At 36.8% G+C, this 144179-nt stretch overlaps 1 protein-coding gene, 1 non-coding gene and 1 pseudogene across 9 annotated transcripts; 1 reads left to right on the top strand and 2 right to left on the bottom strand.

Moving 5' to 3' along the window:
• Positions 1 to 8998: 8998 nt before the first annotated feature.
• KTN1 (kinectin 1) lies at positions 8999 to 117015 on the bottom strand. Of its 8 annotated transcripts, none has more exons than XM_044230913.1 (44): positions 116914 to 117015; positions 82655 to 83207; positions 78834 to 78971; positions 77260 to 77430; positions 75939 to 76069; positions 70323 to 70439; positions 68111 to 68251; positions 63032 to 63138; positions 62084 to 62216; positions 60691 to 60778; positions 57609 to 57775; positions 57142 to 57210; positions 55665 to 55702; positions 54864 to 54954; positions 54448 to 54516; positions 53890 to 53927; positions 53665 to 53746; positions 52765 to 52833; positions 47192 to 47226; positions 46690 to 46780; positions 45931 to 45999; positions 45269 to 45306; positions 44316 to 44406; positions 44079 to 44147; positions 42939 to 42976; positions 41992 to 42082; positions 41847 to 41915; positions 41329 to 41366; positions 38533 to 38623; positions 36518 to 36586; positions 35354 to 35391; positions 33564 to 33654; positions 31445 to 31531; positions 27826 to 27915; positions 22975 to 23055; positions 22101 to 22190; positions 21886 to 21978; positions 20844 to 20915; positions 20311 to 20394; positions 20068 to 20151; positions 17592 to 17675; positions 15597 to 15689; positions 14474 to 14594; positions 8999 to 9491 (listed from the first exon to the last, which is right to left on the bottom strand). In XM_044230913.1, exons 2-44 carry the CDS (start codon positions 83175 to 83177, stop codon positions 9487 to 9489), a joined length of 4074 nt encoding a protein of 1357 aa, XP_044086848.1. In that variant the 5' UTR covers positions 83178 to 83207; positions 116914 to 117015; the 3' UTR covers positions 8999 to 9486. The 8 variants fall into 8 exon arrangements, with proteins under 8 accessions (XP_044086848.1, XP_044086849.1, XP_044086850.1 ...); XM_044230914.1 differs by lacking the exon at positions 116914 to 117015 and adding an exon at positions 116587 to 116606; XM_044230915.1 differs by lacking the exon at positions 116914 to 117015 and adding an exon at positions 110232 to 110249.
• Positions 49151 to 49313, bottom strand: LOC122894764. Its single transcript, XR_006381834.1, has one exon. It is a non-coding gene; the product is annotated as a U1 spliceosomal RNA (small nuclear RNA).
• A 17407-nt stretch (positions 117016 to 134422) lies between the features above and the next one.
• LOC122894491 lies at positions 134423 to 134999 on the top strand (annotated as a pseudogene).
• Positions 135000 to 144179: the final 9180 nt, after the last annotated feature.

Genomic DNA, 144179 nt, shown 5'->3' on the forward strand with positions numbered 1-144179 from the left:
TGAACATCTTAAAGTCACTGCTCGTTACTTAGGTCCTCCTCCTCGTTCCTCCTGAGCGCCCCCTTCCTGCTCACCCTCAGCCTCCTCTCCTTCAACACCTTTCCCGCTTTCTTGCTCTGTGCCCCCAGTATCCACAGATGATGACGGTGACATCTGATAACATGTATCGCACACTTACAATGTGCCAGGCACTGTTAAAAGCAGTTTACACATGCTATGTCTTTGCCTTCTACAACAAACCCAGGTGTGCATTTTTCACACGAAATGACTAAAGCACCCACATGTCTGAGTAACCCAGGACCACAGAACCGGCGGCCACGCAAACCCACCAGGCACTGAAGAGCTCTCAGCCATCTTCAAGGCCTTCCTATGCCCATCTGTCTTCCACAGCCCCTGACCAGGTCCTGTCCTGTCTGCCTCCTCGGTTAGCCCTGACTTTAGTCTCTCTCATCTGCATTGTCCTGTTTTAGCTCAGGGTCTCACTGCCTCTTGCCTGGATTCTTACTGCTGCCACCTCTCCACTGGCCTCACTGCTACTAGTGTGTCTCCTTCCTCACATCATTCTCCACGTGGCCGCATCATTCATTCGGTTCTTCAGTTATTTAACAAAATAGTACAAAGCAGCTATCACGGGCCAGGCACTGTAATAGCTTTGGGTTCATCCAAATGGTAAGATAGTCCCTGATCCCAAGGAGCTCTTGGTATTGGGGAAGTCAGACTCAGGGATAACGGAAAGAAAGACCGTATGACAAGTAGCGCAGAAGCTCAGGGGACTACTAGGTTCTGTCCAGCATTGTGTAACAATTAAGACTGATTTCTGCTGTAAATCACTATAGTGGTTTAAACAGAGTTGGTGTTTTGTTGTTGTTGTTTCAAAAAACGTACTCAGGAGTCTGGAGGTGAGAAGTTACAGTGGTAGGTCAGAGTTTCAAAGATTTGGGGGTTTCTTTTCCGGTATTTCTTTGGTTTGTCCTATATGCCACAAGATGACTGCTGTTTCTCCAACCATTGTGCCTGTGTTCAAGGCAGGTTAAAGAGAAAAGGCAAAAGGGCTAGATGAGCTCATGTATTCCGTTTCTTTTTTCCTTTTGAATCAAGTGAGATTTTGCTTTCTAAGAAGTCCCTTCTACTGTAGTCTTCAACTTAGGGTTCACAGCCCAGATCTGAGCTATATCACCACCCTTCACTGCAAGGGAAGCTGGAAAAGTGAGTATTTGGCTTTTCAGCCTCTAATGGGAGGTGGCAAAGGAGAAGGATGTTGGGTGTGGCTGTTTACGTGGACAGGCCACATATGATCAGAAAAGTCTCAGGGCAAAGACTATGCTTGCTATGGTCTGAATGTGACCTCCCAAAATTTGTATGTTGAAATCTTACCCCCAGATGATGGGATTAGGTGGTGGGACCTGTAGAGAGGAACTAGGTCATAAGGAAGGAGCCATCATGAATGGGATTGGTGCTCTTGTGAAGGAGGCCCAAGAGAGTTCCCTTGCTCCTGAATTGTACCACGTGAAGGCACAATGAGAAATCTGTGACCTGGAAGCCAACCCTTACTCCACCATGCTGGCACCCTGATCTCAAACTTCCAACCTCTAGAACTGGAAGAAATAAAGTTCTGTTTTCAAGCCACCCAGTGCATGGCATTTTGTTATAGAAGCCTGAAAGGACAAAGATGTATCTAAAACGAGTCTTGATTCCTAATTCACACATTCCATAAATGAATGCCATGATGGATATGCTGGTTCTCATTCAGAAATGCTTTAAGAGTGAAACTTTAGGGACAGAACTGTCTTGTCATCATTATCATGCACCTGCTCAACAACAGGATAGAATTATTTAGATGAAGGTGGAAACACACCTAACATTATCTGTCACCATTTCCTGTATCTCTGCCACTCCCCACCCTACTACATTCCCTTCTTTGCCTGTATGTCGCACTTCAGGCCTTAGTTTAGATGTTGTGTCCTCCTGAGCCATCCCTGACTTGGCTCCATGGACCTCCCACAGGACTTTCCATGATTTGTAACTCCAGCGGCCCCTTGAGCAGCTCTGTGAAGACTCTGCTGTGTTCTAGCCCCAGATCTCCTAAAGACTTAAAATAAAAACTTGTTGAATGAATAAAAGTCATACATCTGCCATAGACACATTGTAGCATACCTGTATTTATAGGAAGTGCCTTTATTCTTAGCCAGAAAGCAAACAAACAAGCAAAAAACACCTGAGAAGTAAAGCCAAGAAGGAATGGGCTTAACTTTGATATGATCCAATACCAAGAAGCTACTTCCTGTGGAGATCTGTAGAAAATCCTAACACAGGAATCGAAATTAGAAGAAGACAAACCAATAAATTAGGCTGAGAGATGGTGCTCAAAGGATCTAAACCGGTTTCCTGGCAGCAAGGACCCGATTCCCCTGCCTCAAACACACCTCAGTGCACATGCCAGCCCCTTGCAAGTATTTGCTATAGGAGGCTGATGTAGTTTGTCATGGGAGGGAGGAAAATTAACATCAGCCAGGGCACTGCACACATCGCATCTCACTTCCCCCACAACCGGGGGTAATTCGCTGTGCTGTATGTGGGACAATGCTACACAGCTAGAACATGCTGTGGCAACAAGTAAGCCCCGGTGGCTGAACAGATAATTTCTTGCCCACCCAGTATGTGTCCGCACAGATCTCCTCCAAATACGGATCTGGAATCTGACAGAGCTCTCTGGTGTGACTCCATCAACCTGATCCTGCATTCCTAGCCATGGAGATCTTGCACTTGTACTTGCCTTGAGGGCAAGAGCAGCTCTATTGCAACTTGCTGCTTCCTTCTTCCTCAGTGCATAGGCAGCTAATGGTACCTTTAGCTTTTGTCTGCTGACGTCTTTTCCTCCTTCCGATGGTCCTTCTGGAAAGAATCCAAGACAATCCCACTGGCTTTCTCCCTCCTGTGCCTCCTGTATGGCCCACCACAGACATCCACATATCTTTCATTCTGAAAAGTTGTGTAATGCAAGCCATTCGGCTTAGCCACCTCTCCCCTAACCTGCCAAAGAAGCAACCACCTTTTGGCCTTCAGATTTTCCCAAAGTCATTCCCCAGTCCATTCTTTTCCAAATGCAGAGAATGCATTACAAGCTCTAGAGACGGTCCCATTGAAAGCCCTCCCTCTTGACTGGAGATGAAGGATTCCCACCATCCACCTGTTTCTCCCTTTTGGAGGTGGGACTCAGCAGAAGAACAGCAATCTCTGAAAAACCCTCTTACCTCATTGCTAACTCTGAACCCCTTTATGACATCAGAGTGGACGTAGGGATTAAAAGCAGCAGCACCATTTCCCCCATCTTCCACTTCCAGTCCTGCAGATTTCAGAATCTCACCACTTGACACATTTGCTTCCACTTTTATTCAGATATGGAGCTCTTTGCCGGGCATGTGTGAAGGACAGGGGTAATGGAACTTAGTTTATCACCAAAGAACTGGAGACAAGATGGACCATTGAGAAAGGGATAAAATCAATAGGCAGTGTCACTTTTTTTTTCAAATGTTGTCAAGGGGCAAAGGCCTCCGTAAGGGCAAACGACAGGAACAGTGGCATTTTGAGGCCAAGAGATCTAGAATGATGCAGGACTGTATCACTGGAGAATAATTACAAGGTTCAAGGTGTGGTCAAAGGTGTGAAAGGGATGAAGTTCTTTGGAGTTGCGGTCTTTTGAATAACGGCCCTCTCCCCAGCCACATCCTAATCCCCAGAACCTGTGACTATGTTATGTTATATGGCAAGGGCCACCTGCGACTGTAATTAAGGATTTTGAGATGGGAAGATGATCCCGGATTATCCAGGTGGGCCTTCAGTATACTCACAAGGATCCCTGTAAGAGGAAGGCAAGAAAACCAAAGGAGGATTACATGTGACAACAGAAGTTACGTGTTTGGAATGATACAAGCAAGGGCTGCTCACCAGCCAAGGAATGCAGGGGCCCCCAGAAGACAGAAAAGGGAAGAGATTCTCCTCGAGAGCCTCCAGAAGGAACAAATCCTGCTGACACCTTTCGTCTACTGAAATTGACCTGGTGCTTCTAGCCTCCTGTAAGACAGTTAAGTTTGTATTGTTTGAAGCTGCTAAGTTTATGGTAATTTATTATACAGCCATAATCAACTCTATAGGAGTCAAGGTCTAAATCTTTATTCCAACTGATTGGAGAGAAAAATCCTAACATTAGTCAATATGAAGAATAACATTCATGCACATTCAGGTTTGGAGTAGTAGAGACAGAGAAGTTCATCAAAGAGGAAAGAAACTTAAGATGAATTTGTTTTCAAGAAAATACTCCTGGGGTGCCTGGGTGGCTCAGTGGGTTAAAGCCTCTGACTTTGGCTCAGGTCATGATCTCAGGGTCCTGGGAGCCTGCTTCCTCCTCTCTGCCTCTCTGTCTAGTTGTGATCTCTGTCTAGTTGTGACCCCTCTGTCAAATAAATAAAATCCTAAAAAAAAAAATATATATATATATATATTTTTTTTTCCTCGTGTGGCATAACCTGGAAATATCAAAAAACACCAAGAAAACCACCAATTGGCACTTTACATTCTTTTTTAAGTTTTGGGAGAATTCCGTTTTCAAGGTAGTAGGCTGACATGCTGCAATCTCTCTCCACCTCCCTGAATTTGTAGAAATTATAGAAATGATATAAAAATAATAAATATTTGGCAATGTTTGAAAATAAGAACTCTCATTTGACAAGAAACTGCAAAGAAAATGCAAAAGAAGAAAGAAAGTTAAAAACCACAATGCATGATTTTCAAAGTGTGGTCACCAAACCCACATCAGCATCACTTGAAACTCATTCCAAATTGCAAATTCTTGAGCCCCATCTCAGACCTAACAAACCAGAAATATGGTAGGAATATATGAATTAACAATTTGAATTTAACAAACAGAAAATATCCATTCCCTTCAATTGCTTGGGATATTTAAAAATATTGACTACTGGCAACCAAGGAATTGAAGAAAATTCACTGTTGTATTTGGGTTAGAGTTTACTAGAGCTGCATTGTTTTATTACTTGCACAGCTAGCAAGGAGAAAAACTAGATGCCCAGGGCTGAAAAGCCTGCACAATTTAGATGGTGATCAACACAATTCATCGACCTAAGAACAAATTCCCATTTTCTACAACTATCATCTATAGATTACAACAATACCATGTTTTAGATATTTTGAAATGAATACTGCTTTAAGCAGATAAACAGAAGCTCAGTATTTTGGAAATGAATGAAATCCCAAGAACTCTGTATTGAATAGCTCAGAAAGAACCTGCTCTTAATTCAAACTCACGACTTCTTGATTCTTCATAGCAAGAGAATGCATAAATGTAAATAAGACCTTCACCTACCTCTTTGACTCTGTTTCCTGTGTTCCTGAGATCACCAGAAAATAAGTATTACCCAATTCTTTCTCATTTTCTAACTGAAGAGGATAAGAACTAGCCTGGTAATTTGAGATTTCAAATCACTTCATTTAATGAACTCATTTCCTGCCACAACTCACATTCTTGCTGATAAATCTTTTATTCTAAACCAAAACTAAATGATTTTGTTGTTGTTGTTGTTTTTAATTTCTTCCTCCTAAAGTCTCCACAAACTCTGGAGATTGGTGTCATACAAGGCATATTCACAGACCAAATGCAGTATTAGGAAACAATACTTAAGAAATCCATGATTTGGCTGCCTGGATGGCTCAGTCAGTTAAACATCCAAATCTTGGTTTCTGATCAGGTCATAATCTCAGGGTCATGGGGTCAAGCCCCACGTTGGGCTCTGCATGGAGTCTGCTCCAGATTCTCTCTCCCTCTACCCCCACTCCTCTCACTTTCTTGCTCTCAAAAGAAAAAATCCATGATGTGAAAAATACACACTCCAAAAAAAAAAAAAAAATCTCTTACCTTAAAGGAAATAAAGTTACATAAAATTTTCATAAATTGGTGATATTTAAATGTCCCTTTGAGGAATATGCCAAATAAACTGTGGCATATCCATAGTTAAAAATGAAGAAAAGAAAAAAAAAAGCTCCATGTATAAATTTTAAAGCTAATGTTGGGCAAATAAAGCAAATTGAATGATTTATATAAAGTTCAAAGACATGTGAAATACATACTATTTCTGGCTACACATATATATGTTAATTGTGTAACATGAAATTAAATGATAAACATCACCTTTGGTGCAGTGGCTACCTCTGGACCAGGGCGGGGTATACAAGCCTTTTAAACTGTACCTTACTTTAAAAAAAAAAAAAAACAACAAAACAAAACCTTAAGCAAGACAAAATGTTACTTGCTATTGAAAGGATACTCATAGTTTTTTTTTTCACCATGATTTTCTGTATGTCTAAAATACTTCTGATTTTTTAAAAATTAAGAACTGAAAGACAACAAAATCCTCCCATATCAAAATCTGTGGGATGCAAAATAGTACAGAGAACTTAGACTTAAAATGAATTAGAAAACAAGAATTGAAAATAAATTATAAGAACAAGAAGTTGGCAAAATGCAGCAAAATAAACAAAAAAGACAATGTTTTTAACATTTTTAATTCACTAATCAATGAATGAAATATAAACAAAATACAAGTAAGAAAGTGCTGATAGTTGCCCAGTGTTGGGGGAAAAAACATGCCAGGACAAGCAGCTCTAAAATTTTTGGTCTTGGAAATCCTTTATACTTTACAAAGCTTTTTTGTTATTTCTATAACATTCAATGTACTAGAAATTGAAACCAAGAAACATTTTAGATGTTCATTTCTTATTTTAAAATAACAACATAATGAGTATGTTTTTGTTAAATGTAACTTCATTTTCCAAAATAAAACCAACCAAAAAGATGTAGGGAGAAAACTGGCATTACTTTACATGTTTGCAAATTTCTTTACTACATGGTCTAATGGAAGCCAACTACTTCTATGTGCAATCTGCTGTGATGTGCTGTCTGGGTTGAAGTATATGAAGAAAACCTGGCCTCTGGACACAAATAACATGTCGTTGGAAAGCAGACCAGCAGCCTTTCAGACCACTGTGGATGTTCTCAGACATAAGAGCAAAACTCAACATGTTATAATCACAGATTAATTACAACATGGAGTCTGAAACCCCATCAGTGAGCTTTTGGCACTGTTACACTGAAATCCGTTAGAATGGATCTCGTCACCATGCATGATTTTGTGAACACTGTGTGTTGGTCATTCTCCCCTCCCTGTCGGTTCTTCTCAACCTGAGTAATTTTCTTAGGGCTTCCTGCCTCAATCGGCTGCAGTGGTGGCAAGGGGAGTCACTAGAGACAGAGAATACAGGACTCTCTCTCTGGATGTTCCTTTCCTCTCTCAGGGATCTGCTTATAACACACTGGGAAAAGGTGGACAGTTGAAGATGGAAGAGAGAAATATAAAACTGTCCCAAATTGGAACAGACCATGTTATGAACTTCTTGCCACTTCAGAGGCATAAAGATGAATGTGTATGGATTCGGATGTTGAGGGAGGGGACACAAATTAATAAGATTGGACAGAATCCTTAATTTAATAATTTAAAAATTGTTTTAACTTTTACAAATTCAAACATATGAAGAGGTTGAAAAATAATTACACATTTTTTCCAAGGAACTAAGCTGTGAAGGCAGAGGAGAATGGCAAGAGAAAGGAAGGATTTCTGTTTTCTTTTTTCAGATGGCAGAAACACAGGTATATTTATAGACAAGAGCCAAGGAAAAAGGTTGAGAGATGACATGGTATCTGGCCTTCCGATCAATTTTTCAGTGCTTTGCTGAAGGCAGCCAGGTAAGCCCTGAGGTAGTCCAAATCCTCAGGCCACTCATCACTGGCCATGAGCAGCCTCTTCCGTTTACCTGTACATACTTTAGAAACAGTATCTGGTATACACGGGATGATATGAAAAGGCATCACTTCAAATAATTCTCAAACTATAAAAATGAATTTCATCCATTCATTTGTTTCAATACCTGAGCACAAATAAGTGTTAGGCACTTGCTCAAGGTCAGGAAAAAGCAAAGAACAGAAGAGAGGATTCCTGCCCTCATGCAGCAACTTTCTAGCGGGAAGAAGAGGTGTGACCAAGTATATACTGGAGGCTATAAACACCGTAACAAAAATAGGTAGGTGGATAGGGAGGCAGGGGGGATACTGGATGATCCAGAAAGACCTGGTAAGAAAGGTGACATTCAGATTTCCAGATGGTGAAAAAGCAAGCCATGACTGATATCTAAGAGAAGAAAGTTTTAAGTAGAAGCATTACTGAAATAGCAAGGAGACCACAGTATGGGGCACCTTGGTGGCTCAGTGGGTTAAGCCTCTGCCTTTGGCTTAGGTCACGATCTCAGGGTCCAGGGATTGAGCCCCACATCAGGCTCTCTGTTCAGCAGGGAGCCTGCTCCCCCCACCCCCGCCCCGCCTGCTGCTCTGCCTACTTGTGATCTCTGTCAAATAAATAAATAAAATCTTTTAAAAAAAAAAAAAAAAAAAGGAGACCACAGTATGGCCTAACAGACACTTTCATATTCAGTAGCACAAGACAGCATTCAGTGGTTGTTAGCATCTGTAGGGTTCAGTGCTTGCATCAAATTATCTAATTAATTAGAACTTCCTCAACAAAAAAATAACACATGCAAATTATATAACACAGTGCCTGACAAGAAGGACACTAAAAAGTTACCTATTATTGGTTAATAACAGTTAAGTATAAAAGCAGAGCTCTTCCACCAAAAGCTGGAGTGGTGGGTCTGAAAGCTAAATTCTTGCCTCGGCCTTTCTGCAGCACACAGCACTGCTGGACACAGTTCACAGCGCACAGAGCCACACAGAAGACCCAGAACTCCCCTTACAGAAGCTGTATGAGCAACAATACCTATCTTACCTTGTCCAAGAGCTGCAATTAGTAACTGTGTTCTAAATTATGTTCATCGGTATAGCTAATGAGATCTGCTAAAGCACAATGAAAATTACAGCAAGTTTGAATAATAAGCATCCCTTTATTTGCTGACGCCATTACAAAAAACGGATTACATTAGCAACAAAAAAGTGTTTTCTTGAATTGAAGTCAGAGGCAGTTCCTCCCCCCCCAAAATGTTAAGTAAAACAGTGTACAACATCAGTATTAAAATGTTAAATTTTATATTGTCTTTACCACTTTTGATCTTCTGAACAATTTTATTGAGCAAAATAAGATAAAAGATTACATGTTTATTTTATCTTCAGGAATGTAAAGGTCTAATTATTCAAACAGTTTTTTATTATAAAACTAAACTCTGAAGGTGTCTACAGAGTTGGCTTTTTTTTTCTCTCTTTAAATCAGTAGTCTAACAAGGATTAGAAAAGACAAAACTCTGTTCAGTGTTTCCGACAAAGTAGAAAGGGTGAAAACATAAATAAGGCTTTAATTTGGCAAAATATAATACAATGCCTTCTGTTATCCTTGAATGAACAGTTTCCCAGTTACTTCACTCTGTAAAAGATCAGAAAGAAAGAAATTCATTTTAGAAGAAGAAATAAAAGGCAATCAGAAGACATTTGTCAAACACCAAACATACATATTCTATTTGATCCAGCATGGCTCTTTCAACTAGGATCAAAGCAATTATACTAATGGTAATCAAAAACAAGAGAAAAATAACAGGAATCAGAAGTTTTTGAGGTGGATTTAAAAATATGAGTGAAAACCTCAGACCAAACAGTAATGTGGGAATTTAAAAATACCATTAGAAAATTTAAGAGAACATTGGGAATCCATTTTTGTTAGTTCTACTCAAGAAAATATAAAGCTAATGAGATGAGTAGCACTGAAATTTACAACTCTCCCCCATGAATAAAAGTTTCAGACAGAAATTTTCTGAGGTCATATGAAGCTTTCCAAGTCAGATAAAATGACTGTAAGAAATTAAACCTCAAAAGTCATTAGAGAGACTAAAAAGACTTAACCAGATCCAACATATAAATCCTGGTTTGGGAAAAATAGCTAAAAAGATACTTGCAGTATAAATGGGGAACTTGAACATGGGTTTAATAATGGGTAATTTTATGTAACTACTGGTTTTGTTTGGATGTGATAGTGGTACAATGCATTTATAACAGAATGCTTTTGTTCTCCAAAGATGCATACCCAAGTGCCTAGGAATAAACTGTCAAATCTGAAAGGTACTTTTAAACAGTTTGACATTAACCAAATACATACATGGAAAGAAATGAAGAAGGTTAAGGATGTATGAGAGTTGCACTATTCTTTCAGCTTTTCTTTATGCATGAACTTTTTCAAAATAAAAAGGGAAAAAGAATGAGAAAGCGAAAAAGTGAAGTTATCACTGGCTATTATGTTCTCCATTAAAAACAAGATTAACCCTGGATCAGAAAGTCTACATAGCCCACGGGTACAGGACACTTTAAGTGCTATGTAAACACACCACAGAAAATGAAAATGAAAATCAGTGACAGCCAAGTGTAAAGTATAGAAATAAAAGCTACTTTTTACTCTGGAACACTAGTCCTTATACTTCAACACCACTATAAAAGAACATCCTTCAGAAACAAGAGACAACTACATCATAAGATCTACTTGTCACACAGAACAGGGAGAGCACGTACATATAAAACACATACACATACACAAAACATCACCTCAGTTTTTTCTGGGTAACACTAAGAGTCTCTCCAACTCACTATTGCCAACAAAATACTTTAGAAAAAAGTCAGAATTGACAACCCAAAATGTAGGATGCTGGCAACAAAGGATTAGACAGAATGAGGAGGAAAAAAAAGCATCAAAAAAAAGAGGTCAGGGCACAGAATGCCTGAATTACAAAAGAAAAGTACTCACTAAGAGCACAGGCCCTGGGCAGAGATCACCTCAATTTAAATCCCAGCTCACCCAGCCACTAACTGCATGACCTTGGGCAAATTATAGAACCTCTGAGGGTCGGCTGTAGAATGGCAATTAAAAAAAAAAAAAACAAATAACAACACCTACCTACCCACTGCCCTGGGTTGCTGTGAAGAATAAGCAAATGACCACAAGTCAGAAGCCTCTCAAGCTTAGAGTGATACTCATAAAGTGACTGCTGTTAAAAATCAACCTCCTCCCTCCACAGGATTCCATAAACAGGACCTGAGTGTTACAGTCTGAGTGTTTGTGCGTACCCCAAAATTCATATATTTAAATTCTAATCCTCCAGTGTAATGGCATTTGGAAGTGGGGCCTTTGGAGGACTCCACCATCATGAATGGGATTAGTGTCTTTCTGAAAGGGACCCCAGACAGCTCCCTTGACCCTTCTGCCACGCATGGACTGTCAGAAATAAATGTTATTTAAGCCACCCAGTCTATGCAATTTTTGTGATAGCAGCCCAAACAGACTAAGACACTGGAGTAATGAAATCTTCTGATATGGTCAGACATATAGTTTGAACACTTAGAAGACAAGCAAATATGAAAGAAATATAAGGAAAAACAGATATCTGGGAATAACAACAACAAAAAGCATACTATAAAGTACTAGTATTGTTAGTCCAAAGCTTAAAAAAAAAAAGTACTAGTATTGTTAGTCCAATTCATCCTTTGTATGAATTCCTTTGTAATTCATACAAAGGAAGGAAAAAGATGACAATCTTCTATTTTTGGGATGGGGGAGAGGAGATAGGAAGACTTCCAAAATAAAAGAAAGGTTAAAGTTTTATAAATTAAGGATATAAGGTCAATACACATACCCCTACAGCTCAGAGAAAGGCTAAGTAATGTATATTAGAATTCAGAAAATTAAATAACTGCACATTATCATCCCATTTTTGCTTTTTTTTAAGATTTTATTTATTTATTTGATAGACAGATCACAAGTAGGCAGAGAGGCAGGCAGAGAGAGAGGAGGAAGCAGGCTCCCTGCTGAGCAGAGAGCCCAATGCAGGGCTCAATCCCAGGATCCTGGGATCATGACCTGAGCTGAAGGCAGAGGCTTTAACCCACTGAGCCACCCAGGCGCCCCCCATTTTTGCTTTTTAAAAACTGTTTTTCCCTTAAAAAATATGATATATACTTGCTGTATAGCTTAAAAAGAAGCAAGTTTCCTGACATCAGATATTAACGTTTTGATGATTAATAAGCTGTATTTCCAATTTAATCATCACGTAATAGTGGGTTTGTTTTTCTCATCCAATATATGTACTAGTTTTAAAAGAGTTCACAAGAGGGGTGCCTGGCTGACTCAGTTGGTTGAATGTCAGACTCCTGATTTCGGCTCAGGTCGTGATCTCAGGGTTGTGAGATGGAACCCTGCATCAGGTTCCACACTGGCCATCCAGCCTGCTTAAGATTCTCCCTCTCCCTCTGTCCCTTCCCACCACCCCCTTTTTAAAAGGAAAAAAATAGTTCACAAGAGGAAGAATACACCCAGCTAAAAATGATGGCTGAAGTTAAAAACTGGGTAACAACCTATTTAAAGGGTACAAAGAAGGCTATGGAACCAAGGAAACTGTAGGGAGGGGTTACCACCGCCAATGCCAGGTAGAACTTACAGAAGAAAGAGTTTTCAAGTGCCTAGCAGACGCTTTTCTTCATACAATCCATTCTATCCTTCACATTGCACTGCTGATGCTCAACCACCTTTCCACCTGCCAAATTTGGACTGAGGTTCATTAGCTGATGAAGAGTTATCACTTAGAAAAGCTGCCAGCCAAACTATAGTTTGTTTAGCTATGTTGCCAGGATATACATATTTAACAAGTTACTACAATTTCATAAATCAAAGAAGAACTCTAAAAAATAAAAGTGTTATACTAGCAACAATCAGTAGAAGTCTCAAATTTAATATGAAAATGACCAATGTGGAAATAGGTTCGTTAAGACTTAGTATGAGCAAACCACGTGTTTGGGAAGAAAAAGAAACACTAAAGAACACCTTTGAGGTCTAGAGAGATACTACTGATAAGGTTGAAAGGCACAGGGTAGGAAGTAATCTTACAATTTTTGAGGCTCTCAGAAATGAAGCCCTTTCCTTATCACACCAAGGCCTATGGGATGACTTCAGCCTATTTAGCATATAACTATTTTTAATCTCTTATACTGGAAATTTATACTTTCAGTATCAAAACAAAGGCCTGTATTAGATCTAGCAATCAGGAAATCACTAATGACCTCAGCAAAAAAGTTTTCATCGGAATGCATTCTAGTGTACACAGAGCTGTTAAAGCAAGTAAAGAAGTAGATACTGTGAGAATAGTTTCTTATTTTAAGAATCTCTGTTAAACAGTAATGTTAAAAAAAAATTAGCGTGGTAACTGAAGGAAGTACAAGGTTAAAATAAGACATTAGAGTAGGTTTTCAAGACTGAACAGAAAGAGCATGTGCAGAGAAGAGAATAAGGCTGAGAACATGGGAAAGAGAGTTACCAGCGAAGCAGGAAGCAGATTACTTTCTAATTTGGAAAAGGGAGGTAATGTGGCAGAAGTTTAACTGTAGGTGATGGAGAGGTCAGCTTACTAAGGATAAATGATTAAGGTGTAATTATTTTTGCTGACAGGTTAAAAGAATGAGCTGCATTTTTCCACAAAATCTTATGGAGGTAAATGACCTGATTAGCTTTTTATTTAAAGATTTTATTTATTTATTTGACAGACAGAGATCACAAGAAGGCAGAGAGGCAGACAGAGAGAGAGATGGAAGCAGGCTCTCTGCTGAGCAGAGAACCCAATGCGGGGCTCGATCCCAGGACCCAGGATCACGACCCGAGCCGAAGGCAGAGGTTTTAACCCACTGAGCCACCCAGGCGTCCCCTGAATAGCATTTTAAAGGAGAGTTTATGGTAAGGCAGACCAGAGGACAATTAAAGTGAGATAGAATGCCTCTATAACCAAAACGGTGATACATCCAACTTTTCCAGGACACCTAACCTATCAGGAGGGCAATAAAATTTCATAATATGGTTTAGTTAATGATAGGTTTAAAAGTGAGGTTTCTTTGATTACCTTATAAGCAGACTTAAGTAAAAACTCAGTTTCCAATTTTAAAAAAACTGTGATGACTTGATTTTCAATTCAGTATTTAATCTCAGTAAAAACATTTAACTTTATTTTACCAAGTTATTAAAAAAAAAAAATCACAGAGACTTTACCAAAACTAAGATCAGGATAAACTACAGAAGCAGCTGCCCATATTATGCAATGAATAAAACCTAGGTAAACAAGTCGTAAGAGAGCCTGTTTTATAAGAAGGTCAAAGGAGTCAAAAAAAGGTCCCCCCGCCCCAAGCTGTGAGACCAAAACATGGAAGAGATGAAAATAAAACTCTAAGAAAGCTAAACCTGTTATTTGCAGGGGCTGAAAGAGAGAAAGGGAATATTTCAATGAGGGCAACAGGAGCTCTGGTAGTCCTGGTAAACCCTCACTACAAATACACACATTCTGTCAATTAGCCCTAAACAGACAATAGTACTTCAGTTACTCTTACCTAATACCTGGTAGTGTTCTTTCTCCTTTGTGAGCTGTTGGTTTACTGCCTGAAGCAACTGCTGTAACTGTGTGACAGTCTGATTTAGACTTACAGACATCGTCTCCTTCTCAGAAGACTCCTAAAGAGAAGAGGGAAGAGATGAAAAAACTCCAAACATAAGGAAAAGGCATTTGCAACCTAAAGCAGAAAATATTTTATTGTTTTAGATACAAACATGAGAAATCTTGAAAATGACAAAAATTAACAGCAAACACTGTTTCTATATGTGTTTTTTATCTAGTGACACAAATTAGGTTGCACCAAAGAAAGCTACGTTATGGGGTGCCTGGGTGGCTCAGTGTGTTAAGCCTCTGCCTTCAGCTCAGGTCATGATCTCAGGGTTCTGGGACTGAGCCCCACATAGGACTCTCTGCTCAGCACAAGCCTACTTGTGATCTCTGTCAAATAAATAGATAAAATCTTAAAAAAAAAAAAAAGGCTATGCTATATCTTTAGGCCAACAAAGGCGAAAATCCAGACTCTGATTAGTAGTTGTAAATCCATTTCTCCTCTCAGAAAAAAAATCTGCCAGGAGAGGACATTCTTAACGTAAAACTAAGTTCACATATACTGAGCTCTAAGTGCTGGGCAGCACCGTTTTAAGTGCTACGTACTACTCTTACGTGTTTTAGATAGTAACTCATTTATTCCCTTCAAAAATCCTACAGGTTTGATGCTATTATTATGCCCTTTCACAGATGGGGCAACCAAAGTACACAGAGGCTAAGTAAAGTTGTCCAAAGTCACACTGCTACTAAGTAGCAGGGTCAGGATTCAAGCATAGGCAGTCTAACAAAGCCCACATTCTTCAGCAATATACCTTAATACTTCCAACACAAACAGTACAATTAAAGTACTATCTTACTAAGCTAAAGTGACGTTAATAAAAACATTAATTAAAAAAGTGCATTTCAGAGATAGAATATCTGGAAGAAAAGACAACCTTCGGTAAGAATCTAACAAAACTGACAGAAGTATATCATTTTTTTTAGTCAGAGACAGATCTCACACATTTTTATTCTTCATGTAATTTACAACAAGGTAATTAGCCTAGAGATCTGGGGTAAAACAAAATGCATACCATTTCTGGGGAAACGTCACTATTCTCAATAACAGTAGTGTCTCCAGCAGCTTTTACTATTTTCGACTGGATGAGATCCAGCGACTGTTGAGCCTGTAAGGAAAGCAATATGGTAGCCTCTAAATACTACAGTGGAGTATTATGAGGGATAAAAGGAATGATTTTCTTAGGTATTTTGTACAAGACTAAAGTTCATCTCAAAACACAATGGACAGCCAATCTACTCCATTTTTTCCTTCCAAAATGAAAACAGTTCCCTCCCTGACCAGATTATAAAAACATATGCTTGTTTTAAAAAATTCAAGCAATAGAGGATATGTAAAAAGACATTAAAAGAAGAAATAACCACAGTTGATATTTAGGTTAACATTAGTCTAGATCAAGCATCAGCCAAATCTGGCCACAGCCTGTTTCTGTATAGCTCACAAGCTAAGAGTGTTTTTTACATTTTTAAAGGGTTGTGTTAAACACACAAAGAAGGGTATGTGAGAGAAACCATACATGCCCCACAAATTCTAAGTAGTGGCTTTGTTCTGACCCTCTTTTCCAGATCCCTCTTGTATACATATACACGCTAACAGAAAACTTGGGCCGAAAATTTCATATAAATGGACTTTTAACATACCTGCTATTTTATACTCACTTATTTTACAAAATATTTTGTTAATATTTTATATCAATAAATATTTATGTGCATTTCTAATCAAGTGTTGCACAGTATTTCTGGCCTATAGATATGGGGCAGTACATGGTCTTCTACGGTTGCATTAGCAATCATAAATAACATGGCCCATCCATATCTTTGAGCACCTGTTTAATATCCTTAATACTTGAGAAACTAAACTGCTAGACTAAACCTGCATGTATTATATTTTGATCAAGAGGTCAAAAAGTTGGGGCGCCTGGGTGGCTCAGTGGGTTAAAGCCTCTGCCTTCGGCTCAAGTCATGATCCCAGGGTCCTGGGATGGAACCCTGCATCCGGCTCTCTGCTCAGCAGGGGGCTGCTTACTCCTCTCTCTCTGCCTGCCTCTCTGCCTACTTGTGATCTCTGTCTGTCAAATAAATAAATAAAATCTTTAAAAAAAAAAAAAAAGGCAAAAGTTAAAATCACCTATCAAACTAAGTTCAGATTGCTCATCCTTGACAATGTATCATGAACCTACGTTTGAGCAACCTGAATTCACATTTTATCTACTGGTAATAGTAACACCAAAATAATCTGAAGCAATTCTGAATTCCTACACTTATTTTTTCATCATGCTAAATGTACTCTTTGGATTCCTAGACTTTTACATAACAATTAGGAGCTATATCATACAAAACAAACAAAAATATTTCTTCCAACCTTTAAAAAAGTGACATATTTGTTTTCCTAATGACTCCCACAAATACAATCATAGAGCTAAAGCAGCTCTGATACAAGCATATGTGACTTGCACTATTAAAAATACCTAAAAACAGAATTAAAAATAACTTGCCATCCTAATGTAGAGAATAAGAAATGTAATCTTAAAAACTACACCCCCAAAAAACAAAAACAAAAAAACCCCTCCCTACCTATATATGAGGTTAAAGAAAAGTGTATCTCCACAAAGAAATAAATGAAAGGAACAAATTTCTGAAACATCAGAGGTCTACACATTTTGGATCTATAAAAATCAAAAGAAACATACTCTGTAAGCAACTACAAAGAAAATCCCAACAAAACAATATATGGATGTAACCCCATTTTTAAAAAAGAGTACCTTCAATTACACTTAAAACTTAATCTGTACTTTATAAAGTAATTACTTATATAAATGTGTTGAAATAATGAAGCAAATTAAGAATAATCGAAAAACAAGTCAGAAAGTAGTTCCAAAAATGCAACAGCTTAAATTTATAAACACATTAATATGAACAAAAATCCAGAATTAGCAGTATGTTTACTTAAGATTCAAGGCACAACAACATAGCATGGTGATATGGCATCTTTAAGACAAGCAGTGTCTTACCTTGTGCAAGTCACCAGCTACCTTCTGTCTTTCACTTTGTTCAGTTCTAAGCTTTGTGAGTGTTTCATTTAACTGTGTCTTTAACTGTAAAAATAAAGGACCACAATTAACTTAATTTGCATCCTTCTTTGATTGTGCTGAGACCTCTAGAAGAATGAATGAGAAAGAATGGGATCGCTAACAGTTATTATGCACAGTGGATTAGCCAATATGCTGCACCAGATGTATAGAAAAGCTAAGCAGTGGAGGTTCCCATCTGGAAAGCTAAATATAAGAAAAGCTACAGAAACAAAGTAGGGTTCAGAGTAGAAAACTGTAAATGTAAAAATAAAACCATCACATTCCAGTAAAGTGCCTTTTAAAAGTATTACTATTCACTATTCATAAAGTACTTCATTCATATTTAAATTGAAGTAAAAGGCAAGTAGGCCAGAAATTTTACTGATTGGTTTTTTAAGGACTTATGACCTATAGAGTTAACAGTTAATTGTGTAATATTTTTAAAAACATTGAATGGAAGATTACAAATCCAGTAAAATGAAAACTTCAAAAATTTAAATGTTGATCATCCTTTAAAACATCACTAAAGAAATCAGTGCAAGACCACACGGGCCTAATTATACAATAAACAATGTCGTAAGATACACTTCTCAAGAACCAATTTGTCCCAACAGTTACAAAGTTCTATAAACTCTAGTGCCAATATGTAATGCCTCTTCTCGTGATAAATGCTCCGATTAAATATGAATGAGGGAAATGGACTACACTGACAACAAATAACTTAATCTTATTAAACTCATCAAGTTAATTGATTTTCCCTAACACTGATAGGCATAATATCCGTTTCTGGAGACCCAAAAGGGAGAAATATAAGATACTAACCTTTCCAACAGGAGAAAGGATTAATGAGGGACATTCCATTTGGAAATTTTATTTGGGGAACTCTTATCTAAAGACCCAAATGCTTCAGGTTTTGCTCTTTCACTTAACTCTATTTAGTACATCAGAGTACTACTCCCTTGGCCCCCAAACATACAATGTATGTATAAGCAAACAAAATTATTTTATCTTAAAATGTGCCAACAGTCATCCTGAGCAAATGGAACTAAAATAAAAATTATGAATTCAAGGCAAAAATAAGAAAAAGTGTCATTTAAAATGGCCCCTTAACAGAAGTAAAGAGGCAAAAATACAATAAGAACATTAGGCTGAATTTAACCATAATCCTATGGGTTTGATGCTACTGTTGGGGTCAGCTACTAAGCATAAAGTTAAAAGTAAAAATTCCAACAACTGTAGTTAAAAATGATTTTTAAAAAACACATTATAAGGTAAGGCTTATGCTTGCAGCTATGGCATAATCACTGTCCTGATCTGTACAATATATATAACAAGCATATGTATAAAACTAGTCACATGTTGCAGTGGGAATGATTCAATTAAATAAAATGGAGAAGATAAGTAAAACCAAAATTTTATTTCAAAAATAAAGAGAGGGACTCTATGTATACTTTTCAAAGAGCCCTACCTTGAAAACTCATTTCCATAAAGCACTGCCGTAACACGGAAGACCAACCACAACTGACTGAGTTAAGAAGTTTTATTTGATACACACAGCACTACTAAGAAAATTCCAAACTGGGCAAGACTTGAGGTGAGGAGAAAACTAACTATAATCTTTTAGAGTTTATTCAGATATCCAATTTAGTCACATGTTGTATTAATATTTCAGTCACAGAAAGATGACGATTGTTTGAAACATACAATGAGACAGTAATATTTATGTAACAGCTAAGAAGCAGTATGAATTTGTAAATTTGCCAGAATCCATGTAAATTTCCAGAAAGTTTAAGAATGGGAATACAGGGTACTCTGTCATTATAAGGCATTTAGCTATCCTTAGTTAACTTTAAGTCTACAGTTTTAGAATTGCTATACTCTAAATACTATGTTGATGATAAAGACTTTCACAAGCTTGTTGTTATCTATAATTTGTAGGAAGACCAGTTAAAATAAGCAGCTGGAATTAATTATTGCCCTTGAATGAAGAATATGTATCTTCAACCTTCAATAATCTCCTTCAGATTAGAGAACAAGACCAGTTAACTATCAATCATTAACTCTAAAAAGAGAATCTTCACAATTCAGCCAATCTATCTTTATTTGTTTCACTTCTTTATTAACTGAAAATAATGCTGTCCAAAGAATTAAGTTTTACAAAACATGAATTTTTTTCTGGAAAAAAGAGTTGCAAGCCAAACATGCCATTGTTAGGAGCTAAGAAAGAAGGATCATTTTAGGAGTCAAGAAAAGAAAGATCAACTTAGGAGTCATCAGAATATGAAGATTATCTTAAACTTCAAAAATGCCAAGCTAAAGATGTTAGCAAGGAGAAAAAGTTTGGATGGTTTCTCCACATGTCAACACAAGTGTTTTCAGAGCCTACTTGATACCCAGTGGAGAACAAGCTTCTTACCAAATTTAGCTCTTCATTCTGTCTTACTGCTTCAGAATATGAATCATCAAGTTTTTTCTGCAATTCAGTCAACAGATCTTTCAGCTGCAATGAAGTTAGAGTTTAAGATTGATCTCCTTATGATATCCCATGTTTTGTACGCTACTTGGAAGCTCTGCCACAAACAACTTACACTGAAATATTTTATCACTATTACAAACTTAATTTAAATTGAGAAGCAAGGTCAAAAAATTCTTTAAGTACCTCTCTGACTTCTGTAACATAGGTAGATCGTTCAATTTCTGCCTTCTCTAGTTCCATTTCCAAATGCTCTCGTTCTCTTCTCAGCTAGCAATGCAACAAAGAAGAAAATGTTAACACATTTAAGAATTCTTTTCATGATGCTATGATGCTCCCCCATAATGGAAAGTTATGGAACTTACAAATATAATATCATCTCAAACACTACCCAAGATTTTTTTTTTTTTTAAGATTTTATTTATTTGACAGACACAGATCACAAGTAAGCAGAGAGGCAGGCAGAAAGAGAGGAAGGGAAGCAGGCTCCTCGCCAAGCAGAGAGCCTGATGCAGGGCTTGATCCCAGGATCCTGGGATCATGACCTGAGCTGAAGGCAGAGGCTTTAACCCACTGAGCCACCCAGGCGCCCCACCCAAGATATTCTTAAAAGCGTAACAACTGCATCATTAAAGAAATCTTAAAAAACAGATCTTAAGACAATGCTTAATGCTAAAAATGAGTCCACAGGTTATAAGTCAAGCGATGAAATAACATACATTTTCAATATCTTTATTTTCTCTTCTTAATCGCTCTAGCTCTTGTTCTGAAGATGTGACTGACAACTGCATCTGAAATGTGAAACAACTATATGACCAAGTAAATCAAGAATATAGAGCTGCTATCTTGGAGAATTTTAATCAGACACTTCAGAGATTTTGAAATGCGTCTCATTCTAAAGTCATACTGAATTTTAAAAGACCTTGAAAGTGAGAGCATGACATTTAACTTGATTTATACTGTCACCAAAACCTACCCCATTGGCATATTATATTAAGGCCTAGCTAGAAATGCTTACTTTTTTTTTCTAATCTAATAATTGGCTATATTTAATCCCCAAATGCATTAACATAGAATACCACAGGCAATGCTAAATTCTGTACAGGTTGGCCCAGGAAAACAACTGAGCAATAGAGGACACTCTTTATTTTCCCTTTATTGTAATGGATTTTTATTACAGTATAACTGACATACCATATCCTGTTAGTTTCAGGTGTACATTATAGTGACTTGATACTTTTATACATTACAAAATATTCCCCACAGTAAGTCTGGTTACCATTTGTCACCATACGAAGAGGACTACTACAACAAATGACACTCTTTACCAGAGCCAAGTAAATGAGAGAAAAATTAGGGCTGTACAAGAATATTCAGATCACATGAAGAGAAAGACTCATTAACTTTTTCTTGAAAACGATATCATGGGTCACATATCAACATCGCGAAGCTTGTTCTGAACCCCAAATTCTTTGCCTTATTTTATCACATAGTAGTTCTATAACTTCCAAAGCACTTTACATTCTAGATAACTACCTTTCAGCCACGCTCTAAAACAATAATTCTCAAACGTGGGTGGGCATCAGAATCAGTTGTGGAAGCTCTGTAATGTACAGCCTGCTGTCTCCACAGAGTTTCAGATTCAGAAAATCTCAGGTGGGGCCCAAGAATGGGCATTTCTAACAAGTTTCCGGCTTATGGATACTGCTGATCCAGGGCCCACATTCTTGAGAACTACTTGCTCTAAGCTTTTTAAGGTACCTGTTTAATAGTCTTCTGTGATTCATCAACCTTAACTTTCCATTTATTTTCTTCTTGCTCCACACTTCTCTGTAGTTTCTGTAAAATTCCTTCCTATGGGCAAAAGCATAGTTGTTTTGAAAAATTCATGTTCTAATGACAAGATAAACTAAGCCACTAAGGAATAAGTTAATTTAAAAATAAAGCCAAAATGTAGATTAAAAATCATTTCCTACTGTTTCTGCTAAGACGGATTTGTATTTTTCACACTCGAGCTGTAATAGTGTGTGCATTTCATCAGCTTCTTTCAACTTGTGCTCTAGAACCTAGAAAGAATGAAATAAAGAAAACTTCTCTAGTTTTACCAGTTTTGTGAGCTTCAAATTTGTTACAGTATTTAATGGTATATAATGACAAATGATTTCTAATTGTTTTATAGTGAGACACTACATTTCAACCTTCTTGAGTAGCAATCAAGTTCAATGACCCTTTTGGTCATCAGTCTTTACTAAAGAAACTCTGAGTCTGATTACTATAAAATATATTACACAATTTATAACAGGCTTATCACTCTTTAGCAGGATGATAAAAATCAAAGCAGAACCACATGTGAAGTCAAGTCACAATACCTATGCTACACACACATGGAAAAGAGGATTTTATTCATGCCATTTGAGATACAAAAAAATCTTCCAAATTTCAGCTAAGATAAAAACACATCTAGATTCTGAACACTTTTAATGATGTATTTGGGGATACTTTAGCAAATCAGTCAGTTTCTACCTACCTACCTCAACTGATCTTTACTTTTTAAACCCAGGCTAAAAAGAGAGTAAGAGATAGTTAAATATACAGTTTCAGAAATGATTAAGATACAGAGTTAAAGAAACAGCAAACATTAGCTTTGTATACTTATCAAATGCAATGAAGACTTACAGCATTTCTATCAAAATTTATATAAAATGAAATCACCTTCTTACACTTTCTCAAAAGGTCATTATTCTACCCATAATATGTACTTTATCTTTCTAAGCTCATAAAGACAAAGTCTGATTTACTTCTTTCTTCCATGTCTGGTTACAACACAGATAGCTCATTTCTTGAACTAACCTTAACCTCCTCTGAACCTGAAGTTTCAGCCACACATTCTTTTGCCTTCTTTTCAAATCCACGCAACCATTCACTGTAACTCTGTAAAAAAGAGAAGTAAAAATAACCAATTTTCAAAAATATCTAAATGAAACAGGTAAAACATTTGAAACAACAAAATTAGAGGACCATGAAAAAAACCTATAGACAAACACCACCCCTCTGGAAATTTCAAAGAACATAACTGCTGCATAAATTGTACCTAACCCAGTCTTGAAAATAAACACTGAAAATATTCCTCTGTATTACCACCAAAATCACATCTTATTTACCTTGACCAAGGATATCTGTAACTGAGTTCTGGACTTTTATACAGAGATCTGAGTTCACTTAATTCCAGCCTCTACCACTTACTAGTGCCAGGATTAATAGATTCAATCTTTAAAACAGAGAAAAGTGAAAATAAATTTCAAAACTTTTCTCAGGTAAACCCATTCTCAAAAACTAAGTGTTCTGAGTTCATGAACTAATGAAGTTCAACTGAAAATACTTTTTCAGAGGATTTCAAACACTATGAAGGTGCTCCAGGGATTCTGAAAATACTTAGAAATACATACATATAATGAAATGTTTTTAAAAGCAGAATGAGAAGCAATAAGAATACATAAACATTTACTTGTTTAAAGTTTTTTTTTTTTAAGATTTTATTTATTTAACAGAGAGAGAGATCACAAGCAGGCAGAGATGCAGGCGGAGGGAGAGGTGGAAGCAGGCTCCCTGCTGAGCAGAGAGCCCGATGTAGAGTTCAATCCCAGGACCCTTGAGATCATGACCTGAGCCGAAGGCAGAGGCATAACCCACTGAGCAACCCAGGTGCCCCAACATTTATTTGTTTAAAACCAACAAAGAGGGGGCGCCTGGGTGGCTCAGTTGGTTAAGCAACTGCCTTCGGCTCAGGTCATGATCCTGGAGTCCCGGGATCGAGTCCCACATCGGGCCCTCTGCTCAGCAGGGAGCCAGCTTCTCCCTCTGCCCCTCGACCCTTTCATGCTCTCTCTCTCAAATATATAAAATCTTAAACACACACACACACACACACACCAACAAAGGGGCACTCTAGTGGATCAGTCAGTTAAGCATCTGTCTTTGGCTCAGGTCATGATCCTTGGGTCCTGGGACTGAGCCCCGCATCAGGCTCTCTGCTCAGCAGGGAATCTGCTTCTCCCTCTCTCCACCCCTACCCCTGCTTGTGCTCTCTCTTGCTATCTCTCTTAAATAAATAAAATCTTTGAAAAATTATAATAAATAAAAACAAAAAAAGCTCTATTTGTGCTGATAGATTAGCTAATGCAAAGACAAGGCATATACCTTGGTTTAAGTCATTCTAGATTTTAGAATAAATTATCTTACATTTTTGATGCTTCTTGTCCAAATTTTAAACTCTGATAAAGAGTATCTGTTATAGGGGCACCTGGGTGGCTCAGTGGGCTAAAGCCTCTGCCTTCGGCTCAGGTCATGATCCCAGCGTCCTGGGATTGAGCCCCATGTCGGGCTCTCTGCCTGCCTCTCTGCCTACTTGTGATCTCTGTCTGTCAAATAAATAAGTAAAATCTTTAAAAAAAAAAAAAAAAAAGAGTATCTGTTAGATACTTAAAAGAGACTAAGAGGAAATTTGATTTAAACTCTGGTTTAGTTTACTTCGAGGAAAAAGAACACATGAGATTTCTATCAACTGCTCAAATTTAAAGCTTTACAGATATGGCTGAATCAGGATTCTCTATACTTTATCAAGTAAGAATAAAAAACAAATAAAGCTGGATGCTGTGATCACCCCACAGTACAGTAACTCATAGTTCCAATTGGTCAAAAAGGCCTATTTTTTTTTTAAAGATTTATTTATTTTTGAGGGAATGAGAGAGCCAGTGAGCGAGTGAACATGTGGTGTTGGGGGAGAAGAGGGAGAAAGTCTTAAGCAGATTCCACACTCAATGCAGACCCCAATGCCGGGCTCGTTCTCACATCCCTGAGACCCTGACCTGAGCCAAGACCAAGAGTCAGACACCTAACAACTGCACCACCCAGGGGCCCCCCAAAATTACATTCTTACATCATAAATTTGATCCAAGACTAAATGTATACTATTAAAATCCTACTTAGCTTCAAATACTGGAATTCGATAAAAGTTAAAAGTCAGCTGAAAAGATGATTTAGTTGCTTAAAGTTTGTAAACATTCCTCTAGGTCATATAGTTTGGATCTCTCCTATATTGATTAGCTAGCAGAAAAGCAAAAGAAAACAGTAAAAAGATTTTACTTCATGTATAAAATTCCTTTTATATCTACTGACTATATTAACTTAATAACTTTAATTAACACTGTTTTATCATAAATTAATCTATCCTTCACATTTTCAAAAGCCTAAAAATGCTATACTTTTAGTAGGAGAGTTGATATATTTCTCAAATGAGAGACTACATGCAGAAATAGCCAACTTTTAACAAGCGGATGAACAAAAGCGAAATATCATCACCCAAATCTTATGGTAATTTATAAATATTTGTAGTATCAAAACCTATATGGCGGTTGAGAGTAATACTGCGGTTAAGAAAGAGTCCGTTAGGGCCCCTGGATGGCTCAGAGGGTTAAAGCCTCTGCCTTTGGCTCAGGTCATGATCCCAAGGTCCTGGGATCAAGCCCTGCATCCGGCTCTCTCCTTGGCGGGGAGCCTGCTTCCTCCTCTCTCTCTCTGCCTACTTGTGATCTCTCTCTGTTGAAAAAAATAAATAAAATCTTAAAAAAAAAAAAAAAAAGAGAGAGAGAGTCTGTTACATTAAGAAGAATTTTTCATGTCAGTGATTTTATACAATCTTTAAAGAACAGATAACATAATCACTAACTCTCAGCTCAATATAGCCAAATAAAATAAATCCCAATTTTATTTCCACTAAGTAATAAAACTGTAAGGTAGAAATAAAGAAATAAAAACAGGTCATGGCCATAAAAGAAAAAACATTAAATAAACGAATAGCAACCCCTTTTTCTAAGCTTCATGTAAGACCAGCACTAGAACTAACAATGTATCCTTAAGTCTGTCCCAGTACAAGTTGTCTCATCAGTTGAACTCATAGTGGTAGACATTTAACTATAGCGATCAAACCCGAATGTATCCACAACAGTTACCAAGGAAACAAAAAGAATTGCTGCTTCTTGTACAAGTTAAATGTAGTCCGTATGTAGATATAATCTGAGAGCAACAGCTAAACTCAGACTACACATAAAATAGACTATTAAGTTTACTTATACCACACCTAGCACCCACAGAAAGAAGAGCCAAGAGCTCCTCGGAGAAACAGCGGACTCCCAAGTTTGGGGAGTCAGTAAGTGGTTGCTATTTCATTAAAACTGAAAATTTATATAGCAAAAGGGAGAAATGCATTGACAAATGTATAAATTAAGGATTTTTTTTTTTTAAAAGATTTTATTTATTTATTTATTTGACAGAGAGAGAGAGAGAGAGAGAGAGATCACAAGTAGGCAGAGAGGCAGGCAGAGAGAGAAGGAAGCAGGCTCCCCGCTGAGCAGAGAGCCCGATGCGGTACTCGATCCCAGGACCCTTAGATCATGACCTGAGCCGAAGGCAGGGGCTTAACCCACTGAGCCACCCAGGTGCCCTAAATTAAGGATTTTTAATATAATTTTTTAAAGCAATCCTTATCTTTTAGAAATATATACTAAAATAATTATAGACAAAATGCTCAGATGTTTGAGTTCCTTCAGAATAATCTAGGAAGTACAAGAAACAAGGTAATATAAGACTGTGTACTGATGAATGGGGTACACCAGCCTCATCATGCTATTCTCTCTACTTCTGAGTGTTTTATATAATTTTCCATGAAAATAAAATTTTAATCATTTTAAGAAACTACATGCACTCACTCTGCCCTCAAATATTCACTGTAATAATTCTCTGAATCAGAGCAACTTTTATCTCTCACTTAAGCTGAAGTAAAGCAAGCTCTTCTGTATTATCTTCAAGCCTTTCCTTAAAGAAGTTAATAGGTGACCAAAATCTTGAGCTTTGAAATGAAAAGAGCCTGGTTCAAACTATTAACACATTTAATTAAAAAATAAGGTGTTCCTGGGGCGCCTGGGTGGCCAGTGGGTTAAGGCCTCAGTCTTCAGCTCAGGTCATGATCCCAGGGTCCTGGGATTCAGCCCCTCAGGGAGTTTCCTTCCCCATCTCTCTGTCTACCTGCCTCTCTGCCTACTTGTGATCTCTGTCAAATAAATAAATAAAATCTTTAAAAAAAAAAAAAAAAAAAAAGGTGTTCCTAAAACTAGAAGAAATCTATTTTGAGGTGCCTGGGTGGCTCAATCAGTTAAGTGTCCAACTGCTGACCTCGGCTCAGGTCTTGATCTCAACATCATGAGTTCGAGCCCCATGTTGGGCTCCATGTGCCATGTGGAGCCCACTTAAAAATAAATACATATATATATATATATACATATATATATATACAAAAAATTAAATTACAATAATAAAATTACGCTGTTTTGAATAAAGCTATTAAAAACATAACTGGTTTATTAAACACTAAGAAATATTTCTTTCCCAAATGTTTATGATCTTCTAAATAATACATATTATGTAAATTTTATAGCATACAACAAAAGTATCAGTTGAATAAACAGAAATGAGTTTTGAACCAAGCTATTTATCTTACCTACTCAAAAGCACCCTATGCTAAAAATAGAAAAGATTAAGGAATAGATGTACTTCTAAACCAAGTATAGAATGCAAATGTTGTTTATTCACAACTTCCTTAAATAACGGTAAAGAGGACTTATTTAAAAAATAATAAATCAATCTTACCAAATTAGGAGGAACAGATACTTTTGGAAATAATTTTTTGAGAACTTCTTTAGCTTCTAATTCAATAGCTTCCACATGTTGTTGTCTTTCCTAAGGCAGAAGATGAACCAAGTCAAACTTACAAGATTATAGAATTTTTTTTAAAAAGCCTTTTAAGCTTTAAGGGAGGAAAAAGTCACAGTATTTTAAAAATTCATCTTAATACTGACAAAAGCTACAATTACTTATTTTAAAACGTTAAAATGTTTCCATAAGAAAAAATCTGCAAAATTTCTAAAGCATCCTAAATAATGATGTTTTAAGTTAATCAAACCAAGGCAGTATCTGATAATATGGACACTTTCCTTGCTCTTAGAAATCAAGTGATTTGCCCTTCTAGAAACAATGCAAAAAACAAACAAGAACAAAAAATTAAAAATACACTTCCTACAGCTAAAACTTAAACTACATGCAAAAAATATCTACCTGGACAATATAACTGAGGCTTACTGGCTGGCAAATCTCTATTAAAAAAAAAGCATCATGGGATTAAAAATGGCAATTTCACATTTCCAGTTTCAAGGTCAAGTGAAGTTACAAAGAAAAAAAAAAGGCCATCAAAATTTGATGGGTGGTACATACACGAAAAACAGGAAAGAAAAAAGAGGAAAAACTGATGGTGATTAATTCACCAATACCAAGTATCAAGAAGACTAATTCTGACACTTACAGGACTCTATCAGCTGTAAATTTAAAGGTATTACAAATGCATGTCTAAATTTGGTGATTTTAAAACTACAATGGATATCAATTATTAACTCAAAACTATGGTTTGTCAAAATTAGGGTAATGACTTGATTACACGTGAAATAAAAATCTAATGGTCAAACTACCTCTACAAAATTTAAAAAGTGACACCCCAAAAACGCACATCTAAACTAAGCCAAGAAAAAAAAACACTTGTGAAGTTCAACAGATGACAAGAAGGAGAGCGAGCTAGTAACCTCTCAACCTTAACTTTCAAACACCATTTAAATGTAACCTTTGAAATCCATCGCTGATTTAAGATGAATACACATCCATTTAGAAAGTAAATAAGGGGCGCCTGTGTGGCTCAGTGGGTTAAGGCCTCTGCCTTCGGCTCAGGTCATGATCCCAGGGTCCTGAGATCAAGCCCCACATCGGGCTCTCTGATCTTCGGGGAGCCTGCTTCCTCCTCTCTCTCTGCCTGCCTCTCTGCCTGCCTCTCTGCCTGCCTCTCTGCCTACGTGTGGTCTCTGTCTGTCAAATAAATAAATAAAATCTTAAAAAAAAAAAAAGAAAGTCTAAATAACATGAAAATCTAAAATTACACAATAAAAAGCTAGAGATTCATCACATTCTGTACACACACAAAAAACTTTTTTTCAACATTAGTGGCAGTATTTTACTAGATGTTTTAATGGATTACTTCCAGTGATTCAATAAAGTCCACTATTTTTCAGAAATACACCTAACTGCAGAAGATACATTCATTCAAGGAAGATGATTAACTGCTAATTCAGAATTAATTCACAATTAAGAGGTCATTTTTATCATCTGACGACAGAAGTGGCAGAACAATCACTAAAGAAAAATAGGAAAAGAGCACTGTGCAACGAGGTTTTATGGAAAACCTTCCAAGGGAAAAAGAATCTAACTAAAAGAAATGTGTCTTATTTATAACAAGAGGGAGAAAAATAAGTTAATTTTGATTTGTACTAATTTTGCTAAAAAGTTTCCATCTAATTTAGTAGTTTGGTTGTGGATAGCATTTTCTATTCCACTTTAATACCCGGAAAAGATCTGGATATGGAAAGTTGCTATTTTTATCTAAGTGTAATATTTATGAAATATCTTCCATATGAGCCTATCATTTATAGTAGCTCCTCAAGAGTATTTACTACTTTAAAGATAACTGTGAAAAAGCAGTGTATCACCCTCTCTTACATTTTACATAAAGTTATTGTTACTTACTTCTATCATCTAAAGCACTAAAGGAGTTCTAAAGAGTTCTTTCTCCTTCCAGCATAACTTATGGTTCTGCTTCAATCAACATCACTTTACACCCAGGCTGTTTGACAACAGTGTATATTCCATTAAATTAAAGACTGGAAATTCTATTCTCTGTCGATCACTAGCTATGCAAGCCACCATGCACGTGGTGTTGAGTTTTGAAATAAGGGTCAATTTCTACACCAAGCACACGATGAAACATGGATAAATTCTAGTTCTCTTTTGGAAATAATATGCAAGAATGCCGAAAACAGTGGCCTGTAATTTCTTGCAGGAATGGCATGATATTAAGTAAGGGATGCATACTTCCCAGAAACCCAGTTTCATGAACAAAATAAAAACTACAAGGCAGGTGTTAACAGTAAAATACAAAGTAACAAAAACAACCAGAAATTACACCAGAACCCCCATTGCTAATGGAACTGACTGCAACCACTCACAATGAAATAATGTCCTACCTAGCTGGCCCTGCTTTCTATTTTCCCTGGCCTAGATTTCTCTAGTCCCAGTGTCTGCCAGCTGTCCCAAATTTAGGTCTTAGTGAAATTTATGGCAGGTGAATAGGTACAGAAGTACAAGTCTATTACACTAGAGGAAAAATAATGACAAACATACTTGATTATAAAAAAACTTTATAGAAACTATTCTACTTAAAAAGAAAAAAGTCCTTCAAATGTCATTAAGACCTACATTTAAAATTCAATAGATTACCATGGTCCACAAAATACTTAGAGAATGCTCAACTAAAGCACATAATTAACTTTATTAACCCATCTACAAAATTCAATACCCCTGTTCCACATATATTCTTTTTTTTTTTTCCCCACATATATTCTTGATAGAAACTGTCAAAATGCTTGACTGAACTGGCACATTCATTTGTCTCCATCTTTAAAAACAACTCTTCTCAATATTAGCCATCAGAATCTCTGAACCCATGGAACAACCTGAACTCATGGAGAATATCTTCTATTGTTTTGAAAAAGAGGGAGCTATATATTTTAGGAGTACTTTATACACTCAGGTCAAGAGAACTATCCCTTTTATTAATATTCCATACTAAACAAAAAACATGCCCCATTACTGTCCAGCCACTTCAAAACCTGAAGTTTAACTCATTTCTTCTAAGGAACCACCAGAATTGATCCCTTCCCTGTACTTAACACTTCGATCATTTTCTACCTTGTGTGAGTCATCTTGGTGTGCCCCAAAGAACTTAGGAGAGTTAGTGTGCATCTAGGTATTCAATTGTGTTCGTTAATTCAGTTAGATTTTGGGGGGCCAATGTTTTTACTAAAGTGCCCTTAACTAACCCACAAGGGGTACAGTGACAAGAGCTTACATGGGTAGCATAGATCTCTTGAGATTTTTCAGCTTAAAGCAGTAATCACCAAAGCTCAAACAATCAGGTAATCACAACTGCATGCTCAAAATTAAAGCTTCAAAGAGTAGATGAAAAAAGCAGAGATGACAGAGATGATAAATGTGGATGATAAGGAGATTTTATATTTAAATTGCAGTAAAATTAAATGCTTTAGTCTGATTTTAAGACAAGCTGCAGATTTTCTCTGTTCAGTGGATTGCTTCTAGGAGTTAGCATTACAACCTTGGAAGTCTTGTTCACTTTGTCCTGCAGCATTTTTTCAGTTGATGCCAATGCTTCCATTGCTTCCCAGTTTTTCTCCCGAAGGTCCTAATCATTTTTAGAAAGAATGATTTCAGTTTATCCATAATTGAAAGATTTTTTGCTTTTTATTTCATCAGTATTTTGCACTGCATTTAAATGCTGGTTACTGCAAAATTATTTCAATGGGAAATATGTATATTAGCAAAAAAATAAAAAGCAATGTTTAGAAGTCTGAATGAGAAAATAAAGATGCCCACTTCCCATGTTTTAGTATACACACCAGATATGCCAGCTATAGAGTAATTACTGTGTACATGTGACAAAGAAGAAAGCATTCAAAAGTAAACACACAAACCAAGATAAAAATATGATTTCAGGTACACCAAATATTAGGGGATTAAGGACAGGGCAAATACACAAGTACTGCAAAAAGCTTTACATGTGATTCTTAAACAAGGCCCATGAACACTCAGACTTTCCACTACAACAAAACATCATTTCCTCTAAATAGGTTTTATTGAATTAATGCATTTCGAGTCCACCTAGGAATAACAGAGTCACTCCTTGTGCTTGCCCATCTTTTTTGGCATGGTCAAATGTGTATGCCATAAAGCAACCGGACATGAATGTATGAGCTACTTGATCAAGGCTGAAAACAGGGAGGCTGGAAAGCTAAAAACCACATTCTTTTGGAAGAGAAAAAGAAGCCACTAGAAACTGAGTTCTGAACTATCCATTTTAATAGCATTTCATTAGCAAATACCAGCAAGGACAATCTGCTATATTTCAGTCTTTCTTCAGATTTAGAAATCTAAACATTAGATTAAAAAAAATAAAAAGCCAATAATCACCATTTACTGAATTCTTAATGTGCCCAATACTGAACTTGGTGCTTCCCATAAATTCTCATTAACCCTCACAACAACGCTAAGAGGTGTTTACTCCCATTTTATAGATGGGGAAACCACAGGTAGGGTAAGTTAACAATTTTGGCCAGATGAACACAGCCAGGGTGGTGGCTGAACTAAAATGGACTCATTCCCCAATGTTCTGGCTCTTTTCACACACTTCAATGCCTGGAGCAATGCTGCTGCATTATACTGCTATTACTATGTCCACCTCATCTCAGAATCCGGATAATAAAACACAGTTAAGATGTTAGCAGTATATTGGCAAATTCCCCTCAGGTTTTGTGGCCAAGCAATACTGTTAGTAATAGTACACAAAAATACAAAGGGCAATTCACATACCTAATTTTGACAAACTCAGGGGTGCAAGTGCATGTCAACTTGTTAAATTAACAAATTTATGCAAACTTTGAAAAATTAAGCTTTCATTAGAAAACACTTTTCAATTTTCTACCAATATCCCCATAAGAGATTTCAGTAACATGTTTAACCTTGTTGACATCTTAGCAATCATACGTTTGTGTGCAAAAATCCCTTCTCTAGCAAGAATGTTTGGCTTCTACTTACAGGTATCACCTTCTGGTCAAAAGAATTTAAGAAAATCACCCCAATTCACTGTCTATTCAGTAAAAGTATTAGGACTTAAATTTCTTAGGGTACTACCCCTTCCCATTCTAGTATTATGTATTAAGGCTCTAAGGCCCCTAACACTCTTAATTACCAAAAATCTGAACCAAAGGAGGTTCCACAAGGCTCTGAAAGACAAGTACTGAAAATACTAGGTTTCAATACTGGGTTACTTCTGGTTTACAAAAAGGCTAGCCCAGTCAAATTAAAAGGCGATGCCACTGATTTTAAAATACTGAGATGAATAAATAATTTTTTCAAATAAAAGTTCAACAGAAAATTAGCTGTATTTAAAAAAAAATAAGAAATCTGAAGCTGTAGTAATTATAGTTCAATATCTAAAATGATAATTAGAAGTACACAAATTAGTCTCTTCATTTATTCATTAAAATATCTGTTATCCAATAAAACGATTAATAATCCTCCCCAAAAAGGTACACACAGAACAGTACTTTCTTACAAATATCAGGAAGAAAACTACAGAAGTAAATTTTAAAAAAATGTGATGCACGGTATTTCAGTGCATAAAAAGAAAAGCTTTATTCTGACAAAGATTTGCTTACATTGTTTTTCTTCCTCTGGTGTTCAACAGCCTCCTTCAAAGAATCTAACTCATTCTGAAGACCAGTTATTTCTTCCTCTCTTTCTGAAATTCTAAACCAGAACATAAATACACATAGCAACATTTTAGGTAAACACTGAAAGTATTTATTACTACCAAATAAAAACAAGTAGATGATGCTTTGCAAAACTTATTAACAAGCAAGCTCTTTTAAGCTTAGCTATTAATTGTCACCATAGAAAACCTATTTGTGATACATTCTTACTTTCAAAAATGGCTTTTACAATATGGCATAATGATATTTGTGCTCAAGAGAAATCATCCTCTTAAGAAACAGTTCATGAATATATGAACTGCTGTAGTTATAGTTGTTTCTATTTTTATCTGTGGCAGGGAAGTAGCTATTTTCAGAAGAGTGAAAACTGACATAGACATATTCCCTTTGATATTTTTCCCAAAAGGTAATGAAATTAGTTATGACTTTCTTTAAATGGCTAACTCACAATAGAAGTATGATATTAATGTGAAGTAGGTATCATCATTTTCATAACATTTTCAAGATTCAGGTTTTTCTAATTCTAATGCATTAGTTAATTCCCAGAAATGTAGAAAACAAAGATTCACAATTTAATTCTGTTACAGTTGAGAGCAGCTTGGGTAGAAAGTTAAATTACAAATAGCTCCTCCTTAAGAGTAGGTTCTATATAAAAGGGGAGGTGAACCATGAGAGACTATGGACTCTGAAAAACAGTCTGAGGGGTTTGAAGTGGCGGGGGGGTGGGAGGTTGGGGTACCAGGTGGTGGGTATTATAGAGGGCACAGCTTGCATGGAGCACTGGGTGTGGTGAAAAAATAATGAATACTGTTTTTCTGAAAATAAATAAATTGGGAAAAAAAAAAAAAAAAAAGGCTGGCAAATTAGGGATCGAGGCCCAAACGACAGTCTTTTTTGGTCTGGCCCTCAAGCCCAGAGCTGATATTATGGTTTTAAAGAATTGTTAAAAACAAACAAACCAAAAAAAGGGGGGAGGGGGATGCAAAACAGAACTCTGTGGCCCAAAAAGTCTAAAATGTTCACTACAGGCCATTTATAGAAAAAGTTTGCTGACCTTTGCTCTATACAAACTCCAGAGTCAATATACCAGTAAATATTTCTAAACTAGTAAACCAATAACCTTGTAAATGAATCAAGATAAAAGAATCTTTACTTTTATCGCCTAATACACATAATGTGGATAACAACTAGAATATTCAAACATACCAACTTAGCTGAAATGACCTTAAATATAGCCTTTTACAGAAAAATACAAGCTAACAATGAAAGAAAAATGCTTTAGTAAAAAAAGTCTCCTTAAGGTGACTGGGTGGCCCAGTCAGTTAAGCATCTGACTCTGGGTTTCGGTTCTGGTCATGATCTCAGGGTCCTACTCAGTGGGAAGCCTGCTTCTCTCTCTCACTCCCCCTGCTTGTGTTCCCTCTCTCACTGTCAAATAAATAAAATCTTCGAAAAAAAAAAATATATATATATATATGTATTTTAGCTTTATTAGATGTTTTCTAAAGTACTAAAAACCTTAAAATCTCCCTTAACAAAAATCCAAATATCATAAAAAAGCACATCAGTTTAGCCAAGGGCATAGCTAAATGCTAGTGACCCTGTAGTTCAAGAAATCCAAACATTAATGGAAAAATTAGGTGCCATTTGAGGTACATTAAATTCTTATCTGAGAACTGTTCAACACATAAAAACGATTACCACTATCCAAACCATGAATCAAAATTATTACTTACACTTTTAATAGTTCTTCATGTGGGGGAAAAGATGATGCCTATTAAAAAAAGTTAAATGTTATTTCAAAATAGTTATTTCTACAAGACTACAAAAAAGCTCTTCTCAGATATAAATTAACAAAAGTAAAAACACTATACATTCTGTATACCTGTGACCAAGTAATTTTAATAAAAATATGTATAAATTTGGAAAAGTACTGAGTGTTAAATCAAATCTTCGTTGCCACAACATAAACTCTTCATTTAACAAGTATTTATCAATTTCCAATATATGTAAAGCACTGAGCTAATGCCCTAACTCTTCCTATTGCATAATTCTTATTTGACTATATTAAACTTCCAAAAGCCAAAAAAAAAACAAAACACAAAAACCTTAAGATGGAGTCAAAAGAAAAACTAAGAAAAGTTAGCTTCCATGTAAAAACAGAAATTCTACACAATATGTATAAGTACACAGACCTTCACATATAGTATTTACATTCAATCTCCCAAACTTATCTACTATAATATCCCAAACTGAATGACTACAATCTCCCAAAATGAACCACTGTTCTATAATCTTGTTAAGAAGAACACATTCTTTGGCCCCTCATAATACTCTTTAGCTTACATATATTCAGAAAAATCAAACCATATTTTGTTAACACCTTAAAAAAAATTACACATTTCCATTTTATTTTTATTAAGCAGAATTATACCTTGAAAAAGTATTTTAAATAGAGGCCAACTATTATTCATAACATTATACATTTCCTAGTTTCTCTCCAATTACTAAATTGCAGGGAGGGCGGGGGGGGGGCGGAGGGGGATGGAAAGGAGGAGGGAAATGCGGTATACACCTAGAGTTAAACTGACCTCTCTAGGATTTTAACTGACTTGCTAAGAAAAACATTCTGGAGGATCTGAAAACACAGAAATATATAAAAGAGCTAGAATACAGGTAGCAGTATTATTTGCATATACCTTATAAATTATAGATTATTTTATCTTGCATATGGCATAGTAAATTACTCTTTTTAAGGACATCTTCTAAATACTTATAAATAAAACAAGATACTTTAGTCTCCATAAAAAGGCGAAATAGTTAAGAATACTTATAGACAGTTATGAGTTACATAACTTTTTACCACATAACTGAAAGGCAAGCTACCTAATAGTACCTACCTGTTGGTAGTTCAGTTGCTTAAATTGCTCAATTTCAGACTTGAACAATTTGTTTTCTTCCTGTACTTCCTATTTAAACAAAAATTAAACATGAATACCTGCACAGAGATTATTTTCCATATAAATTTTTGAAACATACCATATAAGCCAGGGTAATTCTAAAATAGTTTTTTTAAGTGATCATTTAAAAATAAGCCCTATATTAAAACACAGTATAAAATTAGAATAAATTACTCAGTACCAATCTGAGAGTATGTCTCAATGGAAGAGTTCAAGATCCAGAAACAGATCCAAATACCTCTAAGGTATATAGGGTGACATTTTGGATCAGTAGGTCAAGTTCTAAGTGACATTTTGGGCTGGATGTTTCTCTGTTAACAGGACTATCCTGTATACTCTGGCATGTTCAGCAGTATCGATGGCCTCCATCCTCTATATGCACTAGCACCCCTCCACCTGCTATGACAACCAAAAATGTCTCCAGACATTGTCCCCTGGAAAGCAGAACCACTCCAGTAAAGCAGTAATGGATTCTTTAATAATGTGGTTAACCTTTTTTTCCCCCAAAGCTAAAATGCTATTCTCATAACTTACTCAAATAAATTACACGAGTAAGACATCAAACAAAAAAGTAAATTATAAACATATCGAAACGTGAAAATATTTTTATAATCATAGAGTAAGAGATACTTTTCATTCCAAGACTTCTCAGAAAATTACTTATATTTGAGTATATTAAAGTTTTAACTTCCAAGAGTAGGAAGAAAAACACAAATGAAATTTTTTAAAAATTTAAGAAAACAAGTCACTTCTTATGTGACAAAAGGTTAATTTCTCTTATTATGGGAAAAAAAAAAAAAGATTTTAATTTGGTGAGGAAAAGTCAACCCAGAAAAAAAATGTGGGAAAAATTAAAGGCCAATTAATAGACAAATCAAGTACTTCTCTCACAATCAAATGCAAATTATAACAATCCAACCATCTTTCAAGCATAATATCAAATGTTTTCATCTTTGTCAGTGTTGGGAGTTGGTTAAGCAGCTGCCTTCGGCTCGGGTCATGATCCCAGGGTCCTGGGATCAAGTCCCACATCGGGCTCCTTGCTCGGCAGGAAGCCTGCTTCTCCCTCTGCTTCTGCCTGCCACTCTGTCTGCCTGTGCTCGCTTGCTCTCTCTCCCTCTGTCTCTGACAAATAAATAAAATATTTAAAAAGAAAAAAAAAAAAGAAAAGGAAATGGCCCCCTGTTGCAGTAGATGCAACAGATGCAAATAGATGCAAAAAAAAAAAAAAAAAAAAAACTTTCGGAGGGTGATTTAGCACTATCTGACAATATTTAAAATGAATCCACTTGGCAGAGAAAGAGAACGCAACAGAACACTTGGAGCAAGAAATGTAAGCAAGAGTGGTTGGAAACAATGGAGCCATCCAAAATTTGCTTTCATTTCAAATTAATGTTCTTTCAATACTTTCAATATAACAACATGGGGATGAGGAGATAAGGATTTTCAATTTTAACTACCTCTTTTCAAAAAGAAACTACATAACCTTTGGCCCCAAATTTTGTTTCCTGGAATTTTAAATACAGATATACTAGCAAAAGTACTGACAATGCACACACAAGGATGTTCACTGTTGTAATAGGAAGGCATCCATATGTTGTAATCTAGGCATCCATAAACCAAGACTGGTTTTATAAATGACAGCAGATGATACAACAGAATACCACAAAGCGTGGAAAGATCTCAAAAACATTAATAATAGAGGGAGAAAAGCCAAATACAAACTTGTGTATAGTTGAATACACTGTGTTTAAAACAAGTACACACATATTTTATGAATGGACACTTTCTCAAAAGATATACAAATAAGTGCTAGTTTTCTGAAGAATGAGACCCAGTACTTGGCTGGAAGGAAAGAACCTCTCTATCCTATTTTCTTTTGTGGTAGTTAAAATTGTTTAAAATATGCAAAGACAATAATTAACACAATAATTAGTTTTAACTAATATATTCACCTGTAACAGCTTTGTTTTGCTAGAAAGATCATTCTCCCTCTCTCTTAGTACAGTTTCTATTCTCTTCATTTCATTTTCCTTTTCTTTCAACCTAGAATTTTTATAAAGACCTTATATTTAGTTATACAGATAAAAAAGGACAACCAGACTTCAATACCACCCATAAGAAAAAAAAGATAGCAGAAACAATGTCTAACAGATCTTCTCTCCAGATTACACCAATTTATAAATTTGTTTTAAAAAACATTCTAGAATCACTCAACTCAAAGTACATCATAAAACTGTTACAGTTTATTTCATAGTTAACATTTCCTAAGCAAGCATGGTTTTATCAATGCAGAAAATCTAAAATGAAAAAAATTTTTTTTAAAAAGCCATTATTAGTTGATACTGGAACTTAAAATATGGCCAAGCCTTTGTAAAGCTATGCTACACATAATTTAATCTGGTTCTCCCTTACCCAACATAGATTTAAGTCTTACTTTATCTAGCTCATGTGAATCCCAATTGCCCTTGTCAACCTAAGCAAAAGACCTCAGTAACACCTAGAGCTATTAAATTGATCTGTTTATCTATTTCCTCAGGGCAAGAACCCATTTTAGCCACTTCAGTATTCCTGTGCCAAAGGGCACAAAACCGGCTCTCAAATATTTGCTGAACTGAAAGTTATTTTTATCCCACCTTAATGTAGAAAGAACTTCAAAATGTTTCTAGGTCTACATGAAAAATGGCAAAGGAGAACACATGTAGAATAGGATTAAAAAGTTGGGGGAACCCCAGAAAAACTTAAATACATATTGTTAGGTGAAACAAGCCATTCTGAAAACCTATATTCTGTAGGATTTCAACTATATCACATTCTGGAAAAGTCAATATCATGGAGACAGTAATTATGGAGAGCAGTGGTAGCTGGAGATTGGGGGTGGTGGGGGGTGGTATTTGGAGGAAGGACGGGATGAACAGGTAGAGCCAGGAGATTTTTAGGACAGTGAAACTATTTTGTACGATACTACAATGATGGATACATGTCATTATATATTCCTCAAAACCCACAGAAGACAGAAGAACCCTAATGGAAACTATAGACTTCAGTTACTAATGGTATTTCCACACTAGTTCATCAATTGTAACACACCTACACACTAACACAAGATTTAACAAGAGAAACAGGGTAGAGGTGGGGGGAAAACAGAAACTGTACTTTTTTCTCAATTTTCTGTAAACCTAAAATTGCTCCCCCCACAAACCTAATTCTATTTTTTTATTTTTCAAAGATTTTATTTCTTTTTTGAGACAAAGAGCACACAAGCATGGGGAAGGAGCAGATGGGGAGGTTCAAGTCAACTCCCTGCTGAGCAGGGAGCTTGCCACAGGACTCCATCCCAGGACCTGAGGATGGAGATCATGACCTGAGCTGAAGGCAGACACTTAACCAACTGCGCTACCAAAGGGCCCCTATTAATTTTTTTAAAAAAGAAAACTGATGCAGAAATAGATCTAAAATCACATACTTTGGGGCGCCTGGGTGGCTCAGTTGGTTAAAGCCTCTGCCTTCAGCTCAGGTCATGGTCCCAGGGTTCTGAGATCGAGCCCTGCATTGGGCTCTCTGCTCGGCAGGGAGCCTACTTCCCTCTTTCTCTCTGCCTGCCTCTCTGCCTACTTGTACTGTTTGTCTGTCATATAAATACGTAAACACTTTAAAAAATAAATAAATAAAATGGGGCGCCTGGGTGGCTCAGTGGGTTAAAGCCTCTGCCTTTGGCTCAGGTCATGATCCCAGGATTCTAGGATCGAGTCCCGCATTGGGCTGTCCGCTCAGCAGGGAGCCTGCTTCCCTTCCTCTCTCTCTACCTGCCTCTCTGCCTACTTGTGATCTCTGTCAAATAAAATCTTAAAATAATAAGTAAATAAAAATAAAAATTTAAAAAAGCACATACTTTAATGATTTATATACCTACTACAAATGGGCCAGAAATGTGTCTCTAAGCTTTCTATTAGCAAATGAAACAAGTACCTTGATAACCATACAATGCCCCTATGATAAACAATTAGCTGTACAAATGAGAATTTTAGTGTCAAGAATAGAGACATCTCCTTTGTCCTCATAAAGACAATGACCAAATATCTTCAATATCTTACTTTTAAAGATACAGTTTCAAAGGGTCACTTCTTAAACATCCATAAAGATTGATGGCATCACAGCAAAGCAAAAATATCTTAAAAGTAATTCTATAGTATGCCAAAAAAGATGAAGTCCAGATATCCCTCTCACCACTGTGAACTGATTTAGTTAGCTAAAGTTAAAAGAACAGACTTTTTACTACAAAAATTTTCTAGGATAAACGTCTATTAAGACTAGTAGTACCTTCTGTGCTGATCAGACTCAATATTTTTATTCTTTAGCACAGTAACTGGTATGAAAACAGATAACCATTCTTCTCAATAATCAAGTTATTTCTTAGAGATTAAATAATCTTCATCAAGGTTATAACTAAGATTATCTTCTGGTTGATGGGTTTGATATAACTAAGATTATCTTCTGGTTCATGGGTTTGAAGGGCTTGGAAAGGATAATATTCCCATGTATCTGAAAGCACTGAGAGATACTGTTTTATTACACCGAAAGAGACTTATCAGCTTATATGCCTCTGGACTTTAATTCCTAATTTAACAAGAAATGACTGAGAAGAAACTCATGGTATTCAAGTACATTCTACAAAATAATGAGAACTTCCTCTTTGAAATGCTGTATAAAATTATACTTACACAATCTCAAAAGTATAAAATTATACTTACACAGTCTCAAGTTCTTCAAATCGTGATGCAGTACATGCCTAAGGAAGAGATTCACATTTTTAATTCTAACATCAAGAAAATCAGGTATTACAAACTACAAAGTATATGTACTATATATAAAGCACCAATAAAATAGAAACATAAAAATAAAGACATAATTTTATGTTAAAATTAGGCTATCTACAAAGATAGAATGAACTTTAACTGGATTTTGTATATCCACTTCTTTAAGGATTACAGATTAATATACCAATTAAACATGGATACTTAGGTAAGTTTAAGAGTCGATCTCAAAAAGTAAGGATGGGAAATGCTGTTAGGCTTAGGCTGACAAATCAGGCAGAAAACTTAAAAAAGATAAAATTTAACTTATTTTATCAACAACACCACAACTACAGTACAGTAATTTTTATGCCAAGTAAACTAAGAGAGTATACTAACTTCTTTATTTTCTAACATAATATAAAACAGACTCCTCACTTTTTATGTAATGTGCTGGTAATCTATTTATACTATACCTCTTTCAAGTTACATTGTGCTACCTCCTGAACATGAGCTTTTAAAGATTCATTTTCTTCTTGAAGATCCTGAAAAAGAATTGGTATGAATTGAACTGACAGTCAAGTATAAAAAAGGTGTTTACTTTTGTTTTTAACTTCTTACCTGTAACCATCTTCCTCGACTGGCTAGGTCTTTCTCCTTCTCTTCTAAAATAGTCTTCATGGTATTCATCTGTTCTTCCTTTCCTTGTAATCTGAAAATAAGTTAATAAGAACTATCAGTGAAAATATTACAGAACCATACAAACCAAAATTATTGACGACTAGAGAAGCAGATTTTAGATTGTAAACAGACATAAAATAAACTAAATATTTTAAGTACAAACCATACAAGATTTTGCAGATAATAAATTAAAAAGTATAAGATGATTGGAGTGCCTGGGTGGCTCAGTCAAATAAGAGTCTGCCTTCAGCTCAGGTCATGATCCTAGAATCCTGGGATTAAGCCTCATATCAGGCTTCCTGCTCCGTGAGGTGTCTGCTTCTCTCTCTTCCTCTGCCCCTCCCCCTGCTCATCTTGTGTCTTCTCTCTCTTTCTCTGTGTGCTCTTTCTCAAATAAAATCTTAAGAAAGTAAATATAGGATTATTAAAGAAAAAACTTCCATCTAACACTGCAGATCCAGATACTGAATAAATTAGGGTAGCTCTACTCTCACTCCATATCATCTTCTTTAACCAATACCAGGAAATCAGCGTATTACCACTGGTTTGGCTATGAAATACATAGTCAGTTTCACAGTGGCTATTAAAATGGGCAAAGAGCAATATCTCAGTCCAAGGTCATATTCAGATTATAGATTATGAAAAATAAGACCTTCCACTCTATCCCCATTTCCATCAAAAAGCTTAAGTTAAATCCTAATGAAAACATAAAACTATGATAACATTTTGAGATATAATTTCATATTCCTAAAAATTCTATATGAAATTAAATAAAAAGCAGCTCTTATTTTCATTATAACTATAGTGTATTTGTATTTGAATTATACATACTTATATTTAACCTGTGGAAAAAGATATTAAAGGGCAATGAAAGAAATGGTACTTACAAGTTCTGAAGCTCCTGAATTTGAGAAGTAATAGATAACTGAAAGAGAAAAAAAAAAGCAGAAAAAAAGGCTATTTATAATCCATTCAAATGACCTTATGCTTTATGATAAACTTTAAAATGTGTACACTTCAAATTACAAAGATCCTAGCTGAATTATTCATGCCAAAATGAGATGTGTTTGGATTTTGATTTCTTTTGATTCCAAAGACAGTAAGAGTAACAAAATAAAAATGGGAATAATAAGTCTAAATAATGTGGTAAATCTAAAGTTGTGAAAATTAGAGTAGTAACTGTACATATACCTCTCTACTGTATCAGAGCTCTTCTTTCCAGTCTTCCATGTCATCTACTCAACAGTACTCAACACTGTCCTTTTTTTTTTTTTTTTTTTTTTTTTTTTTTTTTAAATCAAACAGTTATTCAACACCAACTTTTACCTTCCACTGTCTTCTCACAGTTCCTTCAGATTTTGGCTTAGATGTCAGTTCCTCAAGAGATTTTCCTAACCTTTCAATCTATATCAGAGAACTGTGATCTTTTCATCATACCCTATTTCTCTCAACACATGATCTTAAATCATTAACACAGTGCTTTCACAAGCAGAAGGAACTCGGGAAATATTGTTGAATAACTCTGTGGGATGAATGGATGAATCCTCACTTTTATGCAATCTTACTTTTTCAATGAAGCCTTATCAGATTAAACTCACCAAACCCCATCTATGTCCAGTAATCTCCGGCTACCTCTGAAACACCCCCAATGAAGTCTGTCTTTTGTTCTATAGGCAAAAGTTAAGCAATACATATTCTATAACAAAACATTTTAATCCATGCAATTAAAAAAAAAAAGGTTAAAAAAAGATTTACCAAACTGTTTTCTGTTTAAGTTGGCCAACTAAAATGAAACATTAGTACAGAAAACAATTTTTAAAAGTTAAAAAATATATTGAATAAAATATCAAGAACACTTTCTCAAATCAGGCATAAATAAATAAAATACATTTTTTAAAAATGCACATAACCCAAAATACTTACAGCACACTACTACAAGTTTTTTTCTGAGTAACAAGAAAAAAACCAAACAGCTCATAAACACATACACTAACAAATCTGTCATGCTATGGCTCCGGGATTTTTACCTGTTGAGCCTTTTCAAGCTGGATATTTCCTATTTCTTCTTTTAGAGCCTCTATTTCCTGTTTCAAATCCTTGACAATGACAAAACAGACAAAATTGGACAATGGAAACACAGAAAATGACATAAAATGCAATGTCAGACAAACACATGAAATTAAATGATATTCACTAAAGCTGATAAACAAGGAAAAAAAAAAGGAAGAAAAAAACCCAGCACACAGTTTACTCTCTCCCAATACCTGAATAGTTTTCTCCTTATTAGCAACTTTGAGAACTTCTGCTTCCAGAAGCTCTTCCACAGACTTGATCTTTCCATCCTTTTCATGAATCCTTAGATGAAGAAATGCAGTATTAAACTTTAATAGAAATCAAGACATAAACAAATAGCACCAACAGGGGTCATCCAAATTAACTCTTCCCATTTTAAATAAAATAGCAAAGTAGCTTGCACATAAGAAGGGAAAAAGATACTTAAAAGTCTTCTTAAATGAGGGGCGCCTAGGTCGCTCAGTCAGTTAAGCATATGACTCTCGATTTTGGCTCAGGTAATGATCTCAGGGTACTGAGATCAAGCCAAGCATCGGGCTCAGTACTAAGTGTGGAGCCTGCTTAAGATTCTCTGCCTCTGTCTACCCTGTCTAAGAAAGAGATGGCAGGGAAGTATTCCTAAATGAGAATTAATCAGTAAATACCAGATGGCTAAAGCTGATACACAGAAGGAGATACACACAATGCTTCAAAAGTGCATAGAGAATGATATGACTTATACCCTGAAAAACACCGGGAAGAATCAAGTTTCTCTCAACAATATTGGCTTCCAGAGTTCTGAAAGCAGTGGCAGAATGTATACACAATTATGGCATCAAACTTTACAGGTCAAGAAGAGGATACATGCTCTCTATATCCAGTATATCCTGTTTGTTTGTTTTTTTTAGTAGTTCAATTCTTACTGCAGAAACAGAAAATTAACAATTCGATGCCACAAGAAAATAATTGGAAATCAATTACGAAATGTTTTAGCAATCACACTGCACTAGAAAAGCACAACGAAATTCCCTTAATCCAGCAGTGAAAAATTCTAGAGTGAAGGTTAAACTAACATACAGCTATCTAAATTGCACAAAACAAGATTTATGAGCACTAAGAAAATGGACCAAAAGAGAAAGACCAGTTTAAAAATATCACCACTTACACTTTCTTAAGTTCTTCAACTAGAGATGCAAAAGAAACCTGGAAATAGGAAAGTATCCTACTTAGCAATTTGCTCAAAATATTAATGAATTCAGAAACAGAGAGTATATTATCCTTAAATTTTCTATTATACCAAAATCTAAATGAGAACAATAAACCCAGGAATTGATTCTTTCTAGGTTTTTTTAATGTTCTAATTATGAAAATGAAAAGCACTCTGAAAGTAAGTAGCTTTAAGGCTACTTATGGAAACTGTAGGCTAAAAGAAAAATCAACAGATACAATGTTACAATTAATGAATAATTCTAACCAGATAAGAAGAAAACAGAACTAGGAAATTGCCTAATTCCAGATAGCTCCTTCTACTGTTATTTAGAGTCTTTCTCCACATTTGTACACTCAGAACTTTTATAACTGCGGTAAGCAGCAATGACATCCTATCTAGAGTATGCTACCCAGTGTCTGGTATATGGTCAGCATTCAAAAAATTGCAGCTTCTAGTACTATTAATCAAGTCACTAATCATTCACAGATTAAAACTATGACTGACAAATTCCACATTGGTGAAAGGAGGAATAAACAACAGACTTGCTCTATTTGAAAAGAACAGGTTTGTGCACTATTTAAAAAGAGAACAGTTGCAGGATCTACTGAATACATTACCTGATCATTTTGCTTAGCCTTTAAGTCTTGAACTTCTTTCGTCAGAGATGAATTTTCTATTCTTATTGCCTTTTTTAAAGATAAAGAAGCACAACACACTCTTAACTTTCTAAAAAAATTAGCTATCTTCAAAATATCCTCATTTCTCATTTTTCTTTACCTGCTTCTTTCCCTCTCTGGAAGACCCAGAAATCTCTTTGTCACACATGTCTACAATTCTGTAACTTCTGGAGATACTCAAATGAATTTTTAATTCATTTATTCCCACAAATATTTCTACCTATGTTTCCACAACCTCAAGAGCACATAGTATACCACTTAAGTGGTATACTTAAGTCATTTCTCCCCCTAACCTCAAATACATCTTTAACATTTCTTCCAGCAACCCTGTCCTAATCACGTTAGTTAGAACTAATGATAATCACAGAACAGAACAGGAGTCTCTCCTTTCCCTAGCCTCCAATACTATTTCATGAACTTATGAAATCTGTTAGTTTTCATCTGGGCATGGTGGAGGTGGGGAAGCATTAATTACAAACCAAAAAAAAAAAAGTATTTCATTAAGACAGTGAATGCTACAATCAACTATGCATTTTTGTATTCCTAATAAAATGTTAAGTTTAACAGAAAAAAAATAATATATTCATTAAATGTGGATAACTAAGTTTTAAAAGTTATGGAAAAAATCTTAATTTACAGTAATCCCCTTCATGTTCACGGACAAACTCACAAGGAAAACAAATGTACAAAATGTTTTACATTCAGTTCCTCCTCTTTTGTGGCCACTTGAATAAGTCCAGTTTCAAGTAACTCTTCTACAGTCTTCAACTTCTCATCCTTTTCTTGAATACTGAAATCATAAATTTAAAATATATTAACCATTTTTCAAGGTAAATACTATCACTGCTAAATATTTTATATCAATCAACTCCTGTGTCTCTCATTTCTTATAAACTTAATTTCTAGAAAGGTTTCTGAGATCTCTGATCATGGTCTAAAAGTACTTCTTAGCCAATAAGTAAAATGTGTCAAGTAATACATAATGGCCTAAATAAAATCATTCCCACACCTAACACCACAAACCTACTGTAATCCCAAATCAAACCAATCAATAGCATGCCACCAACAGCATGCCACCGTACTTCTATTATGAAGTACAAAGAGCACTTTAAAAATCTAGATTAATATAGTTAATAATTCTGTTACCTCAAATTTGGTAGAAATTAGTCATTAAAATATAAAAAGAAAAACTTAAACTTACCATTTTTCCATTTGTTCCACAACATCTTTATTCGGCTAAAATAAAAATCACCCCAAAAAAGAAAAACGTTTAATTTTACTAAGTTTGCATGATGCAAAACTAATTTAAAAATATAATTCTATGAAAATTGTTTAGTTTTAATTAGAACCAAAATTTAGGAAAGTGAGCCATACTTGAAGACTGCTAATAATTAAAGTGTTATTTAATTTAGAAAACTCAAGACAAAAGAGAAGCAGCTACACAAAAGACACAGAAAAGGATGAAGTATGAGCCAGTAAAATGAATCAGTACCTTCTGAATAATTTTTAATTGCCATAAAAGTAAATCTTAAGAATAAAGAAGAGAATCTGCCTTAATTCTGTATCAATTCTGTTCTTTGAATATAAAAAATCCAAGGCTCTAAAGCCTTGAAGACCAAGAAAGGAGGCTTTGTTTTTTCTTCTAATAAATTGATTTTTGACATTAAAAACTAAAGTATAACATTTATATGGGCAAGTGCAAAAATCCCATATACAAATCAATTAATTTTTAACATGTAGATATTATGTGACCACCACCTAGACAAATATATACAATGTTTTAAAACTGATTATAAGTTGCAGGAGCAACACATGAATATATTCTCCCTGTAAAGCATTAAAACAGGACATGTAAACTGACCCCCACTTTTAACTACTTCCCTTCCAGCATCTCTCCAGAAACACAAAAAGTCCCTACTGCTATAATTTATTTTGTGTCCAGAAGAGAGGCTTCCCCGTTAGCATTCCTAAGCCTTCAGGTAGCTAAGTAGCCTACCAAAACAGACTTGTGGTGTTTTCTTTGAATATTTTTTCTGCCCATCCCATTCCTTATCTGTACTTTTCTAATTTTCTAGTTTCTTACTTTTCCCCCAATTCTATTATAACCCTTTTCACAAATACTATTAATTTTTCCATTGCCAAATCCAAGTCCTGAGACTCCACTTCTTACATAATTCTAAAATTAACCCCCTTTTCTTCAATGCCTTAGGTTAGGCCCTTGGCTTCATCCATCTCAAATATCACAATACCACACTATACTTCTCTCTGCCTGTTGCCTTCAACGAGTATTTTGTGAGGGGTACAGGAAAAACTTCCCAATGGGAAAAATTTCCCTATTACCAGAAAGGAGACTGGAGTTGTCAAAAGTATAGTAAGTCAGGTTTATAAACTACGAATATAAATCATGCAATAAATTTACAAATTTTTCATCAAGATGGGTTTTTGTCCATCTTTATTTTTGCTGATGGCCATCTCACGTAAGATTTAACAGGAGCACTTGGGAGGATCAGTCAGTTAAGCACTGGACTCCTGGTTTCAGATCAGATCATGATCTCGGTCATGAGATCAGGACACGCATCCCAGCTTCATGCTGGGTGTGGACCCTGCTTGGCGCTCGCCCTCTCTCCCTCCCCTACCACCTCCCCTCCCCCAGCTCCCACCCAGCCAGAGTGCACACACACACACTTGTAATCTTTAAAAAAAAAAAAATAATAAAGATTAAACAAAAAATTTGTAACCGTATGGTGGTGAATGTTAACTATTAACTGGACTTCTGCTGTGCTCATTTCACATTATCAATACATAAATCATTAGTCCTTCTGAAACTAATGTTATATGTCAATTATATCTCAATTTAAAAAAAAGATAACACTATTAAGCCCAAGTTATCTGCACCTTAATCACTTACTGCATTATACCTTTAGTCCTACATACTTCTCCCCCACATAAATTCAAATACCTCATTGTTACCAGAGTGATCTAAAATGCTAGATAGAACATTTATTCATCCTTGCAATTATCTTTCAGGGATTTACCAACATGCTAGCTCAAGTTCATGGCCCATACACAGCATACAAAGTCCTTCATGATTGGGCCATAGCCAGTCTTTCTCTACTCCTTACACTGTATCCTTTGCACTTCTACAACATGCCAATAAACTATGAATACACCAGTTTGGCCACCCCCACCACCACAAATTATGCAGTCGAGTTTCCCACATTTGGGGAAATCGCAGGAGTCAGCACATCCGGAGTGCAATGGATAAGCCTTGCCCTGGGAAAAACACCTTTCTGACCATAGTATCTCCCCTGCCAGGTAAGTATTAACACTGTATTCCCTCAGCTGGATTTCCCCTTAGCTGTTGGGCAAACTGATGGCTATTTTTCAAAATCAAGCCTTCTCTGTGATACCTCTTTACCCTTAGTGTCCGTCAGATAGAATTCATTATCTCTTCCTCCAACCCTGTACCACAGTTAAAGAATTTTATTCATCATACTTTTCTGTGTTACACATCTATCTCCACACTAAAAGCCATATTCCTGAGGGTAGGAACCAAGTCTCATTCATCTCTGTAGCCTCAGCATGGAGCATAGTGTCTAGCACATACTCAATTCATAAACCTGAATGAAATTAATTTCCTTTAACAGAAGTACACTTTAACATGTACTCTCGGTCATCAGCTTACCAAATATTCAATTGCAGAAAAGTGACCAGCTTAGCATCCATCCAACCTTTTTACTTTAAACATCACCAGCCTAACCCAATCCAATTTTGTTCTCCCTAGACAATTTCCCAAACTACATTTAATACAATAATAAATTCTTCTGCAATAAAACATAAACAGGCAACAGGGCAAAGAGGAAAAGATTTCCTACCCCTATAGTTTTCACTAATAAAAATCTCCCAGAATAAGAATAAATATGTTGCCCCTATGCTTTAAAAAAAAAAAAAAAAAAGTAAGTCAGAACCTTGCTTCCCCAGAAGTTTTATTTTGAATAAATGAGATCCTAGTAAGTAATTGATTTATTTGCTTCATTAGGGTTATCATATAGGCTTATATCAGCATGGAGCCTTGCCCTCTTTAGTGTAAAAACAGGTTACCTTACCTGGTATTTGTTGTCTTTCTGTCTCCTACACCTGAAGAAACAACAACTTGGCACCATCACTGGTTTCTGTTTCAATAAGCTCAATCTTTTCCTCCCAGATAAAAATCCATGGAGCAAAAAGACGGAATTTGTTTATATATATATATAACTAAACTGTTCATCTCTCAACTGTCACTTAGAATTCTGACTGCTGGATAGGAAGGGGTTAAAGAAAGGTGGAAATCAAAGAAATTAAGATTACACTAATCTTTATCTCTTCTTTCACTAGTGATAGCAATAAAAATGACCAGAAAAGAAGCCAAAGAGATGGTTCTTTGGTCTGCCAAGATGAGAAAGCTAAGTCACAACTACAACCAAAACACACCATTGTAGTTAACATGCTTTCTAAACTATTTTTAAGAGAGAGCTTTAAGAAGAAAAGTTCTAAGAATTACCAAATGGCAAATCTTAAATTAGTACCACAAAGTAAGTTTTCCTTATCAAATTCTTTTAAAAATGTAGCTATAAAATTTTGTTCTGTGGACTCTTCATTAAACTTCCTAAAACTATTCTTCATTCATTAAAACCTATCTCATGCAAAAAGTTGTTATTCTAATAGAATATCTACAAGTACATGGAAATCTTAGGAGTATCAGAAAGCTGATTTGGTTAAGGTAGAAATTAGAGGATTTTTTAAAAGATTTTATTTATTTATTTCACAGACAGAGATCACAAGTAGGCAGAGAGATAGGCAGAGAGAGAGGAGGAAGCAGGCTCCCTGCTAAGCAGAAAGCCAGATGCAACGTGGGGCTTGATCCCAGGACCCTGAGATCATGACGTGAGCCAAAGGCAGAAGCTTTAACCCACTGAGCCACCCAGGCATCCTGAGGATTTTCTTTTTTAATATTAACTTCCACACATACACTGGGGAATTTTATGTAAAATATTAGAATGGCAATTCTTAAACCATCATCATATTCTCTTTAAGAAAAAGAAAAATTTAAAGCTATTGGTTTTGTTCCTGTTTAATGAGGCAGAACTAGAAGATTAAAAGATTCTAAAAGTTAAAAGATTTGTAAAGATTCCGGTTTTCTATTTAAATGTAAGAGTTACCAGCACCATTAATACTGAAATCCCACAACAGAGTCATACATTTCTAGGCATCTGTTTTCCCTTCCATGAAGTTAATTTTAGGAAGTATTTAAAAGCTTATACACTGAAATAAGTTTTTCAGAATCTCTATAACCAACTCACAACTTAACATTCTGCTTTTCTGGGCAAGAGGTAACACAAATCAAAAATTATCAATCACATTTTACCTCATCCAAGTCATTAATGTTACATTTCCTACTGGTATTTTATGTAGCTACTAAAATTTTAAATGCTGCCAGCTAACCAGAGATTCTAAGATACATCCAGACTTCAGAGATGCTAAACTGAGGGGGGACAATTCTTACAACTGATGAAATGAATCTCTTATAAGCTATATGACAACAAAGGGAAATAAGATTTAACAGTAAGACTTAAATATTTTAGGATTACAGTGGCATGAAGTCATGTCCCCACACTGCACTATATCATCAGTTTAGCATTACCTCCTCTACTGCCTTTTGTTTGCAAGGGTAAAGTATATACAAAATAATAAACATTATGCGAGGCATTATCATATTTAAGAGGAAGAGAATAAGATTATTTCTTGAAAAGTGAACAGATATTAACAAATACTTCCATAGCATGTGGCTCACCTGAAAAAGAGCTACTTATACCAATTTAATATCTCCACAATGTGAATTTTAAAATAAAAAATGAAAGCATGTATCTTTGAAAGGAAGTGCTACCATCTGCAACTTACATTTCAGCTTCTAATACAAGTCCCCACGTTTAACACTATTAGAGAAACATTCAAAGCTATTTTAATGTGTCATCTAATACCAAGAGTTTCTAGAGTATTTTTAAACCCTGGAATTTGAAGAGTTCTGTAGGAGAAAAATCCAAAGGCAACTCTTAGGAACAGCCAGAGAATGGACATTGCCTGGAGCTCCAGTTTATGGAGCCATGTATACTAAGGCTGCTACAGTTTTGATAGGTTGCTATAAATACAGAAGAGTCTGATGACAGCGGGGGGTAGAGAGGAGATGAAAAAATAAATATTCTAACAGAAAAGAACTGAGGTTTAAAATGCCTGCTTAATGCCAACCACTAGGCTAAGCACTATACATAAAGGTCCCCATTTAAATCTAACGAGCTTATGATATAAATAAAATCTCAGTGTAAAAGACGTGGAATAAAAGGTCTCAAAAAGGTTAAGCAATTTGATCAACATCACTCCGCTTTTAAGTGCTGGTAGCAGGTTTCAAACCCACTTTCTTTTTAAGAAACCATGTTGCCTTAGAAAAAAGGCTCCAAAAGTATAAAGACTTTTATCCTGAGAACCGAATGTAAAATACTTTTTTTTTTATTCTATGGCACTTTTTTTAAGTGCTTATAACAGGGAGTTAGCATTAGCTTCGCCTCAAGGAAGAAAAATATTTTTTTAGACACTTGATAAGCACAAGATGAACTGAAATGCAATGAAAAGATATACCCATAATTCAGCAAAACTCCTCAAAAATGAGCTGGTTATTATTTAAGAAGAATCAGATCTTGTTAATATTAGATATTTCTGCCTTATAATTCATTAAAGCCTTACCTGTTCAGAAACAAGAGTCTGTAGCTTCTGAACTTCTAACTGTAATGCTTTGTTTTGGTCATTTAGAATCTGAAGGAAAAAAACCCCTCAATTTACTGTTCTATTAAGAAAAGATAAAGCAATCATTTGAATAGGTTAAAAAAAAAAAAAACACCTCCCCCATTCAAACCCATATTAACCCTTCAAATATACTTAAAGTGACAGGTGAATTATATACTGACATACAATGCAAATTTCATGTGGTTTCCATTTTTCATTTTCAATGAATGTATTTCCAAAATATAAAAATAGAGGACTAGTATAAACAACCTGTACAATGATCTCTAAAACTAGTTTCAACTAAGCCTTCCAATTCAGTCATGTGTTTATTCCAAAACAGAACAGTGTTAACACTGTGCTTAGAATTGTTTCACGTGTATTTCAAAGAACTGAAACAGTCTATGCCAATGGATTCTGGAAATTCTGCTTTCCTAAGTGAATATTTACAGGATTCCTATTAAATTAAAGCAAAAAAAAAAAAAAGAGGAAGAAGAAGAAGAATACAGATCTCACACACATGAAGAGATGTACCCCAGCAGTACGGATGCGCTCAACTCAAGCTGAGAGGCCATGACCAGAAACTAGCACTGCACGGACAATGGAGGCAATTAAAACTATCACAAACTACCAAATGAAAACCACAGTAGAGCAAAGACTGAGGCAAAACAAATTTCAAAAGTCTATTATAAGAACAGATAACCCAGGCAAAAAGTGTAACATTCATTGTCGTATAATCCCCAAATAAACTACAGAAACATTGCTTCAGGGTGATTTCATATAAAAACTAGTACAATTAGACTCGTTTCAACTGAAAACTTTAGTAGGTTGTTCTAAGCTCAGCTGACATGCTTAATCACACACCTTAAATTCTTCCATTTTGTTTGAAATTTCACACTGTAGCTGTTCTTCAAGCAATCTTATTTGATCATCCTTAACATGAATACTATGAGAAAAAAAATCAATAATTCACACAAAGGTTTACATAAATCATGTGCACAACTATCAGTTATGAGTAGCAATAATTTATGCAACTATACTTGAACATAAATGTATGAATGGCTCCAGGTACAGCAACACTCTAATCACCTTTTTTGCATCTTCTCCAGTTCATGTGCAGCAGCAGCCTGTGTTTGGAATGGGATGAGAATTAAATCATTTCTTAGGAAGCACTCAAAACCATTCTTTCCCTTATTTTTATGTACTGAAAAGCTGCATTTCCATATATTTGAAGTAAATGTTAAAGCAGTATCTACATATTTTTGTGATACTTTTAGCTGTCCAGTATTTTGTACTTCTCACTCATCAAATTTTATCCAAATGAAAGTATCCTTTTTGATTAAATAGCAGAAGGCTAAAACAAATCAGCACATTAAGAATGTTTTAGCGGATTCTTCGGAGATCCTAAAAGTGATCAATTCATTTGATCAAACATGAGTTTCAACATGAAAATAGTACTATCTAGGTGGGTTGTGACAGTCATGGTCAAATAGAAGAGGCTTTCAACAATATGCCATGTAACCAAACACAAATAACCATTATATTTACTATGTATATGAATGAAATTAGGGCTTGCAATTCCAATGGAAGTTAAGTATAGACAAGGTCAAATTCTGACGTAAACACTCAACAGCTATAAAAATCTACCTGTTCATTTGCCAGGGCCTGTAACTTTTGCACTTCAGCTTTTAATAAGAAATTCATATTCTGTATGTCCTAGAATAAGAAAGAAAAATAATTTGTAAATATGCTAGTAAAGCATCTCTTCTACCTAAGTAAAGGTCTCAAAGTGAAGGCCTCAAATCACAATTTCATAAATAGGAAATCATCAATTCCTGTCATTTAGCAAACTTCCCAAATTATTGTGAATTGCATCATATGAGAAAATCCTCTGAACTTCTTTTCTTGGAAGGCTAACGAGGATTTTGTAGCTTAATTAAGAGACACACATTTTAAATGACTTTAGAGTATTTTCCATTTTTCATAGATGGTCATACTGATTACCCTATCAGAATAATTCAATGCTTACAAAATTAACTTGCCATTTATCAGAATTACTGTACCTTAAGTTCCTCCTCTTTACTTGTTAAGTGATCATGTTCATTTGCTAAAGAATCTTCAGTCTGTTTTATCTGCTTATCCTTTTCAGCAATCCTTTAACAGGAAGTACATTTTTATATTCAATAAACATTTCGAAGTCAAGTCACAAATCAAAAGGTTAAAAGCCTTAAATATGCTCACGCTTAGTTAAGTAGTTTCTCATGCATCTGTACCCTCCATTTCTGTAGCTCCTTTCAGTTTAGTAGTATCTATCATATACATTCTACAACTTCCTAAAATACATACATACCCCTGTTTTAAAACTTGAGGTAAAAGAAGTAATTTGTTCAAGCTCACAAACCTGGTAATGCCAAAGCCAGATTTTAGGTCTTCTGAACTCAAGTGAGCCATGTCTATGTAAATTAAACAATACACTAAAAACAGAACCTCGTTTTGGGTATCTCCATATAGTTAAAATACAGTGTAGGTAAAATACAGTTTTATGAGGCACAAAAACTAATTTACTTCCATTAATCTCAAATCACAATTCTCTTTCACTGCTAAACCCCACGTAAAAAAAAAAGTTCCCCAACTCTTTTTACGATGAAGACATAAAACCACAAATGTGTTCGTGCAATGTGCAATGTGCAATGTTTAGGAACTCAAATCACTGAGGAAGGGGGAGAGCAAAAGTTGCTCCAGATCTAGGTAGGAGTATTTTCTGAATAAGTCAGAATATAAAGCAAATCATAAGTTTTGATGGAACAGGTATCATTTAGTGGTGACTAAGCAATTATAAGAGAAGTGTAGAAAGGCAGGCTTACACTTTATGTAACTCTTCTGCTAGGACTGAAGCAGAGGTCTAAGAAAGAAAAACAGTATCAACATAAAAGCATTTAAGTCTAAAAGTTGTACAATAATCAAACAGCTTTAAAAATTAAAAGAAATTAATGTATATCAAGTTGTTAAGACAGTATCTGGCCCATGATGAGTGTTCAATAAATAGTAGCTATTATTCTGAAAGCAACTTGATCACCAACAACCAATATCAGGGAATTACACTGCATAAAGCAGTTCAAATGAAACAACTGCCAGGCCTGGAAATTATAAAACTGACAAGTAACAATATACAAGAAAAACACCTACAAAGGCCATGTTTCATCTTTATCTTAATAACAACTTCCAATAAAGAAATGATACAGTTTATGATTAAGGTAACAATTAAGTCATTTAGTAATAACCATGCTCCTCTTTTTCAAATACATACTTATAGCATTCTCTATTTAATTCCTGATAAATTTTCTAGAGCTACCTCATAGCTAATAACTTAAGACTTCAATCAACTTTAAATTGGTAATTCATATATACATGTACATTCACCTATGTACAAACATCCTCCTCTATAGTAAAAAATTCTTAGTTCATTTTTTATTACAGTTTCTACAAAGAAAACAACTAGAAACAAATATGTGCAATCTCAAAATTTTGGGGTTTGAAAATGCCTGAACTTCAAGAACAAGTTTTTAATGTTAAAATAACTTTTTAAGGTAGAAAAAACTAGTACTTTTTCTACAATTTTTAGAATTTTGAAGTTGAGGAATTGAAATGAACAGTACATGTTACAGAAATAAGTACTTAGAAGTTTTTCTTTTTTAATATTGTATTATAGATATATACACTTTAGACTATATCTATGTTAAAAAACAATGTTGCCAAAGTATAACAGGTCTAACAATACAACTTGCAAAACTCCAGAAGGTGTCCCCACTTACTAAACAGAAGTTTTAAAGTGATCTTTTTGCACACATAATCTGAGATTATGTATTAACATACTGTATTATATTATTAACATACTGCTACCACCTGAGGGTATATAAAGTTTTCCCTTATGGCCAGTCAGTATTTAGTAAGCATTTTTAATACATAAACCACTATTCTAAACACCATTTGGACAATTTCTTCTGTTTGAGTCAAGATTATGAACGTTTCTTCTTCCTATGGTAAAAACTCTCCATTAGTTGGATTTGGACTTCTATCTTGGTATTTTCCCACAACACTATATATATAATTATCAGAGTGTTGGGTTCTCAGGACTATCAGTGTTGATTCACAGACTAGTTTCCCAACTACTAATCCAGTGCCTAGCACTCAACAGGCATTCAGACAATTAATTTAATGGCTAAGAATTATATTCTATTATATCATTATTAAATTATATGTATTTATATTATATATTGGTAATAATATGTTATCATTATTATTATATATTAGTAATGACAAACAATATGAAAGCACAATTACCTGGGCAGCTATCTGGGAATGGAATTGTTGAATTTGAGCTTTCAAAGCCTCGTTCTGCTCCAAAATATCCTTACATAAATAACGACCAAAAAGAAGAGGGGGAGGGGGGAGTATGCTATTAACAAATATACCAATATACATGAATTAAATGAGGTACAAACTTAATGTTTATCTTTAAAAAGTCATTCTCAGATTCCAAAAGCCGTAATTTTAACAACAATGACTAGGCACTATATTTTGAGAGTTGATATAGAAGGTAAATTAAGAATAGGTTGTGTTGTCCCTAATCTAACACAATTTAAGACTGAGTGAGGACATCTTTAAGCACATATTCAAACACACCGTATTGCGACAACTGCTCAAAGATTAAGTTATAATTATTCATCACCACTCCACAATTAGGATAAAGTAGATGGTCTTCTCTCTTCTACAGAGACACATATTTTCTCAAAAAGAGAATTAGATACCTGAACTTGCATTTGTAAAGACTCTTCTTTGGTCACCCTTTTTTGCTCCGATTCCATTAACTGCATTAGTCTCTGCTCCAACTGTTGCTTTGAAACCAAGGTGTCTGTGAGCTTACTATGCAGACTCTGTACTTCATTTTCTTTGGCCACAAATTTGCTCTGTAAATCTGCAACCAAACAGCATTTTACAAAGTTCTCTTCCTTTGCATGGTTATTACTATTCATCTTTAGCACAGGCATTATCTCCTCTAGAAGCAAACTCCTCGAATCTCTCCTCTTTTCCCCTGCCTGCACATGGCTCCTCTGAGCACTCCAGGTTTACCTTTATCACAGAACCTGCCACACTGTACTAATTCTTATCCTCGCCTACAAAGTACACTTTCTGAGATCAGAATTACCTTTTCTCTATATCCAGAGCAGTGCCCAAGGCTTGGTGCACAATACATTCTCAAAAATGTGTTAAGTTAATGGTACATGGATGCTTAAAAGTGTTGTATCATTTCTTGAAAGCATTCTTTATATCCCCAAAGACAATTTAGTAAGTTATCTAATGAATTTCTTATAAATTCCTCATACTATCCTACCTGGAAAACAGAGAAAGTTGTTGAGGGCTGACAAATGTCCTGGTGTAGAATGAAGTACAACTTTTCTGTTGTACTTTTTTCTGCTTCTCTTATTAGCAATGACCCCAAAACAACAACAACAAAAAATGAGAAACAAACACAAACTATCTTTGATGCAATCAGAAATGAATTAACTTCAAATCCAGAAATTAAGATAAAATGAAGAGGAGGAGAGAAGGGGAGATAGATGATCACTAACATGGAAGGGGAAGGTATCTGAAAAATCTGGAAAGTCTCAGGAAATGGAGGTACTAGGTATCATGAGAGCTACCTCTTGGCCCCACAAAATAAACAAGTCCACCACCACAACCACCAAGGAAGAGAAGCAAATACAGAGAAAAAAAGAAAATGCAAGTGTGTGTATATTTTAAAAAATGTTCCTGTCATAACAAGACACTAATAACAGAATGAAACAGAACTCAAAAAAGAACTTAAAATTAAACATACTGGTCATATCCAGGATTAGAACTCAGAAGAGCATAATATTTCTTTACCAGCAATAGTGAAAGTCAGAACACTGAATTAATGCCTTCAAACTTCTGTGGGGAAAATTATCAATAACCTAGAACTCTTCATCCAAACTACAAATCAAGCATGAAGATAGAAAAAATAAAAACGTTTTCAGATATGCAAAACCTTAACAAATGTACTTAGAGGCATGCTCTCATGGGACTAAAAGACATGCAATTAAATGAAGAAGGAAAGCAAGAAAGATGGCAGTAACCTAGTATCTATCCAGAATCCAGGTAGTCTCAGGATGACAGCTATGGAGCCAACCTAAAAAACAAACAAGTCCTGAAACAGGAAGACAGAGGACTCCAGAGGGATATCCCCAGGAAAGTCTGAAAAGATTCTCCACTACCTCATATGTTGAGAGACAGGCAGAGGAGAGAGGGTAATAGTTTAACCATAGGTAAAATTTTAAATCATAAAATAAAAATCAAACAAGTTAAAAACATAAAGCTGTAATTAGCTCTAGGAAAGAAAACATCGTTCATGGGAAGAACTGCAGTTTTAATATTTATCTTGGCTCAGGACTAAGCTACACTGTTATAATGATATCAACAATGAATACTGACATGATCAAGAAGTATGCGTAACCATGCTGGCAGAATGAGGGGAAGGTGGGAGGAATGGTGTGGGAGTTAAGACCTCATTTCCTGTAATAAAAGTCAACAGATGCCTATTAAGGGAAAGCAGTAAATGTACAAATAATACATGTATTTACAAATATGATGGAGAATACTAAAAGCAAAAATGATTGCTTCTGGTCAGAGTGAGGTTTTACGGTTTATAGTTACATAGTTTATAGAGAAATATATTTAGTTTACAGCTCAATTCTTTTGTCAACATTCATATGTGCTTCATTGATGAAATGTAAAATGTAAATTTAAAAAATAAGCTAATGTATCTGAACATTGACATAAGTTTTATATATAAAGAAAAAAGCCTTTAAGTATGTTAGGTATATTAAAATATTGAACCAAAGGGAAATATGGGAATGGAGGGATGGCAGGCATGAAGAATCAGAGGAAACCGAAGGTCTAAAAACCTAAAACTGTATGATCTATCCTACTGTTTCGAACTATATTTTACTACACTGACTCTTACAGGAGAAAAGGAGTAACGGTGACAAATAATACACATAATACAAGCTCCATTATCCCCCAGATGGATTCATCAAATTAAGAATAAGTAATGAAAGTCACATTTAAGTAGACTGTTTTAAGTCAGCTATTTGAAATGGTAATGCTCTTTCTCTTCACAATACAGAAAGTGAGTCCTCCTTTACAAACAAAAAATAAAGAGGTAATCAAGGAACCAAAGGGAATAACTACAGAAAGGAAACACACAACTAGATTCCTATTACTCCATTATAAACTATAATTTTCTTTGCAATTTAATGCTTCAGGATAAAGCTAGTAGAGAATTTATTTTAGGAACTCCAACAACTCTTAAAAAAAATAAAGTACTCTGAAAGTGCAAAAGCTACTTTCAATGGCCTAAACAAAAAAGATCAAATCACACTTTCTTCAAATATACAGAGGGGAGCAAAAATTTTTTTTAACTAACATATAATGTATTATTTGCCCCAGGGGTACAGGTCTGTGAATCATCAGGCTTACACAATTCACAGCACTAATCATAGCACATACCCTCACTAATGTCCACCACCCAGCCATCCCATCCCTCTCATCCTCCTCTTCCCCAGCAACCCTCAGTTTGTTTCCTGAGATTAAGAGTCTCTTATGGTTTGTCTCCCTCCTGGTCCCATCTTGTTTCATTTTTTCCCTCCCTACTCCCCCAACCCCCTGCCCTGCCTCTCAAATTCCTCTTATCAGAGGGATTATATAATTGTCTTTCTCTGATTGACTTATTTCATTTAGCATAATACCAAGAGGGGAGCAAATTTAACCCAGGATTATATACCAAATTTACATGAATACCTCTCCCCTTACCTTGCTGTGCTGCCTCATGCTCTGCTGTTCTCTTCCTAATATAGCTTTGGACTTCTTCCCACCTTCTCTCAGCTTCTTGTAGTTGAACCTGGAAGAAGAGTAAGTCAGCATAATCACAGGATTTCAAATTAAAAAAAAAAAAAAAAAAAAAAAAGCATCCTCCTCTTTACTCTTGTCATAAAACTGCTTATTCCATCAGTCTCCCACATTAATAAAACAGGCAGATATGTCCAGACTTAAAACATACAAAGATATCAGCCACAGTCATTCTACCCTCCAAGCTACAAAAACCAAATATTTGTGCAGGTAGATCATTATAGCTACTACTATGTATCTATCTGATCTATTTAGTTAAGATCTGTTTTCCATTTTTATTTTCTTCAGCTGATAGGCTTTCAAAAGACAGAATAGTATCTTTACTGCTAAATCCCAGTAGGTACCTAAAATTCAAATTTTGAGGTCCAGCACACTTCAGTGATGACTAGTCTTTACTATCATTTATCTCCTTATCCATATCCATACAGAACTGCCCTATTTCTAAGTGCCAGCAGTAAACAGACCAGCAAGATAAATTTTGCATAAAAGAAAGGATAATTATATTAATCCCCCAGAGGGAGCCATGAAAATGCCAAGAAAACAAAGTTCCACCTTCATTTATTCTCAAAGTCCTTTTAACCCCTACCACTCTGAAACTGATATAAAGGTATGATTCTACCAATGACCTAGGTAGGAATCTAATATACTGAACTTACACAAATTAAAGTATGTGTTCAATAAATCCTCTCCCCAGTAAAAGGAGGAAAGGACAATTCTATTTAGAACTCTACTCAATATGCATACGCTATAAGGTACAAAAGAAACAAATCTATTCCTCTGTAGACTAAGCAACCCCATGCATAACTTCTCAACATGAGCTTCTTATGGTACCAAGTATCCTTCTGGTATCTAAAAAAAACTGACTTTTTTTTTTAATACTATGGCTCAAGTGAAAGCTACTAAAGCAGTTCTTGGTCTTGTGCAAAAGAAAATCATCTATTCCAATACTGGAAGAAAAATATGCTCTACAGAACTTACTGAAAAATCCAAGTTACGGATGATAAATTAAAGGTAATTTTAACTACTTGATTTTTGCCTCACATGTGAACCCTAACCACCCAAAGAAATTATGTCAATCAGCAAATTTAATTTTTCATTTCTTCAGTCTTTAACTTCAGTCTCAAGCTTATGTTCATTTCTTGTTACTACACATGCGTCTACACAGGCAGAGTACTTAAATTACAGGTTCCTTTAAACCTCAAACTGCATTTCTCAAACCTACATACACATTTAGGTCCCTGAATTGAATATCTACATAATTTATGAAATGATAACAAAAAGGGTGGGACTAGATCACCTTCAGCTGAGTAACTGCTTGCTCAGCATTCTTCTTTTGGACCTCCTCTTGCTGTAGCTTTCCTGTTTTCTCCGTTAGCTCATTAACCAACCTAGCATAATCCTGGCGTAGTTTATTTAGTTCAGCAGACTGCCTGAAAACAGTAACTGGATTAGGAACCTTCTGTTATTACAAACACATAAAAAGAATAAACAAAACATATTTGATACCTGTTTTTCTGAGTAATTCCACTTACAGCCAAATGAAAAGAAAATGTTTTATGTCTACTAATAATGAAGTTTGGCTGACTATAATTTGTGAATCATCCTGGTAACAATTACACAAATTCTAAAATCACCATAATCAAGAAAAATGGATGACCACATACTCATGAGCATAATCAACAGCGTCACCCTCAAAATGGGTGTTCTGAAAATCGACTGAAATCAGTCAGGGTGCTTATTATTCTTGGAACCATGCTACTAACTCTTCTCGAAGGCACAGTTTCTCAAAGTATAGACCAGGGCCAATTTCATGACTATCACAAGGACTATGTCTTAATATGCAGATTCCTGGGCTCCACCTCAGAGCCACTGAATCATAATCTTTTAGGGGTAGGACTCAAGAATATGCTTTTTTTAATGAACATGCCAGAAGCCTTTCTGAATAATAAAGCTTAAGAACTGCTGTTAAAGGGGACAGGTGTTTTAAAACTTAGAAATTCAGTTTCATATATTTGTAGACAATGTTGCACGGCTAGCACTAGTGTTTATCACATAGCTTAGCTGAAGAGGTTCTTCACATAGCAAGAAAATTGTTTTGCAAAATTAATTCACTTTAGAAACAAAAGAAAAACACAGAAGTCTAATCTATTACTATCAAACAAGATTTTGATGGTTCAAGAAAATATTCTGCCATTCAATGAAAAATTCTGCCATTCAATTAAAAATAAAGCATTTGGGAACATACTTGCTTTCTAGCTGGTTTGTAGTGTTGCTGACAGCATCTCTCAGTATGCCATTCTCCTGTTTCAAGTGAGCTATCTCTGCCTCCATCTGCTCACGAACTTGCTGGAACTAAAAGTATTTTACAAACATAAGATTTACAAACAATGACTGCCAAAACTAACTTAAAACATACTTCATTATAATGAGAATGTAAAAGGCATCAATAGAATGAAGTTTGGACCATCTTTCTCAAATAAATATAAACAAATTTAAAGTATGAATTATGTTTCTTTTTAATAATTACTTATTTATTTACTTGACAGAGAGAGATACAGCAAGAGAGGGAACACAAGCAGGGGAACTGGGAGAGGGAGAAGCAGGCTTCCGCTGAGCAGGGAGCCAGATGTGGGGCTCCATCCCAGAACCTCAGGATCATGAACTGAGCCAAAGGCAGCCCCTTAACAACTGAGCCACCCAGGCACCCCAAGGATAAATTACATTTTGATTGTGGTGAATGCAAAGTAAATACAAGCTGCCACAACATTCAAGAATGCAAGTGGATGTTAGCTGCTATCATACTGGAAATGTAAAATAAATACAAATAGAAATGTTGTTTTAGAAATAAAAGACTTAGAATTTCTTTCCTACCCAACAGACTCCTATAGAATAACCCTATCTTGATCCTTTATCAATTTTATGTTTGTAGTTTTTAATGAAAAGATTTTAGTAATCAAAAGTTTAAAAACTGAAAATATGTTTAACACATTCATATTGTCACAAACTGAGCTATAACCAAATAGATGGCAAATTCATCATGCAAAAATCTATTCTCTAAAATTCTGGCCTTTCAACCCACAGAATGGGAGAAGATATTTGCAAATGACAGCACAGACAAAAGGCTGATATCCAGGATCTATAAAGAACTTCTCAAACTCCACACACACAAAACAGATAATCATGCCAAAAAATGGGCAGAAGACACGAACAGACACTTCCCCAGTGAAGACATACAAATGGCTAACAGACACTTGAAAAAATGTTCTTCATCACTAGCCATCAGGGAGATTCAAATCAAAACCATATTGAGATACCACCTTACACCAGTTAGAATGGCCAAAATTAGCAGGAAATGTGTGTTGGAGAGGATGTGGAGAAAAGGGAACCCCCTTATACTGTTGGTGGGAATGCAAGTTGATGCAGCCAATTTGGAGAACAGTGTGGAGATTCCTCAAGAAATTAAAAATAGAGCTTCCCTATGACCACGCAACTGCACTCCTGGGTATTTACCCCAAAGATACAGATGTAATGAAAAGAAGGGCCATCTGTACCCCAATGTTCATAGCAGCAATGGCCACAGTCGCTGAACTGTGGAAAGAGCCAAGATGCCCTTCAACGGATGAATGCATAAGGAAGATGTGGTCCATATACACTATGGAGTATTATGCCTCCATCAGAAAGGATGAATACCCAACTTTTGTATCAACATGGACAGGACTAGAAGAGATTATGCTGAGTGAAATAAGTCAAACAGAGAGAACCAATTATCACATGGTTTCACTTATTTGTGGAGCATAAGGGATAACATGGAGGACATGGGAAGATGGAGAGAAGGGAGTTGAGGGAAATTGGAGGGGGAGATGAACCATGAGAGAGTATGGACTCTGAAAAACAATCTAAGGATTCTGAAGGGGCTGGGGGTGGGAAGTTGGGTGAGCCTGGTAGTGGGTATTATGGAGGGCATGTATTGCATGGAGCACTGGGTGTGGTGCATAAACAATGAATTCTGGTACACTGAAAAGAAATTTAAAAAATAAAAAATAAAAAATTCTGGCCTTTATTTCTTATTTCAGAATTACAGAACCAAGAGATAAAGAACACGAATCTCATATTCCTGTAAGGAAAGGTCTTATTTTAAAATGTGAAATAATCTTAATTTTAAAAGAAAATCTAATTGAGAGAAATTAAAGTATATGTATTTATCTTTCAGAGAACATATCACATAGAACCTATATCCTGGCTTCTAAAAAAGAAAAAGAAAAAAATAAATCAACTTCCACCCTCAATAAGAGTACTACAAATACTTAATAGTAAGTAGCAATTAAGAAGAAGAAAAAGAAAAAAATAATTTGAAACTAGGAAAATCAATTCTTCAATAACCCATTTACTAATGGGAAAGGATATCTCACACCACTCGGGGTTGAAAAGACAGAGGATCAGGTCAAGTGAAAGCACAAAGCAGTGGATACCATAAGAACCTGACAACAGATTCATTCACTTCTTCTTTTTTAGTGTTTTTCTGTGGAAAACATTGGGACTTTGAAAGTTGTGAAGAATAAATTTTTTCAAAGACTAGCAATGTGATCAAAATAATATCTAAGAAATAAATATCTGACAGTATTTACGTGTTTGAATGGAAATGAGAGATTAAAAATCGACCATAATTATTCCAGTATGAAATAATAAACTAAGGAAGTATCTAAGAACTGAATGAATGCAAGAGTACCTTGAAATAAAGTATCTTAAAGATTTCAGAAAAAAAACTGTAAACTGGGCAAGAGAGAAAAACCAAAACGATTCAAGCATGAGGATAATGCTGCCTCGGATGTTGGAAAATAAGAATTTGATCAAAAGCAAGAGTTTAATCTTAGACATATATTAAATTTGAGGTGATGACGAGAGCTTCCAAATTGAACCATCAGCTAGCAATGGAAAAAATTCAAAAAAATCACTGGCCCAGAAAGATCATATAGGCTAAATATTACACACCCAATAGATAAGCCAACACAAACCATGTTCTTCAACAGCCTCTTCATCAACGATAAAAATGGTATTTCATTCTTAGAGAAAGAGAGAGAGAACCAACCAACCAACCAGACTTAACTGGAATCATGAAAACAAGTAACACGTAGAAAAGACAGTAAGAACTGAACCTTCTGAAATGCTGAAAGAAGAGAGGTGGAAGTAAGACAAGAGACAAGTCACTTGGCCAAAACCTTAGGAGTCATCACCCTTCGTTATCAGCTCTCTCTCTTGCTCTCTCCTACACTCCATCACTAAGCCCAATCTACTAAATCTTCTGTATCACTCAAACTCAACCTTTCATTGTCAACATCTGATTTTAGGCCCTTGTTCTTGGACCTGGATTCCTGCAAAAGCCTTGCAATTATCTCATTCCACTCTCCACACTGCTAGCAGAGTAATAACTAAAAATACTAATATAAGCACACCACTGAGTTCCATAAACTCTTTTAGTAGCTCCCCACTCTTCAGGTATATAAGGCCCTTTAAGACAGGGCCTCTATTTGCATCTCTAGATCTCTTCCTCACTCTACCCTTGATTTCCAAACACAACTTCTACTGCATTTCTTATGAACTGTTATCACTGGGCAACCTCTATCAAAAACACTTGGGATGCACTCATTAAAAAGCTCCATCCTAAAGAACCCAGATGAATGCATAAAGAAGATGTGGTATAGGGGCGCCTGGGTGGCTCAGTCGTTAAGTGTCTGCCTTCCGCTAGGGTCATGATCCCAGCATCCTGGGATCAAGCCCCATATCAGGCTCCCTGCTCAACATTAAGACTGCTTCTCCCTCTCCCACTCCCTCTGCTTCTATTCCTTCTCTCTCTGTCCTGTCAAACAAATAAATTAAAAAAAAAAAAAAAAAAAAGATGTGAGATATATATACAATGGAATACTACGCAGCCATCACAAGAAATGAAATCTTGCCATTTGCAACAACGTGGATGGAACTAGAGGGTATTATTCTGAACGAAATAAGTCAATCAGAGAAAGATAATTATCATATGATCTCCCTAATATGAGGAATTTGAGAGGCAGGGCTAGGGGCTGGGGGGGGGGGTAGGGAAGGAAAAAATGAAACAAGATGGGATTGGGAGGGAGACAAACCGTAAGAGACTCTTAATCTCACAAAATAAACTGAGGGTTGCCAGGGGTGGGGGGGGGTATGAACATTGGGGAAGGTATGTGCTACAGTGAGTGCTGTGAAGTGTGTAAAACTGGGGATTCACAGACCTGTACCCCTGGGGTTAATAATATATTACATGTTAATAAAAAATTTTAAAAAGTTCCATCCTGGGCCCCAAAATAGACTCACTGAACAACCACCTCTAGGAATGGGACTAAGGAATCACACCAATAACTCACTGCCCATTTCTTTACTCTTTTACCTGATAATGCCTAATTGTTTTAAAACATTCAACATAGTCTGCATTATCATTTCTAATAAGTCTTCCCTATAATCCTCCTCTTCCCTACTCCCCATCCCAATAGTTCCAAAGCATCCACTGCTTACCTCTACAGTAATACCCCCCCATCCACAGGTAGTACCTTCCAAGATCCCCACGTAGATGCCTGAAACTGCAGAGAACTAGACCACAGGTATACTATGTCTTTTCCCTATACATACATACATGCATATCACAAACTTTAATTTATAAATTAGGCACAGTTAAGAGATTAGTAACTAAAAATAGAACTGCAACAATATACTGTAATAAAAGTTACATGAAGGTGATTTGTCTCTCTCAAATATATTATACTGAATTCACCCTTCCTGTGATGATGTGAGATAATAAATGCCTACATGATGAGATGGAAGATAATGACGTAGGCACTGTGACACAGTGTTAGACTACTACTGACCCTCTGACAGTATGTCAGAAGAATCATCTGCTTTCAGACCACAGTTGACCATGGTAACTGAAACCACAGAAAGTGAAAAGGGATAAGGCAGGACTCCTACATTGTAATGGAGTATTTACTTGTCAGTTTTGAGCCTCTGCCTCATATCTACCTCAAAAAGGTGCTTACTTACAGACAGGGAACCAGTTTAACTAGTCACTGTACCATTGCCCAGCAAACACCCTTGCACATATTAGGCACCTGAAGTTTGCTAATTAATGAATGCAAAATTTCATTTTGTTATCTACCTCAAAAAGGTGCTTACTTACAGACAGGGAACCAGTTTAACTAGTCACTGTACCATTGCCCAGCAAACACCCTTGCACATATTAGGCACCTGAAGTTTGCTAATTAATGAATGCAAAATTTCATTTTGTTTTCAAAAAATAAAAAGATACCTTCATCTGCATCTGCTGAGTCTCTTGATAACTAACATGCATTTTGTTTTGAAATACATTATGTTCCTTTTCTAATGTTCCAATCCGATCTTTCATCCTTGCTATAACCACATTGCTTCTTTCTTTCTCTGACATCATTTCCTAGAAGAATAAACCAGAAAAAAATGATGAAAACTTATTTAAAAATTAATACCATAAATTATAATTTTAAAAACATTTTTAGCATCAGCAAAACTGATGTCAGTACGACAGTCATGAATTTTGTAATAAGTATATGCTTGAGGTCAAAGGTTTAAAAAAGAAATTGTCTCTGCATCTTACCTCCATCTAGCTTTACACCAGCTACTTTCATAAACACTTTGTTGTTCCATCTACTCTTATTCCAAATCTACTTTCTGGTCTAAGAGTTAAAGAGCTGAACCTAGAATAATTCCTACATTCTAACTTGATTATAAGAAAGAATAGTTTTAAGGCAAAATAATTAGGGTTTAGATAAAGACCTTAAAAAAAATAACCTAGCAGAGAAAAAAAAGAAGTCTCTTTGCTAAGAGAAAAAAAGATGCTTATAGTAGAATGGAAGATTGGAAGACGGAAAAGTAAAATATCAGAACTCCAAGTTTTATTATCTTCCCAAATCAAATCTTAAAAGGGTGATTTCATTTTGTATCCCAACTATTATGAACTCCTAGAACAAATATTACCAAAGTAAAAGAGAGCCAACCAACTTTAAATTTAACCTGCAGACATCATCAGTTTATACTCCCTCCTCTAAGAAACTGAAAAGTTTTAAACTTTTTTTTGAAGTGAATATATGCGCACATGCAGGGGTGGGGAATGCGGGTAGGGCAGAGCAAGAGGGAGAAAGAGAATCTTAAGTATGCTCCATGCCCAGCATGGGACACAACTCAATCTCACAACTCTGAGACATGACCTGAGCCAAAATCAAGAGTGGGATGCTTAACTGAAAGAGCCACTGAGGCACCGCCAAAACTTAAAACTTTTATGGACTGATGGTTTCCTCCCGTAAGAGTTTACTTATATCTGCAAAGTGTTAACTGATGTATATAATACACTTAGGAAGAAAGTACACATGTCATAAGTATATATAGCTCAATGAATTCTACAAAGTGGATAACTTCTTAATTTTTAAATTATAGTCTGAAAATTATAGCCACATAAAACTGTACTAAAGTGTGTAATCTTAAGGAAACATGCTATTTTAGTAACATTTATTGAGTAACAACTTCGATTAATCTTAATCTGACCAAGTTTTTCCATTAATTTTTATTTACTTCAAATTAACATAAAAGGTATTATATTCAAATGAGGCCATCCTCATAATGTCATCAAGTAGCTTTATGAAAGATTAAAAAAAAAAAAAAACCTCATTTACTGTATTTAACTCCTAAAAGGAGAAACAAGTACTTCAGGAGGAATAAGACCACATTTTTCCATAGAATTTCAATTAGTCTACCTAATTTTTTTTGGAGATATAATTAACACAGAACATTATGTAAGTTTCAGATATACAACATGGTTCAATATTTATATATATTGCAAAATGATCACAATAAGTCTAGTTAACCTCACCATTATAGTTACAAATTTTTTCTCTCATGATGAGATCCTTTAAGATGTGCTTTCTTAGCAACTTTCAAATACATAACACAGTATTACTAACTATAGTTACCATACTGTACATTACATCCCCAGGACTTATTTTCTAATTATCATTTCACATGATCTTTACATAATTTTTAAAGGTTTTTTGGGTTTTTTTTAACCTCTCAGAGTAAAATTTCTGGGGTTTGAAGAACTTCATTGATTAAAAATTATAAATATTTATCACAAGAACCTTTATAAATAAAATTAGCTATTAAGAGTTCCACATTTATCCTACTGGATTTAAATAACCAGTTCTATGCTTCCTTAGAAACTAATTATAGGTCAGACCCAACTGAAACATGCCCCCAATGCCCAAATGCTTCTGTTATTTGAAATTAATACACTTAGGAGTACTGTTATTTTAAATTTGTAATTCAACTGTAGGTTACAATATGAAAAAGTGAGAAATCACCACCATAATTCTGTAAGAAATTGACTCTTACTGGGTATAAATTTGCTATAACAAACAATTTCTGTGATTACAATTTCTGAAATCCCTCACTGCTTTTGATTCAGAACACATAACCATTAAATCCAAGAATTTCACCTGAGTCAACTGCTTACACCGATCCTTACTAGCAGCCACGTCTTCCTTCACAGCAGCAAGTAACTTGTCTTTTTCTTGAAGCTGATGTACAAGTGCAGTCAATTCTCCTTTACTTGACTACAATTAGGAAATCAATACAGAATTAGTAAGAGTGACCATGAGCTACTGAAAATTATGAAGTATCTAATAAAGTGTTCTTAGGCCAATGCAGAGTTCACAATTACATATAAAGCAGAATCATGTTCAAGTACTACTCAGTGAAATAACTTTCATGAAAGTCACTGTATCATTCTATATTCTGATGCATACAATAGGATACATATCAACCAAGAAATAAATTTTTTACAAAGAATTCTAAGTCTCCAGTTTTAAACCCAGAGTCAAGATAGCAATCTCCTTCTTCTCTTCCTAAAAGATCAAAAGAGGAATATGAAACCAAAATGAGAACAACCAAAATGAAACAATCATCTGTAATATCAAAACATACATCAGAAAAGACTGCCAAAATTAGTGCAGATCAAATACAAGTTCTTGACAACCCTGTCAAAATACACAAGACTATAGAAGTGCCCCAGTGCCTAGTTCTCTGAAATTAACCAGCATATCCTGAAAGGAAAAACCAACAATCTTCCACTTGACATCAGGAACAAAGACAGAAGGTAAGAATCTTCTTGGAAGGAGAGCTCAAGAAGCAAGAAAAGAAGAAATCAAACAGACAAACTTTACAAAGTGAGCAGCTAGTGAGGAAGAGTCGAGAGAAATTCTCTATAGTGAGACTCCACAGTGAAATCTTTTTTTTTTTTCTTATGATTTATTTGACAGAGAGAAAGACAGAGCATACAAGCAGAGGAAGGGACAGACAGAGGGAGAAGCAGAGTCCCCACTAAGCAGAGAGCCCAATATAGAAATCGATCCCAGGACCCTGGGCTCATGACCTCAGCTGAAGGCAGACACTTAACCAACTGAGTCACCCATGTGCCGCATAGTAGTGAAGTCTTTTATCTGGGAAGATGGAAAGACTAAAAGAACTTATTTTCACACACAGCCTGAGGAAAACAGCAGCTACCCTTGGTCCTTCCATTATCAATCTCCAGGCACAGAGCTGATCCAAGAGGAACACCCTCACTGAGAGTACTGATTAAAAAGAAAACAGGGTCATGGCGCCTGGGTGGCTCAGTATGGTAAGCATCTGACTTTAGCTCAGGTCATGATCCCAGGGTCTGGGGATCCAGCCCCCACACTGGGCTTCCTGCTTGGCAGGGAGCCTGCTTTTCCCTCTCCCTCTGTGCTCTCTTCAAATAAATTAAAAAAATCTTCAAAAGAAAATCAAGCCTATGCAAGATACATGAAAAACGGAAGGAAAATAACAAAAATAAGCAACAAGCGAAGAAAAATCACCAAAAAAGGATTGTAAAAGAGCAGACAAAATTTTGTCAAAAAATATTGCCAGGATTTTTTAAAATCTTACAGCAGTCACTTTTGGAAAAAGAAGAGCAAAGAACAGAGCTCATGAGAATAGATAAGCTCAAAGAAAAAAACAGAGAATGAGATGAAACATGAGCTGGCAAAACCCAAACCGGAAGTAAAAATTACACCATCTGAGAAGTAAAATCCAACTAGAAGCCAAGAACAGAAAAAGACACCCTGCTGAGCTACGGTAAGACACAGCATCCAGGATGGAGAAAAGTAAAAAAGAAAGAAATATAAACCAAAAAAAAAAAGAATTTTTTTTTAAGGATTAAAATGTGAAAGATAAAAACAACAGGTAAAGATTTGGCATATACTTAATCGATACCCATTATTTCAATTATGCTAAAGGGGCAAATCTCATGACTGAAAATACATGCTTTACCCAAAGAAATATTGAAAGAGGACACAGGTGTCAAGGCCAAAACAGTATTAAATTTACTGCTGAACTTAAAAGAAGCTGAATCCCTTGATATTTGTATAGTAGGTGGACACTGGTAAAGTCCAATAAATCATAAATACTTGGAAAGATTGCCCAAAGGATGTTTTTATTCTTGAGTGTGTAGTCTGACAAAATTACATGAGAAGAATACAAAATTCAGCATGGTTTCGGACCTCTATCCAGCTATATGAGTAGAGAATAGTAAAGCAAGAGTGAAAAATTCTCAAGAAAGTGAACCCCAGATATATTATACCCCACCAAATTATCATTTAAATATAATGACCAAAAAAGTCATTTTCATCTGCCAGAATTTGGAAAATATAGTTCCTATGAGCCCTTTTTGAAGAAATTTCAAGAAAAAGAACTTCAGCCAACCAAGGAAACGAACACAGAAACTATGTCCAAAAACAGTTATCAAGCTTTAAACCCACCATTAATCTGTAAAACTATGACTAAAACAAACATGAAAATTACAGTCACAAAACAAACATTAAGTATTCTAAGTATCTGACAAACAAGTGCTATAATTAACAAAAGTTTAGAGGCAAAAAGGAGAAAGTATAGGAAAAAATTTAAGTAGGCAGACTTCTTCCTGTTATATAGCACAGAGTCAAAAGAATTAAAATTTAAAGTTGTAAATCACATAATTGAGGCAAGTATATCTAAAGGCCAACACTAAGAAATTAATAATCAACTAAAATTATCAAATATTTTCTTACTAATAATTACATTAACAGTTAACATTTTTGAGCATTTACTGTATGCTAGGAACTCTAAGCACCTACTATATATTATTTCATTTAATTTCAAAACCTGATTATCATTTCCATTTGGGAAATAAGGAAACTGAGGCACTCAGGTTAAGTCACTTACCTAAAGCCAAATAAATGTCAATATAGCAGAACTCAGATTTGACCAGGAAATGTGACTCCAGAACCCAAGGAGGTCTAATATAAAACACAAGTGTCTTGTACTTTAGAGATAAAGACACATGTGAGCACACATGCACACAACATAAAATCTCCTCTTCAACTCTGCAACCCCTTTAGCGCTTATTCTCCTCTTCCCATCTAAGATTATTCAAACTGGACACATTATCACCTTTGCTATTTATTCAATAGTTATTTACAGTCTAATACTCCAATGAAATTGCTTTCCCTGAGGATATCACATCTAATTTTTCCATCCTAATCCTCCTTGATCTCTCTAAAGCATGTCACTGCTGACTTTTCCCCCTCACCTGTGAACTCTCTATCCGCCTTAAGCATCTGTGATTCCACTGTCTCCTGGTGGTGCTGCTCCTCTTCATATCCTTTGTGGTGGCTTTACCAATCTTTACATGTTGGTGTTTCTCAGGGCTCATTCTTAAACCTTCTTGGCACTCCCCACATCACACATTTACCATGTGCACTGGAGATAGATTACTTTCCTAAGTCACACCCTAAGTAATATTTTTTCAACTCCAGAAAATATATATTCAACTGTGAAATGAATATACCCACTTAAATGATCCAAAGGATGCCTAAAACAACTTCCTAAAATTTTTCACAATCCTCTACACTCTCCTGCTCAGCAAAGCGTTCATAAATACCGCAATCACCACAATCTATCCAGTTACTCGAGGAATAATAAGCATTCATTCTAGACCTTTCTTTAGTCACCGTATCCAACTGGTCAGCAAGTCCTCTAACTCCTATATCTCTGTCCTATGTTGGTGCTCCTGCACTACCTTCACCCTTTACCTGGAGCAATCTTTATTAGGTGTGGGGATTTATTTATACCTAGAACCTGCCATCTCTTAAAAGGTCTGATCAAGGCAGTTGCTATGACAGGAAAGGGAGAAACTAAACTTACTTTTGCAGTTACAGAGGACAAAGATACTGAATCCCTCCAGGTGAGAACAGAACCACTCCAGTGGTTCCAGAACATTTTACAAAAAAACAAATAGTTCCAAAGATGGGGAAAAATGTGAAGCTGCAAAATACTCTATTTTAAAATGCTATCATTAAGAGTACCCAACTTCCTCTTTGGCCTGCCTAAAACAGCTATCAAGGGGAGGCTCATTTACCACCCAGTCTCTAAAGTTCAAAGCAATCTCAGACAATAAAATAATTATTCTTGCCCCCATAAGCCACCACCAACATCCTCAGAAAAGAACAATTAAAGCAATTATTTTCAATTTTAAAAAGGAGTAATTTCAAACATTTGGCATAGTAACTTCAGCTAGAGGCTTTTCCCTTATCCCCACAAATAACTAAGAACTCTTTTAAGATACACACTTACCCAATTAAAATAAAGTAAACGAAAGGGCAAATTCTTCAAATAAGAATTTCAAGAAAGTTTCTTGGAACCGAATAGTCAATTTTGTAGCCAAAGTCACACAAAGTCACCACACATACCCTGATAAACCCTGGAATTCCTTGTTTACTCTAGGCCATTGCTGGCACCATGTGGAGACCCTTCAAAAAGCATTATAAAATGCCAGAGTTGTAAAAAACACTGTCAACAGATCCTCAGAAGTATAGACACACTTAACATGCTATGATAAATGCTATGACAAAAAAGTCCATATAGTTAGGAGAAAGAATAGTAGAGAGAACAATTTAGATAGGGAAATTCACATTAGCCTTCTATGAGGAAATGATACAGACACATCAACTAGGAGACTACTAAAAAGTAATCAGGTGAGGGGGATGGCTTGGACTGAAGAAAAAATGGAAGCCACTCATGGTTTTAAAGCAGGTAAGTGGTTAGCTGTGTGTGTGTGAGTATGTGGGTGTTTAGAATAAGAACAGTTAAGTCCAACATCTAATATTGAATATCAGACACCATGTCATCTTATCTCACACAAGTAACACTTGAAAACTTGTCACCTTTCTCAGTATGACACAGTATACATGAAAATAGAGTGAGCATGACTCATGAGAAATTAAATATTAACTCGATGGATTGTCTTTTGTTGGGGGGGGTTGTTTTGGTTTTTTTGTTGTGGTGGTGGTGGTGTTTTTGTTTTTGTTTTTTAATAAATTTTAGTCAGTCATAGTAGTATTTCTACCATCCAAATCACTTATTTTAGAAGTATGATATCATATGCATATACATACATATACACACACACTCCCAGGTTCTCTGAAGTATGCTATACTGAGTCACAGAAACATTCCATATAGTCTACCCAGAAATCACCTGACCTTGCCTTCAATACTTCCAAGCAGTGCAAAGCAAGATTAAGTGCCAAATGACTTTAAAATCCTATAAATCATCAAATCATCTTACTCATTATAAACACTTCATTTTTGTCAAAATATCAGATGACTCAACACCTGACAAAATAAGTATAATGATTAGTATGGATATAAGAAATAATTTCTGAAGCCATTCTGGAATTAAATAAGACTGTGCTTTGGAGTATGAACGATAGGAATGTGAATTTATTCCTCTAAGCAAAAATCTTATTTGGCGAACTTTTGTTTGTTTTTGTTGGAGAGTGCAAGCAGAGAAGGAGGGGTAGAGGGAGAGAGAGACTCTCAAGCAGGCTCTACATCCAGCACAGAGCCTGACATGGGGCTCAATTTCACAACCCCATGATCATGACCTGAGCCGAAACCAAGAGCTGGACGCCTAACCAACAGAGACTCAGGGAATCCTTGTTCAATGAACTTCTCATCTCTGTTCCCAAATATGCCCATGATTAAAAATATGCTTACCCTCTTTAAAGCATCCTGTATCACACCGGACTTCTCCTTTAGCAGGTCTACAACACAAAGGGCCTCATCTTCAGAAAACATCATAGTCTTCAAGGACAGAAGAAAATCTTTAAATTTCACTTCAGCATTTTCTTTAAAAAAATAAAGAGTTGGCATTTAAGAAACACAAGTAATAACTTCAGCAAAGCTAAGCATCAAAACTTCTTGACCCAGAAAGTCAATAACCAAAACAGATTTACATTTCAGGTCAAACAACAAAAAATTGTTTTCCAGTCAAGAGAGAAAAAAGAATTCATCATCTTTAATATACTATGGAATAATTACATTAACTAAAAATTTGGTCAAATTGTGGAATACTTTAAAGTGCCAATATGCCCTCACTTTAAAAACATTCAAATGTCTAGTATGCTAATATCTATACCAGATATGTTCATCAATATTCTCATTTAATACTCATGACATATGAATCAAATTTTACAGGAGAAAATAAGCACAAAGATAATTATAAAAAGAAAATCTAATTTTATAAATATTATATAAATACAAACAATCTTGACATTTAAAAAAATCCATGCATCAAGTATCCCCTGATTCACCCAATTTCCCCAGGAAGTTTTTTTTTTTTTTTTTTTTAAGATTTTATTTATTTGACAGACAGAGATCACAAGTAGGCAGAGAGGCAGGCAGAGAGAGAGGAGGAAGCAGGCCCCCCACAGAGCAGAGAGCCTGATGCGGGGCTCGATCCCAGGACGCTGGGATCATGACCTGAGCCGAAGGCAGAGGCTTTAATCCACTGAGCCACCCAGGCGCCCCCCCAGGAAGCTCTTAATATCAAGTACAAACTTCCTCTTTGTAAAAAGCAACTGCAACCCATTAGACCAAAAGAAGCCCAGAGTTTTAGTAGTTCAGTAACATGGGAAGTTTAAAAAATCAGATGTGTACGTGTGTGAGGACAACATGTATATGGGAATTCTCTGTACTTTTCACTCAATTATGCTGTGAAGCTATCACTGCTCTTAAAAATAAAAATAAAGTCTGTTAAGAAAATAGTAGTAAAAGATGGATTGTGAATTAACATAGAAACCTCAAAAGAGACAACAGCCAAAGCAAAACAAGTGTGAGATCTTAGGGAAGTCAAATTCAAGAGTCCAGCTCTACAAAACTTAGCAGACTGGACTAGAAACCACCAATAAGCCTTTTAGTACAAGGATTCTATTATTCTTTTACAATTCATTATTTCTATGAGAAAATTTCCTCGACTCCACCAGAACTCAAAAATGTGTTTCTTCAATACAACAAACTGTTGCATGCTATGTGTTACCTTTGTCGGTTTCAGTCTTCAATTTTTTAGCCCCCGTTTTCTGGATTCCTTCTACTTGGTCAGGTTTAATTAGATCAATAACCTCTCTCTTATCAAGCACAGGATTTGAATCAGCATTATCCATCAAAGGAATATAAGTAGTTGCATGAATAAGGGGTTCATCTACCAAGGCTGCAATTTGAATTTAACAAAATTACAATTATTCACGGCTTTATGTAACAGTAATTAATGACATGCACACACATCAAATATCTAACAGCAACTTGGCTTTAAATTCCTCTTTTATCATTTAACAAGTCAAAACAGTCTAAAGCAGTACCCATTCAATATTATTTTACATTAAATCATTTAAGTTATCTAAAAGTGAGTTAGTATATCTTTTTAATTGTATCTTAGGATTTCTTCTTCTACATCCTTTACATTTTAGTTAGTTCTCATTTTCTTCCTGTTTTAACCAAAAATCCATCCACATTTAATGAGTGCCCAAGGAAAACCATTAATCTGTATTTATATTGGTACTTTACTAAATTCTTACTGCAATTGCTAGTTTTTAACTGAGTCACTTTCTAGGTACAAGAATCAGTCACTGTTCCTTGCAGATATCATCTCATCTATATAAGTTATGCCTATAATTTCCACGGTACATCTTACTAAACTGGTTAAAATTTGCAAAACAACATTAAAAGTGGAGGTAGGAACCCTCCTTATACTTTGTTCCTGATTTTAATGGGAAGAACTTTAAGAGTGTCAACATTAAAGTCTGATGTCTGGTGACCAGAGATATAAACTTCCACACACATATGGAAATCTCGCTCTACTTCTTTAAAAAAAAAAAAATTGGGGCAAATATATTTTTTTATTTAAAATTTTAATAAATATTTAATATCATCAAATATTTGAGGGTAGTATTTTTCTATTGAGGGTAGTATATTTTCTATCTGGTTGCTTGATACATTATAATTTTAATACAAATAGAATTTCATCTTTTCCCTTCCCAATTATACTATCTTCTAGCAATAGTTGGTATCACAGCCCAGTATTATTTGAATATCACAATTTAATCTACAATCATTTCTAAACTGCCTTCTCTAGACAATTCTGAACCCATAAAAATTGCTCTACCACTCTTATTTGGACGCTTCCTATATATACATGCAAGCTATGTTTAGGAAATAATTGGGACTATAGGATAATGACAGATCTAGTCAATGTCCCCCAGCAAAATCTTTAAGTGATATTTAAAAGTACAAATGTTTCAGGAACACTGTTCTTCTATAATTTGTATGCTATTTACATTATTTCCAAGACTCTATTAAGAATGAGAATATTTAATAAATGCTTTGTCCTTTTTAAATTTCAGATTAACTTCCTCATCACAAACTTAGACCCTGGCCATCTGTCAAAGCACTACAAAACCCCAAAGCTCAAGAGATCCCTGGACTTGTATTAGCATTAACAGTTGCTATAGTACACGTTAAGCTGGGAATTAAAGAGCACACAAGGTCTCTAGGGTCCTTGTCCTAGTCTACTTCTCTAGGATTAGTATTTATAGAATATATATCTATACATTTCACCATTTTCTGCCTTTTGCTTCTTTGAAGAAACTTTCTTCTTTCCTGATCCACTTTCTTGTTTAATCTCTTGATGGAGGGGTAATGATTCTTGTTTTTTTGATGGTGCCAGAAGAGTTTCCACCTTTTTATCCTGATCATCTTTATTGAAAATAAATGAAAAGTCATCACAACAAACATTGTTGTAGATTCAATTACTAATGAATAATTAGCAAACACAGAAAATTCAATTACTAATGAATAATTCCCTAAATGCTTTACCTTCAAATTTTGAAACTCTCTACTGTAAACATCATTCTAGCTTTCTTACGGTTATACCTGTTTTTAACTTTATCAAGATTTCTAAGTACTTGCTCCTTCTTTTACCTCCCAATTCTGAGCCACTCTTAATCTACTCAACCTATGTGCATGCTCAAATCTCTACCATCTTAAAAAAATAAAACCCTTCCCACCACTATAATTCCTAGCTTCCCACACCCATTTCCTTCTAATATTGACAAAAGAATGATCTGTACTTCCTTTTCTACCAATCATTTCTTGACTGAGACCTGATTTTTATCTCCTTCATTATATCCATGAAAGAGTTTACACAGCCACCTAGTGTCCCAAATGCTATGCTATACCAATATCCTTTAATTCTTCTGACTTCTATTTTGCATTCTACACTACTGCTTTCTACCTCCTAAAATTCTCTCCTCTCCATAAGTGAAATAAGACAATCACAAAAGGACAAATAACATATGATTTCATAGATATGAAGTACCTAGTATAGTCAAATTCACAGAAATAGAAAGCAGAATGGCTGCTGCCAGGGTCTGGGGGAGAGGGGAAAGGGGAATTACTGGCTAATGGGTACAGAGCTTCTGTTGGGAAAGATGAAAAAGTTCTTGAGATAGCTGGTAGTGATGGTTGCATAAGAATGTAAATGTACTTAATGTCACAGAACTATACACTTAAAAATGGTTAAAATGGTAAACTGTATGTTATTGTTTATTTTACGACAATAAAATAAATTTAAAATTCTCTATCAGCTCCTATAATTCTTACACTTGAAATATTCCTTTTCAGACCCTATGTGAGCTGTTCCTACAGAAGACCTCATGGTGGGTATTCTTCAGGGTAGAGTCTTTAATTTAAATAATTTCCTTGGATGCCCTTATCTACGGCCATAACTTCGACAACTACTGTCATGCTTAAGGCTTCTGAATTTATATTCTAGCTTTATGCCTCTGCGCTTACATGTCCTATTGCATCCTAAATTGCTCCTTAGGTAAGGGGCCCCTCATAGGAACCTGAAACAACCTGAAGGCATTCTCCTCTCCATATACATCCTATCTCTCTCCAGTATTCCTTCCCAGTCTTAGGGCTACCTACCATCTACCAATCAGGGGTCGGCGATCTTTATCTGTAAAGGGCCAAACATTACATAGGTTAGGTTCTACAGACCACAAAGACTCTGTCAAAACTATTCATCTGTTGTTGTAGTATGAAAGCCAGCCATAGATATGTTAATGAATGAGTGTGGCTGCATTCAAGAAAAACTTTATTTATGGACAAAGAGGTTTGAATTTCATATAATTTCCACATTTAGCAAAGTATTACTCTTCCTTGAATTTTTTTCAAATCATTTAAAATGTAAAAACTATTCTTGGCTTGTGGGCCATAAAAAAAAAAAAAAAAAAAAAACAGAAAGCAAGGCCAGATTTAGCTCAATGATTTCAGTATGTGAACCCTGAGAAACTTAGAACTGGGTAATTAGCTTTGATCCTGCCTTCTCCTAATCCATCATACCTTATCTAATACAATTAGTCATGTCTTCTTCTTTTTTTTTTTTTTTAAACTTTGTAGACTTCTCTAATCCACTTTCTTTTCTTTTTTTTCCCCCAAAGTAGGTTCCATGACCAAGGTGGGGCTTGGACTCAGGAGTTGAATGCACTACTAACTGAGCCAACCAGGCACCCTTTTCATCTACTTCCTATTTCTTCTCATCACAATAGTTCAATCCTCCAATTTAACTTCAGAAAACCTCTTAACTATTTAACCTCTTAACTAGTCTACTTAACTAGTCTATCTACATTAAACATTGCCCCATAAAACTTGTCCTCCTCAAGCTCTGCCAAAGATACAGTTCTAAAATATAAATGTGACCGTGTAAAGTAACCAGCTTGAAAATCTTCAACAACAGCCAACCTACAGCAATCCCATCTCCTTAACACTATACGAAAACCATCATGGTCTATCCCCTGCATATCTTTTCATCTTTGTGTCCTTCCACTCCCAACCTCTCATTTCATGGTTCAACAATACTCCATATTCTTCTTTATGCCTTTCTACATGACATTCTGCAGTATGGAATGAGATACACTAGTTGCTTGGGTAAAGTGATTCATTCTGGAAGATCTCAAGCACTGCCTCCTCATAAAGTTCCTCCCCGCTGGCCCCCATCAGCAGTCATTTAGGCTTCTTGCATTTCTTCTATACTTTGTACATCTCTTATGGAAGTCACATTTTTATTACAAGTCCTTTTCCCCTGCTAAAATAGAGGAGCTTACTCTTATTTCTCTAAGTACCATGCCTTGATCATAGCTGGCAAACAAATATTTAAAATTCAATATAACTAATTTAACACTCTGTTAAGACACAACTTAGGGGCACCTGGGTGGCTCAGTTGGTTGAGCAACTGCCTTCGGCTCAGATCATGATCCTGGACTTCCGGGATCGAGTCCCACATTAAGCACCCAGCTCCTTGGGGAGTCTGCTTCTCCCTCTGACCTTCTCCTCTCTCCTGCTCTCTCTCTCACTCATTCTCTCTCAAATAAATAAATAAAATCTTTTAAACAAACAAACAAAAAAAGACACAAACAACTTAATGGTGAACATAAATCCTTTCATATAAACTGTTTGCAGTTTCACACATCATGGCACCATTTTTTATGTGCTTTCCATTACATGTTTGTTTTGTCTTGTTTTTTAAGTAGGCTCCACAGCCAATGAGGAGCCCAAGATGGGGGTCAAACTCACAACTCTAAGATCAAGACCTGAGCTGAGATCAAGAGTTAGACCCTCAACCGACTGAGCCACCCAGGTGTCCCTTCATTACATCTGTTAACCCCTCTACCTGGAATACCCTATCCCACCCCTCCCCTACCATCCAAACTAGCTAGTACTTATGTAACCTCTAAGATAAATTTCAGGCATTACATCCTCTAAGTGATCCACCTTAGAACTACTACATTGGTTTAGACATAACCAAGATCATTATTCTAAACAGTTTGTAAGAGGGGCACCTGGTGGCTCAATTATGACTCTTGATCTCAGGGTCATGAGTTTAAGACTCATGATCGGCATGAGCCTACTTAATTAAAAAAAAATTAAATAGACATTTTATAATAATTACTTGTGTTCGTGTCTACAGCTTAAAAATGCACTATTTTCATCTCTGGAGTCCTAGTACCTAGTGTATTGCCTAGTTTTAAAAAAGCTGTACCATAAACCTTTGCAAAATCAAAGGCAAAAAATGGTATCTAATTTATCTTTTCATCTTTAATTCCTGTCACACTGATTAGAAAGTACTGGTTGAAATAAATTTAAGTTTCTAACTGCTGATATTTATAGGTCCTTAGTGGTTTTAAATGCTGTTTTATGATCATTTATTTTATCAGCAATTAATGTTAATGAAAGCAAACACACAGTAAAAGGACAATGTTCTTGGTTTCTAACTCAGTATCTAATATAGTGTACACACCTAACAAACTAAATTTCAGGTTCTAAAGTTATTAAAACAAATACAATTATTTATAATATAGTTGAATATATTATAATACCGCTTCCATTTTTAGACTTCTTCTGTCCTGGTTTCTTCTTTGAGGCAGTTGCTTCAGAGGGGGGAGTGGGCTGTTTAGTAACTGGGACAGGTTCTACTTTTTTGCCTGGAATCTTTGACACGTCACTTTCTTTGGTGACCTGTTCTTCTACTATAGGCTTGTGTTTCTTTTCTTTTTTCTTTCTTTCTCTGACACTACTTGAAGTTTCAACTACATTCAGTGGAACAGGTACAACTTGCTCATCTTCTACAGCCAAGGCATCAGATAATTTAAAGTCCCGGGGTACACTCTCAGAATCAGATTCGTGAAGGTTCCCATTCTGAATTTCTTTCTTTTTATTCTTTTTCTTTTCCGCCTTCTTTTTATCTGTTTTGGTAGGAATAAGCTTTTGTTCTCTTTTCTGCTTTGCAAGAACTTCATCATATAATGTTTCTTTCATGAAAAGCCAGAAGAAGAGGAAAATTACTGTAATAACTACTGAAGGAATAAGGACAATAAAATATGTTGACTCATAAAACTCCATGGTGCTTTTGTTAATGTGATCCTGTAAAACCTAAATGTGGGGGGGGGAAAAACAACCTTGAGTCAGTATTGTAAAAATTAAGCATGCAAAATTTCTGCTCTTTTAAATAGTATTTCAGATCTAATCTGATATAAAATCTAAACAGGTTAATCGCTTAAATCATACTCTTGTTTTGCCATCTACAATTCAAATACACTATGAAAAAAAAATGTGTGGCAATAACTAAAGAGTGTAACACATCCAGCTATTTTTAAATCATGTGAAAAGATCCTCATGGGAGGAAAAGAACCTAGACATTCATTACTTTTTTTTCCCCAAATATCAACTTTTGATATTTTATTAGTATTTACCTTTTTTCCTTTTATTAGACATTAGTTAATACAACTACATGTGGAAATAGAGGCATCAACTATTACTGAAACACTGAGTATTCATTAATAGTACCATACTTTTAAGTGGGGGAAAAAAAGGCAGTTCATTCCTTCACTTAGAGATTTAAGCCCATTCACAAACTCCTAGCACCTTAATTTCAGGGACTAACAGCCTCATGATATAATGGGATACATCACAAATACGGAAATATAATAAAGACAAAATCAAAATACTAGGTTTTATCATTTGGTATTAAAATAAATTACAAATTAGATGGTTTTCTCATTTTTTTTCATGGTATTCCTTACTACAAACAAAGTACATACTGCAAAAACAAAGCTGGCCATCATAAACTTTCCCAAATGCTAAAAGATAAAAGAGGCCTTGCCTAATCAACAGAGTAAGTCCTACTTTTAGATTACCCAATAGTTACAGAAAATAAAGGTAATGCTGTGGTTATCTAGATCTGCCTTGAATATAAGCACTATAATCCCTCATCTGAAGGGTGGTTACAGCTAAAATTAAACCCCAAAGTAAGACTGATTCTGATGTTTAGGACTCCAGACACCCTTATTCCTATAAATATGTATAAGCCACATAAATATGGTTTGTAATCTTGTAACTCTTATCAAACTTATTGTGAAAAAAGGCAAGGTATTGAATGCAGATAAAATTAAGCCTGAGGACATGCTTAAGATAAAGCTGGTTAAATTCAACTTTTGTGCTTTTAATGTATAAATGAATCTGAGAATTTAAGTTTTTAAATTATCCACTGAAGTCTCAAAAACAGGTAATGGTTAAAGAAACAAAATTCTACCTGAACAGAGGAATCATTCTGAGAATTATTTTAGACCTTTGAAAACATCAGCTTTACAAACTGAATAAATGTGAGTTTAATGATTTTAAGACCACCAGAACGATTTTAATAGGACTTGAATTTTCCAAGATAAAATAAAGCTATTCTCAGTGGTCTCTATTAACTGCCAAGATAGACCTAGAAATCTTTTATTGATAACAATAAACTTAAGCAAATTATTTAAGTCTTTCAACTTGCTTATATCTCATTTTAAAATGTGGGGTATACTTTTTCGAGTTGGAACCTGAAAACAGAGCTGTTTATTAGGCACACTCTTGATCTTTATGATTAAAACAGCATTTGTAGGGACACCTGAGTGGCTCAGCTGGTTAAGCCTGAGCCTGCCTTTGGCTCAGGTCAGGATCTCAGGGTCCTGGGATTAAGTCCCAAATCGGGCCCCTTGCTCAGTGGGGACCCTGCTTTTCCCTCTGTTTGCTGCTTCCCCTGTTTGCATGTTCTCTCAAATAAATAAATCTAAAATAAAATCTAATCAAAAGCATTTGTTAACACTTCATACTTCCATAAGCAATTTTTAATGGTATTAACACAACCCTAGACTTACTTAGACATGGTTTTAACAAGCTGAAGTGGAACAGGAATCACACACTAACAAAATACTAAAAGAAACTAAACAGAATTGTTCTTCCCTGATAATTCATGAACTCTCCAGATTTTTAATTGATTAGACATATTTTACTGTGTCTGTTAAGTGTTACTGGTCAACCAGAAATGCTTTCAAGGAACAGAGACCACGTTCTATTTCTGTTTGTTTGTTTTAACCTTACCATCCATAGGCTACCCATAGCCTATCCAACTTAGCTGGGGATTTGGGGGAAGAAAAAGGACAAAACAACAAGTCAATACCCAGATTTTTAACTTGGGGAAGAAAAGAAACAAAGGCACTTAGCAGCAGCCATAGATGCTGAAAAAGGGGTCAGATCAAAGTCAGATCTTGATGAACAACAAACCGCAGCCATGTGCAGCCAAGGTCTTAGGAAAGCAAGCCAAGTAAGAAGCAAATGTTCAGGGAAAAGAGAAGCCATAAGACCACAAGAACTCTGAAACACACATTCCTCAAATGTTCTGACGATTTTCTCATTTCCTTTTCCAAGTCCCATATAAGCCTGGAAGAATCATGATTCCCATCTTTGGATTTTCAGGAGATTCCCTTTACCAATTTCAATTCACCTTCTCTTGAACTTGCTTTCCACATCTACAAGAGCCTAACAAGAACACCGAGACAAATTTAAAGTCAAGAAAATGCTTGAGTTTCTTTAATCCAATAATCCTGATACTTAATCCAAGACATTTGTAAGGAAAAGCACAGATAAAGATGTTCATAGCAAGAATTACACATAATATGAAAAACTGAGAAAAATATAAAATATCCAACATCAAAATGGGTTCAAATATCAACTCAATAAAACATTGCTATTAAAACTGTAAATACTTGGAGCCTGGGTGGCTCAGTTGTTAAAGCATTTGCCTTGGGCTCAGGTCATGATCCCAGGGTTCTGGGATTGAGTCCCACATGGGGAGCCCTGCTTAGAAGGAAGCTTGCTTCTCTCTCCCATAACCCTTTGCTTGTATTCCCTCTCTCAGAGTCTCTGTCAAATAAATAAAACCTTTTAAAAAAACTGTAAATACTTAAAAATAAGTTTTGTCAAATCCAATCCAATAAAGCTAAAGTGTCAAAACCATAATTTTACTTGTACAATCAAGACATTTCATGAACAATAGGATATATAAAGATGATTTTTTTTTTAAAGATTTTATTTATTTATTTGACAGAGAAAGATCACAAGTAGGCAGAGAGGCAGGCAGAGAGAGAGAGGAGGAGGAGGAAGCAGGCTCCCTGCTGAGCAGAGAGCCCGATGCGGGACTCGATCCCAGGACCCTGAGATCATGACCTGAGCCGAAGGCAGCGGCTTAACCCACTGAGCCACCCAGGCGCCCTAAAGATGATTTTTTTAAAGAGTTGTGCCAGAATCATGGCTGTAGTCTCACCTGCCTTAACATTTTAGTTTGATACTTTGTTAAAAGAAATCCATAAAAATGTTTAATTCTTTCCCCATTTTAAAACTGGCAAGTAAGTACTACAATATCCATAATAAACAAATGAAAATCAAAATAAGAAACTTCACATTACATACACAGGTAATATAAGGAGAGGGGCACCTGGGTGACAGCCAGTTGAGCATTTAACTCTTGGATTCAGCTCAGTCAGGGTCATGAGATCAAGCAGCTCAGCAGGAACTTGCATGAGATTCTCTGCCTCACTATCCCCCCTCAAGTGCAAACACACACATGCTCTCAAATAAATAAATCTTTTTAAAAAAAAAAAGGAATTTAAGGAGAGAAGAGGCAAAAAGCGACTGGGAATGAAATCCAGAGAAATACAAAGAAGAGCAAAAGTGGGGGCAGGGGAAGACAATGGAAAAATAAAATAAAATAAATAAATAAATAAATAAAATAAAAGTTAATTTAGCTCAGGGTGACAGGAATCAAGTTGCTAAAATTTTCTCAGTCCACAATATGCAACTCAATGTAATGTTTGTTGAGTTCATAAAACACAGAGACAAATGGCAACTCAGGTTTTGAGATGACAGCAAAATTCACCAGCATCAATAATTTCTCCTCACTATTCCCTATGTAATATTAATGAACTTCAAACCTAATCATTCCTTAAGCCTTAACAGATTCTAACCTGAATGTAATTAACAGCCAATGTTAGACAGGAATGAGATATCCATTGGATCATAAGAAATGTAGCTCAAACTCTTCTCAAAAGGTATTCCATACCAGTGGCCTTAATATTTTATTTAGACTAAAATCCTCCAAAAAAACTGAACAAAGACCAATCCACTTCCTCAAAAAGCAGAGATGCCTGGTCAGTCATTAAGCATCTGCCTTCAGCTCAGGTCATGGTCCCATGGTCCTGGGATTAAGTCCCACATCAGGCTCCTTGCCCAATGAGGAGCTTGCTTCTCCCTCTGCCTACCGCTCCCCCTGGTTGTGCTTGCTCTCTCTACCGCTCTCTCTCTCTGAAAAATAAAGTCTTAAAAAAAAAAAAAAGTCTAATATGCTAAGGTGTACAAAAGGTTTCTGGCCTCCTTAAAGAGTATACAGGAATCCTACGCTTAAAATCCTGCTCTAAAATAAGAGATGAGAGTTTTCATCCCTGCCCTACCAATAAAGGTCTTAGAATTTTAGAATTTTTTTTAAGTCACCAGAACAGAGAAACAATATATAAAATTCCGTTTCATCTGAATATATATTATGAATGGTAATCAAATAATTTTAAGATTCCATTTACCAGTCCTTATAACTTAATTTGTTCATACAAAAATTGAACTCCGTTACTCAGTTAAATCTTGTAAACTTTTCAGAAGACTTAACATTCTTTTTGTATTAATAATGTAAAACCTAACATTTTAAATGATAAAAAAATAAAATTGAGGAACAATTATTATAATTTCAACCAAATCACTTAATCAAAAAGGATAAAACTATATACATAATAACAGATTCACTGTTTATAATGGTAAAGCAACAAAATTATCTAAGTGTGGGGCATCTACAGAAACATCACACATTTAAAACATCACACCATTTGGATGCCTGGGTGGCACAGTCCCTTGAACATGACTCTTGTTTTTGCTCAGGTCATGACCTCAGGGTGGTAAGATCAAGCCTGGCTCAGAGCTCAGTGAAGCATCAGCTTGAGATTCTCCCTCTCTCTCTGCCCCTTCCCCTAGTGTTCCTGCCTTCACTATCTCTAAAATAAATCTTTAAAAATCACACCATTTTAAAATAATTAAGACAGTGTAATGCAGCAAAATATATTACACTAACAAAAAAGCTAAAAATTATGTTGAGCACAATTATATACATATAGATATAACCAGATATTATACTGAAAAATGAGAATCACTTTTTAGAGTAAGATTACAGATATATTTAATGTACAGATGACCCTTGAACACCACAGGTTTGAACTGCACACGTTATGAGAGCTTTCTTTCAATACATAAACTTTCATTATTGATAAATACAACAGTGCTATAAATGTATTTTCTCTTTCTTATGATTATCTTAATAATATTTTATCTTCTGTAGCTTACTTTAACTGTAGGAATACAGTATATAATCGTAGATTACACAAAACATGTTAACTGTCATTAGGAAGACTCCCAGTCAACAACAGGCTATTAGTAGTTAAGTTTTGAAGCAGTCAAGTTAAATGTGGGTTTTTGACTGCCTCTAACCCCCGCATAAGTGTTCAAGTTTTAAATCCTTCTACATTAAAACAGAAATTTAAGTAACCATCTTGAATGCACATTATACTCTTAAAGGTTTAAGTAAGCACAAATAAAAAGGAACTGGCTACATGTTATAAGGAGGGAAAACGAAAAGAATTTGATCAGTATACTACTGAATTTCAAGTAAATATAAGATTTTAAATTCTACTTTCTTACCACCATAGCATTTCAGTTACTCTTGTTTCTGCCATCATTTTCTTTAACCTAAAAAGATTTAAAACAAAGGGTATCCAAAAAAAAAAATTTTATCAATTCTGCTCATAAGTTGATAAAATTGTGTTAACTGGGATGACTCAAAGAATTACTGGGAAAACAACAACAAAATTTAGACTAAAATCCAAAGAAATTCAAAGTCAATTTTTTTCCATTGATATACACCAAACATAGTAGTAAGCAGGCACATTTGTAAAAAAGCAATCAATTGAGGGAAAGATAGTTCTCAACTAGGAATACTAAATTTCATTAAAGTTCCTATATAAATCAATACTATCTGGACAACTAAATGAACATACCTTTAAAATACATACAGACACTCAAAGTAGCTTATAGGAGCTTTATTCAGTATACAACATAGCTACAATTCTGTAAGTAACTGTGAAGCCTAAACTAAAAGCTCTTACTACAGGTTCTTTATAAAAATACTGTTCATAAGCAAAACAGAGATCTGTAACCTGGTTGCACTGAATCTAAATCATCTGCATTCCAAACATGCCACTACTCATACCATGTCTCCCTTCCTTTAAATCCATAATAACATCTTACGTTTTTTAAATGAACAAGTTAGTTTTTTTATGAAAAATGGTTTATGGAAAGTACAGTGATAAAAAGTCTATTATTGGTGGATAAGTATTTAATCAGATTTTCATTCCACAACAGAAGTATCTATAATTTTTCCGAACTCTTCTTGCTAAAATTTAAGAGTAGGCATTGTGTTGTTGCTAACCTTCAAATACAGTCTGCACGTTAGAGTCCAAATATATCCTAAGCCAAAATAAATTAAGACCAATGAATAGCAGTAGAATAAAGCACTAAAATGAAACAGAGTCTTGACTTTTGGTCCCCTTCTGCCCTGGCTCCAGAGGTCTTTTCTTACAAAGCTCTTAAGGTCCAAAAAACCCACATCTCTTGGACTATGAAGCCAAAAAATTTAAGTGGTCCCAAGATGGTGGTGCCCACAGTGCCTGTGGCCAGAAATAAATGCACACACCCTCTCTGGTGGAATGCTCTCTCAAGCTAGGCTCCTCAAGATACCCAAAGACTGTCATCCAAGTAAGAGTTCACAATCCAAAATGACAGAACACAAGATAAGCCACCATGAGCAACAGGCAACAAAAACAAAGTAAGGAATTAGATCCCTAAAAATTTAAGATACTGGAACCAATAGATGACAACATACACAAGTAAGAGGGAATTGGGAAAATAAGAAAAGAACTGAAACTACCAAAAGTTAACTGGGTAGATATGAATCAATCAGAACATTTATAAATAAAAATATAAAATTTAAAATCCAATGGATACATAAAACATAGATACAAGGAAGCCAATTAAAATTACTATTTCGGGGCACCTGGGTGGCTCAGGGGGTTAAGCCTCTGCCTTCAGCTCAGGTCATGATCTCAGGGTCCTGGGATTGAGCCCTGCATCGGCTCTCTGCTCCGCAGGGAGCCTGCTTTTCCTTCTCCTTCTGCCTGCCTCTCTGCCTACTTGTGATCTCTCTCTGTCAAAGAAATAAATAAAATCTTTTTAAAAAATAAAATTACTATTTCACTAGGCCAAAGAGATCTGATGAGAGTAAATTAAGTCAATGCAGACAGGGACACTTAGGTGGAACAACAAACAGGGAAAAGGCAACTCTTAGAACATAGTGAAAGTGATGGAGGAGATTAACACACCCTTCATGTCTAGCTAGGCAAGTTGGTGGCATGGGGACTATTAATAAGAATTTGTTAAATTATATACATTTTGAAGGTAAAGACAAGATGATTTGCTGAGGACTAAACTGTGGGGTATGAGAGAATCCGCAAAAAAAAAAAAAAAAAAAAAGTCAACTCCAAAGATTTTAGACAACACCAAAAACAACAGAACTGCCCTTTACTGAGATGAGGGAAATGTTGAAAGGACAAGATTGGGGTTGAAGATCAGGAGATAGGTTTTAAACAGGTGGAGATGTCTAGGAGACAGCTAAACAAAAGTGGGTGACAGGTGAGACATGCAAGCTGGAGATACAAATTTAGGAGTATTCAGCACATGAATTATACCTAAAGTCAATTAACAAAAATCAAGATCATGCTACCCTGGTGGCTAAATGAGTGGTGTATGAAGAAGGAGAGATGGATTAAGTTTACCAAATGGCATCGTTAATAAAGTACAATGAAATCTAGAAAGTGACTATTGGATTTAGGAACAGAGACATCAGTGTTGATTTTGGCTAAAGCAGTAGTTGTGATGAAAACCTGACTGAAATGAATTCAAAAGTGAGAAGGATGCCAGCAGGTGTAGACAAAACTCTTCGGAAGAATTTCTATGATAATAGAAATGAAATGGAAGCTAGAAGGAAATATGAGCTTGAGAGTTTGATTTTTGTAAAAATAGAAGAAAGAAATTACAGCACGTTAATATACTGACAAAGATGATCCAGTAGAGAAAGCGAAGATTGGTCTTGCAGGAGAATGAAGGGCAATGTTTTCAAAGGGCAAGAACAGGGTTTCGTGTACAAGCAGAGAGAGTGGTCTTAGATGGAAGCATAAACTTGTGTAAAAATAGAAGGAATGAAGAGTCCATAGGCACCTACACAGGCAAGGGGATAGATATGGTACAGAAGTTTGTGGAAACACTCTTCCACAATGCTGCCATTTTCTTAATGAAATGGGGAACAGTTATTAGTCCAGAGTAAGGATAAAAATGATGGTATTGGAAGTCCCACTGAAAACACTGTTTTCAGTTAACAATTATAATTAACAATTATATTGTTAATTTTTTATTCTTGGTAAATTATCTGACTGTCCAGTTAAATTTAAAAATGTGAATGAAGAATGCAGAATGCTTTAGCAGTGTTCACAAACTGATCTGCTGACTTTAAATGAATTCGTGCTCTTGCTGAGGAAGTTAAGCATATAGTACCAATAAATCAGACCATAAATACCAAACCCGAACCTCCATGTAGTTCTACTCCTACAGCTCAAGTACCACTCCTACAGCTAGTCTCCCTTCTCCTAAAATCCTAGAGTACTTTCCATGTACACATTAACAGAATTCTATGACATAGGAAACAATCTATCTAACAAAGGGAGGCAACAGTCTATTGCAGTGTGGTACAGATAAAAGGACAATAACAGAACCCAAATCTAAGATGGAACCAAATAGATAAATATTTAGTTTACTGTATGTTATTCCAAGTCAATAAAGGCTGCATCATTTATATCAAAGGAAGACACCAGATTAAATTTTTAAACATTAAGAAAATGTATAAAGTACTAAAAAAAACACAAGAAATAAAAGACTCACCTTATTCTGTACAGTTGTGTATGGTTAAAAGTTCACAACTGTATTGTACCTGCAGTAATAATTTTTTAAAACTTGATTCTAGGGGTGCCTGGGTGGCTCAGCGGGTTAAGCCTCTGCCTTTGGCTCAGTCATGACCTCAGGGTCCTGAGATCAAGCCCCACATCGGGCTCTCTGCTCAGCAAGGAGCCTGCTTCCCCCTCTCTCTCTGCCTGGCTCTGCCTACTTGTGACTTCTCTGTCAAATAAATAAATAAATAAATCCTTAAAAAAAAACCCACTTGATTCTACATATCAATAAGAAAAAGACACCAATGAGAAAAACCGAAGCCATTAGCCACTTCCTGAAATGGCCATCAAAATATAAAAACTCATCTAAATTTCCATTTTCTAGTCAGTTACTACACCAAAAGCATAATGGCCCCAGAATCCACAATAAAACTATAAATTCATCTTTTAAAATAAGATGAAAAGATTTCAAAGTTACTAAAATATAATCTAGTAAATGAAACACTGAATTGCCTGACATGGGAATTCCATTTACAACAGCTTTTCTAAAATTAACTTTATAGACTACACTGAAATCTCAAAGCTGTGGTGTAATTTCTTCTTTTAAACTGTAACACACAGTTATTTCTGTGACTCATACCTTATTAACACACCTCTTAACTTATGTGAAGCAATACCCATTCTAAGGCACTGCTACTCCAATCTGAAACAAATTCAACTAATGCCAGAGATGAGTAATAAAATTTAATTTCTCCATTTGATATTATGTCACAATACATGATGAAGCTTCTATATTTTCTTTTAGCCAAGCTTACTTTTTTTTTTTAAATACAAGAATAGATAAATCAGTCTGAACAGCTTCTTCAAGAAATTAAAAAGGATCTGCATAGCTGGTAGGTGCTGAACGTTAAACCAGTATCTTTCAGACTTCTGTTTAACCATCAAGCCCAAACTAGTCCATTTTCTCAGGAAACACCATTGCATAAAACCTCCATAAGTGGTAATCTTGTTAAAAGTTTATTCTGTAAAGAAATCTAACTTCTGATAATAAAACAAATCAAAAACTTTAATACTAAAAGCACACTTTAAACACACAGTATTTCAAATAGGCTCCATGTCCAGCATGGAACTCAATGCAGGGCTTGAACTCACAACCCCAAGATCAAAACTTGAGCTGAGATTGAGAATCAGACATTCAACCCCCTGAGCCACCCAGACACCCCTAAATACTCAGTATTTCAAATCAATACATAGTTTCCAAAGACACAAACATAAATCATCAAAACTGCTCAAAAATGAACATTAAGGACATAAAATTCACATCAGTAATATAACTGTAAAATAGCTATACCATATACAGAAGACTTCCTTCCCTTAACATCTATAATCTTGACTTACCTTTACCTTTTCTTTTTTTTTTTTTTTAATTTTATTTATTTATTTGAGACAGAATCACTGAGAGAGAGCATGACAGAGGAGGTCAGAGGGAGAAGCAAACTCCCCATGGAGCTGGGAACCTGATGTCCTCCAAGATCATGACCTGAGCTGAAGGCAGTTGCTTAACCAACTGAGCCACCCAGGCACCCTACCTTTACCTTTTCACTAGACTTTTCTGTTAGAGAGAGCCATCCACTCCAATTAGCCATTCAAAGATTGGACCCACCTGAATGGTCAGTGAGTCTCTTGTTTGAAAACCTAGGATGAGCACTTCCCATAAGCCCCTTTTATAGCCTTAGAAAGTTGTTAGAACATTTTTCTTGGTTTTGATCCAAAATTTTATCTCCCTATAACTTCCTCCCAAGGTCCTTCTCCTGCCTAACCTCACGAAACAGGTGCAATCCCACCACCAAAAAGTAGTTCTAATGTCTGGTATCAATTCAATTTACCAGCAAACAGAAAATCTACTTCAAAACCCTTAGGAAAGCCTGATTAGAGTGTTAAAAAGTTGCATCTAAGAGTTATTTTATCAGCCTGTTATGTTCATCACTTTAGGTCACTCAACAATGAGAATACTAAAATGATAAAATGTTATATTTATTCTTGCCTGTTCCCAGGAAAGGCATAATACTAAAAAAAAAACATCATTTCACAAACCAAACATGAAATGCAAATGATGAGACAAGAATGTCAAATACTATCCAAAAAGACTGAGGAAACTACTGAAAAAGCTTCACTTAGTAGGAAACAAGAATTTTTAAAACTTGCCCAAGAACAGCCAAATAAACACAGAAGAAATAGACCAAATACATATGAAAACTTTAGTATATAATTGACAGGCCATTTCAAATCAATACATAAAAAATAGATTTAATAAGCAGTACTAACACAAATGACAGCCATTTTCATAGGAAAATAAGCCCCCCACACCTCAATAATATATGGATCAAAGTTTTGTTTTTTTGTTTTTTTGTTTTTTTAAAGATTTTCTTTATTTATTTGTCAGAGAGAGAGGGAGAGAGAGCGAGCACAGGCAGGCAGAGAGGCAGGCAGAGGCAGAGGGAGAAGCAGGCTCCCTGCCGAGCAAGGAGCCCGATGCGGGACTCGATCCCAGGACGCGGGGATCATGACCTGAGCCGAAGGCAGCTGCTTAACCAACTGAGCCACCCAGGCGTCCCTATATGGATCAAAGTTTTAAAGAATAAAAAATTAAACCATAACTAGAAGACAGAAGTGTATTTCTTTGCATTTTAAATAATTCTGTTTTGAAAAAGGCTTTTCTGTGTCTCAAGTAAAACCAAGCGCCATAAAGGAAAAGACTGAGAAAGCTGACTAGAAAAATTAAAGATTTTTACAGCAAAAGAAAAGTGACTAATCACAAAAAATGACCAAGGTCTGACTGCCCTAACTTACAAGTATCACTTAAAATGTGAGAAAAAGATAAACCCAAAGGACATGTTAAGAAGGTTCTCAAGGGAAAAAATATATATACAATAAATGTATTTTTTTTTTAAATGCAACCTCAGTCACTTTAAAGAAATGCAAATTTCTACTTAAACTGGCAGGGTAAGAGAATGTGAAAATGAGGATTCACAAAGGGGTACAAGGAAATTTTGGAGGTGATGCATATATGTTCATATATGTTCATTATCATGACTGTAGTGGCTTCAATGTACACATCAAATTTTACAATGTACACATCAAAATTTATCATATTGTGCACTTTAAATATTTGCAGTTTATTGTGTGTTATATCCTGATAAAGCTGCCTAAAATATCAGACATAAAGAGGGAGTATGAAAACCAATATTCTCATTTAGCTTTTAATTATAAATAGTGTAATCTCCTTGGAGAGAAATTTGGGGAAATCATTAAGTATAAAAATAGTGCATACTCTTTGACAGAAAAAAATTCCTACTCCAGAAAAGCCACCAGACATCCATATTATATAGATCTAATCACACAAGTACAAAGACATACCCAACAGTGTTCACTTAGCAATGTAACTCTGTGAAAACCAAAAAGAACTGTATGTCCAGCATTAGGGAAATGACTAAATAAGCCTGTAATAGAGTTTCACATGTAATATGGTAAGACATTGAAAGAAATATTGCACATAAGTCAAACACACATAAAAAGTTGCAGAGCAGTATAGAGAGAAAATTACCTTTCGCGTGACAGAGTCATGCTCATACATGCTTAGAAAACCCCTAGGAAACATCAGAAACCATTAACTCCATGGTGATTTCTGGATACTTTTTTTGGTAACTTTTCACTTTTTATCCTTCAGAATGTTTATATTTTCCCATCATGCACACATTAGTTTTACAACATAATTTAAACTTAAAATTTTTTTAAAGATTTTATTTATCTATTTGACAAAGAGAGATCACAAGTAGATGGAAGGCAGGCAGAGAGAGAGAGAGAGGGAAGCAGGCTCCCTGCTGAGCAGAGAGCCCGATGCAGTACTCGATCCCAGGACCCTGAGATCATGACCTGAGTCAAAAGCAGCGGCTCAACCCACTGAGCCACCCAGGCGCCCTAAACTTAATTGTTTTTAAATTACAAGTTTATTTATGACTTAAAAACCAAATTGAGGAATCCATGTGTAGCATTATGAGTGAACACTCTTCCAATTAAATATAACAAGAATTGTTTCGCTCTAAAACAGGCAAGTCTTCTGGTATTTAAGGGAACTCCTAAGGAAGGGGGAAAATCAAATAGGAAATGAAAGTGTTAATGGCCATTTGAGGCAAAGACAGAAGACAATGAGCTGCACTTGGGGAAGTGGAAATTAGGTACTAAAATTGAGACTTCCACAGTCAGCAAAGGCTAATTAAGAGGAAGAAATTCCCATATTTACACAAGAAAAAGGAAAGCTTGTCCCACTTTTCCTACCATTCAAAAGCTAACAGAAAGTTTTCATAAAGATTTTTATAACCATGGGTTATAAAAAAAAAACCATGGGTTCTGAGATTTGCATCCACAGTCTCTGCCAGTCCAGAACACTCCCACCCCTTCAATCAAAAATAACACAAAAATGGTGCCAACGTCCTGAAATCCGCTGGGAAAAAATTCCTTCTACCCTGTCGAGCCTGCACCGTACAGTATTTACATTCCTCCTGAAAGTGAACTTACAAAACAGGGATTATACCTCCAAGAATTCCAAACAGAATAATGTGAGAGAGTATTAAAAAAAAAAAAAAAACTTTCATTTGTTAGAAGCACAAAAGAAATCACATACAAGAAAGAAAACTCTTAAGACCAAAGAGATTAGAAAGAACAGAAGAAATTGTGTATGAGCATCCTTACATATGTATACATACAGATACACAGACTTTTAAAACTAAACAGACTGATAATGATAACTAAAGAATAATAAAACAGAAAGATCTCATCAAAACTGATAATGTGGCACAAAAGAATACATTAGAGAAAACATGAAAGAAAAACTAATAGACACAAAGGAAAGAATGAGAAAAGGTCCAGAAGGTCAAACGGGAATTCAAGGAGAGAAAAGAATCAAGAAAAGTAGTATTTGATGAGATAATAACTGAGAATTTTCAAAAACTGTTGAAAGATTAGAACCTTCCAATTCTAGAAGGGCAATAAAATCTAGATAGAATACACATTTAAGAGTGTGTGTGTGTGTGTGTGTGTGTATACACATATATATATTAATATACACTTAAATATATATATTTATATATCTTAAAACAATGTAACAGAAGATGCAATGGTCTTAAAGCAATAGGAAAAAACCTATGAAAAATTAAATTACATTTACATACTACTCAGCAATAGAAGCCAAAGGATAATGGAATAAAATCTCCATAGAAAAAAATTACCATTAACACAAAATTCCAGATCCAGCTAAACACTGGAATATCTAGTTTTCAGAAGCAGAAAAAACTGTACAAACAAAACAGACTGCTAATGTTGGCGAACAATTAAAAATAACTGATGTGAAACTTAATAATCTAAAATGCAGTTTTTAAAATGAGCAATACTTCCTATCAGAATACGATAGAGAATATTACAAGACTCCTTCAACACATTAGGGATTATAGCTGACCTTTTCCCTAATAAACTTTTCGGGAAACCAGGGAGAAAACTGCTAACAAACAACTTTCTTCTTCTGGCCCCTCAATTAAAGCGTTCAGAGCTTCCAAATACAAAACCATATAAAATTAGAACAAAACTTCACAGTATTTTACAATCAAGTGCACCAAAGAGTACAAGTCTGATTATTTTTTCTAAGACAATACAATCTATTCTTCAGTCTACCTTTTAATTTCTATACTTCCACAGTCTGTATTTCAATTTTTTTAATGTCATTCCACAAATTCCTACTTCTTCTACTTAAGAGAAAGCAAAGATATAAAGTCTACACAAACAGCAAAATTGTGAACAGCAAAATCTTAACACATATCCCAACTGCAAGCACATATAAATGGATGGAACTAAAAGACGGCAAGGCAACTACTTATGTTTTCATTTTCATATTTTTCTGAAACATCACTTACATATAAATTATTAACGTACAGTGAAGTTAAATAATCTATAAAAAATTCAGAATATTTTCCCATTCCCATTCACTGAACTGAAGCAGCACTTGCTTTTACATCCACAATCTTGTGTCGCCACCTTTCTCTGAAATTATACCTTGAGAACTACAGTTTAAAAAAAATTCACTTAAGATTTTTACTTACTTACTACAAGGTTTACTTTATACTATTGAGAGTTTAACAAAATACCAAATAAGTGACTTCCCTACTGATCTGTATGTTCTCTCCCACCTACTGTTTGTAAGCCCAACATGGTGCTCAACGCATAACACTATCTAAAAGGCAACCAGCATAAACCTGGAAAGAAAAAGGTTTACTTCATGACACAAATAATTTCAAAACATAAATAACTTTATGTTATTTATTTAGTCCTTAGGAGTCCCTCCCTTTGGATTTTCTTTCAAAATAAACCTTCATAAATACAATACACATTAATCCTATCTGTGTTCACTAGTACTCTGAAAAACAAAATCAAGGACTTTTTATCACAATATGGACTTCATTATAACATTCTTCAAGCTGCAAAAGGAATGTATAACGGAAAGTTAAAAATTAGAAAGTCTAGACAAGACTACCATAAACTAGAAGTATAACTTTTGTATTTCAACAAACATTTAAGCCTGCAACAACCCCCAAAAAACCAAGTTTTGTTTTTGCGTTGTTTTCTGCTGTAGATACTATTCTTTTAGACTCCCAATAAACAACCTAAACAAAAAAGTGAGAAAAGTTACCTTATTAAGAACAATCTCCAAGAAAAAGTCAAGTCTCTGAGATTTCACCAACTGAATTTCCACACTCATACGTCTATCTAGTCAACATAATCAAAGCTTTGAATACAGTGAACCTTCGAAGTCGTGATTACCAAGACTCCCCTCCAAACAACAGAAATATTTAAGAGCTTCAAAGGTGACCAGATATCAGAAATCTAAAATACAGCCATGAGAAAACAATCCCTTTCATAATAGCACCAGAAACACTATTCAATAAACAGAGCCAGGAAGTGAAAGATGTGTACACTGAAAGGTATTAAGACAATGAAAGAATTGAAGACGACACATAAATGGGAAGTTATCACATGGAATAGAAGAATACTGTTAAAATGTCCATATTGGGGGCGCCGGGGTGGCTCAGTCGGTGAAGCATCTGCCTTCAGCTCAGGTCATGATCCCAGGGTCACTGAATCAAGCCCTGCAAATGACTCCTTGCTCCCTCTTCCTCTGCTTGCTCCTCTCCCTACTGTGCACATAACGTGCTCTCTGTGTCACATAAATACATAAAATCTTAAAAAAAAAAAAAATCTAAATCTAATCTAAAATCTAAAAACCAAACAAAACAATAAAAATGTCCATACTGCCCTAAGCCTTACAGCTATAGAATCAATACAATCTCTATCAAAATTCTAATGGCACATTTACAGAAATAGAAAAAAAAATCCCAAATTTCATATGGAACCACAAAGACCAAAATAGCCAAATAGCAATAGCCAAAGCAATCTTGAGAAAGAAAAACAAAGATGGAGGCATCATACTTCCGGATTTCCAACTCTACTACAAAGCTACAATAATCAAAACAGTGTGGTAGTAGGAAAAAAACAGACACATAAAGCAATGGAACAGAATCAAGAGCTCACATATATGTGGTCAACTAATACTTACCAAGGGAGCTAAGACTATTCAATAGGGAAAAGGTAAAAAGTGCAGTTCAATGAACAGTGAGTGCAGAGAAAACTGGCTGTTCACATGTAAAAGAATGAAACTGAACCCCTATCTTACAACACTCACAAAAATTAATTCAAAATGAATTAAAGATTTAAATGTAAAACTCCTAGAAAATAAATATAAGGACAAAGCTCCTTGACACTGGTTTTGGCAGTGATGTTTGGATAGGACACCAGAAGCACAAGCAATAAAAGCAAAGACTACATCAAACTGAAAAGCTTCTGTACAGCAAAAGAATAATCAGAAAATGAAAAAGCAACCTACAAAATAGGAAAAAAAAATTTGTAAACTACGTATCAAGTAAGGGATTAATATCCACATTTTATAACAACCCAACAATGAAAACAAAAGATTTTAAAAATGGGCAAAGGATCTGAATGGTCATTATTCCAAAGAAGATACACAAATGGCCAATAGATACATGAAAAGGTGTTCAATACCACTAATCATTAAGAAAATGAAAATCAAAACCATAACGGTATATCACCTTAAACCTGTCAGGATGGCTATTATTAAAATGACCAGAAAACAAGTGCTGGTGAGGACAGAGTACTTGGTACATTGTTGGTGGGAATGTAAATTGGTACAGCCACTGTGTGAAACAGTACAGAGGTTCCTCAAAAATTAAAAACAGAACTACCATTATAATCCAGCAATCCCACTTCAGGGTATATATCCAATGGAAATGAAATCACTACCTCAAAGCGGTATCTATACCCCCATGTTCACTGCTGCATTATTTATAATAGCCGAGACATGGAAACAGTCTAAACGTCTGTTGAAAGATGAATGGATAAACAAAATGTACACACACACACACACACACACACACACACAGGAATACTGTTCAGCCATGAACAATATTAAGGAAATCCTTACCATTCTGAACAACAAAGATGGGCCTTGAGGGCATTATGAAATAAGGGAGACAAGGAAAGACAAATATTGCAAATATTATTAACATCTCATCTAAAATCTTAAAAAAAAAAATCATAGGGGTGCCTGGGTGTCTCAGTGGATTAAAGCCTCTGCCTTCGGCTCAGGTCATGATCCCAGGGTCCTGGAATCAAGCCCTGCATCTGGCTCTCTGCTCAGTGGGGAGCCTGCTTCCTCCCCTCTCTCTCTCTCTCTCTCTCTCTCTCTGCCTGCCCCTCTGCCTACTTGTGATCTCTATCAGTCAAATATATAAATAAATAAAATCTTCAAAAAAAAAAAAATCATAGACACAGAAAGTAGATGGGTGGTTGCAAAGAGAGGTCAGTTTCCAGTTATACACAGGTATCTATGTACTACACACAACTGGATGAACCCAGAACGTTTTGCTTTGTATACATAAAGAGAAATGCAGAGCTATTATCTCCTACAACTCTTCAGTCTTTTCTGCCTGTGTTCTATTTCCATACTGTTTAAGGACTTCTGTTTGGCCTTTATTCCCTTAAAGGCGCTTATCTGTGCCACAATTTGACTTTTAAGTGTAAAATGCAAGATAACCCTGAGTATCAGAAAAGCTTGGCATGAGCGAAGAAAATGGTACAAAAAGAATAAACTTTCCAAAGAGTAAACACCCCACCACCCATCACCACCATCACCAAGTTTTCTCCTTCCCTTTTGGCAAGTACAATATACTTTTATTTTATCAATTACATTTTACATTCAAAGTATATTTATTTTCAAATTATTTACATTTACATAAATTCATCTTCATTGCTAAATTAATATTTTTAAGAGGTTTTATTTATTTGTCAGAGAGAGAAAGAGCACAAGCAGGGGGAGCAGCAGGCAGAGCAGGCAGAGGGAGAAGCAGGCTCCCCACTGAGCAAGGAACCCGATGCAGGACTTGACCCCCCAGGACTGTGGGATCATGAGCTGACCTGAGCTTAAGGCAGACACTTAATAGACTAAGCCACCCAGGAGTCCCGCTGAATTAATATTCTCTTATATGTGAAATTCATTGGTTGCAATGGAAAGCAGCATAATTTCCCATTAAAATTAATGGAGGGGCTCCTGGGTGGCTCAGCCGGTTAATTGGCCCAGGTCATGATCCCAAGGTCCTGGGACTAAGTACCACATCTCCCTCACCTCTCTGCTCCTACTCTCCCCAGCTCTACCTCTCCCCCAAACCCCCTCCCCGTCTACCTCTGCCCACCACTTGTACTATCTCTCCTTCTCAAATAAATAAACAAAATCTTTTTTAAAAATTTTTAATTAATGGAAATGTGTTTTCATATAATGTTTTTTCACTTAGCAGGAGAGTTTTCAAGAATGAATTCAAGACATTAAAGGATACATACATTTGATTCTGAGTTTGAGGCAACAAACACGAGCTAAAAGGCAAAAGACTAATAACGATCTGAGAGAAACTGGAGTGTGCAACAAGAGTTAAGACAGCAAAAAATACCAGTTCTACCCTGAAACGAAAAATTATTCAACCTCAGAGTAGCAAAGGATACCTACAGTCCAAAAGAGACTAAAGAAGCATAGGATGAGCGGTATCAACTAGCAGGAATGAGAATCACACTTCAAGTCCTATGGAGTTTAATTGATATTGCAATCATAACAAATTAGTGTGATACTAAAATCAGATTTGTTCTTTAGAGTTGAAAAACACCCAACAAGATTATAAGAAGGCAGAGTTGCACAAAGGAACAGATAACACAACTATAGCAGTCAGGATACTGTGAGCTGACCGTCAAAAAACAAATCAGGATTATAACAGGTAAAAATGAAGACGAAGACTGCCAATAAGGATGGTTCTATTCCAAACATTTAAAATGATAGATTAAACTTAAAAAGAGATTAACAAAGATTTGGCTCAACTCAAAACTAAAATAACATTTCCCTGAGTCAGAAAAAATAAAAATCCAAAACAGTTACCAATACCTAAATGCAGTGTAGGAAATAAAGAATGGAGAAGACCGGGACGCCTGGGTGGCTCAGTTGGTTATGCAGCTGCCTTCGGCTCAGGTCATGATCCCAGCGTCCTGGGATCGAGTCCCACATCGGGCTCCTTGCTCGGCAGGGAGCCTGCTTCTCTCTCTGCCTGCCTCTCTGCCTGCCTGTGCTCACTCTCTCTCCCTCTCTCTCTGACAAATAAATAAATAAAATCTTTAAAAAAAAAAAAAAAAAAGAATGGAGAAGACCATATACTCGCTCTACAGTAAGCAAAAGGTCAGAAATTCAGCTCCTGCAGGTAACAGCAACAGAACTGAGCCAAATTCACTACTTGACACCAAGGGGTAGGCATGGGAATAGGAGTTGCACAGGTTGTGTGGACAGGGAGGAGAGGAAAGTGGGGACAGGGAAAGAGAGGAAGAGAAGGGAGATGAAAAATAATCAGATTGCAAACATATTACCTACAGTTACAACTTTATAAAAGCTCTGAACCTGGATGGGAAAGAGGACAAAACATCTGATCTTACAGCAAATTTTAAATTAACTAACTCCTTAATACCAAGTATTAAGCTAGTATTCACAACAATCCAACTGCTTTATAAATATCTTTTCAGTTACTCTTTGCTGATTATTTATCATCTTGGTTTCTCTTTTTATTATTCAGTTTATCATTCTTAGAATTTGGGGTTGGAAAAGCCAGTTGGTCCTGTAGGGATTCCCAGTGTGAATTTTGTTGATGGTATCTTCATAGTATTTAACAAGTTTTTTGTCCTTTTATTTCCTATAAATTGGTAAATTTAAAGGCTACATCAGGGGGCACTTAGGTGGCACAGCTGGTTAAGAGACAACTCTTGGTTTCGGCTCAAGTCCCTATCTCAGGGTTGTAAGATCAAGCCCTACGTCAGGTTCTGTGCTCAGCATGAGTCTGCTTAAGTTTCTCTCTCTCTCTGCTCCTTTTCTTCTCTGCCTCAAATAAATAAACCTTTAAAAAATAATAATAATAAAGGCTATGTCAGATTCAGGATTATGACTTGAGTGTATGATTATGGCATAAAAATACATACATACATAAAGTATGTATCTAATGTCCAGATGTCTCCCCCTTTGTAGTGACAATAGCAGCCATTGATGATCTTTGCCTAGACATTATTAAGAGATACAAAATGGTGGTATTCCATTATTCTTTCTTGATAAGGTAGAATACATCCTGCTCTATTTGGTTACCCTGAGACATAAATCATATGAGTAGGACAAATGTTTATTTTTTTATGTACCAGTTGTCAAAATAATAAACTGGCCCAATAGCAACTAATTAAAGGGGTTTTTTAAAATGTTTTTTAGTATCTTGAATTCACAGGTTAGACATTTGATTGGTCTCAAATCACTAATTACTATCATTGATGTTCAAATTCCCCCCCTTTCTGGCCAATGAGATATTATTCAGGATGGCTCCTGGGTTGTTTTGATACTACCCTCATAGTTTGCGGCCTCTCTGTTGCTTCGGATAGGTTCTAGGCTGTGGCAAACAGACTCTAGAGTTCCCCAGGGCCCCTGCCTCATGGTGTTCTCACCCTTGTGCAATCTCCTCCTGTAACATGTGCAGGAGACCTATGTCTTGCTTCTGATTAATAAAGTAGGGCAAAAGTGACATGATCTAAGTCACCTTACATATACATGATTACACTACCTAAGACTGTAACCCATGTTACTAGGACACGCGTTCTCTCCCTTAATGGCTTTGAAAAGCAAGCTGCCATGTTGTAAGCTGCCTATGGAGAGGGCCATATGGCAAGGAGGTAACAACAGCTCCCTAGACAACAACCAGCAACAAAGTGAGGCTTTTACTTGGGCAATCTTCAAGGATCCGCAAGCTGCCAACAACCACATGAACTTAGAAGCAGATCTTCCCCCAACTAAACTTCAGGTGGGGTCCCAGCTTTGGTGAACACAATAATAGCAGCTTTGTGAAACACTGTAGACCCAATTAAGCAGAGGACCCAGTTAAGCAACTTCTGACCCACAGAAACCGTAGTATAATAATGTGTCTTGTTTTGAATGTGTATTGTATAATAAATGTGTTGTTTCTAAACTTGTAGTAATACTGTAACATAGAAATTAATCATTAATTTGTAGGTCCATCTCATACAATTCCTGCCTTAGAAAATGCCCATTCTAAACACTAGTTTACTTTTATTGAGAGAGGTACTTGAAGACCACAATATAAGCAGCAGGAGTGTTTTTTGCTATTGGGTTTGATCTTCGTTTCTAGGTCTTCTGGGCCAGAAAATGTACACATCTTTAATAAGGTAAATTACTGCATGACTCATACAGATCCTTCCATTCAAATATAGTACTATGGGATTTTTTACTTAATTTCACTGACCTTAATACTACATCAGTTTTCAACAATGTTAAAAATCCATTTTCAGTAATACCAATGTAATTGCTCATTTCATTTAGCCCACAATGCACACATTACTCAATACTGGAACAACAATGTACACATTACTACCAAAATTATGATTATAATAGTTGAAGATTTTTCTTTTTTTTTTTTTTTTTTGCCATCCCTCCTCCAATCTCTACAGTCAAGTACCATGTTTTAAAGTCATGTGGCATAGTTCACTCTGGCATCCAGCAAGCAAATACAAGAAAGATTCAGTGGTTTCATTTTACTTTTGACTTTTACAGATTTTTAGATTTTTGTTTAATAATTATATAAAATATTTAAACGGCTCCAAAGTCAAGTCTTCAGAAAAAGGAAAATTCAAAACATAGAATATACCCTTGTGCTTTTCGATACTATGCTTCTTTCCCCATAAGTAGTCATCATTTTTTTAGACTTCATTCTTTTAGTAAGAGCAATATATATAACCATCTCCTTCTTAGTACATGATTGCATATTAAAAACATCTATCCACTTTGCCTATTTTTTTTTTTTAATGCATCTAGAGGCAGTGGACCTCGTAGAAACTAAATAACTTGGAAAGAGGGGTAAAGGGGGTTAACACTGATGGAAAAAAAAAGTTTTAAAAACTCTCCACTCAAAATAAGCCTAACAAACCAAAATTTCAAACCACAGAAGAAATTTAATGACGGTTGGGGTGCCTAATAAAAAATTAACACCAAATGGTACTAGCTTTACAAAATAGTCTTCACCAAGATTTTTAAATTTGAACATGTTGAAGATGTCAGAGAAATAAGAGACTCCTTTAAAGTAGCCAAAAGATTATAGAAAACCAGAAGGAACTCAAATAGACAGGTATGTATGAAAAAACAACTCCAAATCCAAGAAAACTGTAGATACTAGCATAGAGACTCAACAGAGAAGATAGTCTACACTGAATAGAGTAGTATTGGTAACTGCTACATAGTACTAAATTATGTGGCATAGAAAAATAAAGAAAAAAAATGAAATAACAATTAAGACCCCAACTTAGGTCTTTCAAAAGAGAAATGAAAATAACAGAAGCCATATTTAAAGAGCTGAGAATTTTCCTAACTTGAAGATCAGATTCCTCACAGTATATGTAATTACTCTCAGTACTAGTTGGATATAAAGATGTTTGTCCACACTTATAATGCACTGTGGCGAAACTGCAAAATATCAAGCACAAATTGCTGCTACTTAAGGAAATAATTAACCAGACTGCTTCACAACAATTTCCATAACTTAAGGAAACCACATGCAAACACTGGCATCACTAAAATGTTTTCAAATCTCTTATAAAGTCGCATGGGATGAATGTAGACTTCAAAGTTACCTATACTTTAAACTCTATCCATACTTGAACATTCTTACATAATTAAGACTCTATGAAAGCAAGCTGTGGACACTGCATAAAAACTAGTACCTCAAAGACTTACTTCAAAGTATCTAGTAAATTCACGCATTTTAGCCTTAAAAAAAAAAAATGCTGAGCAATAAAATTTTAGAGAAAAGAAAACAGTAGCATTAAAAGAGAACAAAAATCAATTCCAGGCAAAGAATTGTGAAAGGCGACATAAAAGGATGTGTAAGAATATGTTTATAACCTTGAAGTAGAGAAGGATTTCTTAAGACACAAAGTATAAATTGTAAAAGGAAAATACTAATAAATTCAACTAAATTAAAATTCTGAACGTTTACTAAGACAATATATAAGGCAAAAAAAAAAAAAAGTAAGAGACACGAAGTAGGAGAAGGCATTTGTGATACTTAGCAGCAAAGAATGAATATTCAGAACATATACAGAACTCCTATCAAAAACAAAAACATCCCGGGACGCCTGGGTGGCTCAGTTGGTTGGACGACTGCCTTCGGCTCAGGGCGTGATCCTGGAGTCCCGGGATCGAGTCCCATATCAGGCTCCCAGCTCCATGGGGAGTCTGCTTCGCTCTCTGACCTTCTCCTCGCTCATGCTCTCTCTCACTGTCTCTCTCTCTCAAATAAATAAATAAAATCTTTAAAAAAAAAAAAGTTTAAAAAAAAAAAAAAATCCCAACAGAAAAATAAACAGCCATTCCGAGAGAAGGGGGAAAAAATAGCCAGCAAACGTTAGAAAAAAGGTTTCTTCTCAGGAAGCAGAAATGCAAAAACTATAAGCTATCATTTCATTAGGGTTTCTAACTTTAGCATTTGCCAATTATCAAGTATAGGCAAGAACGTGAGCCAACACATGTATATATTAGTGAGGGGAAAAAATAAACTGGTACAACGACACTGGAAAACATTTTGGTGGTACCTAATAAAGCTGAAAATGCACCCCCTCCAACAGTTCAGCAATCTCATTCCTAGTGTAAACAGGTGCTCCAAAACAATATGCTTAAACTGCAAATTTCAGCTCATTAGTGGGTAGCAAAAATCAACTTAGTGGGTCTTAATCAATATTCTTATTTTTAATGAAATGGACTAGCATCACATAGGTACCTTTTCTTGAACATATTTTGTTATAGATGTGGCACATCTGATAGCGTACTGAGTCTCACAATATAAAATTTATTACAGTAAGTAGTAACAAAAAGGTTTTTCAAAACACTATCCTGGGAAAAAAATTTTTAAAAATAAAAAATAAATGAAACACTATCCTAGAGACATTTATGTATGCAAGTGTACCAAAAAACCTATGCAGGGTGTTCACAGCATCATTTTTTTAAAACAGCAAAAGAAAAATGGAAACAATCGAAATGCCCATGAACAGGTAATTAAGTGAAAAATATTCACACAATGAAATTCCATGCAAGCAGTGGAAGTGAATGATTTAGAGCTATATAACACAGTGGAAGAATATCAGGACCGTAAAGCCGAGAGTAAAAAGAAAGTTGCAAATAAATTCACCGTACAGAAGGATCTCTTTTCTAAATTTCAAAAACAAAACAAAAAGTTCAAATACAAAACAGAAAAAAGTATTTTAGGTATAAAAGTATAAAAATATATGTAGCAAAACTACCAAAAAAAAAAAAAAAGGCAAATATAATGGTTACTTCTGGGGCAGAAGAGCACCAAAAGGAATTAAAAGTTAGGATAATGTTCCTGAACCGTGGATTAGGTACAAGGCTGTTCACTGTATCCTTACTCTTTATCTTACATACATCTTATAAATACTATTTTTATGTACTTAGTTTTAAAAGAAAATTTTTTTTTAAATAAAGTTGAATGAAAGGTACACAGGTATTTGGTACAAGGTCACTTCTTTTGTATTTTATCTTTAAATTGCACAGACACATTCTATATTCTCTTGTACATCCGAATCATTCAGTATTTTTTTTATTTGAGAGCAAGCAAGCCCGCACAAGCAGGGGAGTGGTAGGGAAGGGAAGTGAAGAGAAGTGGACTCCTCGCTGAGCAGAGAGCCTGATATGGGGCTCAATCCTGGACCCTAGGATCATGACCTGAGCCGGAGGCAGACACTCAACTTACTGAACCACCCAGGCACCCCTCAATATTTGTTTTAACTTTCAACAAAATAAAAAGATGACAAGAACAAAAAGGTCAACGTAAGTTTAAAACTAACAAACAGGTATATACTTCCCCCTTCTTAAATGTATACAATATAATTACGACAGCACTAAATACCTCTAGAAAGTTTCACTTTGAAACAAATCCTCCATGCCCCAAAATAAAAGCAAATACTTCAAAATATAAAGAAATTTCTAAAATCTTTACCAAAAATACCTAGGGTTTTCTTGACCTACCAAAAAGCTACCTTAAGAAATCAAATATAGTAACCCAAAGTAGTAACTAAAACTCCTTATACCAAAGTCATGTTATTTTAGAGGCACCTGGCTGGCTCAGTCAGTGGAGTGATTGATTCTATCTCAGGGTTTTGAGTTTAAGCCCCATGTTGGGTATAGAGATTACTTAAAAAAATAAAATCTTAAAAAAAAAAAAAAAGTAGTATGTTATTTGAAATGCTGCTGGGATGTTTTGCTTAAATAAAACTGAAAGAATATGGAATATAATTATTCAATTCATGCCAGATAAATAATGCCAGACAAGCAGACAAGAATGCAGCCTTGCCCATTTTATAGTTATTTTATATTTATAAAGTAATTTTTTTCTCCCTTACCCCTATTAAACAAGGTAAATGCATGGGTTATATTTTACATAAAATTCCAAGGCTAATCTTAAGTGTGTATTTTACTTGAAAAGTACTCCAAAAATTTCCAATTCAGAAAGACTCAGTTCAGGTTAAAACTAAATGTAATTTTTTGGACTCTCCCCCACCTGCAACTACCAAAGGAACAAAAGAACTAAGACACTTTTACAAAGGATCCAATTTAACCTTAAATTACAGTTAACATCTAGGTCAAACTGAAAGCAATTTAAGAAATTACTTCCATCAGAACAGTGTACCAACCACGTTTTATATACCACAGTACATGAAAACTGTATCCAGAAATGAAGAGTACCAAATGATATGACAAGCTTGAGAAATTCACATCACAGAAATCGTTAACTGTCAGTCAACCTCATTCAGGTTAAGAAAACTATAAAAAGAATTAGAGCACATTTCAAATAAACATGACTTTCCAATAAACTAAGTACAGGTCAGAAGCAACATAAATGAATTCAACCTGTGTGTAGATATTTAAAAAGTAAGGAAACATCTTATATGTTCAGCAACATAGCACTCAGAACACTTGGGAGCTTTCAGTGTACAGCTTAGCTTGTTCTAGTTTATTTCAAAAACTAGATCTAAACACATGTAATCACTAAATTATGTACACATTTTACTCAAAACACATTAATGATCAACAAAGTTAAATTGTACTAGGCACAGATACATTTTTGCTAAAATTCGTGTATTAAATAGCTTTCCATTCCGCTCCCAAGAGTAACCCTAAAACCCTTATTCTGGAGGTTTCGTTTTACATGGGATTTCATATCAATCAACTAACCTTGCTAGCAGAGATGAATGGCACAAATGATAAGCAGAAGGCTCAGTGAGTCCTCATCACATTCAATCAAGCAATTCATTCATTGAACTGACCACCACCTACCAGAGATAGAGTTCAGTGATAAACAACAAAGTTCCCACTTTGTAGTGCTTATATTCTTATAGGTGAGAGAGCTATCAAGCAATATAAATAAGCATATACTATAATGGTTGGTAGTAACTGATCAATGAAGAAAAATAAGGCTGGGACAAGGAATAGAGTATTTTAGGCAGGGTGGTAAGGGTTGGGCCTTTCTGATATAGCCACTGAGCGATGCCTACAAGATCATATGACAGTAACTCATAATACACAGTCAAAAGAATTAAAACTAAAAAAATCTCTTAGGATCCAGAACAATCATAGTCTATCCATTTTCTACATAAAACATTTTATGGCATTTGGTTTAAAGTTGCTTTTTCTATTTCCTCCACTTAAAAAATTTCAAGTTCTCAAATTTAAGTCACTAACATTAAGAGCCAATCCTGTAACTCTGGGAGAAAAAATATCTGTGTAACATTAATGTAGTTTTCTAACACCTAACAGATAATTGCACATGGACAGTGCTTTATTTTTATTTTTTTTTTAAGATTTTATTTATTCACTTGACAGAGAATATGAGAGAGAGAGAGCACAAATGGAGCAGCAGAGGGAGAGAAAGAAGTGGGCTCCCTGCTTAGCTGAGCAGGAAGCCCCATGGAGGCACCCCTATTTTTAAGACATCTCTATACCCATTGTGGGACTTGAACTCCACCGATGATGGACCACACTCCACCAACTGAGGCAACCAGGCACTTCCTTCCTTCCTTTTCCTTCCTTCTTTCTATTTTTAGAAAGCATACTTTAAAAACAGCTCAATGGGGGCACCTGGGTGGCTCAGTGGGTAAAGGCCTCTGCCTTCGGCTCAGGTCATGATCTCAGGTCCTGGGATCGAGCCCCGCATGAGGCTCTCTGCTCCGCAGGGATCCTGCTTCCTCCCCTCTCTCTCTGCCTACTTGTGATTTCTCTCTCTGTGTCAAATAAAGTCTTTAAAAAAAAAAAAAAAAACAGCTCAATGAGTGAGGACAGACTCTAGGGTCAGAATACCTCAGTTCACATTCAGGTTCCTCCTCTTGCTGCTCTTTGGACAAATTATTTAACCTGTCTCCCTAGTTTCCACCCAATAGTAACAATCTCATAAAACTGTTCAGAAGGATTAAATATGGTACTGTACAGAAAGTGTTCACAGAGACTTACAGTACTCTAATAATTAGCTATCACTTATGTAGCAACTGGTAAGATAATACAAGCAAGGCAAATGAGCCTTAGGCAGGTTAAAGATAGTAAGTTCACACATACAGTAAGTGGTACTAACTAGCAAGACCAAACTTAAGCTCTTCAGAGTCCCTACCATGCTTTTTCCATTACACCAAACATTATATAAATTACTGAGAAAAAAGAAAATTGCATAAAATCTAGGAGTTATTAAAGTTTAAGACGTGTAGGTCTCCTAAGTACTGACTTCCAGCTTATTACACCAGGCCAGACTGTTTCCCTGGCAACTAAAATGACTCATGAGCAAAAATAAGTAATAATTGCCCCACATTTTCCAGTAAGAATGTAGAATATTAGGTCTCTTGATAGCCAATTACTGAAAATCATGTAAGTTCTGATAACTAATCATAAATATTACTAACCAGTCAAAATAAAGAAATGTGGATAAAGGACATTTTCCTCAAGTAATGGTAGGCAGCTAGGATCCTATACCGCAACAAAACCTTTTCAATATGGAAGCTATCTTCAAGGATCTCTTCCACTGCAGTAAATGACATTTCTCCCCTTGGTAAAAACACAGGAGCTAGTATCTACAGAAAGCTAAATGTTTCTGGAGAGCAGTCTACTCTCCTATATACTCATTTATTTCTATAAATTCATTAAATAGAAGATTAAAAACAGAAGCTGTTATTTCTATAAAAACTAAGTTACATCCTTTGGAAGGCCTTAATGAAAGGAAAATCTAGAATGATTTTTAACTTGGAATGTTTCCCAGAGCCTACATTTTCATTCCATTTTAAAGAAACCAATACTAGAAACCATAGGCAATGCTTTCAGGGTATAATTTACAGAAAAAAGATCAGTAACCCTTACTCAGAGACTGATCCAAATAAAAAGACAAAAATAAATGTTTTAAGTTAAAACAAAACACTTAAGGTACATAGATAGGAGTTCTTGTTTCAACCAACTTTTTAAGTCACCTAACCAATGGTCCTAATCGCACAGGGAAGGTCCAGAAGATCTTAACACTCTAACATCACTACCTCCAACAAGGGGTTCCCAAAGGCTCTTGCCACTTTTCTTCTGTTCTCTGTCCCTGGGTAAGGAGCAAACTGAAAACTCCATGTGTTCAAGAATGAATCCATCACAGTAAGAAACTGCAGGATAAGGATTTAATTCACTTACAATGAACAGATATTTAATAAATCTTTACTGAACACCTGCCCAAGACCCTTAGGATCCATCAATAAACAAAACAGACAAAACGCTTCATAAAGGTTACATTACAGTATGTACAGTATGTATGGCAGAAAGGAGAGACAATGAACACAATCAACAACGAAACTATATAGTATGTTGGAAGGTGCAAGTGCCATGGAGAAAACAGAGCTGCATACAAGACTCATTAAATAGGGGAGTGCAGCTTTATTTTTTTGTTAAGACTCATTTATTTATTTATTTGAGAAAGAAAGGGAGAGGGAATCTCCAGCAGACTCCCCAACTGAGCTCAGAGCCCCACTACGGGGCTGCATCACCACCCTAAAATGAGGACCTGAGCCAAAACCAAGAGCTGAACGCTTAACCGACTGAGTCACCCAGGCATCCCAAGGGAGTGCAGCTTTAAATAAAGCAGTAAGATAGACCTTTTGAAAAACATTTGAAGAATAAAGATTTGAAGGAGACGAGAGAGTTGGCCATGCTGATATCTTAGGGAAAAATGATCCAAGGAGGGACAACAGTCAATTTAAAGGCCTTAAGACAGCAAACGGGGCTGGAAAGAAATAAGTAGGGGGCAGAGCAGTAGCTAACTTAAGAGGTAAAGGATATGGAAGAGTAGATTCTATAAGGCAATGAGGGCTATAGGGACTTTGGCCTTTACTCTGGAAATGACAAGTCACTGCAGTGTTTTGAGAAGTGATTGGATCTGCTTGAAAAAGACTATAGGGAGCTAGGGAAGAAGCAGGAACGCCAGTCAGGAGGCTAATCGCCAAACTCTAGGCTAAAGATAAGATGGCGGGGACCAACTTAGCAAGCAATACAGGTGGTAAGAAGTGACCAGATTCTGGATATATTTCCAAGATAACACAAAGCCAAGAATGCCAAGTGTAAAGGATAAAAAAGAGATTAGTCCGGAATGACTCGCAACTTTTCTTTTGCCTGAATATTGGGTAGAGCTGCCATCAAATGAGATGGCATAGACTGCACCATAGGAGTTTTAAAGGGAAAAATGGAAGTTACCTTTGAGTTGACTACTGCACCTACAAGTGGAAAAGCAGAACAGGTTGTCTGGAGTACAGAAGGAAAGCCTGGGCTGGAGATATAAATATGGAAGCCATCAGCCATGACATTGGATGAGATCACCAAGGGAGTATAAAAAGAAAAGTGAACCAAGGACTGAGCACTTCTACTTCAAGAGTAGAGGATGAATCATAAGGCAGAAAGAGCAAACAATTAGTAGGAGAGAAACCCAAAAAGCAATGTCCTGGAAGGAGGGGAGAGTATAAACAAATTAACTTAGGTTCTACTTAGTGTACAAATCACTTTGCTGAAACCAGATTTAAGCTAAAAGTTCTTAATCCACCTATGGTAAAGATGATACATAAAATACTAAATCACAACTTTTTCGAAAGGAGTGGAACATTTCTTTAAAAATTCCTAGGAATACTCTATCTCCTAGCAGAGTCTCTACTAAAACTAGGCTTAGTACTAAAAGTCTATTTTGCCTATCCTTCCAACGTTAAAGCCAATGGGGTGAGGGGGAAGCCTAAATGATTTGCTCTCTCTCTCAAAGATCCAAAAATATTTAAACAGCAAGTCAACAGCCTGGCATGCAAACAATTACAAATTATCATTTCTTTTTCTACAGCTCAGCTACAGCAAGTTAAGTTCATCAAACTCCTTAATTCACAGTACTTAAGTTTTTCCCGTTTAATTCTGTTTATAGAAAAAGTAGCTTACACTCTTACCTAAACCAATGTTTTCCCTTTGATTTGCACATGAACTATGTTTTTAAGATCAGAACATCCAAAGTCATGTTCACAAAAACTGGAAGAGAAAGCAGTAAAACCCAACTCTATTTATGCATAAGAGTAATCAATGTCATTTATAAAAAACCAGTTACTTGCTTCTAACCTCTAAGTATACTCTGGATTTACCTTCAATGTAATTAAAAACATAAGCAGTACAAGAACAAGCAGGTTATAAGATGCTGTCATCCTCAAATATTTTAATGTTCCTGCAAAGCATGATTTCTCTTCACTTCTTTATTACACGTTAGAGATCAGATCCCTAAAAAACCCAAAACCTTCCTGGAAACATTAGAGATCTTTTAGATTAAAACTTTCTTTGCAATACAAAAATTATAATAAACATTCAATTAAATATACATCTTTCCGTATCTTTTCAAGTAAAATTCAATTTTTACTTCAATAACAGTAACAATTTTAACATGAGTCCTTCAGTCCTTCAAAAAAGCCTTCACTTATTAGGCCCTTTAAAAAAGCCATATTGACTGTTATTTAACATCTAATTATTAAAATGTTTTCCCTACTCAAAGTAGATTAAGGCCTACAAACTGGAAGAAGACTTGGAGTGAGAGATCCAAGAAAACACATCATCAAGCAGAAGAGACACTGATGTTAAGGAAAAATACAGAAAAAACTAAATTGGGAACAAAATCATAAATGGTTCTCCATACTGCTGACCCTGAGTCATCAAGAAAAGGTTAAATAATATTAGATATCCTTTATAATTTAAAGTGCTTAACACATTTATGAAAAATTTTCATTATGCTTTCTTATCTTTTAAGTTTCAGTATGAGTCTCAGAAAGGTAAACAGAACACCTCATTCTCCTAGCACACCTGACAGATACTGTTATGACTGCTCATGCTGCAAAATTAGAAAACTTATTTCTAATTCAATGTTACAGAGGGAAATTAATGTTTTTCTTAGAACCTACCAATAAGCCCAGCTATTTCTTGTTAGATCCTAAGACAAAGGGCGAAGCGGGGGAGCTTGTTTATGAGAGAACACGGTAAATACCAAAGTCTACAGCAAAGCAGGTCTACCAGAGTACTCTGTTATTCTTGGGAAGATCATCCCAGTCTTGTTAGCAACCGTTTTAGCCAACCTGGAGACGCCGGCTAGGTGAGGTAGAACAAGTGCAACCTAATTTATCAAGAACTCAAACTTTAAATCAATTCCTACTCAATTCAAAGTGTTTCGTACATCCCAAGATATTTATCTATAGGCAAGGCACGGGTGTCTAAAATTTTCAGGACTTTCCACAAAGCATCTCAAAAAAACCCACAACTTTAAACAGTTAGCTCTTTAGACAGTGCATATGCACATGTCTGTTATGGAATCCTTCTCTGATACAGGCCCAAATACGAATTTCGATTCCTCCTTCCTCCCGGGAGACGGAATGTCTAAAATTAAACAGCCCGCTCTTGAACCTAATCAAGCTGCTGCTGGACGAGGTTAGGATGCCGCTCCCCGCGCTGGGAGCTCCCCGTCTCTGGTGCACACACACTCCTTCACGACAAACGTGCGGGGCTGCACATCCCACACCAGGTGTCTGATTACCGAACGACTTTTCTAGGGGGCCGGTTTGATTTTCGGCGGAGCTCCCCAACGCCAAAAATCTCATTGTTGGAAACCGAAAGGGGGAGGGGGAATCACTAAGGAAGACACACCCCTCGGGGAGAGGAAGGGATAACTTCCCCCGGCTGGAGGGCGGTCCACATTTTTCCAAACTCCCCTCATGCCGCTTTCCTAGCCCCAACCGCCCCCCACCGCGACCCGGGGACACGCACACGGCGGTGGGAGGGAGCACTGGGAAGGGGGCCAGCGCCGGTTCCCTAAGTATCCGGAGGGACAGCGAGAACTGGAATTCCAGCATGGCGTAAGCATGGCCCAGCTCCGGCCCAGGGACGCCGCCGGAGACGGGCTCCCTCTGTCCACCGGCCGAGGACGCGGTAATCCGCCTTCCTCCTGGGGGCCCTCAGGCCCAGCTAAAAATAGGCGCCTCGGTCACCCCAGGGCCCTCTCCGGCCAACCTCTCACCGGGAGACGTCCCCAGGAGACTCCGCGCCCGCCAGCGCTGCCGCGGAGCCGGGGTCGGGCCCTTAGCAGCCCGGCGAGGCCAATGGTCCCTCGGAACTCTCCCGCCGCGGCGGCCCGGCTCCGGAGTGAGCCCCGCCGCGGCGACCCGGCGCCCGAGGCCTACCGGCGGGCAGGGGCAAGCAGGGGCGGCGTCCGGGCCCCGGGGCCGCGCCCCCCGTCCGGCGCAGCCCTCCCGCCCGCCCTGGGGCACCGCGGCTGGCACAACCCTCCCCGCCGCGGTCCCCGCGGTCCCAGCGACCGGCGCCAGGCCCGGCGCGGCCTGCTTACCCTTACTCTGCGCAGCCGGGAAAGGAGACCGGGAAGACGCGGCGGCACGGGCACTACAGCCCGGGCCGCCCGCTCTGAGGCGCCGCCGCCACCGCAGTTGCTCAGGTGCCGTCGCGCCGCCCGGCAGGAAACGGGCAGCTTCGGGGCGGGGCGGCCCCCGGCACGTCCCGGCGTCTGGGCCGGCGGTGCCCGGAGACCGGCCCCTTAAAGAGACAGGCGCCCGCCGCCTCGACCTCCACGCGCGCGTCCGCGGGCTCCGGTAAGCCTCAGCGTGAGGCTGGTTCGGGATTCCGGGGCTTTCCTCTCGAGGCAACGTCCTGCAGCTAGGTGGGGGGTGGGAGCACAGGGTTTGGAGGCTCAGCGGAATCCCCTTCATTCATTAGCCCTGCTCTGGTTCTCTCTCCCTCTCCCCCAATTCGCCAAAGCTGGTTTCGTCTAGCGTGGCCCTCCCACTGAAGAACCACCTGGCCCCCACACTGGATGATTTTTTTTTTTTTTTTAACCTTAACCAGATGGTACCCGATTTCACCCTGCCCGTCCTGAATTTCCTCCCAGAAATCACTAGAAAACGAAATCTTCCTCTCCTCCGTCTCCAGAGTTTGCCTGAATTCTCCTCCGGGTAACCCCAGCTTCAAGCGGAGAGAGAAATGAAAAACCGACCCAAACAAATTGTATGCAAATATTATGAAGCTGTTGTGTCTGCCAGCTGGTGGCCATTCATTAAGCCAGAGTAAATAACAAGAAGCTGCAACGGAAAGAAGAGGTTGGCCCGAATCCCTGCTTATTAGTTCGCTTTTTGCTGAGAGGATAGCAGCGATCTTCCTGGTCTACTGGCAAAGGAGAGGTGCTGATTATCATTACTGATTGCTCATCAGTCCCTTGCAAAATGCCAGGCACTGCCCAGAACATACACAAACACCCCAACCTCCCCTCAAACGTTATGGAAACTCAAAATGATTGAAACGCTTTCAATCATTTGAAGATGTGGACTGAGATAAGTAAAATTAGGGACTCTTCACTAACTCCTCCCCCTACATCCTGACCTGGAGGGAATAGCAGCAGTCTTCAAGGAATGAACATCAGAACAGTTCCTACACCAACAGAGAATCTCCTGTATATGGGCTGGCTAAAAATGCACTTGACATTTGAATTTAATTATTTTTGTCTAAGCTTTCTAGAGCACCCCCAAAATACAAATGAAAACTGAAAATTATATGTTTTCACATAATTAATTATGTAAAATAATAATTTATTGATTTAATTAATTTAATGTGAAATAATAATAATTTCACTAAATTATGTGTTTTCATCTCACAGCCTGAGATGTTGAAAATTGTGCCAGTCTGCAGCCACTATGTCCTCCAAAGATGCATTCTGTCTTATTTTAACTCCAGAACTGTCCTCCTTTTTCCTTTCTCAATAGTGTAATTCAGTCCCTCAGCTGCTCCAATGCCCCCAAAGCAATCTACCTCTAAACCACTGGATGTCTCCTGAGTGTGTGCCCAAGGATCCAGCTCTATTGAAGAGGGAAGCCATTAGACCCAATACAAAGAGGGCAGTGCATCATTTGTATAATGGAGTTTAAGGACTCTTTATTAGCTTACAAATAGCCACCTAATTCCCTTGGGTTAGTACTAAAGCACGTTTTAGGCTAGAATAAAAATTTCTATAATTTTCCTGACTTCAGTAAAACCTCAGTGTCATTTTAGAGACAGTAATATTTAAGTACATTTATACATAAGACAATAAGAGGAGTTTGGGGACATGTTTACCCTAAATACACTAAGTTTTACAATCAAAGTACACTTATTTTTGTACTCTGCAGTCTGAAACAAAGAAGCATAAATGTATCAGCTATTTAGGTTTTTCTGGGTGATTGAACTTTGACTTAAAAGGAAAGTGATTAGTTGCTTCATTTTTATAAGCTTCCTACTTATTCTCATCTTAACAAAAACACTAACTAGAACTGTTATGCATGGTAAACCCTATTAAGAACTAAGACATATCCTCTAAGTTTTGAAATATAGTACAATTAACTATAATTAGCACATATAATTAACTTAAAACATAATTAATTTTGGTTGCTGCTTACTACCTTCCAAAGCTACTGAGACAGCAACTAACCTGCTAAAAAGGATTAACATCTGAGGTATCTCTAATTGTAACAACTAAGAAATAAATTAAATTGAAAATTTTGAAGTGTAACACTGTTACCTAAGAGGATTTGTGTGTGTGTGTGTGTGTGTGTGTCTTTTTTAATTTAACAAAGTGCAATTTACTGGAGCGTGCCTCCTGATAATAATTCTCTTTGTTCTGAATTTTGGAAAAGTTTTAAAGACACAGTACACATCTATCCAGTGGAGAGAGAAAGAGCTGGCTATTCCTGTTTTATCTAGGGAAGATTTCCCAGAAGTGATGAGTTATGTAGAGATCTGAGTAATATGTGAGTAAAGGATTACATCTCCACCAGATCAGGAATGTGAGGTGAAAGTATAATGAAGCGATTCACAGAACTGAAAGTAAAGGGCAGATTCCAGGTATACTTCTCTTCCCAAGTAATGGAATGCGGAAGCACTTGGGAACATCTGCAGGAGCTGATCTACAAGTAAGTAATCAGCTATTCCAACAATGTATCTGGCACATAACTGTGCTTATTTGAATTGTGCCCCCTTTGACATGTAGTTGCTTCAAGCATATGGTATTCAAGTGCTTTCATGACAAATCATTACCAATCTTTGCACAAAGAGGTAGGGTCTGTGTCCCCTACTCTTGAATGTGGGAGGGCTCTGTGACTGCTGTGACTAATAGGATACGTTAGAAGTAAATATCCCAAGTTCTGGGCCCAGACTGTAAGAGACAGGCAGCTCCACTTCCTGTCCCTTGGAACCATTGATCTTAGAACCCTGAGCTACTGTGGGAGAAGTCCAACTACCTTGCTGGAGAGACCATGTGGAGAGGTCCTGAGACTACATGGGGGTGGGGGGTGGGGGGGGAGGACCCCCCTGGGCCTACCTGGGCCTAGCCTTCTAACTGTACCTACCACTGTGCCAGATACATGAACAAAGCCTTCTAGAACCCCAGATCACTCAGGTCACAAGTTAAATACCACCAAGGGGTCCTCAATACCACGTGGAGGAGAAGAATCCATCCAGCCAAGCCCCAAGTGAACTTCTGCCCCCATATAATTTTTATGATTTTTAAGTGGTTTGTTAATCAATAATAGATAAGCAGAACAATCTTTCTTCTACTTCTAAATAGCTGCAAGAAATACGAGAGTCCCATATAAGCAGAAAGGATTTCCAACGTTACCCATACAACCCCAAGACTTCACTGGGGGAAGTCTTCAAGGGAAACGTGGGCAGGATTGGGTAGTGATATAAAGCTACTTGATAGCATAATTTAATATTATTGAAACCACCTTCATGTCTCCCATCTTCAAAGGCTTGTCCAATGATCAAAAACTTGTAGATTAAATGAGGAAAGACAAACCAGTACTGATTGTATCTATGCACAGTGCAAGTGTTTATTGTACACTAGTTCACACAATTACCAAAGCCACCCTACAGTATAGTACTAGGCTTACACTGAGTAACTAGCTTAAGGGCACAGAACTCAAAAACCAGCATCTAAATCCAGAACTCCAATTCCACGCGTGTGCCACTGTACTATGTTAACTTCCAAAGTATAAACCCTTAGGTACACAAACATTTAAAACCTAAGTTTTCATTTATATGTAGGTTTCACTTACTCAAGATGTCTTTTCTGTCATTAGCATAAATAAGGAGCACACATATAACATTCAACTAAATCAGCAGTTTGAAAATGGCTATCAGCCACTGTCCTGTAAACTCTAAGAGAATTCAGTATTGAAATGGAAAAAGAACAGTCTCTTCAATAAATCCTTCTGGGAAAATTGGCCAGTCACTTGCAGAAGAATGAAACTGGACCATTCTCTTATACCAAACACAAAGATAATCTCAAAATGAATCAAAGACTTAAATGTGCGGCAGGAATCCATCAAAATCTTAGAGGAGAACAAAGGCAGCAACCTCTTTGACCTCAGCCACAGCAACTTCTTGCTAAACATGTCTCTAAAAGCAAAGGAAACAAAAGTAAAAATGAACTATTGGGACTTCATCAAGATAAAATCTTCTGCGCAGCAAAGGAAACAGTCAACAAGACTAAAAGGCAACCTACAGAATGGGAGAAGATATTTGCAAATGACAACTCAGATAAAGGGCTAGTATCCAAGATCTGTAAAGAACTTATCAAACTCAACACCCAAAAACCAAATAATCCAGTCAAGAAATGGGCAGAAGACATGAACAGACACTTCTCAAAAAAAACCCAAAAAAACAAAAAACATACAAATGGTTAACAGACACATGATAAAATGCTCAACATCACTTGTCATCTGTGAAATACAAATCAAAACCACAATGAAGTACCATCTTACACCAGTCAGAATGGCTAAAATTAACAAGACAGAAAACAACAAAAGTTGGTGAGGATGTGGAGAAAGGGAACCCCCAAATCCAAGCTTCTTCCACTCTAACCCTGACATGCCAGTAGGCTAGTGGATAAACTGCTTGAACAGTGTTAAAAAAGAGAGAGCTGACATCTCTCCTTTCACCTCAGGCCAAACCACTCCTATCCCTACCCCTACCCATTAGGCAGAAATGGTTCTTTTCCCTAAAAAAAAAAAAAAAAAAAAAAAGTTGCGTACAATTCAACATTCTTCCTCAAACATTGACTTCACAGTTAAAATGTTTAGTAAATGCCCCCCCCCAATGTAATCCTTCTCTTAGTCTAACCTCCATCTTGGACACCTTTTTAATTACACATTCATTGTTAAAATACACTTGGAAAAGAAAAATAAATAAATAGAAAGAAGCAAAATAAGTAAATAAATAAATAAGTTTATTACCTATACAGCTATAGAGTTACCAGAGGTAACATTTTAAAATTTCTGCCATTTTTAAAAATCTGTGCACATTTTTATCATAAGCAGGATTATAAATGCCAAATGAAGTAACATATGCAAAAATTTTAGATAACGTTCTGTTTTTTATCATCTATTCTTTCTGACTTTAACTCAGGAAGCTGGCAGGACTGCTACATATTAAAGAGACAGAACAAAGAAATGTGATAAGTTACCCTTGATTGGATCATCATGCAAAAAATGTTATGAAAGACATTTGGGGTACAAATTGGGGTTATCTGAATATGGAATGAGTATTGGATAATACTAGAGGATGATTGCTAATTTTCTGGTGCGTAGCAATATATGTGATGGCAATAAATAAACATGTCTGACCCCTTTATTTTTCAGAAACACCTGTTGAAGTATTTGTTGAAGTATTTAGGTGAAAAATCATGATGTCTATAACATACTTTCAAATGATTCCCCAAAACTATATATAGATAAAGGAAATATGGGGAAATGTCAACAACTGTTGAGTCTAAGAGGTAAGCATGCAGGTGTACATTACACTGTTTTTCAACTTTTCTGTACATTTGAAATTTTTCCACAATAAAACACTGAAGAAAAAAAATCCAAAAGAAGCATATGTTTGTTAATAGAAAATTTGCAGAAAACACAAAAATGTAAGGACAAAAGTCAGTGTGGTTTTAAACCTTTTCTTGTATCTTCTGATACATTTCTTTGTAAGTACTTGAAGACTTTAGGAAAATTACCCTCACAGTGTTCTCCTTTCTCTAATCCAGTTACTACCCGTCTTACTTTTCAGTTCTCGCCTCATCTTTGGGGTCCTCTCTTAACATTTTCATGGCACCCTAATAACTGATGCTACACTTTTACTAATCAGAGATCTAAATAATGCTCAAGGTCAAAGAAGATTAACTTTTCATTCTTGAGTCTTCCCATGACAAGGGTCACTTGTTTGGTAGGTTTCACCTGTTCATTAGTATTAGCTATTTAATAAGGCCTAAAGAAAAAAAGTGGTCAACACGCAGGCTGCTTAGTGTCACATTAAACAAAACAAAACACAACAACAACAAAAACTAAACAAAACTCTCTTTCACACTATTGTCTACAAGTGTTATCCTAACCAGCCATGTTGCAAGGATGAACCATGGCCTGAGGACTCAGGCAAGAGAACATGGATATTTCAGCATAAACCATCACCACTCCTACTCAAATAATTCTTAAGAGTATGACCTGTTGAGGGCAGATAAAATCAAACAAAATAAGCAATATTTGCAACATGTATAGCATCACATTAGGTATTTAAATGTAAAATGTACATCTAAAAATTTTTGTTGCCAGGAGCACCTGAGTGGCACAGTCATTTAAGTGTCCAAGTGTCCCATGCTCAGAGGAGAGAGGCAGGGAGAGAGAGAGGGAAGCAGACTCCCCACTGAACAGGGAGCCCAATGCAGGACTCTATCCCAGGACCCCAGGATCATGACCTGAGCCAAAGGCAGACACTTAACTAACTGAGCCATTGAGGTGCCCCTGTTTGGGAAACTTTGTACTTATGAGAAAAGGTAAACAGATTGCAAACTCCATTATAAATAATCATCCTGTGAAGGCTATAGAATAATTCCTCTGGATGCTGACTCATACACAGAACTCTGAATGTCAGCCCTCCTGGCCTCCTCAGGGACCTCACTTAATCAGCAATACCCTTTCTGTCTGTTTCTTCGCTCTTTCCCTCTCTGTCAGCCATTCATGCATTCAGGGCTCTCTCCATTCAAATGGAGGGAGAAGAGACATTCCTTCAAACTCTAGACTACCCCATTTCTTCCAATGCCAGGTTTTTGATTGGTTGGTTGATTGCTTGGTTAAGAGACAACTTACATGACTCTATTCTCACTATTCATTCACTTACTCCTTATACTACAGTAACCTGCGACCACAACTGGTTTCTGAAACACTTCTCATCAATGATCCCTCCCCTGCTAACCTCTCTTTGTCACTTGACACCACTGATTACTTCTGGAAATGCTCTTTCCTTGACTTCAGGGACCATACCAACATAGCTCTTTTGCCTCTTCTTCTTTGTAGCCTGAAGCTCCTTCTCAGTCTCCTTTTGAGTTTCTCTTCTCTGTCACTTTCCTTTTGCTGTCTCTCAGGGTTCCAGCCTGGTCCCTTTGTTTTCTCATTTTGCAGTTCCTCCCTTGGATTACAGTATAATCTGTATTCCCGAGAGAGGGCCAAGTTGGTACATTTTTGCAACCCCTGCCACTATGGAAGAGGCAACTGTATTAGTTCACATTCTCCAGAGAAATAGAACCAATAGGTTGTAATATATATTGAGAAAAAGAAAGAGAGAGAGAGATTTAAGGAATTCGTGATTCCTTAACTTCTGTAGTTCCAGAAACTGGCAAGTCCAAAATATTATGGGTGAGCAGGCAGGATGGGGACTCAGAGAAGAGCCAATGTTGCAGTTCAAGTCCCAAAGTAGGCTACTGGCAGAATTCTTTTTCTCCCAGGGAGGTCAGGCTTTCTCCAGTAAGACCTTTAGCTGGTTAGGTGAGGCTAGCCACATTATGAAGGACAATTAGCTTTACCCCAAATCTGCTGATTTGTATGTTAATTCCATCTAAAAACTATTTTCATAGAATCACCTAGAATAATGTTTGACCAAATATTTGGATACTGTGGCTTAGTCAAGTTGATACTTTAAAAAATAGCCGTCCTGAGTAACTTTGGACTCTGAGGGTGATAGATATCACATCTGGGTCTGCTACTCTAATTTACTGAATGCTTTAGTTTGCTAACTTCAAGTGGGGCTGAGGACAAGAAAGAACTCCATCCAGGGCTTTTTGCCCTATCATCAGTTGAACCTCATGACTCAGCAGATTCAATAATGCTGGAGGCATTGTCGTCTGCAGAAGATGAGAAAAGTGTAGATAGCCTCTGGCAAGTCTCAACAGAAGAATCAGAGTGCAGACATCTAGGTTTTGGGACATACTGAATGCCACTGTGCCCTAATCAAGTTCAAGTACCCGACCATGAAATGACACCAAGTGACCAGGTGACCTGAGCTGCCCATTATAAATTAGATGTAATCCAACCCATCAACCCATTTTGGGTGAGGGAAAGGATGTTCATCATCAAGCCATATGTTCATACATAAGCCATATGTAAGATCTAGCTTGAGCAGTTTCTGAAAGCACAAATGAGTTACACAAACGTGCTGTCTACTCCAGTGCCACCTCTGCTTCATTCACACCTATAGTCTCATATGAAATTCCACTTGATCGAGGAAGCAAAAAATTTGAGTCTGGCTTAGAGATGCAACTACACGATATGTGAGCACCAGCTGAAAGTCAACTGTTGCAGAATCATAACCCCATTCAAGGGTGGCCCTGAAGGATGATAGGAAAGATAAATCTTCCGAGTGGACAGGAAATCAAGCCATACATTTGGTGTGCACTTTGCCTGAAGGAGAGATGCTTATGTATTTAGGTCTACACAGATTCATGGGTGAAGGTTAGTGACCTAGAAGGTGCAAGATTGAAGAACTGATAACAAGGAGGTTTGGGAGAGAGGCATGTGGATATGTCTACTTAATAATCGACATAAAATGTAAGGACATTTCTTTTCCATGTCAATGTTCATCGAGGGCATAAGACTGCTATTCTTTATAATCAAAGGAGCAAGAGGAGCCATAACTACAGGTATACCAACTCTTTCCTTGCCCAACCTGCAATTTGTTAAATGAGCTCATAAGTAAAATGGACACAGTTAGCAGGGATGGAGATTATGCAAGGTTTCAAGCATGGAGACTTCTCACCAAGACTAATCTAGCTACCACCACTGCTAAGTGCCCAACCTACCAACCAGTAGAAACCTACATGGAACCCTGGTACACAGCACCATACCATGGGTGGAACAGCAGCCATCAGATAGCAGGCTGATTTTTCTTAAACACCTTCCATCATGAAGGAAGCAGTGATTGGCCCTCACTGGAATAGATACTCATTCTAGATGTGGATTTGCTTCCCTGCAGGCAACACTTCTGCCATTACCACCATCTGTGTATTTAGTGAATGCCTATTCACTGTCCCAGAATCCCAGACAATATTGTTCTTACAAAAGACCTCATTTCGCAACAAAAAGAGTAAAGCAATGGACTGAGACCCAAGGGATTTACTAGAAATAGCTGACATTACAGAATGGTTGGAATGGCTATCAAAGACCCTGTTTTGGTGACAAATGAGAGACAAAGATGATACCTCGCAACATGAACGTGCTCGTTCTGGAAGTGTAATATATACTCTGAGTCAGCTACCAAAATGTATGGCTTTTTTCCCCATAAATTATATAGGTGCAGAAATGAAGGGGAAGACAGGAGAGTAGCCTTTCTTGTTATTATACCTCATCATCTACTTACAAAGTTTTGCTTCTGCTCTCTTCAGATTTAGAAGTCTTAGTTCCCAAAGGAGGAAGGTTTCTCCCAGGAGACCCAATGTGACTCAGTTTGAACTGGAAATTGAGGCTTCCATCTGGCCATTTTGTGTTTTCTCAAGCCACGGAACAAGAGGAGGGCTATACTCTACTGACTATAGTGATGGATCTGTACCAAGGTATCTGACCTCTGCTTAGTTCTCATAACTATGGTGACCAACTTGTGCAAAACAGCCTGAGGTTTTCCCAGTTTTATCACTCAAAGCCTCCCATCCTGAAAAACCCCATGGTCCTAGGCAAACTGGGGCAGATGTTTACCCAACTAACTTGAGACATTTAAGGCATTCAGTAAAATTGCTTTAGAGTGGATCTGGTTTATATCAGACTAAATCCATCACTACCCACCCAAATTATATCCTTTTATTGATATATTTTTTTAAAGTAGGCTCTGTACTCAGCATGGAGCCCAACATGGGGCTTGAACTCACAACCCTGAGATCAAGCTCTGACCTGAGATCAATAGTTGGACATTTAACTGACTGAGCCACCCTGGTGTCCCCAAAATATATCTTTGATGACACCAAAACTTATTTTGCCTCCCAGGGAGAAATGTTTGATAGGAATATTGGCTTACCCTTCCTTTTGCTCACTTCTCAGAATTATCTTCAGTGGCTTACATGTTTTCAGGACAGAGTTATGCTTTCTTGGCAAGTTGAAGAGAAAGTCTTGGAAGTGAGGTGCTTCAGCTCAGTTATGCTCTTCACTCATTTTCCCATATTTTCTAGGGCATGGATGTAATACTTTCATCTTTATCTTTTTTTGTGAATTCTCATTGATCTAATTTTTCAGGACTATGGAAAATTTATGTTAGATCTAGAAGAAACCACAGAAATCATCTCATCCCCCAAGACTTTTGTGTTCATTTACAATGTTCTGTTATTTAAACTTCTTTATTTTCGTTTTAGTTTATGATTTGTCACGTTCACAAAACATTCATTTCCTTAAGTGACCAAAAATTATACTTATACATTTAATCCAGTGAGTAACCTATTTTTTGCATGTAAAATGATTGTGACTCTGACTTTCAAAACCTAGAAAAAGCTCAGTGTTTTTTAGCGGCTCATCAAAAATCACAACTCAATGAGGGTTTGTTGATGAGGGACCCTAGTCTTCTAAGTATTGCTCATCAGTCTCATTTTCTATTGTGCCTGAGTAATGACATCAGTGATTGTCAAAAGATCTGTTTGCAGATGGACTTGCCTTACAGCACCAATCACAGAGTAGAACTCAAGATTAAGATGTATTTCATTTCAGGTCAGCAAAAACTAAGGTAAAACAATAGCCTCCCACAAAATCTCCATTGGTGCTACTCTCCACCAAATAATGGGTAAATAGATCATTAGTTCTGTATTATGTTCTTACGAATCAGTTCTAATATTGCAATGACAACAATTAAGAAGGGCAGAATATGCTGAAACAACGAACTGAATTTAAACACTGATCAAGATGTAGTCATCATGCTTAAAAGCTCATGCAAGGATTTATCAGAATCTACTTGCTATGAAATTGCCAGGAAAGAAAGGAGATTCCTACAGTTAGCTAAAAGCCTCAGAAAGGGATTTTTCTTTAAAACCATGTTTTTCCTTCTTTGACTTTAAAACTCATTCTTTTATTACTTTATTTCCTCACTTTGAGGGGCACCTGGGTGGTTCAGTGGGTTAAAGCTTCTGCCTTCAGCTCGGGTCATGATCTCAGGGTCCTGGCATCGAGCCCCGCCTCGGGCTCTCTGCGCAGCAGGGAGCCTGCTTCCTCCTCTCTGCCTGCCTGTCTGCCTACTTGTGATCTCTATCTGTCAAATAAATAAATAAAAATCTTCAAAAAAAAAATTACTTATTTCCTCACTTTGAGTGCATTGAAACTGTTATGGGAGACCTGAATTCCCGCTGGTGCAGGAGATTGTAAGAAACCAAGATGACAAGAGCAGGAGGGTCAACAGCACCAAACTCCTTTCAGCTCCTAGTCTGACAGTAGAGGATACAATGTCAAGATTGGTAAAAAGCCCAGATCCAAGCATGAATAATGCCCCCCCCAATCTATAAATACTTTTGTGAAAAGTTATTTAATATTGGGAAAAGAGAAATAATGGATATCTCTGAAAGAAAAAAAAATGTTTTAGGCACTTGGGTGGCTCAGTCGGTTGACTGTCTGCCTTGGGCTCAGATCATGATTACAGGGTCCTGGGATCAAATCCCAATTCGGGCTCCCTGCTCAGAGGGGAGTCAGCTTCTCCCTCTGCTTCTCCCTCTGCTCCTCCCCCTGCTCATGCACGTGTGCACACACTCTCACTTTCTCTCACTTAAATAAATCTTAAAAAAAAGAAAAAATGTTTGGATTAAAAGGAGTTCAAATCAGCAGCTGAAGCATTACACAACAGCTTCTGGTTTGAATGATCCCTCAACTCTGTCCCTATTTCTTCACATAAATCCTGTCGTTAATCTGGTCTCATCAAGCTGTAGGAGTGTACTGTAAGTGGCAAACTATTCTCAAAGGGCTCCAGAGCAGAGACCACGTCTAGGATACAGCCGTAAGATCCTTTATTTAGAAGTCAGGGAGACTTAATGCAGTGCCTCATAGATCCTGCAGACAGACAGAAAGGCTTCTAAGGATTTTAAGAATGTGTCTCGCAGACTTTCTCTGTTGCAGCAATGGGGCTTCTAAGGATCTAAGGTCATGGTCAGTCCCACAGCGGTTTTACCGAGAGTCCAAGATAGAGGAAAGCTTATTTCAAAGAGATTTGTGAGTCTGACTTCTATACCACGGAATGGATTATAAATGGACACTCGGGAACTCCATAAAGTTTTAAAAGTAATTATATCGGCATGATCTGAAAAAGACAGATGTACGGCACCTGCATGCTTTTACCAGCATTTCTCAAAAGTGCAGTCCACAAATTACTTGTGATCTACATTAGACCTGATTGAAGGGGGGTGGGGGCAGGGGTATATCCGGGAATCAGTGTTTTTACCAGGTAATACCATGGATGTTAAAGTTAGATACCCACCTCAAGCGGACCTATTTACTCATTCCTAAACATACTGCTCCTTGTGGCCCTCCCTTCCGTTCTCTAATGTTGGGACACCGCTGCCTTCCATTCCTCACATTATATTCATAGTTTAAATTTATGCATTCTGGCCTTTCAGTAAATAGCAGTGGATCAATCGGACAAGGGGAAGGTGAAGCCTCTTTCACATGAGATGCACAAAAATTAATTTGAAATGGATTGTAGCCCTAGATATGAAAAGTAAAATAATGTTTTTCAGGAAAACGTAGGAGAATATCTTCATAATCTTAAGGTATAAAATATAAAATAAGAAAAAAAGTATAAGTATGAAACAAAAAAAGTTGTACTTAATTAAAATTAGGACTTTCTCGGGGCGCCTGGGTGGCTCAGTGGGTTAAGCCACTGCCTTCGGCTCAGGTCATGATCCCAGGGTCCTGGGATCAAGTCCCGCATCGGGCTCTCTGCTCAGCTGGGAGCCTGCTTCCTCCTCTCTCTCTGTCTGCTTCTCTGCCTACTTGTGATCTCCGTCTATCAAATAAATAAATAAAATCTTTAAAAAAAGTTAGGACTTTCTCTTAGACAAAAAACACCACTAAAAGAAGGAAATGCAGGGTAGAGCTGGGGAAAAACTTGCAATACATGTATCCAACCAAGTATTTATATTCAGAATAGGTAAAGAACTCCTACAACTCTAAAAGATGACAGATATCCCATTTTATTATAGCTATTCACGGATATGAAGTGTTATCTCTTTATGTTTTGATTTGCGTTTCCCTAATAATTATTGATGTTAATCATCTTTTTTTTTTTTTAAACTAAGCTCTACACCCAATATGGGGTTTGAACTCATGACCCTGAGATCAAGAGTTGCATACTTTACCCACTGAGCCAGCCAGGAGCCCTGGGTACCTTTTTATATACCTATTGGCCATTTGTATATGTTCTTTGGAGAAATGTCTGTTTAAGGCCTTTGTGCATTTTTAATGTAGATTATTCATGGCTTTGGGTGTTTTTGTTTGTTTGTTTGTTTGTTTGTTTTTTACTGTTGAGTTCTATTTTCAGAAGTCTTAATATTCTAAAAACATTTGTACCCAAAAAAGTTTGTACTTTTCAAAGAGATCTACAGAGTCAATGCTATCCCCATCAAAATTCAATGACTTTTTTTTACTGAAATAGAGGAAATAATCCTAAAATTCATAGGGAACCACAAAAGACCCAAATTAGCCAAAGTAATCTTGAGAAAGAAGAACAAAAATGAAGATATTCATACTTCCCAATTTCAGAGTGCCTGGATGGCTCAGTCAGGTAAGCAGCTATCTTCAATTCAGATCATGATCTCAAGGGTCCCGGGATTGAGCCCCATGCTCAGCAGGGAGTCTGCTTCTCCATCTCTCTCTGCCCCTCCCCCTGCTTGTGCTCTGTCCTTCTCTCAGATAAATAAAATCTTTAAAAAAAAAAAAAACCCTTCCTGATTTCAAAACATATTACAAGGTTATAGTAATTAAAACAGTATTATACTGGCATAAAGACAGACATATAGACCAATGGAATGGAATAGAAAGCCCCAAAACAAACCCACACATATATGATCAATTGATCTTTGACAACAGTGCTGAGAATACACAAGAGAAAAAAGACAATCTTTTCAGTAAATGGTGCTGAGAAAACTGGACATCCATGTGCAAAAAAATGAAATTGGATCCCTACTTTACAACATACACTAAGATCAACTCAAAACAGGTTAAAAACTTGGGGTGCCTGGGTGGCTCAGTCCATTAAGTGCCCAGCTCTTGATTTTGGCTAAGGTCATGATATCAAGCTCCATGTTAGGTTCCACACTGGGCATGGATCCTGCTTAAGATTTGCTCTCCTTTTTCCTCCCTTCCTCTCCCAACCCCACTCTCCCTGCCCCCAAAGAGGGTTAAAAACTTAAATTTAAGATGTGAAACTATAAAACTTCTAGGGAAAAGTATAAGAGAAAAGCTCCTTGACATTGGCCTTGGTAATGACTTCTTGGATATCATACCAAAAGCACAGGCAGCAAGAGCAGAAATTGACAAGTAGGACTACATCAAACTGAAAAGCTTCTGCACAGCAAAGGAAGCAATCAACAGACTGAAAAGACAACCTACAAAATGGGAGAAAATATTTGCAAACCATGTATCTGAAGGGAGGTTAATTTTTTCCTAGAGAGTTTATCTATTTGAGAGAGAGGAAGAGAGAGAGAGAGAGCACAAGCAGTGGGGAGGGGTAGAGAGAAAGGGAAAAGCAGACTTCCCACCAAGCAGGGAGCCCAATGCCCCAAAAGAGGGGATCAATTTTTAAACAATAACTTTAAGTCTTATTTGAGGCCTTATTGAAAAGTCACAACAGACACATGAAGGGTCTTCTCCTTGTAAGTGGTGCAAGTGCATCCAGAACAACATGGCGCCTACATCATGGACCCAACCTTACACTGACTGCTCAGGGTCATCATGTTCTTGCTGGTGGAGTCCCCTGTGACCCCATACACCCAGCTCTCTGACCTGGGATGTGATCCAAGAGGTAGGACCACAGTGGGGAAGGGGAGAAATAACAGAGGGAGCCCTTGACTTTGAGGTGTGAAAAAAAGGGAACCGTCCATACTCTGCTCTCATGCACAAACAGCTCAGTGCATTCTAGAACTGTCATTCCAAAAATCAAGCAGAAGCCTTTGTTTGGAGATCGGCTCATTAGATATCAGCTCGAAGCCCCTTCTGCCTGTTCTTCCCTCAAAAGTCTCATAGTGCATGGCCCCAGGCCCATTGTTCTGCATCATGGTTGTTTTGGGGTTTTGTTGTTGGTGGTGGTGGTGGTGGTTTTTTTAATCATATTGAAGGATGATGTGAGTGTGAGTGTGGCTGGAAAGATTAATGAAAGGTTTATATTTTGGTTTGTGGCTTTGGTCCCTGCTTGCCTCCCAAGCTGCCTGTTTCAGGTCAAATGAAGCAGCGCTTCTCGGCTGGTGTGTGCCAGCATGTCGCACAGCTGTGGCCCTCCATCCGTCATGGCTCAACTTACCCCACTCCAAGTCCCAGGTCAGCACTTCCCTATTGCATTCCTGGTCTCTGTCCTGCTTTGAGCTGCCCTACTTCTAGCCATTCATCACCCAGCAATTGTTGCTGTTAGCGGTCTGTCTCACATGACCAGTCCTGCGAAGTGTGCCAGAGGGGAGTGCCAGTGGGCTGCGGCAAGCCGGAGGTTGTACGGGCTTTGTTAGTGATCATATCATAGAGAAATGTCCCTAGCAAGATCTGTGTTGAAACTCAATGAAACACCCAAGGACATCGAAAGCCTACTGCCTTCTCTCCAAAGTTAGAATGCATCCGTGATTCCAAGCTTGGGGGACAGCGTGGATTAGAACTTAAGCAGATAGGCTTTTGGCCACACACTTGAGAAAATGCTTTAGTTCTACTCAGTTACCTTAGTCTTGGGGTCATTGCAAGAACAGAGTTTATTTGGGGCGCCTGGGTAGCTCAGTGGGTTAAGGCTCTGCCTTCCGCTCAGGTCATGATCCCAGGGTCCTGGGATGGAGCCCAGCATCAGGCACTCTGCTCAGCAGGGAGCCTGCTTTCCCCCCACTCTCTGTGCCTGCCTCTCTGCCTACTTGTGATCTCTGTCAAATAAATGATTTTTTAAAAATACTCTTAAAAAAAAAAAAAAGAACGGAGTTAATTTATGCAAAGCGACTGGAACAATGCCTGTCACGTGAAGAGTCCTGTAAGCATTTGCTGTTGCTCTTTTTCTGCTCACTCTGCTTCATCTGCTTAGGTTGGCAAGTTCAGATCATTTATTTATTCTTTCAATCAATATTTACTGAGTACCTATGATGTTCCAGGGACTGTGTACAGTGATCCATTTCCTTTGTGGTAAGCCTCGGCATGATCATCTGGAAACCCCTTTTTACTTACAGCTCTGCAACTATGGGAACAGTAAGACCTCAGAGAAGAAACTGCTGACCCGTTTGCCCAGCCAGACAGATCCCTAGGCAGCTTCTCGATTCCCATGCTCCCAGAATAGCCTAGGAAGAACAGAGGCAGACAGAGACCATGGAAGATACAGCATTGACTTGAACAGTTGCTCTCCTCCTCCTCCCCCCGACTCTCTATTCACCCAGAAAGTCTGACATATTTTCAAGCAGGGGAGGAGGTTGGAGAAAGGACAGGGGTAGATGAAGAGTCGGTGGAGAGGAGTCCTGCAAACAGCTAAGGTTATCTTTCTATCCAGTATGGCAAGACAAGGCGCAAAATAGAATTAAATTGATTTAGAGAAAAGTACTAGGGTAAAGCATATGAAATTGCTGATATTTGACAATTTTTAACTCACAAAACATCAGTTTCATAGGGTTCACCCTGTAAAAGATGGAGTATTTCTTGTGCTTTGAATTTTTTAAACAGTCATATCTGCCACACCTGTTTTAAATTATCTTAGAAAGGCTCAGGTATAAGAAATCATCATCATCATGAGAATTGGGTCTCACATTGAAACATGAAGACAAATTTTGGTCACCTGTGTTAGAAATTGGATGAATGAGTTCTCAGAAGCCCAGATAACAGCTAACATGTGGAAGGTAAACCAGCATCAACTGATTAGATTTCATTCTTTAGTTCACTTTCTAGTTGGATCCTAGTAATAACTCCTTCACAAAATGGGCTTATTAAAAAGCTCAGAAAGATTTAGGGATCTCTAGAACTTCTCAGGGACCAGGGTAAACGGTGGGCTGTATTCCTTGCCAATTTCTTTATCCTTATTAAATCTTTAGGTATATTCCCATCTTGATGAACCCAGAGTTTAGATTACATTTTTTAGAAGGTGACCTCTTACATCACCAAGATTATAAACATTCTAACTAAACTGAACACCAAAACGTGTTTCACACAGCTTAAAAACAGGTTTACTCAGGCAGTGTTCTGGGAGGTCCCAGGGATCTGTCTTTTGCCTCAACAATGTTGGTTGGGACAACCCTTCTACTAGTCTTCAACCAACCTCCAAACTTTCCTCCAGTCACAACCTTGGGAGCCATCATCTCAGCCAACCTCTGCCTCTGGGACCAGCCAGCACCCTATTTTGAGCTTAGCTCCTTATTATGGATCAACCATGAGCTCCCAGATTCGTTAGAATTATTCCATTCATATGGAGGCCACCACCATCAGCTGCCTGTTCAACATGCTTCTGCCAGCCTTCTACACTTACCTCTCTCTGGGCTCCTATTTCAACCATGAGGTTGTAACTGTGGAGGACGTGGGCCCCTTCTTCCTTAAGCTGGCTGAGGAGAAGCTGGAGTGTGCTGAACATCTCTGGAAGATGCCAAACCAGTGCAGTGACCATGCCCTCGTCCAAGACATGCAGAAACCTTCCCAGTTGGAGTGGGGATAAAGCTCTGGATGCCATGGAAGCCACCTTGGTCCTGGAGAAGAACTGGAACCAGGCCTTTCTGGAGCTTCATGCCCTGAGTTCTGCCTGCGCAGACCCCCATCTTTCTGACTTCCTGGAGAACCACTTCCTGGGTGAAGAATTGAAATGCATCAAGAAGATGGGGACCACCTGACTCATCTCTGCAGCTTAGCTGCCCCCAGTTGGGCTAGGTTAGGATCTCCTCCAAAGACTCACCCTCAAGCACAACCCTGAAGCCCAGCAGCCTTTAAGGGGCCTCTTTGGCCACCCCCTGATGCCAGGGCTTCTGCCCCAGTCTCTCCCTGCAGCCACTAGGCAGCTTTTTAACCACCCTGGAGCCCTCTCCCAAACCACACACCAAATGGAAAAAAAGCTTTTTTGCAGGAAAAAAACAAAAAACAAACAGGTATTCTCAATGTCCTAGAAAATTCTCCATCTAGAAATTTACTTGAAGAATATAATGAAAGACATACACAAAGATTTAGGTTTAAAGTTGTATTAGGAAGAGAACACTTGGCACACTCAAACCAGGGTAATTCACATGGGGTTCATTTACCAAGAAATGGAGGGGCTGTAGGAAAACCACAGAGGATGGTGCAGGTACCCAGGGCTTGAGGAGGTGCAGAGGAAAAAGGACAAGGGAAGGATTGGTTCTGAGAAAGGGGAAGAAAGGATTGGCCATGTTGAGAACAGTGACCTTCAGTCGAGGAGCACAGCCAGCTCTAGGAGATCTCAGAAGGGGGGAGCCAGGGACTAATACCCTGATTTCAGTCTTGTCCTTGTCTCCAATCTCCTGCAGGACCTTGTGTTGGCTGAACCACACTGGAAACCAGAGGGCAAAGGAACCAGTTAATTTACTCCCTGAAGGAGAGCAGAGCTGAGAAAAGGATGGAAAAAAGTAGAAAGTGGATCTGGTGGAATAAACAAGAGATATCTGAAACGAAGTGGTTCATTGGAGCATCATTGGTAATATAAGATGGAAAGGAGCCTAAATGTCCCAGACAAGGGGGAAAGTTTAACAAATTTAAGGTATATAGATAGATAGATACCCCAATGGAACCATTGTCAATATTGATACAGAAAATGTCACACAAAAAAGAAAAGTTTATAAAATAACCCATACAATGTGCTTTACCTTTTGTTTTAAATACTATATGTGGACACAGAGATATGTATTTTATAAGTATATACATACTCATAAAATACATGCATACACATTCGTACAAGAGAAAAGGTTTAGAGTGTATACACCAAGGTGTAAATGGTAGCTATTACAGAAAGAGTACAGTTACAGATAATTTTATCTAGGGTTTGCTTTTTGTGTTCTGGCTTTTTCTTTTTCTTTCTTTCTTTCTTTCTTTTTTTTTTTTTTTGAACGGGGAAAGTTTAATATAAAGAATTATTAATTATGGCAGGGGATTGGAGTAATAAGGAGTCAGCCAGTAGGAAACAGAGCTCTTAAGAATATAAGAAGGGTAGATATGAGGGGCAGCCCCAACCCCAAGACCTGAGATAGAGGGTCCAAGGACCCTCTCCACCAAGAGCAGAGGAGAGGATTTGTTGGGCAGGTTGTGGTCAACCTGGGTCAGCAGGGAAGTTACTGTGTGCTGTGTGGTCCAAACTGGCTCAAAATCTACTCTCTAGGGTGCTGGGGAGAGCTAATCAGAGGGAGGAGTCTCTCCAGAAGCATTCAATTGCAAAACCACTGGAGAGGTTGGGTATGTGTGTTGGGGAATTTTCTGGAGACAGGAGCCTGCCAATGCAGTACATTGGAACAAGGGAGGAGACTCCCTTCTGTCCACAAAGCAAGCTCCCTATACCGGTAAAATTTAACATATGTATCTGCTGGCAAAGGAAAATATACAGGGGCTCATTGCCATTTTTGCAGAATGAGGAATGAAGTATGAATGTGAAGCAGAAAAGCAATAAATTGATAACTGGCATACGTTCCAAAACCTACCACCTAGGGATACTGTGTGGGAACACACACAGATATGCATATGGTTTTATAACCTGCTACTTTCTTGCAATAAATGCTGTGGGCATCTTTCCCTGTCAATAAATATAGATCTGCATCAACATTTTTCACTATTAAAAAGCATGTGTGACCTTTGTTTTTTATAACTGATTCTCCACTGGTAAATATTTAAATTGCATTTTATTTTTACTATTCTAAACAATGCTATGTTGGACTTCCTTATTTATTTATTTATTTATTTAGGTGCAAAATGATGGTTTTATTAAAGCATGGGTGTTCCAGGATTTTCTCTCTGTCGGTGCCTGTGGTTCTTGGTCACACCACTTCAAAGAATGAAGAGGTAGACTGGACAGAATGGTGAGCAGCAAAACAAGGTTTATTGAGCGATAGCACAGATGTAGTACAAAGCTTCCGAGGAGGGAGGGGACCCGAGAGGGTTGTCCTGTGTTGAATTTCTTTAAATGATTATTTTCTCAAAATAAGTTATTGGAAGTTGAATCGTTGGATTCACAATCCTGTGTTAAATTGATATGGGTACCTGCTGGCTACATTATCTACTTGATTTAGCCAAAAAAAATCATTTTTCACTTTATGCACGTCTCAAAAATGCGTGAAAAAGATGCTGCTTAAGACACCTGCTCTGGTATCCAGTCAAATAAGGTCAAACCACAGTGTGGTTCCAGAATGAATTGCTCTGAGATCAGGTAGACTGGCCAAGAAAGCTAACTGTCAAAGATGGGACTTAACTCTGGCTCTTCACTAAAATAGAAAATAAAATAAAATAAAATAAAAGAGGGTCTTTTAAATTAATAAACTTTATTTTTTAGAGTAGTTTTCTTTAGGTTCACAACAAAATTGAGCAAAAGTATAGAGAATTTCCGTATACCTCCTGCCCCCCCACCTATGCACAAACTGCCCCATTCTCAACAACCTTCTCCACAGTGACGCATTTTTTACAAGTGATGAATCTACACAGACATGTCATTTTCATTCAAAGTTTATAGTTTAGGTTTATACGAGTCTACATTACATTCACTCTTGGTGCTGTGCATTTTATGGGTTTTGACAAATGAATGATGAAATGTATCTACCATTGTGATATCATACAAAATAGTTTCACCGCCCTAAAAATCCTCTGTGCTTGGCCTATTTAACCCCCCCCCACCCCCCGCTAATCCTTGGTGACCACTAATCGAATTACTGTCTCCATAGTTTTGCATTTTCCAGAATGTCATATAGTTGGAATCATCCATTATGTAGCCTTTTCCGAGTGTCTTCTTTCGCTTAGTAATATACATTTACTTTTCCTCCATCACTCTTCATGGCTTGACAGCTCATTTCTTTTCAACACTGAATAATATCTCATTGTCTATATGTACCAGTTTATTTATCTACCTTGATGCCTTCCAGGTTTGGGCAATTATGAGTAAAACTGCTATAAACACCCATGTGCAGGTTTTTGTGTAGACAGAAGTGTTTGATTCATTTGGGTGAATACCAAGGAGTGCGATCATTGGATCGTAAAAGAATGTTTAGTTTTGTAAGAAACTGCCAACCTGTCTCCCAAAGTGTTTCTATTATTTTGCATCCCTACCAGTAATGAATGGGAATTCCCACTGCTCCCCATCCTCACCAGCATTTAGTGTCACCAGTGTTTTGCATTTAGGCCATGGTCATAGGTATGTATTCATATTTCGTTTCAGTGTCCAATTATCTTATGGCATACAGTGGACATCTTTTCTTGTGCTTAGTTACCATCTGCGTATCATCTTTGGTGAAGTGTCTGTTAAGACCTTTTGCCCATTTTTAAATTGGGTTGCTTGTTTTCTTGTTGAGTTTTAAGAGTTCTTTGTATGTTGCAAATAACAGTCCTTTGTCAATGTATCTTTTGAAAATATTGTCTACTAGTTTGTGGCTTGTTTTCTCATTCTCTTGTTAGTGCCTCTCACTGAACAGAAGTTTTTAATTTTCATGAAGTCCAGCTTACCAGTTATTTCCTTCATGGATCATGCCTTTGGTGTTGTATCTAAAAGGTATCATCACCTAAGATTGTCTAGGTTTCCTCCTATATTATCTTGCAGGAATTTCAGAGCTTTGCATTTTACATTTTTTTTTCTCCCAATTTATTTATTTTCAGAAAAACAGTATTCATTATTTTTTCACCACACCCAGTGCTCCATGCAAGCTGTGCCCTCTATAATACCCACCACCTGGTACCCCAACCTCCCACCCCCCCGCCACTTCAAACCCCTCAGACTGTTTTTCAGAGTCCATAGTCTCTCATGGTTCACCTCCCCTTCCAATTTACCCAAATTCCCTACTACTCTCTAACGCCCCTTGTCCTCCATGCTATTGGTTATGCTCCACAAATGAGTGAAACCATATGATAATTGACTCTTTCTGCTTGACTGATTTCACTCAGCATTTTACATTTAGTGTTAATTTTGTAAAGGATATAAATTTTTGTAAAGGATATAAGGTCTGTGTCTAGATTCTTTTTTTTTTCCTTTCATGTATGTGTCTAGCTGTTCTAGCATGTTGAAAAGAATACCTTTGCTCCGTTATATTGCCTTTGCTCCTTTGGCAAAGATCAGTTGATTATATTTACGTGGTCCTGTTACTGGGCTCTCCTGTTCCATTCATCTATTTGTCTATTCTTTTAACAACATACTATCTTGATTACTATAGCTTTATCATAATTACTATGATAGCTTTATCATAAATCTTGAAGTTGGGCAGTTTCAGTCCTCCGTTTTTGTTCACTTCCAATATTGTGTTGTCTATTCTGGCTCTTTTGTCTCTACATATAAACTTTACAATTAGCTTATCTATATCCATGAATAACTTGCTGGGATTTTTATTGGAATTGCACTGAATCTGTGGATCAAGTTGGGAAGAATTGACCTCTTGACAATGTTGAGTTTTCCTACCCATGAACATGAAATATCTCCATTTATTTAGTTCTTCTTTGATATTTTTCATTAGTTCTGTAGTTTTCCTCATAAATATTTTATACGAATTTTGTTAGATTTATACCTGCGTATTTCATTTTTGGGGGTGCTTACATAAATGATAACATATTTTATTTTCCAGATGATATTGTTTCTTGTTCATATATAGGAAAACGATTGACTTTTGTATATTAATTTTGTACCCTGACACTTTGCTGTAATTGCTTATTAGTTCCAATAGTTTTTTGTTGATTAAATTTCCAGCAGAATAAAACGGAGCTATTTCACTCCTGTTCTTCAGCAAACCCTTTTCCCAACTTTATTGCTCATACTTTCTGGAGAATCTGATGCAATCTTCTCATTAAATATCTCTTCTTTATAGAATCCTTCCCTAGTTCCTAGGTCAGTTTAAGGGCTCCTCATTTTATGTTCTTATAGATACTTGTTTTTGTCACAATGCTAATGCTTTACTTTTGTTAGTAATTAAAATTCTGTCTGCTGGACTGCAGTGTCAAAATCACTGAAGTCAAGGACCTTGTCATCCCTGTTCACCACTGATATACATAGTATAGATTCTCAGTGCATGTTTGTTAAATGAATGAATAAATGATTGTACCCTCCCTTCCAGTCACTACCCAAAAAGCTGAATTATCCTATACTTGTCATACAGAGTCAAATCAGGACACTGAAACCACTCGAAGTATTTAAAGCAGATGGAACTCTCTACGGGTGAACTGGTAACCCAGGAGATAGAAGAAACTGAGAAGACCAGCAAGAAATATAAGTTACCCCCAATATTTGCAACAGCACAAAGGTCTTAGGACTTTCAGGTCGGAGGGACAATAGGAAGAACTGATATTACAGAACCCAGGGGCTCAGTTCTGTAGGTCCAAGGAAGTCCAAGGAAGTGTGGTTCAGCTGGGTCTTCTGTTTAATCTCACAAGGCTGAAGTAAAGGGGCACGCAGGGCTGCAGTTGACTCTGGAAGTTCTGAAGAAGAATCTGATTCCATGCTCAGTCACGTTATTGGCAGAATTCAACTCCATGCGGGTATAGGATTGATGTCCCTATTTCTTTGCTGGATGTCAAACAGGGGTGATTCTTAATCTCTAGAGGCTGCGGACATTCCTTTTCGTGGCCCTCTTCCACTGTCTTCAAAGCCAGCAATGGCAGATCAAGTCATTCTCGTGCTTCAATCTCACAGACTTCCCCTTCTGACTCATTTCTCTCATTCCCAGTAAGAAAAGGTTCTCTTTTTAAGGGCTCATATGGTTAGAGTGAGTCCACTTGGATAAGTCATGACAATCTACCTATTTCAGGTCCATAATCCTAATCACATCTACAAAGCCCCTTTAGCCATGTCACATTTTAACATTTTCACAGGTTCTGGGAATTAAAGAGTGGATATCTTTAGAGGACCATTATTCTGCTTCCCGTTGGCCAAACTCCGCTGGAATCTCACTGATACAAGGACCTAGGAAATAGGCCGGCAGAGCAGAAGTTTGAGGAAGGGATCTGAGAGCAAGCAGGCTTAGGTTCATCACATTTTAAGATAATAGCATTTTTTTCTTCACCAACTAGGACTGGCTTAACAGATAATTGGCCAGCTTTCTAGTTGCTGTCAAATATAATGAATTAATCCCGTTTACTGTAAAATAAAACAGAACAATGATAACACATCCCGCAATGAGATGAATTCAAACATAATGCAATTGCCAATTGGCTTCCATAATCCTTCGAAACTTGTTTCCCAAACAGGGGCCAATTAAAATTCTTATCTTCTGCAGAGAAATATGGGAATGAAGGCTAGGTCAGGCAGGGAAATGGCAGACAGTTCCAGCCTTAAGAAGTACAGAGGTTGAGAAAGTGACTCCCTGGGGGTACAGTATATTCTTGGCTCAGTCTCACCAGAGCAGGCCATCACGACAACTGCCAACCAGCCGAGATTCCTGGAATCTTTCCTGCTGTCCTGGAAGACTCAGCCAGCCACAGGCCCCAGAATTATTTCTGGCAACGTCAATAAACTGCCACCAGGTGATAGCAAGCTTCAGCAGAGACCAGGATAGAATGAAATGGCACTGTTGTGCCCCTAGACCTCTCCGCTGCCCTATTCTGTCTGCATTGCGTGTCCACAGTCATGTCATTGACTGAATAACAAGATGCTGTGTTTTATACAGCTTAAGTTTTTGGACCCCAGAGGCTAGAGAGGGAGTATTTACAATATTTCAAAACTCCCCCATTTTCTTGCTTCTCACTAATAACTCTTTATGGGCAACCATACCTAAAAGGGAGCTTCAAATTTATTCATTTTTTAAGATTTTACTTATTTGTCAGAGAGAGAGAGAGAAAACAAGCAGGCAGAGAGGCAGGCAGAGGGAGAGGGAGAAGCAGACTCCCTGCCGAGCAGGGGGCCAGATGCAGGACTTGATCCCAGGACTCTGGGATCATGACCTGAGTCAAAGGCAGACGCTTCACTGCCTGAGCCACCCAGGCGCCACAAGGGAGCTTCAATTTGAACCTTTGTGAGAGCAAGGGAAGAATGGTTGACGATGATGGAACCAGCTCAGGAAGGAGCACACTGCCCTCCAGCATGAACACACTTGCCCCTTACCAGGGTGTCAAGGAGGAGACTGACTACAGACACCCAGTTCCCCGCTGAATGGAAACCCTTAGCAAGGATCACAGCACAGAGAAGAGTCTGCTCTGGTCTGACTTTTCATTTTGTACTACCCCAGTTCTTTCCTTTTTTTTTTTTTTTAAAAAAAACAAAAAACAAAAAACAAACAAAAAAAAACATTCTACTTATTTGACAGAGTAAGAGAGAGAGCATGAGCAGGGGGAGCAGCAGGCAGAGGGAGAAGCAGACTCCCCACTGAGCAGGGACACTGATGTGGGACTCAATCCCAGGGCCCTGGGATCATGGCGTGAGCTGAAGGGATTCTCTTATCCGACAGAAGTTCCCAGGTGCCCCTGTGTTGCCCCAGCTCCACATCACTGTGCCCCTTCTGTCTTGAACCACTCAGATCAACAGTATGTTGTCACTTTCTTGTATCTTGGGCCTTTTGCAGAAAAACTCAGTCTTTCTTTGGTGTGGCTATTTAAAATTCACCTGAAGGACCCTTCTTGAAGGAGTTCATTCCCTACAATATGCCATACAGATGCAGACCTCTATTACCGAGGAATGCTACTTCTCTCTATTCTCCCAGCTGAGAAGCTTCTTCTCCCGCTAGAAAGAATTCCCTGCATTCTCTGGTCAGTCACCTAAAGAATAGGCTCTCAGTTCCGATCTTGTGTTCCCATACTGCCAACCACCAAAGGGTTAAGTTCTCCTTTAGTGGAAAGGGAAGTTTTTTGATTGAGGTCTGAGCTGAAAACCAATGCCTCTTAGGACAGGGACTTGTGTTATGTGATCTTTAAAATTAGCACTTTGACATTTTTCCCAGCTGCTGAATCTTGAATTCTTTTTTAAATTTTATTTTAGAATTCACGCACAGTAAACTTTACCCTCTTCAGTACACAGTTCTATGAGTTTTGACAAATAGAGTACATAACCACCACCACAGTCAAGATTCAGAACAGTTCCATAATCCCAAAAAACTCCCTAATGTGGTTCCTCTACAATCGACCCCTCCCAACCCCTGACAACTACTGAGCTTTTCTCAGTCCTTCTAGTTTTGCCTTTTCAAGAACGTTATATAAATGACATCATACAGCCTTCTGAGTGGTTTCTTTCACTAAGCATAATGCATTTGACACTTACTCACATTGTGTGATATATACACAATATACATTGTGTGATCAATAGCTCATTCCTGTTATCACTAAGTAGTATTGCATTGTGTGGGGTATTAGTTTCCTATGGCTGCTGTAACAAACTCCCACAGACTTGATGGCTTAAGACAATGTACTCTCTCATAGCTCTGGAGGCCAGAAGCCTGAAATCAGTATCACTGGGCCTGAATCAAGGGGGTGGCAGGGCCTTTGGACGCTTCAGGGAAGTAGTCCTTCCTGGCTTTTTCTGGCTCTAGGTGGTGGCCAGAAAACTTGCTCTATGGCCACATCATTCCAATCTCCAGCTTTATGGTTGCTGTGCCCCCTCTTGTGTCGATCTGGAATCAAATCTCCCTTCATATTTCTCTTACGAGGATGCACGTGGATTCCCCCCATCTCAAGATACTTGGTCATATCTGCTCTCTTTTTGCCATATGAGGCACCATTCAGAGGTTCCAGGTTTTAGGACATGGATATCCTTGGGCATGCCATTATTCAGCTTCCCACATATGGCTATGCCACAAAGTACTTATCTGGTTACACTGGAGGACATTTGGGTCATGCCAAGTTTGGGACAATTATGAATAAAGCTGCTATAAATATTTGCATAAGGATTTTTATGGGAACATAGATTTTCATTTCTTTTGGATAAATACATAAAAGTGGGATTGCTGAGTCAAATAGTGGTGTATGTTCAAGTTTAGAAGTGGTCAAA

Source organism: Neovison vison, chromosome 13 (assembly GCF_020171115.1).
Source record: "Neovison vison isolate M4711 chromosome 13, ASM_NN_V1, whole genome shotgun sequence".
NCBI classification, from domain to species: domain Eukaryota; kingdom Metazoa; phylum Chordata; class Mammalia; order Carnivora; family Mustelidae; genus Neogale; species Neogale vison.

Coding starts and splice junctions, on each gene's coding strand:
- KTN1 (XM_044230913.1), bottom strand. CDS start 83,177: ATGGAGTTTTATGAGTCAACATATTTTATTGTCCTTATTCCTTCAGTA. Junction 52,834..53,664: donor ACAAAATGGAAGAATTTAAG/GTGTGTGATTAA, acceptor TTTTTCCTTCAG/ATTCTAAATGACCAAAACAA. Junction 14,595..15,596: donor GTGACGTTTCCCCAGAAATG/GTATGCATTTTG, acceptor TCTTCTCTTTAG/GAGTCTTCTGAGAAGGAGAC.